General features: G+C 39.9%; 2 protein-coding genes across 6 annotated transcripts in view; both read right to left on the bottom strand.

Moving 5' to 3' along the window:
- LOC136830825 (mucosa-associated lymphoid tissue lymphoma translocation protein 1-like) overlaps nucleotides 1–38,766 on the bottom strand; it is a 255,412-nt gene extending 216,646 nt beyond the window's left edge. The window contains exons 1-3 of one of the 4 annotated variants that reach the window (XM_067090794.1): nucleotides 38,283–38,766; nucleotides 29,975–30,151; nucleotides 14,761–14,912 (exon numbers count right to left, since the gene is read on the bottom strand). In XM_067090794.1, coding sequence (XP_066946895.1) covers nucleotides 14,761–14,912; nucleotides 29,975–30,120 — 298 coding nt within the window. In that variant the 5' untranslated portion in view covers nucleotides 30,121–30,151; nucleotides 38,283–38,766. The remainder of the gene's footprint in view (nucleotides 1–14,760; nucleotides 14,913–29,974; nucleotides 30,152–38,282) is intronic. The other 3 variants (XM_067090797.1, XM_067090795.1, XM_067090796.1) reach the window with 3 other exon arrangements.
- A 28,539-nt stretch (nucleotides 38,767–67,305) lies between these two features.
- Nucleotides 67,306–143,974, bottom strand: LOC136830823 (mitotic apparatus protein p62-like). 2 transcript variants are annotated; one of them, XM_067090791.1, is made up of 5 exons: nucleotides 143,784–143,974; nucleotides 131,556–131,659; nucleotides 109,450–109,578; nucleotides 91,897–92,082; nucleotides 67,306–67,416 (listed from the first exon to the last, which is right to left on the bottom strand). In XM_067090791.1, the coding sequence occupies exons 1-5, from the start codon at nucleotides 143,818–143,820 to the stop codon at nucleotides 67,393–67,395; spliced, it is 480 nt and encodes a 159-aa protein (XP_066946892.1). In that variant the 5' UTR covers nucleotides 143,821–143,974; the 3' UTR covers nucleotides 67,306–67,392. The 2 variants fall into 2 exon arrangements, with proteins under 2 accessions (XP_066946892.1, XP_066946893.1); XM_067090792.1 differs by lacking the exon at nucleotides 143,784–143,974 and adding an exon at nucleotides 143,484–143,619.
- Nucleotides 143,975–144,179: the final 205 nt, after the last annotated feature.

The following is a 144,179-nucleotide window of genomic DNA, read 5'->3' as shown; positions in this document are numbered from 1 at the left end:
CTGGGAGGAACTTCTGGCCGAAGCCTTACGTGCCCTATCTTTACTTAATTTTGCCTGATATTTAGCCAACTTTTGCCAATCAAGCACAGACAAAGACGAACATTCATCACATCTATCCAGATTCGTGCACAATTTCCCTCTACAGTTAGAGCAAGAAGAGTGAGGGTCTATGTTAGACCGAGACATTCGAGTTTTACAACCCCCGCAATATCTAATTTGAGATCCTGAATCAGACATAACTAGAAAAAATCTCAACAAAGCCAAAAAACAAGCCAGAACCGTCAACAAAAGTGGGTACTTCACCAAAGAAGAAACGAAAAAGCACCGATGAATTTCCTGAAGAGGAGCAGACGACTAGTCGCCGGCCCGACAGAGAAAATATGATTAGTTGTTGATGGAAATGGATCCAGGTACCCCGGTAGAGGGCGGGGTAGTCGTATCACCTGACCATATATTAGCGGGACCGCCAGTTTTGAATTTTCTGTCGAGATCGAGAATTACAGCTATATGTAAACAACAGGTAAGTTCATGTATAAAAACATTTTTTTACGTCCGCGCGTTACGAATTCATGCATCATTTTGTGATAATATTTTCTCTGTGTTGCTTTGATCGTTTTAAAATTTATTATATACCAAAATCATCGCAATTAACTCATTAGCTTTAACCGTTTTGCTTACAGCGCAATTTGTATACAATTATATACGAGTTTTTTTTTTCGCTGTCATATATTCCAATATTTATATATGATGATATTTTTTTTCATTTCTGATGGTTGCATACTAAACTTCAGGCAATGACAAAAAAAATGAGCCAAAAATGAACTCTTAATCTTAAAAACTAAGCGTGCTGTGATTTTTTGAAAACAACTTTTTTTCCGCTTCGGCGCTAACTCACCGAACGCCGCCGGCATACGGGAGACGTTTTTGTAAATAGGGCTTCGGCGTTAAAGGGTTAATGTATTAAAATCAATTTTGTCCTGTTCCATTAGCCTTCCTTGCGCTGAATAGGGTCTGTCATCATTTTTTTTGCAATATTAGCAAAATGTTTGGCAAACTCATCTGCCATCAATCGGGGATCTGCTTCTTCACAACCATTGGTCTTGATAACTGGAGATTGACAAGGAGTAAATTTGCCTATAATTTTTCTAACTCTCTTCGAAACTAAAGTCAAGGGTGTTTTCAAATTTAGTGATTTGAAAATTGTCCAAGATTCCTTTCCTGCCTTTTTAATTTCCATGTGGAAATAAGCTCTTGCTTTTTGAAATTCAATACGGTAATACTCATATTTTCATCTGCAATATCTGGTGAAAACTGATCTCATAACTCTATGAGTTTCCAAGAATTTACAAGTCCACCACGGAACTGGTCGACAGATAAATATGCCCAAATATGATTGTATTAAAAAAGTCAAGAGCATCATCTACATGGAAAGTCAAGTCATCTATTGAGCTGTGTTCCTGGAACTTGCCCAATCAGCTTTACCAATGTTCCATTTAGGTTGCCTTGAAGTTAGAGGATTTGAAACTACATTCACCACTACTGTATTGGAAAATGGTTGCTGTTAAATCTATCATTTATCACTTTCTCATGAAAATCAATAACGCAGTCACCACTGTATATCGATAAATCAATTGCTGATACTGTACAGTGCCTGTTTGAACTGAAAATGTGTAGACTCCCCCATGTTGAGGATTCCCACATTTTCAGTTTCTAAGATGGAACACAGGCTATTTCCTCTTTGAACGGTGACGATGTCACCCTAAAGAGGGTTTCTACTATTCATATCTCCCAGAATAACAAACGGGTATGGTACACAAATTATTATCAACCATGGTCTCCTGCAAAACTATACTGTACTACATATGGGAGACACTTCTCATATGAACAGCCTCAGTTCTTCCCATTTAGCTCTTAATCCCTGACAGTTCCACTGGAGAAAATTGAGGTTGTTAAATTGGAGCCTCTCTTAAGTGCTTTCAGCTCCTCCTTTTTCCCAGAAGGAGACTGATTACTTATGGCTGCCTTCATTTTCAGAGGGTTATCAATCTCAGGAACACCAGATAACGTTGGCACTGCCTGAGGAGGGGTGTGAGGGTCAGACACTGATACATCCTCCAAAGCATCAGAAGCACCAGTAACAGCTGGTGCAGGCTCCACGGAGACACAAGCACCAGATAGTGATAATTCAGCCTCCAACGAGGCAGAAGTGTCAACCATAGCTGATACAGCCTCCAAAGAAGCCAACACACCAGGAATAGCTGGTACAGCCTCCAGAGAGGCACAAGTGCCAGGTACATCTGGCACTGCTTCCAAAGAGGCAGGAGAGCCAGAAATTACTGGAGCTGCCTCCGAAGAGGCAGGAGCACCAGAAATCACTGGCACTGCCTCCAAAGAGGCAGGAGTGCCAGAAATCACTGGTGCAGTCTCCAGAGAGGCAGGAGTGCTAGACACTACTGGCACAGCCTCCAGAGAGGCACGAGTACAGGTTGCCACTGATCTTCCCTTTACATGGCCAAGGGAAGCACCTCTGGTAGCATTTATATTTCTTCTTTGGTTGGCAGCAACACTGGAAAAGGATACAGTATTCCAGGTCTAACTTACTAATCCAATACTCTTTCTTTTGCCTTTATAAATGTGATACATTCAGTTACCCTGAATGTCTGGATTTCTTTTTCTATGATGTACACATCACAATTCTGTGAAGAAGATGGGTGATTGTCTCCACAATGTATACATCCTGCTTTTTCATAACATACACCATGCTCTGGTTCACTACATTTAACCCATGTGATAGGCTTGCCTTGTAGCTTCTTTCTACAAGACCCTAACATATGTTCAAATTTTTTACAATGAAAACATCTTGGTCTTGGGATATATTGCTTTACCTTAAAACGTACACAGGCTGCTTTTATTATATTAGGCAATCAAGTAGAACTTTATTTAATAATTAAATTTGGAAGTTGATCTAAGGCTCCATTTATCTTTTTCATTCTTTCAATTCTTATCACACCTTGATCTTTTAATTCTTCTACCAGCTTCTCCAAGTATGTCATCAGTAAGGTAGGGTGCATATATCAATCCCTTGGAGTAATTCCCAGAAAGCACGTACTGTATTGCAGTCTACTTTAACTCCTCTGAGATGCAATAATGCTTGTACAGGTAGTTTATCACTTTCTTTTGCTGAGGCTGATATCACTTTCTCTTTGCTGAGGCTGATTCACCTGTCAGTTTGCCTTGACCTTCAGATGGTAACTGGCCACAACAATTCACAATGTCTCTATACACATTAAAAATATTGTAATTAGAATCTTCCAGATTAAAAGTCAAATATTTATCATAAGGATTTCGAATGTTCCTGGTCCTATTTCACATACATTTCTCATCAATTTCCCTTTGCTCTGTGCTGAAGCATAGGGTTCCAGTGTAATTATATTAGGAGATTTCCTAGCCTTTTCCAAACAAGGGTTGGCAGAGGAGTAGCAGCAGTCATCGTCTGTGCCAAAACGGTATCATCAGAGGGCCCAGGGGTACTCATTATCTTCATTTCTACTAGTCATAAAGATTGAATAAAAAAAAGAAGGAAAAATTAAACCTGAAAACCTTAAAAAGATATCATCAGCCTTTCATGGAGTTCATTCTTCCACCAATGGCACAAGTGAGAGCTGACTCCCATATGTCCGTCCCCTACCCTACTCCACAGGGAATGGCACAACACGATTAGAGTTGACAAAATTTAAGCCAAACCGGCTTGCAAAGGATACATCCATCTCCACCCTAATCATATTACGGGTAAACCGGACAGAATGCCGAGAGTCCTATTCCCAGAACCAAACCCCCCTGGAATCCATGGCCAAGCCCTGCAGAACAGTTCTGCCCTTGAGCTATCAATCTCTCTCATAACCAAACATTATCAAGGAGTTGTTGATCCTACCACAGCTCCCACCATTTAGCTTTGGATATAAACCCAGTCCCAGCTATAATATCTTTTCCTATTTATCAGGTCCTATAAATTTTACCACAGGTGGAAAGTTCATAATACTTACTCCAAATTTATGTGCGTTAATATATAAAGGAATCTTGGACTCAAACACAGGAACAAATTCCAGAGGTTCAAAGAGGCCCCCATCACCACGTCAAGGTGGTCCCATGTCCATGGATTAAAGCCACATACTCCTGCTAGCTTCTCCTCTTATGATGTCCTTGCCACTGGTAATAAACGTTCAGTGGTAGTGTTATAATTTTTTAGGAATGGACTTAATTATGAATTAAAAATTTTTTCTTTTTATTTCACTAATTGCTTTGTCCTCAAAGTTTTAACTATGTTTAAAAACTTTTCCTGTTTTAATTCAAAGGAACTTATTTTTACCTTAGACTTCCTTGTGTTGAGTAAAATTTTATCTTTACGCTTTTCTAAACTAATCTGAATGTATGGGAAGTGCTCTTAATAGATTCATTATACTGAAGCTGCTTATCTTTGGTAAGAAGTTTTAGTTAACTATGGAATAATGCTTCCTATTAACATTCTCCTGTAACTCTGCTAGGCCCTAGTTTGCGTCTCTGGCCGGCCAATGAAGAATTAGAGGAATTTATTTCTGGTGATAGAAATTCATTTCTCGCTATGTGGTCCGGATTCCACAATAAGCTGTAGATCCTGTTGCTAGGTAACCAATTGGTTCTTAGCCACATAAAATAAATCTACTCCTTTGGGCCAGCCCTAGGAGGGTTGTTAATCAGCTCAGTGGTCTGGTTAAACTAAGGTATGCTTAATTTTTACGATTTTGGTTTTGCCCACATGGTACCTGGACCATCTCTTATCGGTCCAAAAAATGCATACTTGCATGTCCCTATCACCATTCCCTTCTGCCTCTTCCTAGGATTCCATATAAGGAGTTGTAGGGGCTTTTTCTTTGATACAGTTGGTGCAGGATGATGGGAACAGAAATAGAGGTTAAATAAGAGAACTCTTATCACAGTCCTAATTTATTAACCTTAATACTACAGCTTATTAACTACTCATAGCATTACAGTACTTAACCTAATTTATCAATCTTAATACAACAGTTTTCCCACTACTATCAAAAGAACCTTGACCTAATTTATCAATCTTAATACTATAGTTTTCCCACAACTATCAAAAGAACCTTAACCTAATTTATCAATCTTAACACAGTACTATAGTTCTGCCACAACTATCAAAAGAACCTTAACCTAATTTATCAATCTTAATCCTAGAGTTTATCAAAATTATTTAGTAACTTAGCCTAATTTATTCATGGGCATCATCTGTGGGGGGGATGGGGGGACATATCCCCCCACTTTTTATTCTGGGGGGACAACATATCAAGTGTCCCCCCAACTTCTTTCCTCCAAGTTTTATATAACAGATGGTGGAAATGAGGCTGTTAATACTATTATAAAATATATACTCAACACAAACAAGTATAAAATATTAAATAAAAAATAGATTATGTAATTTTTCATTAGGTTCATGGTCAGATTGATTGTTCATTTAAACTTTGACTGACGTATCCCATTGATTACATACAAAGCTGGCAAACGGGGCAAATGCCAACGCTTGCAGCAGCTGCCTGTGAGTTTATTATTATTTTTCATGCATCTAAGCCTTTGATTTTCATATTAGACATTATTTTTCTACAAATATATGTTTTAAAGTAAAAAATAGCAAAATGGTAGACCTGAAAATTGAATGGCTCAGTTTGGAAGCTACACTACCACTAGGTTATAAGGCATAAGTGGTACACTGCTGGATAAGCTTCTTGCTGCTGTGAAAGTAGCTGCAGAAAATCTCAAATCCCTTCCTACAGAAAATAAAGGAAATTTTTGAAATTGCACAAGAGAAAATTGAGGAGTGTGAACTAGAACCAGTGACTCTCCCTCACAAGTACAAGATTACAAAGAGGTTTGATGAAGGTTCTCAGGAATATATTCCCAGTTGTGCAGAGGAGTATTACGGAGTAGAGTTCTTCAAAGTTACTGACAGTGCCTCAGAGTATTTAAATGGGTATTTCACTTCATCTGATTTCACAATGTACTGCGACTTAAGTGAAAAGCTATTAACTGGGTCATTCAAAGAGGAGCCAGTCAAGAAATATCCAGAACTTGCTGATTCCTTAACCCTTAAGGGACGGTATAATTTATCAATGTGTAGCACCCCAGACCGGGGAAACTTTGAGGTCGGCAAAATAAAAAAAAAAAATCACATCAATGGAAAGAGAATGACATGTACATTTACACCGTATAAACAAAAAAATTCTAAAATATTTTTCCTACCTTCCACGAGAAGTTGAAAATGACTATTTACCCCTCGTGGGGCCTCATTTACAAGGCAAGGGTAAAATTTACCAACTTATATATGTTTTTATAATAAATAAATTTATTGTATTTTGTAAAATTATTATTAATGCTCACACAATATCAAAACAGATAAGAAATAAAAGCAGTAACAAATTTTTTGCATATTTGTTGGACAACATTCATGTAAATTTACAAGATGGAAGATTCAGTAACTTTTTTACTTTTACATGCTTTTTCTAATATTTCTTTGCAATTTTCATTGTAAAATTACATTTACAACCGACATACTTTCGTTAAGGACAAAAACAAAAAAACAACAGCAACCCTTTAGTATATTTACAAGCAAATTTACAAAAAGACTCATGTGAGAGAGAGATGCAGTACTTTCCCCCTTGAAGTCACAAGCATTACTGATACTGGCCTAACTCTCACGTCTGTATAAAAGTTGCCATTAGTGAATTTATAGTATATAGAAGCACTGGCACCTCTGTTTCAAATCATTATTACCATAACAGTGGTGCGTAATTCTGTTTCACACTGAGGCTCAATCCATCCCTTAAGGGTTAAAGCAAGAAATTGATTTCTTCCATAATCAGTTCAATGGTGCAACTGTTGAGGACTACTGAAAGGCATTTGCAAATATGGTGCCAGAAGTTCGAAGAATGTTCTCACCAGTTGAACGCTTGCTGAGAATTCTTTTGGTCTCTCCAACAAGTTCACATGAGACTGAAAGGTCATTCAGTGCACTTAGGCGCATGAAAACTTGGCTGTGTTCCACCATGACCCACAAACGGCTTAACCATCTTATGACCTGTCATGTTCACTGAGAACATCTTGCTGCACTTGATAGCTAATAAATTTGTAAACAAAGTGCTAGGTCTAATGGGAAAATATTTTTGGCAATTTTTAATGCACCCATATTGTTTGGCTGTATCCTGAGGTAAGCACTTTCTTTATCAATTGCAAAAATGCTTTAATCCTTGTAGGGTGACCACAAATGAATTGCCTCCATGCATCTCTATCCTCCACCACTACTACTCTTCTCATTCAACTATTTTATTGTTTGCAAAGTTTTCATTTCATACATTCAACAATCAATTCATTCAGTACTGTCCCCTTCTATACTTTCTCTTGCTTTTTTACTACTACTGTCACAAGTAGTATATTCTCATTCTTGTCATTCACTTATTTACTACCTCTTTTGCTACCATCCCTAACCTTAAAAATTAAATCCCACATTGGAGTAAAAGGTTTTTATTGTTACTGGACACTATTATTTTAGACTCTCAATGGAGTCCTATAAATCCTATAATATACTGCATCATAAAGTAATAAGCTTGTTTTTATCCTTATTGCTTATACTATAAAAGTTTGTAATATTAAATACTGATCACAGTTTCTACGGAGTTAAGTGAAACTGTATATTGAAGATGTCACAGAAGACTTGTACCGTATTTTAGTCAACCTGTAAATTGTGGACTTATAAACTAGTTAACATACTAATACTGATAAATCAGTCATCCCTTTCCCTTAATATCATCCATATATTCATATTTATAGGGCATTAAAATACACCAAATCATGTTCATTTCCTCAAAAAATTTCTCACCACCTGTATAGGCTCGCTTCGCTCACCCATATTAACTGTATAATTTTCAAAATGTCGCCCCCCTTTTAGAGACCAGATGATGTCCCTGAAGTTACTATATAAACCACAACCAACACAAAATCCCAGATCAGGAAAGAAACCATTTTCTGGGAAAAGCATATGAACACCAACTGAGCCGAGAGCCCATCAACTGTTTACGACCAACTCAACACTCTCTTGGAAAGCACACAACCATCAACTGTTTATGACCCTAGTCAACATTCTTGAAAAGCACAACCCATCAAGTCCTTATGACCCTAGTCAACACACTCCTGGAGAGCACACAACCATCAACTGAGCCGAGAGCCCATCAACTGTTTACAGTATGACAAACTCAATACTCTCTTGGAGAGCACATGACCATCAACTGAGCCCAGAGCCCATCAACTTTTTATGACCAACTCAACAGTGGCCTGACCAAGACCTTTTGTTTTTGCAATCCCGCAGCTTCACGTTCTCTCCCTATGTCATCATTCCTCTGCTTTATCTCTTTCTCTATTTGCAACTGCTCTTCTAACTCTCTTTCTTTGGAGCAATTCTTTCAGTTTTTTTATTTCTTTCTCTCTGTACCAGGTGACAGCTCACACTATTTAGGTGAGGAGGAGCCCAACCATTCATTACAAACACTCAAGCAAACAAAGTAAAAAAAAGAAAAAACAAACATGAAACTTAAACCCATCAAGCATTTACAAACAAAAACATACAATCAAATAAACCATAATGGCAACAAAATATAAAATCATCAAACAACAAGAACCTAAACACAAATTTCATCATACAAACCCACTTTCGAAACACTACCACACTCCCCCTTAATATAAAAGAAATTTCATTTCCTTTTTTTTTTCTCAAAATCCCTCTCACACTACACATTCATACTCCGGAAATGGACCTTGACTTCGGGTCCATGGCCTCACATTCACCACCTCTTCTTCACTCACTTCTACCCCAACTGCATTAGACTCAACCAGCCTTGGTTCTGAACCATTCACACCAACCTCATTCAAATTCTGGAGACTTACGCCTGTTCCAACCTCACTAACATTTGACATAGCTCTTATCATCTATTTCATACTCCCAATTATTTCTCCTATGCTCCAACAAGTTATCCAAAACTTCTCCACACACACTCCCTAGTGCTGCTAACTCTTTCTCATTCACACTCATTCCCACACTTACTCTTTCAACACTTTCACTAAGAGGATACTCGTACCCACTGTACATACTGTCCTTCTCACGACTGTGTTGTTTCCAATCCATCCAAATCTTGCGTATCCTTGCCCACATTTCTTGTCCTCACCAAGTTCACTCCTTCCACATCCCACTCAAATCCCTCAAAATCAATTACACCCTCATTCGCACTACCACCAAACAACGTCGTAAGGGTATTTTCACTCCACTTGCTTACTGACTTCTCAGACCCCTAAAAATCAAACCACCCATCACGGATACTCTCTCCAAACAACCTATCAAACGCACCCTTACTCTTTCTACTCCTCCTTTTAGACCTCCTCTTTTGTTCCACCAACACTAGCTGTTGTATCTCCCTAATTTATATCTTCTTCTATTTCTTCACTCTCCTTTTCCTTCTCCTCCCTTAACAACTTCCTAATGGGATGCTCCATTATGTATTTCGGTGGTTCTTTCAAACTTCTCAACTAATTATAATGCGTTCTTATTACCTTTACATTTCCTTCTTCATTCCTGTCTTCTAACACATAACTCAATCCATTTGACCACAACGTTTTCACTACATACGATCCTTCATACTTCTCACACATCTTACTCATGTCAATCTTCCTTTCTCAACCAATTCCTTCAACATCTTATCACCCACTCTGAAACTCTCCAACTTTTCATTCGCCTGCCTCCACACATCCCACTCCTCATCATTCAAACCCAACCTCACCCTTACATACCTCTCATAATTCATCAAATATTCACTCAGAGGTATACCAGTACTTTTATGTACTGACCCATTATACATCGCTACCACTCTTCCTAACAACAAATCCCATTCATTCTCTCTATCAGTCAACATCCGTAACTTCTCACTCAGAGTCCTTATAGTTCGTTCAGCCAACCAATTTACACTCAGCATGTATGGAGCTGTTACAACATGCTCGATATCCGTCTTTCAACATTTGCTCATGTGGTCTACCAACAAACTCCGGTCCATTATCACTCAACATTCTTACTGACTTCCTCACACATTCAGGCAACAAGACAATATGACCACTTTGGCAACATTCTCACTAATCTTATTCTTTACAGCTGCACAACTCACAAACTTACTCTTACAATCTACAATAACACACCATTACATTTCCTCTTGCAGTTACTGGCAAAGTTACACAATCAATTGCCACTAACTCAAAAGTTCTTTCATACTTAATTTCAAAACAGGTGGGCTAGCATACACTCTCTGATACTTTTACTTCTGACATTCTTCACACGTAACAGCCACATCCATACAAATTTTCCTCAAATATGGAGAAAATATTTGCTCTTTCATACACTTGACAACACATGCATCCCCACTGCTCCACTCATCAAGAACACTGGAACATACATCAACTCTACCATCCTCTCTCTCGCAAAATACACCACTCCTTCACACGACAAAAATCTCTCAGCCAACTGTATCCATTTACTCAACAACAAACATCATCTTCCAGGCATTCTCTCTCTAATACACCTCTTTAAGTCATTCACTATCAACACTTCCGCTGCATCTCCTCATCATCCTCCGCTGTTAGCAATTCATTCTCATTCTTGTCCAACTCCACTATATCCTCATCCTCCTCACTCAGACTCCAATCAATAATTCCCACAAACCTAGCCATGCTTACTGTCCATTTTGAATTTTTCCTATCACAACCTCATCTTTCAACAGAATTCCTTTCCAAACATCCACTACTAATCCATTCTTCTTCCAAAAAAATCCACCCCAAACAGGATACAATATAGCATTTGCTCCCCTCCAAGTACCACAAAACATGCTTCCACCTCAAACTCTCCCAACTTTCCCTTCAACCTCACTCCTCCAATCCAACCAACCTTCCTGCTATACCTCTTATTGAAACATTCACTAATCTCCTTTTAACACTCCAATTCATTCTCTCAACATTTCTAACCACACGTGTGTTCACCAATGATATTTAAACTCCCATGTCAACCAAACCACAGTACTGTCCTCCACTGATATCTACTCCCACAATCAGAGTATTCCCCCCTGCCAACAAAACCCCGTGTACATACTGACACTTGTCTCTTCCACCAACCAAACATTCTTCACTTACCTCCATCCTTTCACCTTCCAATTCCAACAACTCCGACGCTCTCTGCTGAACGTTTTCCTCCTTCTCATACTTCCTTTCATAGCTCTTTTTCTTTACAACCCAGTTAAAATGTACCCCACTCAAACACTGGAATTCAGTACTACAGATAAGACATGCCTGGTCCAGTCACTTCAGGCTTACCTAGATGTCATGACTATCATGACTAACATCCCTGTTCTCACTGCATGGGTATCCCTAATTAAAAATGCAGACCCCCAATCCTTCCATAACTCACATGACTTCCAGAAGTGCAGATCTCACACTGGCTTCCTTTGGAAAAGTTTGTTTGAAAGAGGTTTCTGAGTTTACATGGTGGTCATCAGAGACAGTGTTCCTCAATCATTGCTGCCATGAGACTGAAGAAGTTCAACTGCACTGTGTCAGTAAATGGTAAGGTAAGTCCCAGCCTCATAAGCCCCTAGTGAGGGGTGGGGCCCAGATGCCTTGGTACTTTTGAGATTTTGCCAAGAAAGAGCAGTTATTCTGCATCCCATCCCAACATAGTTAGGTAAGTCACCTCATAATCATAAAGTTAACACACACACATTCTATACCTCTCCTTATTTACTGTTGACCCCGCACCGGGAATCCTGAATTGAGAAGGCGATCACTCATATGCAACTTTACCATGGATTGTTTTTCATCTGAGTAATATGTTTTCTTTTTGCAACAGCTAGTCCATTTTGTCACCTGATAACTTCTTCTATTTGCTCCTTTGAGGGTGAGCAGCTGCTTCACTATCAAGAAGCCAGTCTTGATGCAGGAAAACCCATTTTTAGTAACCGCTATGAATTTTCAAATCCACTGACTTTCCATGACAAAATGGCATGGGTGGAGATTTTCTTTCTCAGATCTGTGAGTAGCGGTATGGCTTGGCTGACCTGTGCTATTGATACTACATGTGGGAGCAGCATAAATCATAACCTTGAGGGTAGTTATTCTAATGCACAATAAAAATTCTTGCCTCGAGTCCATTTATATGCCATCACTATACAAACAATGGCACTATTCCAGTCTAGACCATATATGAGAAAGTTCCTGATGTTAGTCAGTCTGTGTTAAGGAACCTCCAGTGACACTGTAGGGGTTAACTACTTTAAGGACTCACAGCAGCTGCGAAAATCAGGTTTTACTTACGTCAAACCTGTTCTTTTTATGTAAATAATTCCTACCAGCAATGTAGCATTCATTATTGAATTTAACAGCTTACAAAACCATTGCAAAAACTTACAATGAATTAGTTGCATAAGAGCAAGAATACAGAACGAGTGATTTTGGCACGACTGCAACACCAACTCTATGGTATTATATAGCCTATGCTACAAGATCTTGGGTCTTCATTACTTAAAAGATTTCGTTACTTATTAGGAGCCAGATGCTCAAACTGAAACCCAAGTTGAGGTGCCACTGTACACAAACCAAAACAACTTGAATTTTATACAAAACATTCACTAATTCACACATTTAATAAACACTCATACCTTCCTTTGAATTAAAAGTTTTATGAAAAGCAGTTTCTTCAATGAATTTAAATACTAAACTAGACTAATATGTGACTTCTCTGAGTATTTTGGAAGGATAGTTAACTTCTTTGTTCTGGCATTCTGAGAGGATATGTACTATTAATCCACCAAGGCTTGGGAATTCAGCCAGCAAATGGCTCACTGTTCAAAGGACCAAGCAATCTTCACTGAACTGTTAGATGAGTAAGACCAATCCTGTCAACATAAAGCTGTCTCCTATCCTCTTGGTATATAATTATACTTCCATGGGAAAGTCTGCCTGGTGATTTCCACCATTTTCTGATTATCTCCAGTCAAACCTTTGCATATTTACTGCCAGTACTCTTAATCTTTTTCTTGATGGTAAGGAAACAATCCCTATACACGAAGGAGTGTCTTCTCACGGATAACTCATCTGCTCTCTCATGACCTGTTACATTCACATGCAAAAACTTTAATTCCTGACTTTATCAGCTCAACAGAAATAACTATTATAAATGGCTAATACCAGTGGATGCTTGGGCCAAAAGTTTCCAGGGTATTCTATGCACTCCATGAATTGAAAAGAAAAAAAAAATCTACACACTTCTTAAACTGCTACAAATAATAACTGTTTTCATTTTGAGTTAGATGTTTTTCAGCACCATCAAAATACCTTAAAATTCAGAAGTAACAATGGATGCACAGCTCAGAAAGCAGCCACTATTCTCCATTCCAGGAAAAAATTTCCTAAACCCCACATTAGTATCAGATTCTGAGCCATCTGTATATTGGGACTGAATTCATGTTGAGCCAATTACTCTAAAAAAAAAAGCGTAGTGTTACTGTCAGTTTCCGTATTCCATAAAGCCTGCTGTTTCCTCAAGGTGATAGGTTTTAAATATAGTATTAAATCACTGTCAGGGACAAGTATATTTTAGCTAGTCATAATAAATGCAGCTTTACCTGCTTTATTAGTATCCTTATTTCCCTTAATGCCTATATGTGCATGGGTCGAAAAAATCTAATTCATACAATGAGAACTATATATTCATAAAGTAAAAAGTATGTTTCTCATTCAGAGGCCATATACATGAGTTCTGATACTTTTTAACAAAATAAAAACCTTTCTCTGCAGTTAGGACGGAAATATGAAAAACATAACCTTCAACCTCTAAGGTGCATGTAAATTTCTAAAAATTTTGAGAAAAAAAAAAAAAAAAAAAAAAAGTCTTTGACATCAGGAAATAAAATATTTTAGACAGATCTATAAATTGCTGATTTATTCAGCTCTGGTAGCAGTGCTTCAAGTGATTCAACTGCTTTTCTACTTTTCCTGTTCCCATTTTCACTATACAGTCCAGTATTTTGTAATGAACTGCATTTTGCCACTATGGTAGGAAAATCTAAGCCGGGTCTTGAACACTTATGGATTTCTCTTGTGCTTTCTTCAACATGGTCTTTTCTGTTACTCTACCTGCTTGAATTGCCTTCTCTAACTGGTAAAAGCCATACTAGTTTGAGAAGATGAATGACCCTCACTGCAGCGCATCAGGGGCAACATGAACCTACCACAAACACACCCATGCCCATAACCTTTCACAGAGCTGGAACTTGATTTGCTCACAAATACAGAATCAAGCATAATCATACTACATGAATGTATATTTAGGTAAACGTGCACGCAATAACTTGAAGTAAAATACTGAAGAACATCATATTTATTTCACAGAGGCCAAAGAAAGAGTGAAAGATCAGCCAGATGAGTGGCTGCATTTACAACTACCCAGTTTACATTCTTAACAGCCAAACAAACTTACACTTCATAGATACTCCTATATAAGAGAAAGGTTCATATCTATACTTTGTAAAAACAATTATATTTTAAAAATCATTATTCTCTGATACAGATGCAAATGGAACAATAGTATACCCTTTCATTATTTTAAGAAAACCACACCAATGTTATACTTACCATTTGTTGTGAGAAGATTTACAATGTTTGTGAGCCCACTTTTCGTAAGGACAAATTGAACATCTTCTACTGAAAAGTTCAACTGAATGAATTTGCTCATTAAATCCCTTGCTGCAGAGCCCCTTTGCTCCATTTCACGGATGTCAACAGAGCTAAGAAAGAGGATATAAGTTTAAAACAATAAAGAGAAAAGAAATTACACTATTTTACAATGAAACTGCTCTGTTCACAAAAATTACTGGGAAGCAAATTCAGCTGGGTGGAAAGGTGACTAAATTAATAAAGCAGACAGATTACCAATGAATAGCATCCTTGAAAGCCAAGAACAATACATGTACGTAATAACAATGAGGTACAATAAAATAAAAAACTGAGCCTCTGGAGTGCTAATACCATGCAAACTACTACAGCATGAATTTACTGTAGATATCAGACAGGCATTTGAACCTAAGAGATTCCATAGCATTTGGATATTTTTATGCCAAAAACAAAAGTAATCCTTCAATTATCTGGATTGCCATTATCCAGAACTTAACATTATCCAACACACCCGGACCAGGGACCAAGACCCCAAAGATATATAATATACCATATATTTCCATGTACTGTATAAGACAACCTGGAGATAAAATGAGTTCAAAAATTATGGCAAATTTTCACGAATTTATCTCATATCTGCTAAATTACAAAAGCATCTGTGTATAGGCTAGCTTTTGCAACAACAGGTATCTTATGAAATATTGGTTATGTAAAGATGACGTTATCACAAATGCTGTTTTACTGTATACTGTATACTCGTTTAATGCGCTATCTCACATATTGTGTGACCCCAAATTTTCCCCCCAAATTTTCATTCATAAAAAATTACTGGTATTTTATCATGTATCTCGTGTATCATGCGAGTTCCCTTTTTGAGAGACCAAATTACAATAGACTAACCTCTTTTCCTCCATCTCTTTATCCCATCTTCTAGTTAAATAAGTTAAAAAAAAGTAAAAGGGAATGATAAAAGTATCATTAGTAATGATATACTCATTGCATAAACGTGTACAGCCTTAGACAACCGAATGAGAAACAACTGTTTTGCTGTGAACAACCGAATCAGATAAGAACAGCTGATTTGCTTGCATTTCAACCATTGTATGATAGTAAACAATTACAGTAGTTATGTTACAAATGACGTTAAGTAGAATAGGACTGACATATTTTTACATTATACCCTTATTTGCCACGGAGAAAAGATTGGCAAGGATATACACTGCTAAATTTAAGCTGCAAGTTGTAGCTGACACTGAGGAAACAAACAATGTTCAAAGTGCTAATGACATAAATTATCGTGCATTGGCAACATGGATGAATGAATGATTTTGAGTTAATAATAATAATAAAAAAGTTTAACCAGACAAATGAGCTGACTATCAGCTCTCATAGGGCTGGCCCAAAGGATTTGGATGAAATGACAGGTCTAGGGTGGAAGCCTAGCACTGGGACCAAATATGTAAGTCACTCGGTAATGATGAATGAATGAAAATGAAATTAAAAGGTGTACAAAGGCATCTGCTCCCATACTCACTAAAAAGGTATATTAAAATTTACAATAAAGTAAAATGTTAAAATGTAGTTGTTTTAAAATTCATTAGACCCCTAAGGGTATTCGTACTTCTGTTATTTACTTTTTATATTTTATCAATTAAATCACAGCTCCTCATGAACATTAAAATGGGTATCACTGAAATTTCCAAAATTTGACAATCGCTGCAGGTTGTGTTTTGGGCAATCACACAGTACATGCTTAACTGTTATCAACACTTTGCAATCTGAGCATTTGGGAGGAGGGCCACATGGACTGTTCATTAAGTGTCCATGTGTCAAACGAGTATGGCCTATTCAAAGACGTGTCACAATTACTTGTGTGTGTGTGTCTCCTCTCTCTGATATGATGGACTCCATTTTCCAAAACTGGATTTTATCTGTTTTAATTTATTATTTTCAGGTTCTTCATTCCTTATATTTTGCTATTCACTTACAATGATTGTTTTTATATATCTTATAGGGTCACTAATTTGCTCGTCATGCTGACTGCTTCTTTAGCTACTTTATCAGCCTTTTCATTTCCCTTAATCCCCACATGGGCAGGGATCCACCATATTTCAATATTTTTTCCCTTACTATACAATTTATGGAGTGAAAACTTAATATGTTGTACAATAATTTTTTTTGTTATAGCTTTGAATGGCATCTGGAGTCACTATAAATCACAAAATTATTACATGAGGCTTCTCTAATTATTTTTATGGCTGATGCTATTGCACATAAATCAGCTGTAAATACTGAGGCATTATCAGGTAGACAGAACTGATGCATTTTGTCTGAGGATACTGCAGCATATACCACTCCGTATTGTGACTTGGATCCAATGGTGTATATTGCGTAATGTGGACCCTTTCGGATTATATGTTCTACTGTATGTTGTCTATGGTACTCTGGAGTATATGAATAACTTTTTAATAAATATTCTAAGTGTGTACAAATTCTCAATTTATTCATTGTCCAAGGAGGAGGTACGCTTAATACCGTAAAATGGTCTAAATTCGGACATGGGGGTAAATTCGGACATTTTGGATAAAAAGTAAAAATGCATTGTTCTGGAAATGCATTTAAGTATTTAGGAAAAATGAAAATGTAGGCAGTTAGGAGATTTGTTGCTGAATCATATTATGCAGTATTGATGGAGGAAACATGAACCTATGGACATAAAAAAAAAAAATTCAAATTCAATTAAGAAAATGCTTCTATTTTTTTACCCTGGAAAACTTTACTTGCTGAAGAGAAATGACAACTGTTGTATGAGCATGGGCAGGGACATTTTAAAGCAAATCTATGGTAGATAACACATGGTAAGTGATTTTACCAAATGTTCATGTGTAGTCATCTGACAGTAATAAAAGTAAGATTACCTTTTTTGTGCACGAAAAAGTGTAACTTCGGACATAAAGTAAAAGACATGTAACTTCGGACACTAAGTGAAAACTGTAAAAAAAAAAAAAAAGTCTTAAACAGTGCAGAACATAATTATGCCGTTACCAAAGAAAAAGTTGGCCCCTATGGCAGGAAGAAAATACACTGCCAACATATCAAAAGAAAAATTGGAAAAAGCTAAAAGTGATGTGGGAAAAAAAATTATGAGTGTACGTGCAGCTGCAAAAAAATGGAAATGGGGTAAAAAGCACCTTGCATGATTACATTAAAGGCATCCACACTAAATCAGTTGGACGACAAACAGTTCTCAGTTATGAAGAAGAATCTCTAGTGTGAAAGAATAATAACTTTGGCTGACTGGGGCTTCCCTCTGGATATATTGGATCTCAGGATGCTTGTGAAGGGATACCTTGAAAAGCGCGGGATAACAGTGCCTCGCTTTAAAGACAATACTCCAGGTCATGAATGGGGTCTCTCATTTCTGAAAAGGCACAAATCAAAGCTCTCAAGACGAGTGTCTCAAAATATCAAGACCCAGAGGGCTAAAGTAAGTAATGCTGTACTAAAAACATTCTATGACAATTTGAAAGTAACCTTGGATGGAGTCCCTCCAGAAAATATAATTAACTATGATGAGACTAATCTCACTGATGACCCGGGAAAAAAGAAAATAATAGTTAGGAGAGGCACTAAATACCCTGAAAGGGTCATGAACACAACCAAGTCTTCCATATCAGTAATGTTTTCAGGAACAGCTTCAGGTCATTTATTACCACCTTATGTTGTTTACAAAGCTGTCCACCTTCGTGATACCTGGACAGAGGGGGACCACCAGGGACTAAGTTTAATAGATCACTCAGTGGATGGTTTGAGGCTTGCAGTTTTGATGACTGGTTTCACAATATTATCTTGCCTTATGCTAGAGAAAAAGAAGGTAAAATTGTTCTGATAGGGAATAACTTGGCAAACCATATCAGTCCCTCTGCAATTGAAACATGTGAAAAGAATAACATTTCCTTTACTCTGTTACCCCCTAAATCCACCCATTTAACACAGCCTCTGCATACTGATGTATTCAGACCATTGAAGAGACACTGGCGTTCAGTGCTAGAAAACTTTAAGAAAACTACTTTGGGAAGGCTTCGAAATGCTTTGCCAAAAGACTGCTTCCCTTCTCTTCTGAGTGAAATGATGGACAAAATAAAAGGGTCCATAAACGATAACCTTCGAAGCAGCTTCCGTAAAAGTTCAAAGAAGTTTTAGTTTTATATTTCTTGCTGTATAACCTACTAGCATTTGTAGTGCATGTGTGTGTGTGTGTGTTTATCATGAATACTGTAATATAAACCACTGATCATCTGTGAGGTAGTACATAAATATATGAGGAAATAAAAACTGATATATGTGTGTGTTTCTGAGAGAGAGGGTGCGTATATGCATGTAAGCACGTGTCTGTAATGTTAGGATATGGACCCACATTGATTTAATTGATTTTCTTGTATTATATGACTAATAATGAAGCTTTTGTAAGGTTATTGTTGCAATGGTCCCATCAGTTTGCAAAGTTAAGCAACAGAAAATATTGCTTTAAAAAAATTTTGGTGTTATGTGAATGCCCAGAGATATTTTTTTGTGATTTTTTTTTTTTTTGAGAAGTTTTTACATAATCTGTGATTATTTCTATTATGAAAATATGTGATAACTATGTGATCTAATGCCTAGTATTAAATAGTGAAATTATAGCTGAAAAAAGAAATATTTTTCCCGTTATTTTTCTAAACAGAGTCACAGTGACCACGCATGTTGGTCATTTTTTTTTTTGCATTTTTTTAAAAACTTCCTGGGTGTTCAAAGTAACCATGTGCTGTCCGAAATTATCATACATTTGCTGTATATAGAGTTATAAAGCTAAATTAATAGGTGTCCGAAGATAGACAACCCTGTCCGAAGTTAGCTGAAATCACTGATAACTTCGGACACCCTAATATTGTTCTGTAGAGTTCACATCACAAACACTAATTTTTTTTCTTTGTCAAGAGTTGATTGGCACTTTGCCAGGCTATCCATTGGCACCAAAAGAATTTTATTAGTGTAATTATACATGAAGTTATGCAACAAAAACTAAAAAAATCGTCCAAAGTTAGACCATTTTACGGTATTAAAGGTAATTGTATATTTATATTTAGCGACTCAAACAATCTTCTAGCTCTGATTGGGAAAGGAAGTGGATGATTGTTTATAAACACATCTCTTAATCCAAATAATTTCTTGGTTGGAGAATCATTTGTCTGAATTCTCAGAACACTCTTCATTGTTACTAGCTCTCTATGGAGAGAGAGAGGTAGTTCACCACATTCAACTTGTAAAGAAGACGTTGGTGATGATCAAAAAAGCTCCTGAATATATTCTAAGGTCTTCATTATGAACTGGGTCTAATGTTTTCAGCATTGCGTCTGATGCCGAGCCATATATTTTGCTTTCATAATCAATGATAGACAGCACTGTTGCTTTATACAGTAATGTAGGGGTATGCCTATCGGCTCCCCAAGTAGTGTTCCATAGTTTTTTAATTAGTTTTAATGCTCTTTAACATTTTGATTTCAATGTATGTTATGTGGGCTTTCTAGTTCAAGTGAGTATCAAATAGTACTAATCCTAAAAATTTTGCTGCTTGGTTAACTGATATGGAATGATTTCTGATTTTTCAATCTATTTCTTCACCTTTTTTCCACTTTTTATTTTTATAAAACATTACTGAGTCTTTTGTATAGAAAATTTGAAGCATACATGTTAGGCCCATTCATCTATTTTTATTATAGTTTTACTAATGATTCGCTCTGCATGTTTTATGCGAGATGCTGAATATATGGCAAAATCATCTATATACAAATTACTTTTAATTCTGATATGTAGAATATTACTGATATCATTCACTGCTAAAGTAAACAGTGTGCCACTAAGGACACTTCCTTGTGGAACACCATTTTCAAGCGGAAATGTACTTGACAATACATGATCAATTCTCACTTTACAAGTGCCATTTGTCAGAAAGTTTTCGATAAACCTAAGTAAATGTCCACGGATGCTGTTTTTATGTAACGTTTTTATTATTGAATATCTCAATGTAGTATTGTATGCCTTTTCAATGTCAAAAAAGATGGCTATAGTCATCTGTTTTCGCTCAAATCCTCTTCATATGTGGTCTTCCAAGTTAGACAGAGAATCCAGAGTAGGTCTGTTACATTGTGATCTGAATTGAGTGGGAGTCAAAATTTTATTTTCTCAATTGTGCATTTACCATTTTCTCTCCTAATTTGCATAAACAACTTAAAGAAATTGGTCTATAATTGTTTACATTACTCGGATCTTTTCCAGGTTTGGGGATAGGAATAATTATAGCTTTACGCCACTCATCAGGAAATAAATTTCGAAGCCATAAGTGGTTATAAAGCTCTTAACCCTTAAACGTTGAGCCTCTATTTACAAAAGTGTCTGTCGTATGCCGGCAGGGTTTGGGAGTTAGCGCCGAAGCGGAAAGAATGTTTTTTTTTTTAAATCACAGCACGCTTAGTTTTTAAGATTAAGAGTTCATTTTCGGCTCCTTTTTTTCTCATTGCCTGAAGTTTAGCATGCAACTATCAGAAATGAAAAAATATCATTATCATATATAAATATTGGAATATATGACAGCGCAAAAAAAAATTTCACATATAATTATGCAAATCGCGCTGGGAGCAAAATGGTTAAGGCTAATGAGCTATTTTTTTTAGTTGTATTGTACACTAAATTGCAATGATTTTGGTATATAACAAATTGTAAAACGATCAAATCAACACAGAGAAAATATTATCAAAGAATGATGCATGAATTCGTAATGCGTGGACGTAAAAAAGTTTTTTTTTTTTAATTCACCATAAATCGAAATATTGTGCTAGAGACTTCCAATTTGTTGCAAAATGAAGGTAAAAGATTGAATATTACTAGAATGTAAGAGTTTTAGCTTACAATTGCATTTTTCGACCATTTCGGTCGAGTCAAAGTTGACCGAAGGTTGAAATCTTGGCACTTATCGTGATTTATATGAAAATATGTCAAAAGTGATAAAAGCTACAACCACGAGTTATTTTTTTTGTATTCTACATGAAATTGCACATATTTTCATATATAAAACTTTATGTAACAGCTAATGCAAAAAAGTGCAAAAATTACGACAAAGTGACTAAAGAATTTCTGAGAATTTTCAGCAGAGTTTGTGTGGAAGTAAGGAAAAAGTTTTTTTTTAAAAATTCACAAATCGAAATATTGTGCTAGAGACTTCTCGTTTGTTGCAAACTGAAGGTAAATGATTGAATATTACTAGAATAGGAAGAGTTTTAGCATACAATTGCATTTTTCGACCATTTTAGTCGAGTCAAAGTTGACCGAAGGTTGAAATTTTGGCACTTATCGTGATTTATATGAAAATATTTCAAAATTGATAAAAGCTACAACCATGAGTTATTTTTTGTTGTATTCTACATGAAATTGCACACATTTTCATATAAAAAACTTTAAGTAAAGGCTAATAGAAAACGGTGCAAAAATTACGACAATGTGACTAAAGAATTTCTGAGATTTTCAGCAGAGTTAGCTGATGCTTTATTTTGGGATAAGAAAGAAATTCGCGCATGCGCAGCTGGATCACGCTTGTAAACAAAACAACAGCTTGATCCATGAACTCCCAGCATCCCTCAAGGCGTGTGATTTAAAATTTTTCGCAAACGAGGCCTATAGTATTTTTCCGCGAATATTTAAAAATACTTTTTGTAGTCAACGTATTTTACGTCGACTTGGCACCCGACAGACAGCTTTTGTTGACGTAAAATACGTCCAGTCAGTGTTAAAGGGTTAATAAGTATGTCTTTGCCAAAGGTGCTAAATGGCAGATCATTTCAAAACAAATACTGTCACCTCCAGGGGCAGATTTATTGCTGTTCAACAGAGCAAATTCTAACTCTTCCATATTACTGTAAATTTTGTATTATAATATATATCTTCTATTGTTTCAAAATCTATTATTAATTCTATAGCATTTTTCCTTGTGTGGATATGCTCATCTAAATTTTTGTCATTACTTACTTTTGCTAAATTTTCACCTATTACATTACTTATTTCTTTAGGATCAAGTATTTTTTTTCCCATCTTTTATTATGGCATGTCTAGGTGGTTTAACATGGGTACCATTGATTTTCCTGAATTTTTCCCATATTTTTTGTATGAGAGTATTATTAGACAGATATGATACAAATTTCCTCCATGAAATTATTCTTCCTTGAATTACTTCTCTTAAATTTTGCAGATATTTTGTTATAAAGAGGTTTTAATGTATTAATTTCTAATAATAATATAGTCAGTTTTTGTAAAGTTCCTTCTAATATCGGTAATGTTTTCTTTATTTTACTGAACTTTCTATTCAAATTACCTAATCGTCTTCCAATTTGGTGTTTTATTTTTATTAATTCTGTTAGTTTTTCAGACCACCATGCGACTTTGTGTTTTGTTGGATGAGAATTGGATTTTGGTATTGCTTTATTAGCAGCATTTTTAATGAAATCAACAAAAATTTATTAGTTTCATTATGGTCTTTTAAATATTCAAATGGTGGGATATTCCTAGTGTGGAATTCATATTGATACGAATCTGCTTTATAAATGTTATATTGAGGGACATACTTGGTGGGATTATTTTGTAATAATGAAATTAATATTGGGAAATGATCACTGGTATGCAAGTCGTCTACTGTATTCCAATCCAATCTGTCAACTATGTTTGTAGTACATAGAGTTAAGTCGATTGAGGAAAATGTTCCATGTGTTTTAGAAAAATGTGCTGATTTCATTATCATTTATACAGCATTTGTCATATGAATCTAAGAATTCTTCTATTTTACTTCCTGCTCTATTTGAGTCTGTACAATTACAGTCCCACATCGGGCTGTGGGCATTAAAACCACCTACTATTAATGTAGGTTCCTTGGCATTATTAAGTAATTCTTTAAGCTTGTCAAAGTCATAATTTTTATTAGGTTGGTTGTATAAATTATAAATTACATAATTATTGTTTTTTTATTCGTATTCTAATACTTGATATTTGCAGATCAGTAAAGTTTACAGGTACTTTGTCATAATACTGTTATGTACATATATAGCAGTACTGTACCTATATTTCCTTCTTCCTCTCTAAATGAAGATGCTAAGGTATATTTACCTCTTGTTGATATTGTTTTGTTGACATGTTGTAAACATAATATCATTGGTCTGTATTCTTTTAGTAATCGTTGTATTTCTCCTAGATGTAATCTGGTCCACAGACCATTTACGTTCCATTGTATAATATAGCTATTGAAAATATTTTATTATAGCGGTTGAGTTTTACTCTTTTTCTGTATTATCACCTTGGATTTTTTCTAATAATTTACTCACAACATTCATTTGTTTTTCTTTATAATATACTAAGAGCTCAATGCACATGCAGCCTTTTTCATGGGTACTCAAATCTGCAATATCTTTTTTCTATATTTCATAAAATTTCTTATAATGTTTGTTAAACCATATTTTGTTATGTTTTTATTATTGCACAATGCAATGAAATAATCATTACATCCACAAGTGTTATCATGTATATTTCTTCCTTTATTTGTTCTTGTTGTACCAATTATTGGTGATGGAGTAATTTCTTCTCTGACATATTCATTGTTGTCTATGGTACGGTTGTCTTCCACTTCTTCGGTATTTTGGATGTCAGTATCCTTAGGTTTTACTATTATTTTTTAGGAGATAAGTTGATTGCCTTACTCCTGCTTTTTCCAGAAGGAGACTGATTATTTATGGCAGTCTTCTGGTTTTAAGTCGACAGTGTTGCTGCTTCCATGGAGGAGGTACCTGCCACAGATGGCAGAGCCTCCCCAGTATCATGGGTGTTCTTGATAGTGCCTTTTTTATGGAAATTTCAAGTTCAGGAGCACCAGGCAAAGCTGGCACTGCCTGACAAGGTGTGGAATTTTCAGACACAGCTGACACATCCTCTGAAGCATCAGGAGCACCAGTCACAGTTGATGCAGGCTCCAGTGATACACAAGCACCAGACACAGGCAATGTGGCCTTCAAAGAGGCCAAAGTGCCAGCCATATTTGGCACAGCTTCCAAAGAGGCCAACTCCCAGAGAGGTGGGAGTACCAGGTACATCTGGCACTGCCTCTGAAGAGGAAGGAGCTCCAGAAACTACTGGTGCTGCCTCTGAAGAGCCAGAAGTGCTAGAAACTACTAGCACAGCCTCCAAAGAGGTGGAACTACAGTTCGCCACTGATCTTCCTGTTATATTGCCAAGGGAAGCATCTCTAGTATCATTTATATCTTCTTCTTTGGTTGGCAGCAATATTGGTAAAGGATATTCCCAGTCTAACATACTGATTTAATACTTCCACTTTTGCCTCTCTAAATGTAATACATTCAGTTACCCTTAATGTCTGGATTTCTTTTTCCATGATGTACACATCACAATTCTGTGAAGACAGATGATTGTCTCCACAATGTATACATCTTGACTCTGTATAACACACCATGCTCTGATTCACTACATTTAACACATGTGGCAGGCTTGCCTTGTAGCTTCTGCCAACAAGACCCTAACATATATCCATATTCTTGACAATAAAAACATCTCCTCGGTCTTGGGATATATTGCTTAATCTTAAAATGAAACCATGCTGCTTTTACTACATTAGGTAAGTGGCTCAAACAGAACGTAATACTGTAATTAAATTGGGAATTGGAACTAAGGCTCCATTGATATTGTTTATTCTTCCAATTCTAATCACACCTTGATATTTTAATTCTTCTACAAATTCTTCTTCTGAGTACGTCATCAGTTGGGGTGTGAATAACATTTCCTTGGTATGACACCAAAAAGTATGCAGTGAGCAGTTTACTTTAACTCCTCCGAGATGCACTAATTCCTTTTATTTTTCACTTCTTTTGCTGAGGCCTATTCTACAATCAGTTTCCTTGACCTTCAGATGATATCTTGGGTTCTCAGCTACAAATTTTACAATTTCTCTTTACACACTAAAAATATCACAATTAGAATCTTCCAGATTAAAGGTCAAATACTTATAAAGAGGTTTCAAATATACTTGGTCCTAATTCACAAACGTTTCTGGCCAATTTCCTTTTGCTCTGTGCTGAAGCATAGGGATCTAGTGTAACTACAATAGAAGGTTTCCTATCCTTATCCAGTGTAACTACAATAGAAGGTTTTCTATCCTTTTCCAAACACAGGTTGTCAGAGGAGGGTGTAGAGGTCATTATCTGTGCCAAAGCAGTATCATTAGAGGGTCCAGAGGTACTCAATTCTTTATTGCTACTACCCATAAAGATTGAATAATTATACAAAAAATTAAATAAACCTAAAACCCTTAAAAAGATATCATCAGCCTTTTATGGAGTTAATTCTTCCACTAATGGCACCAGTAGGAGCTGCCCCCCAAATGTCTGCCATCTACCCTGTGGTAGTCTAAGCTTAGTTCATATGAATTAATTTATTATTTTTATTATGTTTTTGTGTTTTGGTTGTGTAACTGTTTGATTAATCTTTTTTTTCTTTTTCTGCAGTTTGCTTGAAAGTGTGGACTCCCCTTCACCTAAATGCCCATAGTGCTTGGACTGAAAGAACCTTGCTGAGGAACAGTGAAGGAAACAAGGCCTCCATTTCCCTTCTAAATGCTTGCCTTGCTTCACAGCAAGTGTTATGTACAAATTAGTTGTGTGAACCAGAGGCTGATTTACTCAAGTTCCCAAGAGAAAATGATAATACAAGACATTATAAAGTGATTGTTATAGGTTTGATCCATGGAAATCAAAAACATTGGAGAGGAATCATGTTACAGCGAAGTTGTGTACAGAATTTATTTAAAGAAAAACACGTTTGGTTCTCAAATAATCTTTGCTGGACAATCCCAAGTAGACTTTGAACATTTATCTTTCAAGCATTGGATGTGTTTCTGTTTTGAGGATTAAGACTTGATACATATTAGATTAAGGTTCTTTCAATTATTGGGGGGAAAACTGTAATAAGTTAGGTTAAGGAACTAAGGATAAGTTTTGATGAGCTATAGTATTAACTTAGGCAAAGTTAGGTATAGTTAAGGTTGAAAGTCATAGACCACTGAATATTAAGATAACAAATTAGGTTAAGGAAAGTCAGAGTTTTATTTAGTAACCTCTAAATCTGTTCCTATCATCCTGCTCCAATTGTGTAAGAGAAGAAAGCCCATACAACCCTACCCACAGGGAATGGCACAACACTATTAGGGTGGCCCAAGTGTAAGCCAATCTTGCTTGTTGGAACCAAGAGTATTACAAGAACACAATCATCCCCACCCTAATCATATTATGGGTAAACCAGATAGAATGAAGAGAGTCCTATCCCCAGAACCAGACCACCCCTGGAATCCATGGCCCAGCCCTGCAGAATAGTTCAGCCCTTGAGCTATCATTGTGATATCTCTGAAGTCCAAACATTATTGGGTAGTTGACGATCCTACAACAGTTCCCACTATTAGCTTCAGATAAACCCAGTCCCAGCTATGATGCCTTTTCCTATTTATCAGGTCCAATAAATTTGACCAAAAATGGAAAATTCCACAAAAATTAACCCAAATTACCATGTAATGATATATGGAACTCTTGGATTCAAACCTGGAACAAATTCCAGGGGTTCAAGACCCCTTCACCATGTCGAGGGGGTCCTAACCCCAATGCTTATCAAGCTCCCACATCTCAGAAATGTCTGAAGCAGTAGGGGAAAATCCGAACAATCCCTGGAACCCTTGCCTAGTCAAGGTTTCTGCCAGGTGAAAAGGAGTAAGTAGTCATCAAACCAAGTTGACAACAAACCCACAGGTCATGGAGAGTGTACTCAATCATGAAAACATGGGCAAGGGCTCTCCATAGTTGTGCCTACACCTTTCAAGATGCAACTTTTACAGGAAAGAAAGAATGGAAGGGGAAATCACTCCTCACTAAGTCTGGATGATGGACCATATGGGCCATGACACATTTCCAGTGAACTGGGAGATGTGTGTGTGTGTGTGTTAGGATGAACTCCTGTATGCTCAATTCTTGTAAACTCAGCTGGCCCTACAAGCCAAAGATCCTGTACCATTAGTACAGTTACCCTGGCTGGCCTAGACAGCATGGCTAGCTTGGCCAAACTGGTACCTCTGGGTTCCAGGGAACCCTGGGTAGCAGTTGCACCCATGCATGGAGGATGGATAGCAGCAATGGGTTCCGGACTGGCGGTCCAAGAGCCTTGGTCAGACTGGTCAGCCTGGGTAGCAGTTGCATCCATGCATGGAGCATGGGTAACGGCATGGGTCCAGGACTAGTGGTCCAAGAGCCTTGATTGAACCGGTACCCCAGGCACAAAATGACCCTGGGGTAATTGTTGCAGTCATGAGCAAAACCACAGGTGCAACAGTACCATTAGAGTGAGCCAAATGAGTCCTCTTCCCCAAAAAATGCTGAATGCTAGAAGCCTATCGTGACTTGTGGGGAAAGCCAGACATAGCAGCCTTCTTCCTACACTAAAAAATAATGAAAGAGAATGGTTAGAGGCAATGGAAAACTCCACAATACCCATCACTACCAAGCAACCATATCTGAAGATTGGATCCATCAACAGTGCCCAATGCTGAAGAGCCAGAGACGGAGCAACGTGCTACCATGGTCATGGAAGGACCAAGAACACAAATGGGAGGACTGGGAACACAAACTCATCGTTCCCCAAAAATTCAATTCAAAACTGAGAATTTGGGAGCCGAACGAGCTGCGCAACCCCATACTCCATGCAATTCCAAAAGGTTGCCCGACCAAGGAGAGATAGGGAGAACACCCCTAGGCTGTCGGCAAACTTATTCCAGCCTGTAGATTAGGTAATGATAGCCAACGGTCCATGGGAACAAGTATAGTGGTGAGAAAGGTTGAAGCGATTAGCTGTTACTACATACATCTGATCATAAAGCAGTAAGAACACTCCAAATTCACTGACACCCATAAACCTGGTCTGTAGACCAGGAAAACAGGCTGCACAAAGGATCAACATACTCTTAAAGAGAAAAAGAATTCAACTCGAAGCATGCTCAAAAGCTTACTGAGAGACAAGACGTAGATCACCTCGAGTTTAAGGGAATGGCACTCGGTGCCAGCCCTGCCAGTGAAATCAATCACAGCCATATTAAGAGTGGAGGTTGAGGTTCATAAGAAAGACATAGAAAAACATGAAGGAAAGAATGCCACTGTCCTCCTCCCACCACTGTCAAAACTGGTCTTGTCTGCAGAGTTGTTGAGAATCACAAAAGCTAAGCCCTACAGCTTACTCTCCCAACAAAAACAGATGAAGGCTATTACAGCAGGATTATTTTAAAAAAGGTAAACCTTACTGTCACGGAACTTCCACGTAGCTAAATCTACCGTACCTGAAAGATATATTAGTAAGTATATCGAAGAATGTCACAGCTGTTGTGCAACTACAAAAAGCTGTTACGTGTCCAATGAAAACAAGTATTCATATCGACAAGTAAAAAGAAATTTAATTTCTTGCATGAAGGCTTATTTGACCAATGGGTTTTAATAATCACAATACAAACACATAGTCAAAAACCACAACAGGAAAAGGGACTCTCAAGTTTAATCATCTAAAGTTCGAATGGCAAGAGTTGGGCGGAGAGTTCTAAAAGACATCTGAACTCAATGGTGGCTGGCAGCAAAGTGGAGTGCAGACCAACAGGTGGGCAGGGCTCCCCCCTGCCTGTCAGTGGTTTACTACCATGTCAACAAGTCTGAACGGCCATTCCAGCTCACGTTTGCAACCTAAATCTTTATGTAAAGAATAAATGTTCGTTATCTGTGTAGGAACAAATACAAATCTGTTACAGATAAAATACAACTCATGATACAAGGAACAGGAATCTCCTCTTTGTGAAGGATGTGTCAACCATCTAATGAATATTTGTTTTAAAACTAATTCATGATGTAGTTTATCCACTAACTAGGTATCTAGACTTTAGTTAATGCAACAGACATGCAATCTGTATAAACACCTACTTTTCACATCATCACATAATTAAGCTGTAAAGATATCACATCTATAAGCAAGGAAAGTTTTGTGAAAGGGACATATACTGCCACTGGGAGCTTACCTCAATACTGTCTCTTCAGCAAACAAGTCTTTTATAATAACTGCAGCAGCTTTCCAATTGTCATCTTCTTTTAGGGCACTTTCCAACTGTTTTTCTACTTCATATGGAATATCAGCAAAATTTGATTCTGCTTGCAAAACATACATGTTGAACGCTCATGAAGTTTTTAGATACAATCTGTAATTAGTTAAATAACTTGAATTAAGAAAAATTTTCAACATTCCCTACACTAAGAAGTTACTGACCTAAAAGAACTTTAGATCTTCCACATGTCCAGGATGGGGCAGCATAGATTACATGAGTGTGGAAGTTGGCCTGGCAAGGAGGAGGGGAAAGTTATTGGCTATGTCCAAGCAGTCAATTATTACTTTGCCATTTACAGTGATACAGTATAAAAAATTTAAGGGGTCATGAGGTGGGAGCATTACATACAATGAAGTCTACATGTTGGAAGTCATTGAGCCCTTTAAAAAAATTTAGACTGGTACCTACATAATTACAAATCCACCTTATTTTATAAGTACTAAACTGTGAAATGAAAGAGATTTAAAAATCCTTGTTACACAGTATGGAATAGGATGTTTCAAGGAGAAATTGTACTACATTTTCAATATTCATCAAACATTTAAAGTTATCTTTATCTTTCCTAGGTGCACAAAACATTGGCTTTGTTCAAGATTGTTTCCAGGCCTGAGCTGGAAAAGGTCCTTGAAGCTTGGCAACAAGGTACAGTCGTTAACTTGTATGCAGGTGGACACAGCAGTCCCCTACTCATCTGCCATAACCTAGCACTTTTTCCTTCTGTTCTAATGTGATGAAAGGTTCTGGCTTGTACACCAAGGAAAAATTACAAATTTTAAAATAATTTGCATTTTTCATAACTAACAAACCAGCGGTCTTAAATGTCATGTTCCTGGTCATGGAAAAGAACTGTGGAATGATTGATTCCGGTAACCTTCTATACCATGTGTCACAAAGATGGAAGGGCTAAGAAGGCCCCCTTTTTTTTAAAAAGAAGAGCAGAGGGAGTCATAGCTTATGAGCCAAAGTTCGAAGAGAGGATGCCTGATTGTGAAATTCATCTGTACTGTGACCACCTAAAAAACTTGCCCGACTCCTACTCCTGAGATGTAAATAACAGACAGGAGAAAGAGAGGTCAGTTCGATCGCCCACCTATTCAACCATTCAAGTTACCTCAGGGAAAATGCTTTTCTGTCCAAGGGGAGTTTGGATGGCTACATATCCTGCTGGGCATCCTCTACAGGTCCTAAGGAGGATTCCAAGTACCTGTGGGCAGTGTTCCTATGGTAAAACTGGATGGTGGTAGTTTGCAAATGCCAGATCACTACCCACACTTTTCAAAACTGAAAAACTGATCCAAAAAGCTAGGAATAGGCTACACCCTAAACTTCAAGAACTCTTGCATGGACAGGAAGATCCTCCTCCTTGCAGGACGACCTGTATGCCCACTTAATATCATGAAGCCAGGAATTAAGTTCTTAGACTACCTTTGCCAGCCAGTAGTAGCAAAAAGGCACCAACATTGGCGTCAGAGGTCAGCCTTCACAGTACCTTTGCCATCATTCATCTTCATTTCAGTAGCTTAGGCACTTTACACTATCATCATCATCAAGGCTAGAGCACTGACATACAGGAGGAAGCAATTGGTGAGTACTCAAATGTCTTTTTATATATAGTTTATTTTTATTTTTATATATCTCGTATAATCTACAGCATTTCCCTTTCATTATTAGGCTATCATGAGAGAGAGAGAGAGAGAGAGAGAGAGAGAGAGAGAGAGAGAGAGAGAGAGAGAGAGAGAGAGAGAGAGAGAGAGAGAGAGAGAGACATTCCATTCCAATACGTCACTGGAATACTCCCCTTACATACAGTACATGTAATGTGTACACAAGCACACACACCTCTTAACTTTCATTTCTAATCTTATATCTCTTGGTGTTTTGTCATATTTTTACCATATAAAACAATGAAAAACAACAAAAATTATGACACTACATCACTGTTTCCATTTAAGACTAATGCACTTAGCACTACATATTGTATGTACATAATCATAAACTGTTCACTTACATTTGGTTTATTTTTCATTTTTACCCAACTAAAAGTGCTACAATATATCCACAATCTTTTTTATTCTTAGCCATGTATAACCAATGCTGAAGTTACATTATATGAGGCATTGGGATTTATATCAGCATAAAAAGGTTGTTGTATAATCAGCATGTATACAGAATTCTGTTACATATGCTGCTTGCGATTATATCTGCTTCAAGGGATGTGTGGGGAGGTCTTGGAACATATTACCTGCATAAAATGGGGCCCTACTGTATATTCCTCTCCAGCTTGGAATGAACCTGGCCAACAGCTCAAAGACATGGCAAACCACCCACTCACGTACCTCCTCGCTGACTGACGTAGGTGGAAGGATACAATCCCAGCCAGCCCCCATGCTGACATAAGCCAAAACGTTATATTGCCACTCATCAACACAACTGAGTGGCCCAACATGTGCTCAAGAAAAGCTTGCAGAGTGAGCAATCCTGAATGCATTTCTTAAGTTGATATGTACTGTAGATGAAGGTTGTCTACTGTTTCGAACTGTTTAGAAACAACTGCACCTCTGGGGATGTGTTGTACCCATCTTGAACTGGGTCTGAAGAACAGAGTAGCTCAATGGCAAGAGATCGATGAACTGTCTCCAAGACAAACAAACTAGCTCAACGGCGAGAGATTGATGAACAGTCTCCAACAATGGTCAACCAGCCCAAAGGCTTCCCTATGACTCGCAGAAGCCAAACTAGTACAGTAGCAGCTTGGGTAAACACTCACAAGCACTAGATGGGCTGGGAACATTCCGAGTGTCGGCATGATCATAGTCAGGCCTGCCAGGATATTCCTTAGTGGAAACAGCAGCAAAGATGGGCTGCTTGAAATACTGAGGGAAGCAAATACCTCCCAAGTACGCCAGTAAATCTGTCAACATGGGTGTAGTCTTTCTGGATACAGCTCAGAATGCACACCTGGGTCAGCACTGTTGGAGAGTACAGGCTGGTTGCCTACCCTCATGCATGTACTACTCCTCTTCAACAAACCAAAGAAGAACAAACAGAAGGTACGGATTAAGAGCGGGCAGTTGTGGAGGATGGATTTAAATCTTTTGGCAGTACTGACGGCAGTTACTCCAGAAGGAATGGACATCATCTTATGGTTTTACTTTGCTGTTACTGAACCTTGACAGGACAACAAAACTGGTTACCAAGACCAACAACATAAAGCAGCCAGACACTTGCAAATGTCCTTCACACCTTTCATTGTTCACTTTTCTTCTTCAAAGAGATGTTAAACAATAAACAAAAACACAACATAAAATATTAAAGATGAAAGCACTTTCAGCTTGTTTAGTCACAGCACAGCAAGACATAAACTTTAGACTGTAGCTGAAAAAGAAGTGCCATCTTATAGCAGGTGAGTATAGATTCCCTCCCACTTACCCACCTATCTCCAATTAACCACTAGTTAAAAAGTTTCAACACCTGTTTCTAGCTGGTCCTGAGGAATACTGCTAAAGCCTCTGATTTTTATTTCCATAGGAACAAATCACAATCATTCAAGATAAACTGCCTCTTCATATGCAGTACATACAAGCATGTAATCTTTAAAATGGATACCCCATTGGCACAAACTGGTTTTTCTGTTGAACCCTACTAAAAAGGTATTTAACCAGCCAAAAAGGACAAATGCAGGGATGTTTAGTCCTACAAGGATAACCAAGTATAAATTTTTTTAAGTCACTACATTTTTCCTAGGCATACAAACTAAAGCCTTTATTTATTATATAGGAGCATCTTTCAGCAGAAGCTGGAAACAGTCACTGAACTTGGTATCAAGGTAATTAACTCATGGCTACATGGGTTAGTACGGGAATGCCCATCACCAACCTGCAATCGCCAAGCACTTTCTCCTTTAACCTCAGGAACAAAGCAGGGTGGATGCATTGAGAACTGCAATAAAAGGCTGTGATTTGTATGCCTGGGAAAAACACAAAACAGTTTTAAAAATATGAGTTGTTCCTTAAGGAATACAAACCATCACCTTTTTATACAAGAGTATCTTTCAGCACGAGCTGGAAACTGGTCGAAAACTTGGTAACAAGGTAGTTTAACCAATGGGGGATGAGTGGGGGAGTATCCCTCACTCACTGGCCCTTGCCTTTACTTATCTTTCAGCCACCACTGTCAGTGTTAGACATGTTGCTGCACTCCTCATCTGCCTGGCTGAAAGTATGTTGTTGAGTATTTGCTCATTTATTACCCTTTTTGGTGTGTGTTTTTCCATTTTGCTTTTGTACCGGTCTTTGTTGTTATTTCTTCAAAGAGAGGAAAAACATGAAATACCGTACATTGTTGTGAGGGATGTGGCTACCTGCCCTTATCAGCAGCTTATGTTGCCTGTAACAGCAGACCCCCATACTGTATGTACTGCTTGCATGGGGAGGGCCTGCTCTAGGGCCTCCCCTTGCAAGGAATGTGTTAAATGGGACACCCCCTCAGGGGATAAAGTCTGAGAAGAAGAGGCAAAAAGAAAAGATTGTTTGCCAGAATGGGGATACACCTCTGGTGATGCTCCAGACCCTTCTAATTCCTTCTTAGCCCCATCTTCCATCCTTCTTCCCTCTGTAAGTACTACTCCTTCGAGGAAGAGTAGCACTTGGCCCAAATTTGATCATGGCCTCTCTTTTGAGGACATAGCAGCTTTTGATGGAGGCGCTCCATCAACAGCTATGTAGTCCTTGGATGACTTTGATTTTGAAACTAGCACTCCTGGTCCCCTTAGGTAGATGTCTTTGCAATACATAATGAGGATTTGCCTATGTTACCATTCCTGGTAGCCCCTTGTTCTCTGCTTTCCTGGATAATTTGGCTGAGGCAAAGAGGAGGCTTTGCACTGTAGTCCTCTGGTGATGTCCAGGATGTTTGCTGCGTCAGCTGCTTCTAACATTGTTAAAGATCTTCCTGTAGCAGTGGTTCTCCCAGTGGCAGAGTCTCTGGTTAACAAGTCCTCGGTTACGTATACAGTCCTGGGCTTGATCAGTGCAAAAGGTAGTGTTTCAAGCATGGGGAAATGGAAAAAGTATTGCCAGTGCCCTCCCTCGCCACTGTTGCCATTGGACTTGTCTGCCTCTTCACTTACCCTGGATTCCTTCCCACTATAGCAGAATCAGAAGAGGGGAAAAGTTTTAGGCTTCACACAATAAGTCCAGGAGGATTACTTCTGCACTTCCACTGCTCCAAGAGAAATGGAGATGCTTGGTCACCAGGTGATCATTCTACTTCTTGCAAGGCCAGTGCCTCAGCATCAGCTCACTAAGACTCAGGGTCCACTCCGCCTCATCCCACCATGAGAGCTCAGGCTCACACCAGGATGAGGCTGCAAGTTCTGGTCACTCTGACTGATCATGATCAGATGACTGTGGAAAGGCAGTTTAGTAGAACAGCCCTTCTCACCATAACCCCCTAGGGGTCACACAAGGAAGGGTTTGTGCAACCCACTCCAGCTTGTGATCATTCCACAGAATGGTCCTGGATCAGCAGCAAGGTAAGTTCTCCTTCTCTGCCTTCTCCTTGCCCCTACCTGGTGTCTTACTCACCCATGCCTTCTCCTTGCCCCTATCTAGTGTCTTACTCTTCCCTGCAGAAGCAGTAGCAATGGTCAATGACACAGGAGAATCTCCAAATGGAAGGGCGATCCCTAAGGGAGGCTCAACAATACTGAGCTCCTTGTAAGTGCAGCAGACAGTATAAGTCAATTTAGTAAGTTTATACATATCGATCACTGACCTCCTTGTGTGTACCCACCTCTTAGCTGTGATAGGGGTATACACATGGAAGGAACAGGGCAGGAAGGAGGGGGTGGTGGGCTAACACTTCTCACCTTCCTCCTCCACCAAAACCTTCCTGACAGCTGTAGATCCTTCCATTATAAAGGAGCGGTAACAGTGGGAATTGACCAACAATGGGTATGAGTGGTCACATACACTCTCATGCTTCTCACACCTCCAATGCCCACAATGCTAGATCTCCATGATGAAGTAAACAAAACACCCAGAAGCAAGTTCCAACTTAGCAGTCAGCAGGAGCACAGCAAAACATCCTCACTGGAAGAGAGTCAAAGAAAATGGGCTTGGAGACGGCAGCTACCTCACTTTAAGAACAAAACCCAGCTCGCGCTCACAAATACTCCTACATAAAAAGTAATGGTTTGTTTTTTCACAGGAACATACTGTGCCTTGTTACCATTCTTTAATGCCTTTATCAGGTTGTAATTGGAAATATTCCAGTGTGATGTCTGTCGGTAATCTCATGAGAACAACTGAGTAACCTAGCACTGCCTAGGGTACAAGCAACCAATCTGAAATATGATTGGCCTCCCCAATTTATAAAATTAGCAAAATAGGCTAATGTAGCTCATACAGAAGATCAAATCCTAAATTGGCATTAATGCAAGTAATTCTAAGCTGGCTGTCCGCATTGAGCTAGACTATGACAATTGAAGTTTTCCTATATTATTTTACTTGTTTTACAAGAATTTAAAGTAATATTTTGTCGGCCGGCTGTAACTAAACTGTAATTGACCTTTGAAGACTAAACGACTTGAATTACCTAACGCAGGGTAGGTCTAAGCTGGCATTCTGTGGTGAGCCCACCACCCCCCTCCATAGCTAACATGGCAAAATTGTAACCAGTAAACACCCCTACGGTACGTTAGGTTGGTATTTTGGCAAGTCTATATATTAGCTCCGCGCCTGTTTTTACATTTTCAACTGGTTTTTTCTACACTTTTAGGGATTCTGATACTGGCGGTGCATCTGTTTGTTGTCGGCCAAATGGAATGTCCCTTCGGCATGTTTAGTACTGGCCTGGGCGGTGGTTGGGTACCAATACGTTAACAAGTTATTGCACTTGCCGGACGGGGTATGAACTGTTCGAAACAGACGTACCCGTGCTCTGTCTTGTGAAGGTCGCGTATGGAAACCCATTGTTGGATGGATGGACTTCAGGGGTTAATTACAGGTTAATTACACTCGAGCACCAAAAATTAAAAGTAAATTCATAATTAGCAACAAAAAACTGTAGAAAAAGTCAAGTTATAGTGCTGCCACCGCCGCGGAGCTACTATATAGTTCTACCGGTATTTTTAGAGGTGTTTACTATTTTTGCTGTATTAGCTATGGAGGGGGGGGGGGCTCACCGCAGAATGCCAGCTTAGATCTACCCTGTCGGCAGTGTAGTCTTCAAAGGTCAATTACAGTTTAGTTACAGCCGGCCAACAAAATATTACTTTAAATTCTTGCAAAGCCAGTAAAATAACATAAGAAAATGTCAATTACCATAGTCTAGCTCACCGCGGACAGCCGGCTTAGAATCACCTTACTGCAAAACAGTTTAACAAGTTCTCTGTGCACAATGTCTTGGAGGACTTAGGGGGTACTGCCCCCTGTTGGCCAGGTCTTGGACATGGGGCTATTCAATAGGCTAATAGTAGGTTAGGTTAGAATGCACCTTGGTCGAAACATCTTTATCTGCCCTACCTGGACTTTTACCCCTTCATTTGGAAAATTTTAACCTAGCTTTAATAGTTGGCCCACATGCAAGAATGGCATGTCTAGTACAAACTCCACATGTATGCACCGTGAAACATACACAGAAACAGTCAATATGTACGTAACAGTAAACTTGCTTTAGATTTTAGTATGCTTTTGGCACTGAGCGTATTAAGGAGACTCAAGAACTAAGTAGAAAGACAACAGCCTAATTCTACATAAGAGCACTGCAAGTCAACTAAGAAAACTTGTTTACAGAATTTAGAAAAGTTTGTATGTACAGTACTCAGCACTTTAAGAGATAATTTGAGAAATTGACCCAGGTAATTTAAAGGTTTTACATCTTTTAATTAGGGTTTTACATTCGCCGCAGAGCTTTTTATTTTTTTTGCAGAATTAGCCTACCCAATAAACCTGTTAAAATAAGAAGCTAGCCTAACACCATTCATTCTTTACCGTTTTGACAATTAACACTTGCCTATCTGGGTGTTGAACACTGTGTAGGATAAACTGTTAGGTTGAAGGTATCCTCGTTGTCAAGCTACAACTAACAAATGGCTAACTTCAACTTTAAACCACTAGTCAACACACTGGGACTAACCTACTATAGGGTAGGTCTAACATATTTAAGCTCAATGTGTCTAACAAAACCAGGTTAACCTAAAGTATGCCTAACAAATAAGCACCTCAATCGGAGCTGGAGCTGTTGTCTACCTTAATCGGGAATTTCACGATAAGGCAAACAAGGTCTATAGCCGAGCAACCCTGACCTCTCGAGTGTCTTCTGCGGTTCAGGTGTCAAGCGCAATATGTTGTCCAAAATAATTTAGCAGTATCTTCTGATACTAATCAAACAATATCTATGTTAACAATGATCGCACTTTTCACTACTCAATAGAGATCGACAAACACACTGTAGTGAAGGTGGCGATGTCGACATTTCATCATTCGAATTTTGTGCTCAGTTTTCCTCATTCGCGTGTTGGGAGGGGGAGGGGGAGGGAATGGGGTGGGGTATGGAGTGTGATTGGGAGGGATGGGATGTGCTTATTGTGGACAAATACGCAGTATAGTAGTTAGCTGTGCTTGTTAGCGCCGTTAAAAATGTCATTATCAAATAACCTGCCACAGTTAACTTGCTTCTTATTTTCCTGTGCTTTAACTGATGGCATCTTGACATCTATGATATGAACAAAAATTTTATCACCAAGTCATTTGCGAGATAAAATCATAACAACACAAGTTATGGGTGTTCCCCTGATGACAGCCTATTTAAAATAAGATGAAAATGTAGAAATAGAAGAAATTTGGCAATTAAGACAAAAAATAATTGAAAAAGCAGATAAAAAATGAGAAAATATTTTACCAGACCACTGAGCTGATAAGCAGCTCTCACAGGGATAGCTCGAAGAATTTTTTATTCCTTTTTTATTTATCTTTTGTCAAACTACAATTTTTCTAAAAACTTTTTAATTGGGTCAATCTTTAATGTTGAAGTTTCTGACAAAATTTCACTGACGGATTTATTCCCCAAACTTGATCTTCACTGCTGATTATGATTTGGACATTCACACAATAAATGTTAATTGTTATCATTACAGTCTGAGTAGTCAGGAGACGGGTTATGAGGATTATTCGTAGGGTGCTCGTGTGTAGACGAGTAGCTTATTCGTTGAAGCATCAGAATTACTTGCGTATGTCCCTCTCTTAGGTTGATGAACTCCATTTTCCAACACCAGGTTTCACTTCAACTTATTACTCTGTTTTTCATTGCATATATTTTGCCATTTTTTTATAATACTTATTTTTTATGCGTTATTGCAGTCACTGATAGGGATATTTACATTTGATCTTGTCATGTGGGCTGCTTTATCCGCCTCTTCCTTTCCTTTTATCCCTTTATGGACTGGATCTAACATATATCTGTAGTTTCCCTATTATCATAGAACTTATGAATAACTTAATTTGTTGTACAATGCTATTTTTTGTTTGTATCTTTGAATAGCTTGTATAGCGCTTCTCGACTCGCTAAAAATCACAAATGATGTTTCTTTAATTATTTTCATGGCTGATCCAATTACACACAACTCTGCTGTGAACTTAGCGCTGAGGCATCATCAAGTATAGAGAATTGATACGTTTTGTCTTGGGATGCTGCTGCAAGTAGAAGTAGAATTCAAGTGAAAAGCAAAGATACCTCATTTTCCTCAATTGTTGGAGGCGTAAAGGTCACTGCCATTGTTTTATTTCATTTAATGTAACCCATTGCTATTTTTTTTATTTATATCATACAGCACCCTAAACAGCACTCTTATAATTGCTGCAAATAAAAGGTAATGGTAGGAGTCAAGATTTTGAGGGCAAGCTATTATTTACCTACCTAGTATCAATCAATAAATTTGTAACACGATTTATATATTGATATGCATGGAAAGGAAAATATATTGATATAAGTTTGAATGATGAACATATTGTTGTAATCATCGCGTTTTCAATAAATATGTTTTAGATGTACAAATAAAACGTCTAACACTGTACATAATTTATTTACAAAATGTCTTCATCATCACTCTCTAGGAAGAGATTGTAAGAGGTGCAAAAAAGAGAGCAGGAGAACATGTACTGCTGGTTTATTAAGTTGATTTAGATTTAGCTGGCCTTGTGCCAGCACGGGCTTTTGCTCCTAGAGCAGCCCGTAAAGGTTTATTAAGAAAGCAGGCCGCTTATAAAGCGGCGTGCGGACGTCATACAAAGGCATACAATAGGATACAGGTGACCCGAGGTCAATTGTTCTCAATGTGAAACAGGACAGATAAATACAAATAACATGTAAAGATAAAATTACAAGAATTGACACAATAATGTTCTGACACATGTACACCGTAAACAGGTACAAATGAATCAATAACAGATACGTATTTACATAGATAAAAATGTGGGTATTTAGCGTGACCTAAGGTTGTGGGAAAGGCACCGTAGAAAACAGGAGGTTCACTACACAAAACCCATTGAGCGGGGACTTTACAAGATCATCATCCCTGTCATCATCGTCGCTAAACAATGTGTGATGACTTGTTCCATACTCTCATAATTAAATTGACAGTAGACTGTCTAACACTTCTGGAGTGGCCAAGTAACTATTACCCAGTGTAGAAATAATGACCTATTCACGTAAATATTGTCACAGATCTTCTCGCTTGTATACAAAGTGGCAAGCTGTAGCGCAAATGCAGTCTTGCAACCATGGGGACAATTCCATATCCTGCAGGTCATTATTGAATTTGTTGAAGCCTAGACTGTGTAAGCATATCCATTCACCGCCTACCTGGTGGATGGGAGGAGCCTCATGATGTCATATTGTTTACGTCACGAATTGTTTTAGGATTCTTGTCTGTGATTTTCTCAGTTCCGACATCGGCGACTTCATTTTTCTCCATAAATATCAAAACCATCGAACTTGGTACTAAATAATACTTGCAAAAATTAGGCAGGGTTATAAAATATACACTTGCCAACTTTCACCTTTTATCCGATGCTTTGATAAAAAGATGTTGCCGAAAAACTGTTTCATCGGCTCTGAATACCTTAGTAGATCTTTGTCGTTTTGTTTTATTACAGATCCAGGCGGCTTTCTTAGCACTGAACCGCCGTGAGAACAATGGAATTGACACCTGAGCTCGAAACAATAATCAATAATATGCAGTGAACGGTGCTCCATGGCAATGAGAGTCTTGATGCCTAATGAAGAAACTATCAATATGCATTCGCCATAAAGTAAAAATGATTAAAATGGGACCAAACGTTTTAGGCGTACTAATTGAGCTTGAAGTAAAGAGTGGAGACAGTCGGCGCCGAGCCACTATCCTGGCGCCGAAAACTTTACAAAATTGTAACCGCAGGACAGGTGTCGCCGTCCGACGGTGATAGCATTTGTTTGTGCTGGGATACACCACACTAATGTTTAAGAAGAATGTTAGCACTTTCGTGGGTTGTAACACTGTCTTCTGATTTATTATTTATATAGCAATGCACTAATCTGGATTGATTATTTCAATATTCCATTGGGAAAAAAATGAGTAAATACATACAGTGTGAGGACAAGAAAGGTCAACTTATTTATTACCTGAGCGCAGGTATACATGGCAGAGTGTGAATGGAAACGTGATGCCTGACCTCCGATCGCCGTGACCCGCACTCTGAGCAATTTGTGTTTGTTGACAGACAAACAAATGGCAATTTTGAGAGACATAATAAATGTACAATGATGAATGATGAAGTACATATCGGCAGAAAGGCCAGAAAATTCTACACATGAATATTTACATGAGAATCTTGACATATTAAGAAATGCAATGCATGACGTGACTGATGCGAAAACGAAGAGACGTCTGATGCCTTTACAAGTACTCCCCTCCAAGACAATAATTACAAAAATAATAATTGGAAGATATCTGAAAAAATCAATCATGGAATCGCTTTGGGAACAGGAGCCGGCACTGAGTTCTTGATACCTGTGGACATGGGGCGGCTTTGACTGCTGAATTGCCCGGCGGCTTAGCTGAGCGGATGACTTCCTTAGTGTGGCCCTTGGGACGTCCTCAACCCCGTTTTGGGATGGCAACAGGATCATCTGCGGCCACGTTTTGTGGAGGAATTCTGGGCCACCTGCGGGTTTCCTCCCGAGTTTCGCTGTCTAACAGGAAAGCTGGTTTCAGCCGGTCAACAGAAACCCAGTCTTCATACCCATGGATGTTGATGAGATAGGCCATGGATGATCTGCTGATGACATGATATGGGGCCCTGTGTGGTCTGGTCAAGGGTGGGCAGTGGACATCAATCCTGATCAAGATGTGGGTGCAGGTATCCAGGTCCCCATGGCTGTAGACATGGGTCCTGTCTGTGAAAGTCTTTCAGCAGGGCGCGAACTTCTGTGCCACTTCCCTCAGCCTTGGAAGGGAGGTATCTGCGTCGTCCAGCGCCATGGGGAAGAACTCTCCTGGAATGGCTGGTGTTTTGCCATAGACTTTCTCTACGGGAGATTCGTCGCCGCCTGCCCTTGGCGCGGTGCAGAAACCCAGCAGGACCCAGGGGAGCTGCTTCTTCCAATTGTCGTCGATACAGCGTGCCATCAGAGCTGCCTTCAATGAATGCTGACGGTAGGCCCTTTCCACCATGCTGTTGGCTGTGGGGTTACATGCCGTTGTACTGTGGAGAGTTGTCCCCATCAGGCATGCCAGGGTGACCCAGAGCTCTGACAAGAACGCCGGGCCCCTGTCTGTACTTATGCTGACAGGCACACTGAAATGGTTGATCCAACTCAACAGGCAGGCCTCTGCACAGGCGCTTGTTGATGCTTCCATCATCGGGGTTGCTTTCAGCCACCGAGTGGAACGGTCTATGACCATCAGGAGGAATCAGGTGCCCCCTGATTGCAGCAGAGGACCTACAACATCTACATGGATGTGACTGAAGCGCCGAAATGGTTGAAGGAATTCTCCGATGCCTGATTCTGTGTGCCGGGTGACTTTACTTGTTAGGCACGGTATGCAGTTCTTCGGCCACTGCTGAACGTCCTTCCTGATACTGTGCCACACGAACTTCTCTGCCATCAGGCATGCTGTTGTTTGGTCTGATGGATGGGACAGGCAGTGGATGACATCGAATGTCTGCTTTCCCCTGGAAGCGGGGATCAGGGGCGCCGGCAGCCAGAGCTGGTGTCGCAGAGAAGTGTTGAACTGGATCCTCCTATCGGCACATCTTTCCATCTCAGTGCAGTCAGTGCCGTGCGGTAGGCTGCTGTTTCCAGGTCTGCGGCCTGTTCCTTTGCCAGGTCCTCGTAGTCTATGCCGAGGTGGACGGTATTTATCTCAACCCTTGATAGGGCGTCGGCTACCGGGTTCTTCCTGCCGGGGATGTAGCTAATGGTGGAGCCAAACTCGGAGATAGCAGCCAAGTGCCGCTGCTGCCTTGCAGACCATGCATCTCCCGCCTTCGTGAATGCATGTACTAAAGGCTTGTGGTCTGTGAGGATGATAAAAGGGGTGCCATCCAAGAGGTACTTGAAGTGCCACACAGCTTGGTAGATTGCCAGCAGCTCCCTATCGAATGCGCAGTAGTGGGTCTCTGGTGGTGTTAACTTGTGACTGAAGAAGGCCAGCGGGAGTGGGGAGCCGTCTAACAGCGATGTTGCTGGCGTCGGTGGTAAGTCTCAGGGAGGCAGTGGGGTTGTGATGCGTTAATGTGGTGGCTCTGGCAAGGGCTGCCTTCGTCTGCTCGAATGCCTGTCATTGCGGAGCTGCCCACGCCAGTGCTTTCGGCTTCCCCTTCAGGACTGCGGTCAGGGGATACATGAGGCGGGCAATGTCTGGTATAAAGCGATGGTAGTAGTTGACCATGCCGAGGAACTCCTGCAGGAACTTGATGGTTTTTGGCGTTGGGAACTTCTTTATTGCGTCCACCTTGGAGGCCATGAGGCGGACACCTGCCGGGGAGATCTCATGGCCCAGGAAGTCTACCTTTTCTGCTCCAAAGGTAACTGTCGCAGCTCTGGGTTGAAGACGTCTGGAAACTCGTGGAGGAGGGTGCTGTACTTGTTTGAAGAGATGGAGCACACAGCAGGCATCCTCGGCCCAGTGGAGAGTGGTTGGGAGAGGCAGGTTCCGGTATCCAGCAGGCATTTTTGGCCGACGTCTACCAGAAGTCCGTGGTGTGTGAGGAAATCGGCACCCAGGATAGGGAACTTGACATCCGCAATGATGAAGGGCCAATCATATTTATGGCCCAGGATGGATATTCTGTGGGTCAAAGTTCTGTAGCAGCGGATGGGGCTTCCATTTGCGGCCACCAGTGGTTGTGGCTCTGAATGTGCAGTTATGGTCCTCCCTCAATGGCGGAAACACCGATTGCATCACCCCGGTGTCTACCAGCATCCGTTGTTTCGATATGGCATCGTGGATGAAGAATCCTACTGGTCGGGAGTCTTTAAGGTTTGTGCCCACTGCTGTTGCTTGTGGCCACTTTTCTCATTTTTTGCCGTTTCTGGCGGCGCTTCCGAAGTAACACAAGGCTGGATTTGTCAATGTCCTCTGCTGCTGTGGCGGCGCCTTCCTCCTGTACACCACGTTCGTGTCCTCTGCTTCATCTTCTTTTGTTACCAGGTTACAGGCTGGGGGTGTTGTGGCATGTTTGGAGGCCTTGGTGGCCTTGTGGAGTTTGTGTGCAGCATTTACCAATTCGTCCATTGAAAAGGCATCCGCCTCCGTGATTTGGCCCCTCACCTCCTGCGGAAGACGCCACAGGAATATTTCTCGCGACAAGCTGATCTTCCTCCAGCCGTCCGCTTTGACCTCCGGCAGCATCAGGAGACCTCAAAGTTCGTCCCAGGCGTCCCTGGGTGACGTGTTCCCCAGGGGCTGGGTCATCAGGTCAAGGGTGCGTTGGGCTCTCTCTGGGACAGGCATGGAGTATGTTTCGATGAGCTTGTCTCGCAGGTCTCTGTACTTGACTTTGCCTAGCTGCGAGCCCAACCATGGGGTGATTTTGTTGAAGACCTCCTCCAGTAGCGCTGTCATGGTTACGTCCGCCTTGGTCTCCTCGTCTGTAATTTTCGCCACCCAGAAATGGACATCTCCCTGCAGAAACCAGGATGCTGTGTTTTGTTGCAAGAACAGAGGAGTTTTGTTTTATTGCTGCCTTGCAGAGAAATGCAGAGAATCTGTGAGTCCTCGGAATGACTTTTTACCTCAGTGTCTGACATTCTTACCCACACCAAAATGCAAAATGCACACCGTATTTAGTCTATTAACCCTGAAGGGACAGCATAATTTATCAATATGCAATGCAGAGGTTTTATCTGCCTTGGCGAGAGAGGAATGCAGAGGATCTGTGAGTCCTCGGAATGACTTTTTACCTCAGTGTCTGACATTCTTACCCACACCAAAATGCAAAATGCACACCGTATTTAGTCTATTAACCCTTAAGGGACAGCATAATTTATCAATATGCAGCACCCCAGACCGGGGAAACTTTGAGGTTGGCAAAATAAAAAAGAAATCACATCAATGGAAAGAGAATGACACGTACATTCACACTGTATAAATAAGAAAATTCTAAAAAATTTTCCCTACCTTCCATGAGAAGTTGAAAATTACTATTTATAACCACTGGTGGGGCCTCATTTACAAGACAATCGTAAAAAATTACCAACTTATATATGTTTTTTCTAATAAATAAGTTTTTTGGGTTTTGTAAAATTATTATTAGTGCTCACACAATATCAAAACGGGTAAGAAATAAAAGCAGTAACAAATTTTTTGCATATTTGTTGTAAAATATTCACATAAGTTTACGGGAAGGAAGATTCAGTAACTTTTTTTTTTTACTTTTACATGCTTTTTCTAATATTTCTCTGCAATTTTCTTTGTAAAATTACATTTACAACCGACATACTATCGTAAAAGACAAAAACAACAGCAACCCCGTCGTACATTTACAAGCAAATTTACACAAAAACTCACGTGAGAGAGAGAGAGATGCAATACCTCCCCCCTTGAAGTCACAAGCATTACTGATACTGGCCCATCTCTCACGTCTGTATAAAAGTTGCTATTAGTGAATTTATAGCATATAGAAGTATTGGCACCTTTGTTTTGAATCATTATTACCATAACAGTGGTGCATAATTCTGCTTCACACTCACGCTCAATCCGTCCACCTCCCCAAACCTGTTTTAACTTCACACTGAAGCTCAATCCGTCCACTAAGGGTTAATGGTGTTTGGGGCTCGTCAGAAGTCAAAACTATACGTCGTGTGGTTCTGTTAATGACTTCTGAGTATGGTCAACATGAATCATAAATGGCGGGGTCAAACCGTTTGAGCATGCCAGAACGTATCTGAAAGAGTATGCTGTAATTAGTCCGTCAGTGGCGTGGGTGTTCTCTGAGGAAGGAACTTTCAGGGGCGTAGACTTTTGTCACTGACTCACTGTGTGGTTCCGTTAAAGGCTCTCTGAAGTTAAAGCGGCCATAGTGAGTCCGTTAATGGCAAAGCCAAAACCACTGTTTACCGTCACTCCTCGGGTCACCAGCTGTGAGGACAAAAAAAGGTCGAACTGGGTATGAACTAACTTATTTACCTGGGCTCAGGTATACACAGCAGCGTGTGGACAGAAACATAGCGCCCGACCTCCGATTGCTGTGACCCGCACTCTGAGCAATTTGTGTTTGTTGACAGTCAAACAAATTGCAATTTTAAGACATAATATACATACGATAAAATATATATTGGTGGAAAGGCCAGGAAACTCTACACATGAATATTTACGAGATTCTTGACATTAGTAAGTATGATGCAAGAATGTGATTGATGCGAAATGAAGAGACGTCTGACGTCTTTACAGGTGCATTTTGATGTTATTTTCATGACTAAATACATTTTTTATGCTAAAGAATTATTTACTAATTTTCAAATATTAATATTAAGTTTAAAAAGATTAAATAACAACATTAAATAAAATTAATAATTCTCTCTCTTTTCTCCCTTTGTATCTCAGTTTTCTCTCTCTCTTACTGAGTTTTTATGGTATGTTTATTTATTTTGTATGATAAATAAATGATTTACCTAATAATAAGTACTAATTTTCAAATATTAATAATATTAAATATAACTGTAATTACAAAATTTATATATTTCTTTTGTAAATTATGTGATATTTTAAACAAAAAAATATCATTCCCCAATCTTTTGTGAAACCTTTGAAGAGAGGTGAGGGTAAAGCTGTCAAATACGTCAAATTAATATGACAAGAAGGGGAACGTTTGCCCACAGTGTCAAAGGATTTCTACATACTGAAACATCTCTCCCCCTCTCTCTTTTTTTTTCCTACATAAATCATGAATTTCCATCTTTTGATATCTAACATAAGAATAACTTCTCTCTCTCTCGTGTTATTCTCTCTGTCTCCCTAATATTTCATAAATTATTTCACTCTCTAAGTAAGGACAACCCTTATATCTCTCTCGTTCATAGTTAGCGCTCACACATTTTATTTTTACAACCTATTATTTCTCTGTACTTCTTTACCTGTATAGTAGATAATTTTAAATAGATCTAATTTTACCTGTACCATCTATGAGCTGTAAATGCGCTGTGAGGCTTCAAGGAAAAGTCATAGGTGAAAGACTGATTCTTTATTATTCTCAACAGGTGTTTATAAGACAAAAAGCGGACGGAAAGGTAGCGGGCGACCGGAGACCCCCGCGGCGTCCATACAGGATTTGTGCTTTTTAGCAAGCATAAAAATACTTACAACATTTGTTACATGACATATAAAAGGTAGATATACATATCGGCAGAAAGGCCGTACAATGATGTATAAGATGAGGTACACAAAGAATCTGAAATTAAGACAGGTAAAATACATGACGTGATTAATGTACATCTGAAAGGAGAAACACAAGGAAAGAGAGGCGCGACTTGATGCCCTAGTTTGACAAACACTTCTAAAACATAGAGACATAACTAAGAGTTGTATTAGTACAAATAAAAAAAAAACTGTTCATGAAAAAGCATTTCAGAACAAAGAGAAAGAGATGTAGAATAAAGAAGTTCTTAAAAACAAGGTTGAGAAGACTTCTAAATATAGACTGGTCGGAAGGTAAGTGAGAGAAATTCTCTTCCAACTCTCCTCTATTTTTACATCAACCATTTATTTCCTTTTTTAAGGGTAATGTATTAAGCTACCTTTTAAATGAAATTACAGTAACTTTAATTTAAAAGTTAGCTTAATACTTTGGGAGCATGATTAGGGTCATATTTAGTGCTTATACTTTAGAAATAAGCATTTATTAGAACTGGCTGAATACTATTAACTGAATATACGTCCTAGTGGTAACTCTCTGCTTTGGCTGTATGTAGTATATATTTTTAAGGGTACTAATGTTTAAGATGACTTTAAAATGATATTGATAATATAATTTAAAAGATTAATACAGTAATAGGATAATAATTTAAGGTACAATATATTTGATGTAGGATGATACTTTTAGTACAGTATAAGCATTTTAGAGAGGGGTTGTAAATATTCACAGATTTTAACTTTTTGCAGGTGGGGGGGGGATCCTGGAACACATCCCCTGTGAATATGGGGTTTACTGTACACACACACACACACACACACACACACACACACACATACACATATATATATATATATATATATATATATATATATATATATATATATATATATATATATATATATATAAATTTTCATAATGTCCTTGAAATGTATGTCTTTCCATGATATTGATATATTTACTGTTCTAGTTATCATGTGTTCTGTGTAATGATAATAGTTGTTGAAGTATCGTATGTAGTGTAATGTCAGATCTCAAAAGAGTTAGATAACTTAAAAGCGTAATTTAGAATTAATAATACGTTTTTATAGTAATGTAGTGTATCAGCAACACGCGTATGGTAACGAATGCTGTTTTGTTTCGATTGTCATCACGAAAGATAATGTGTTGACAGATTGGGGTAACAATAGGCTGCTCAGTTCTGAAAACCAACTATGGTTCTTCATCTTGTTTTAAAAAACATGCCATTTATGGTTAGCCAGCTGCCGCCTGTTTTGTTAGTGTTAAGATTTCGTTAAAAGCTTTGTCCCATACGATTTTCTGGTAAAGATGTATACCTTTTTAAGAAATACGAACAAGTTATTGCACCGAAGAACATGGCAATTGTGTCATGTTTAAAACTGCATTACAGTAATACCCCGAACTTGCGTGAATTCACAGACATGAATTTTTCATTGGAACCTAACTAATGGTCAAACACAAGTTTTTCACAGACATGCGAATATTTGTGAACACTGAGAAACCCTGCAAAAGTGTTTGTTTAATTTTTTATGTAATTTATATGTTTTCAAACTTTTATGTATAAATTAAATAACATTAAATATTAAAAGTAATAATTTCTCTCTCTCTTTTACCAAGATGAGAGAATTTTTATGGCACATGTATACAGTACAGGTATGTTTATTTGTTTTGTATGATAAATAAATTTTTTACCTAATAATAAGTACTAATTTTCAAATACAGTATTAATAATAATAATAATAATAATAATAATAATAATAATAATAATAATAATAAAACTGTAATTACAAACTTCATATTTTAAACAAATTCTTCGCCTCATCTTTTGTAAGACGGTCGAAGGCAAAAGCTGTCAGACATGTCATTTAACATGACACGAAGGGGGAGTGTTGCTGATCAGTGGTCAAATGTTTCTTGTAATTGTGTGTGTGTCCGTAATAATTCATAAAAAATTTCACTCTCTTAAGTGAGAACATCTGTTATTTCTCTCTCTCTTTCTTGTTCGTAGTTTGCCAACCTATGTATTACTGTTTCTCTGTATGTCTTTAACTGTACAGTAGATAATTTTAAATTGATCTAATTTTACCTGTACCTTTTACAAAATGTCGTTCTAAAACATAGAGTCATTTCAGAACAAAGAGAAAGAGACAGAATAAAGAAGTTTTTAAAAACAAGGTTGAAAAGACTTCTAAAAATAGATCGGTGGAATGGGGGGAGAGAAACAGTATACTAATCTTCACACACTTCTATATTCTTACGTTAACCATTTATTTCTTTTTTTAAGGGTAATGTATTAAGCTAACTTTTAAATGAAATTACAGTAACTTTAATTTCATTTATACCAGGGGTTTCGAAATTAGGGGGGCCCCCTCCACAGAACAAATGGAAAGTTATGAAGTTTTTGCTATAGCCTATCTCCAAGTACATTATTTTAAGTTTCTAATAAGCTATTTTTCATTTCACATTTTTTGTATTTTCAGACTGAGTGACGGAGTTAGATACAGCCATGGCTAGCGACTCAGAGGAAATCAGATGGATTGACCGAATCCGGGCTATAACCTTCAGAGAGGCCAGGGATGCTGGCGCATCCTTCATTTCACATTCCTGGATAGCTAAATACATTAAGAGATGAATCCTTTGTTAAAAGAAACTGGAACAAAAATCCATATGACTGTCATCACGAAAAGAGTGAGAATCTTGGAAGGCCTGAAGTCCTTTCTCAGGAGTCAAAAGACATCACAGCTGAGGCAGTGGGTAGACCAAGAAAGTCTTTACATAAATTGGTGCTTGAATTAGAAACAAAAAGGGGAAAGAAGAGGAGTTATAGTGCTGTATATTGTGAGTTGAAAAAATCTGGTATCAAGCCATTTCATGTTATCAGCAAGGCCAACATCACTCAGCAACAGAGAGAAGACTGTGCATGGTTTTGTGGTTCATTTCAGGAAGCCAAATCATAAAAAGGACATCATTTGGGCTGCAAAGTTGGATGATATCAGCAATGACGTGCACTATCGCCAAGTTGTGAAATTTCCTGAATGTTTGGGAATTTTTCTGTTTCACAGGCAAACGGTTAATGTGGATCATCAAAGAAAAAGGACAGTCATGGAATGGCGAATACTTTAGAGAAACTGTGCTTACTGGTGGAGTATTTCCTTTCCTCAGGATCCTGAAAGTGTGTTATCTGTTGAAGTCACATTTTTGCATGATAAGGCACCATGTTTCAAAGCTCTTCAGACACAGGAGCTGCTTCGAAACTGTTATCGATTTCTTCTTGTCAAGTGAAATTCCAGGTAGCTCCCCTGACCTTAATGTGTGTGAAAACATTGGTAGTATCTTAAAGGATCGTGCTGAAGTGTGCACAGTGAACTATGATGGTATACCAAGCCTCGATGACCTGCGAAGAGAGGTGACCGAAGTGCTCAAGGAAATGGAGTTTGAGTCTCAGCTTTTTTTTGCAATTTGCTGAAATCATACCCCTCAAGAATGCAGGCTGTGGTATGGGCAGATGGAGGCCACACAAAATATTAAATACTCAGAGAGAAACTTAAATAAATACCTGTTCTAAATTACTTTTGTTTTTGTCCATATCAATTTTAGTTTATGCTCTAATTTCAAAACACCCTGTAAGTTAGTTTAATACTGAATTTCCATCTTTTGGTATCTAACATAAGAATAACTTCCCTCTCTCTGTCTCATGTTATTTTCTCTGTCTCCGTAATAATACATAAATTGTGGCGGAATTCAAAAACGCAAAAACAACACACAACACAGATACATAGAACATATAACCACACACAACACTCACCCTGATCCTCGGTTGCTGGGAGATGGATTAAGGTGTCCACGGTCGCCAACACAGCACACAAAACCACACAAACAATGGAAAACAGACTCTACACAACAAGGAAATATAAATAAAAGAAAGAAATAGAACCATATACACACAATAAAATAGCACACCAACAAGAAAAACTAACAACTCTCGGAAAAACATACAAAAAACTGTCCAACACGAAACCACTGACCAGCACTAGCTCTGACTAAAGACTCCCCCAAAACCAAAATCTCCTTCACAGTTTCACAGATAGGCAGCGCCGTAAACAAACTCCAACTAACGACCCTTATCCCTCTTCCAACAACCGAAACACTCACTAACGACAATTACACTCGCTCTCTCTCTCTCGCTCAAAACTTACGTTACTTTACAAAACCATCTCAAACGGCAAACTAAAACTCTCTCTCTCTCACACAGAACGTTGGGAAATGCTAAGTAAAAATTCATTCATCCCTCTATAATTCTCCCCCTTTTAGCATTTTCCAACCAACACTTTTCACACTGCATTCAAATTGCCTTACGCAACACCCACGGATGCTCACTAGCAGGTCCTTTAGAACGCGTTCGCGGGCACGCAATCATTCTCTCAGACTTGCTCTCTCTTCCAGCAACATTCAGATTTACATTTTCTCCTCCATTCTCTCTCAGATTCACGCTATCTTCTTCACTATTACCACTCTCAATTTCATCCACAATCTCATCTATACCCTCTAACTCGTTCCCAAATACCTCCCCCAATTCTTCAACTAACCCATCCCATTCGCTCATTGACCTTTCCAATTCTTGCAACGATTCATTCATGCTTTCAATCACTCGTCTATTACTGCTATGCTCTCTTACTCTTACACTTTCGCTCACCTCCAACCGTTCACTCACCCCTACACGTTCAGTCAACTCAGTTATATCAAACCCGCATATGCTATACGTTCTATTCATACCATCCCATTCATCCGTATTACACGCTTTATCACTCATTTTCACTTTGGCACTCACACCCCTATCACACAACTTACGATCATTCCGTTCACTTACGTTATCACTTACATTTTCATCTACCTTTACTCTTTCTTTCAACTCCTCATACGTCCAATCATTAACTCCTTTCAAATCACCTGTCATCACCTGCCGTACCTTCACGTACCTCTCATCATCCACATTCACCAATGTACGTAATATTCCCACGCAATCTCCCTCACATATTCCTCGCACTCGCTTCTTCCTGACACTCGGCAATGACGTTATATATACCCTCGGATCTCCCATGTTCCAAACCCCATCATATACACACACATTTGCCCTGACTAATTTATTTACGTCTATTCCCTCAACTACATACTCACAACTATCATTGTTGGCTATCCCGAGGCTATCCGGCCATGCCACTTTCACACTCACAACTTCTCCAATCTCATGTGGCACTTTTACCCTCTCTGTCGCAATTACAGGCACTCTCTTCCACAATTTTTGCTCAACCCTACCATCCTTCCCCAAATACAAATCCCCAAGCACATCCCCTTTCATACGTAATTCAATTACATTCGTACTAGGACGGACCACCATCCCGCATTGTTTCAAAAACTTACATCCCAATAAAATATCATATTTATCATTCGTACTCTCAATCACACAAAAATCACTTTCTTCCATCATTACACCCCCAATTTCTAACCGTTCACACACTCTTCCAACCACTGCTATCCCTAAATTTCCAATCCCTCTTACTTCCCCCTGACAACTCGTAATTTCACATGTATTCCTCAATTTCTCCCATCCATTCTTAAATGTGACATTCATACTTCACCCGGTATCTACTAATGCAATCAATCTTACTCCCTTACAACACACTTGCACACTCATCAGTCTTTCCAGCAAAGCCTCCCTCATGCAACAACCCCTCACGTACATGCATCACACGCACCGCTTGCATCCTGGAGGATCCACCCATTTGAACCTCCTTCACACTCAGTTTCCCGAATTCGCTGTCACAGTCACCCTCTTTCGTCTACATACACTTGATACAAGCCCTCCCATTCCACATTCGACACACTTCGCTCTCGGTTCTGAACACATTCTCGCATAATGCCCATTCTTACCACAATTGCCACATATTACATTCACTCAGGCACCCCTACAACCATTAGCAATATGACCCACCTGTCTGCACCTGTAGCATTTAACCCCCCTATCTTTCGTACACTCACTTACCAAATGTCCCGATTGCCCACACCCGAAACACGCTCCTAAAGCCCACCTACACTCATTCTTTGTATGTCCTTCCTTTCCACATCTAAAACACTTCGCTCGACTTCCACTCACCGACCTTCCCCTTTGTACACTACTATCCCTAACCCGTCCAACCCTTTGTTCCCTTACAAACCCACCATTCATCCTCACTGGCACCTCCACATTACTTGCTCTTACACTCCTATCTATTACACTATCTGCCATTCTCATTGGGCCCCTCAACACTGCATCCCCAAAGCTTCCAAACTCTGGCACTCTCTCATCTACCCCAGCCCTTACGCTAACACTTCTGCTCTCTTTTATAACCCTGTCAAGCTCATAATCTTCTACAATTTCCAAAATTTCTCCCCAAGTCAACCTTTCACTCGTCCATCTTTTCTTCTCCTTCCGCTTCAAGTTCACAAATTCTCTCACTCCATCTGGCACTGTCTCCAACAACTTTCGTACTAACTCCTGACATTCATCTATCCCATCATCCCCAAACTTCTTCCTCGCCAACGTCTCCAGCCTACAAGCATACAGTGACAAGGTTTCCCCAGCTTTCATTCTTGCCTCATCAAATCCATTCTTCCTCTTATACTTAACACTCGCTTTCATACGCCTCGCTTGCTCAACTAGTCTAGCTTTCACCTTGTCATACTCAACATCTCCCACACTCATAATAACCCTATACATATCAAGCAAAAACCCAGTCAAATATTCTCCTAATTCTCGTGCCCACACTCTTTTACTCTCCCCATACTTATCCTGACAAAACCTTTCATACTCCCTAAAGAAATCATGCACATCCCTACTTCCATACTCATTATACCTTTCACACCGGGGTACCTCCCTCACATACATAGCCTTTCTCACTTTCGCTACTTTCACTCTGTCCTTTCATACCCTCTTCCGAATACAAAGAGTCCACTTCCGCACTTACATTCATCTTACTCATTACACTCTTCTTCCCCTTCTTTTTATCCACTTTTATCCATTCACCTCCATCCACCTCACTATCACTACTATCTTTACCCTCTCCCTTCTTTCCTGCCTTTCCCACTTCCTTACCCTTCTTACCAGTTTCCTTTCCTTTTCCCTTCTTCCCTTTTACTTCCCCTGACTTATCCTTACTTTCCCTCTGTTCCTTCCCTTGCTTTTCTTTCCCCTTTTCCTTACCCTGCCTCTCATTCTCTCGTTTCTTGCTTCCTATTCCCACATCACTTTCATCACTCACGCTTCCATTCACTTCTTCCTCCTTTTCTTTCTCTCTTGCCCCTTCACATGTTCCAGAGGACCTGCCTCCAACAGCCCCTTCTCCAAAAACACCCTTGAACATACCTTTCATCATTCCCTCCAACTTTCTATCCACCCTCTCTTCCATTCTCTCTTCTGACTCTTTCATCTCCCCTTTCATTTCCTCTTTTGCTCCTTTTACCAATGATCCCATCTCTTCCAACTGAAGCCTCAATTTCTCATTCTCACTCTTTAACCATGCATTCTCCTCTCTTGACAGCCGCAACTCCTCTCTCAACCTCACCAGTTCCTCTTCCATCCTTTCCTCCAGTCACACTACCCGCCACCAATCTTAATTGCAACTGCAACACCAGTTGCCCCACGTTGGGCACCAATATAATGTGGCGGAATTCAAAAACACAAAAACAACACACAACACACATACATAGAACATATAACCACACACAACACTCACCCTGATCCTCGGTTGCTGGGAGATGGATTAAGGTATCCACGGTCGCCAGCACAGCACACAAAACCACACAAACAAAACGGAAAACAGACTCTACACAACAAGGAAATATAAATAAAAGAAAGAAATAGAACCATATACACACAATAAAATAGCACACCAACAAGAAAAACTAACAACTCTCCAAAAACATACAAAAAACTGTCCAACACGAAACCACTGACCGGCATTAGCTCTGACTAAAGACTCCCCCAAAACAGAAATCTCCTTCACATTTTCACAGACAGACAGCGCCGTAAACAAACTCCAACTAACGACCCTTATCCCTCTTCCAACAACCGAAACACTCACTAACAACAATTACACTCGCTCTCTCTCTCACTCAAAACTTACGTTACTTTACAAAAACCATCTCAAACGGCAAACTAAAACTCTCTCTCTCTCTCTCTCTCTCACACAGAACGTTGGGAAATGCCATGTAAAAATTCATTCATCCCTCTATAAAATAATTTAACTTGATATTTCAAGTAAGGACAATAACTCTCTCGTGTTATTCTCTCAGTCTCCGTAATAATTGATAAATAATTTCACTCTCTTAAGCATGGACAACCTTTATCTCTCTCTCAATCATAGTTAGCGCTCACACATTTTTACAACTCATTATTTTTGTATATCTACCTGCACAGTAGATAGTTTAAATTGATCTAAGTTTACCTGTACCGCCTATGAAGTGTAAATAAGCTAGTGTGGCAAATACGTTCTAAAACATAAGAGACATAACTAAGAGTTGTATTAGTCAAAATAAAAAAACACTTTGTTCATGAGAAAGCATTTCAGAACAGAGAGAGATGCAGAATCAAGAAGTTATTAAAAAGAGGTTGGGAAGACTTCTAAAACAGATCGATCAGAAAAGAGAGAGAAATTCTCTTCAAACTCTATTACAATCTCGCCTCTCGACATCGACAGGTTCTTTAAAAAAACAAACAATTGGGCTGAAATGACTGATGAGAGGTGACAAACAAAGGAGGGAGGAGCAGAACAAAACCAAAAAGTTACCTTAAAATTAATTTATTTACAAAGAGTTATAATTATACATAATATACAGTGAATCAAGGTTCTGGGTGGCAAAAACACAAAAATGATCAACTAACAATAATGATATGAAAAAAACCAGTCAAAGAATCAATAAACAAATCCACACTGCAACAACAAGGCCATGAAAAATCATAAAATCATACAGATACAAATAGAATAAACAACAATGACAAAATAGGCAGTATAAGGGCAATAACAATCTGTAAACAGAAAAAAAAATAGGCAGCATGATGCATAATTAAAATTAACACTGAAGCAGCATAATGACACAGAGCAAAACGGGAACACTTCCTCAAACAATGAGGACCACAGTCCAATGCCGGACGATCAAGACAGAGCCAATATGACAACCACCTCGTCCTAGGAAACAATATGGACGTCCTCCTCGAACGCTGGACGATCAAGAGAGTTGATACAACAACCATCCCGTCCTCAGATACAGTATGGAGGTCCTCCTCGAACACTGGACGATCAAGACAGAGTTGATCCAACAACCATCTCGTCCTCAGATACGCTCCACTGCTCTGCTGCCAAGACTCTGCCTCTTTGAACCTGACTGGTTGTTCTACCCTCCAGAGCCTGACTAACGAAGTCTGATGCCATCCAACAGATGTCAACTCGCCAGCAATTAAGACAAACAAAAACAAAGGAGGCAACAACCCACTAAGCGAACAATCGGCAAAGGATTGTTCCTAACACCTCCCCACCAAACAGAAAAAAAAATTTACATTAAATTTTTTTTTTTACATACGAAATACTCTCTCCCCATGCTGCCACACCCTCGGCAGCCAAAACAGAACCAATCCTGGCAAGGTCGCCAATATTACGATCTTGCCTCTCGAGATCGACAGGTTCTTTAAAAAAAACAAACAATTGGGCTGAAATGACTGATGAGAGGTGACAAACAAAGGAGGGAGGAGCAGAACAAAACCAAAAAGTTACCTTAAAATTAATTTATTTACAATTATATACATAATATACAGTGAGTCAAGGTTCTGGGTGGCAAAAACACAAAAATGATCAACTAACAATAATGATTTGAAAAAAACCAGTCAAAGAATCAATAAACAAATCCACACTGCAATAACAAGGCCATGAAAAATCATAAAATCATACAGATACAAATAGAATAACCAATAATGACAAAATAGGCAATAACAATCTGTAAACAGAAACAAAAATAGGCAGCATGATACATAATTAAAATTAACACTGAAGCGGCATAATAACACAGAGCAAAACGGGAACACTTCCTCAAACAATGAGGACCACAGTCCAATGCCGGACGATCAAGACAGAGCCAATATGACAACCACCTTGTCCTTGGAAACAATATGGACGTTCTCCTCGAGTGCTGGACGATCAAGGCAGAGTTGATACAACAACCATCCCATCCTCAGATACAGTATGGAGGTCCTCCTCGAACACTGGACGATCAAGACAGAGTTGAAACAACAACCATCTCGTCCTCAGATACTCTCCGCTGCCAAGACTCTGCCTCTCTGAACCTGACTGGTCGTTCTGCCCTCCAGAATCTGACTAACAAAGTCTGACGCCATCCAACAGATGTCAATTCGCCAGCAATTAAAACAAACAAAAACAAAGGAGGCAACAACCCACTAAGGGAACAATCGGCAAACGATTGTTCCTAACAAACTCTCTATCTTTATGTCAACCATTTCTTTTTTTTAAGGGTAATGTATTAAGCTAACTTTTAAAGGAAATTACAGTAACTTTAATTTCATTTAAAAGTTAACTTAATAATTTGGGAGCATGGTTATAGGAGGTGCAAAATAATGAACAGGTGGACATGTACTGTTGGTTTATTAGGAAAGCAGGCCACTTATAATGCGGCGTGCGGATGTCATACAAAGGAATACAATAGGATACAGGTGACCCGAGGTCAATTGATCTCAATGTGAATTCGGACAGGCAAACACAAAAAACATAAAAGATCAGATTACAAGAATTGACACAATAATTCTCTGACACACACAAAAAGTAAACAGGCATAAATAAATCAGTAACAAATACGTATTTACATAGATAAAAATGTGGCTATTTGGCTTGACCTAGGCTTGTAGGAGAGTCGTCGTAGAAAACGGTTAGTTCACCACAGAAAACCTGTTGAGCGGGGACTTTACAATACTCCCCCTCCCCCCCAAGATGTGGGTAACGTCTGATTAAACTAGGTATCTGCTGGGCTACTGGAGAGTGCCACGGCTCCGCGAAGTCAGCTGGGGGGTGTGGTGTGAGTGGGAGTGGCTGGCTGTGGCGCTGCCCTGGTGCTTCCGGGAGCGGCCACGCGACTTTCTTTTGGGTTGGGCTGGCTGCGGGGGTGACGGTCCTTGCAGAGGGCGCTGCGTGGTATCGTCAACAACTTCCTCCAACAGGGCGGGCTTGAGATGGTCAACAGACACCCAATTGTCCTTCCCGTCCATGGCCACCCAGAATGCTTTGGTGTTCTGCTCCAGGATGCGGAAGGGCCCCTTGTAGGGCCTGGTTAGGGGTGGGCGGACAGCATTGTTCCTGATGAAGACGTGGTTGGTGGAGGACAGGCCGGGAGGTGTGAACGGTTTTGTCCTATCGGTGTACGTCCGCTGGCAGGGGGCGAACTTCCCGACTGTGTCACGGAGCCTCTGGATTGTCAGGTTGTGGCGGTCTCCCATGACGAGTTCGCCCGGGACTACGAGGGGCTCCCCGCAGACTTTCTCTGCTGCAGACGGGTCGCCGATGGCTCTGGGGGCGGTCCTCAGCCCGAGGAGGACCCAAGGCAGCTGGTACTTCCAATCCTCGGCGGTGCAGCAGGCCATGAGGGACGCCTTCAGGGACCTGTGGAACCGCTCCACCAATTTGTTGGCCGCGGGGATTTAGGCAGTGGTGGTGTGGTGAGAGGTCCCCAGCAGGCGTGCCAGGGTGGACCACAGCTTGGACAGGAAGGCAGGACCCCTGTCGGTGGTTATGTGGTCTGGAACATCGACCAGCTGACCCAGCTGGAGAGGAGGGCCTCGGCACACGCACTGGCAGTGGCAGCCGTTGCATCCTTCTGCATACCGTGCCAGATGAACTTCTCTGCCAACAGCTTGGCCGTCGACCTGCTGGAGGGGTGGGACAGCCCGTGGATGACGTCAAACACCAGACGGCGGCGGGAGGCGGGTACCAGGGGGCTAGGTTGGCCGGTGCTTACGTCGCACAGCAGTGTTGGCACCCCAGGGGCAAGGGGCATGTCCTTCCACTTGAGCGATGTGATGGCGGTGCGGTAGGCTAGAGTCTCCGGGTCGGTGGTCTGCTCCCGGGTGAGGTCCTCGTAGTCCATCCCGAGCTGCACTGCGTTGAGCTCGATCCTGGAGAGGGCATCCACTACAGGGTTCTTCCTGCCGGGGAGGTATCTGATTGTGCAGGTGAACTCCGTGATGGCCGTGAGATGCTGCTGCTGCCTGGAAGACCATGTGTCCCTTTGCTTTGTGAAGGCGTGGACCAGCGGCTGGTGGTCCGTCCAAACTGTGAAGGGCGTACCCTCTAGGAGGAACTTGAAGTGACGTACCGCCCGATATACTACGCAGAGTTCTCTGTCGAAGGTGCTGTAGCAGGACTCCGCGGGGCTGAACTTCTTGCTAAAGAAGGCGATGGGTTGGGGGGCTCCAGTGACGGCTCCAGGACGTGATGTTGCTGGCGTCCGTCGTCAACTGGAGGGGAACGTTGGGTTCCTGGTGGACCAAGGCGGTTGCCTCGGCGAGGGCGACCTTCGTCAGGGAGAAGGCCTGCTGCTGGTCGGGTCCCCAAACTAAGGACTTCAGGTGGCCCTTCAGGATCTCCGTCAGGGGGGCCATGGTGTGCGTGACCCCGGGGATGAACCTCCTGTAGTAGTTGACCATCCCGAGGAATTCTTGTATGGCCTTGACGGAGGTAGGGGTGGGGAACCTGGTAACGGCTGCGACTTTCGATGTGAGTGGACGGACGCCCTCCGGGGATATCTCGTGGCCCAGGAAGTCAGCTTTTTCGACGCCGAAGATGCATTTATCAAACCTGATGACAAGGCCGTTCTCTTGCAGGCGCTGCAGGACCTTTTGGATGTGCCCGCAGGTGCTCTTTGGGGGATCTGGAAAAAATCAGAATGTCATCTATGTAACAGACGCAGAAGTTCAGGTCCCCCAGGATGCTGTCCATCAGTCCTGGAAGGTTGCCCCCGCGTTCCTCAGGCTGAAGGTGGAGAAGGCGAAGATGTAGGACCCGAAGGGCATGATGATGGCGGTTTTGGGGATGTCCTCTGTCGCAACTGGTACCTGGAAGTAGGACTTCAAAAGGTCTAGTTTAGAGAATATTTTGGCCCAGTGAAAGGAGGCCGTGAGATCTTGCATGTTTGGGAGGAGGTAATGATCTGGTTCAGTTGCGAGGTTGAACTGCCTGTAGTCGCCGCAGGGTCTCCAGGAGCCGCATGGTTTCTGCACCATGTGGAGAGGAGAGGCCCATGGGTTGGAGGCCTTCCTGCATATGCCCATCCGCTCCATCTCGACGAAAGTGTCATTGGCCTCCTGAAAGCGCTGAGGGGGAAGCCTCCGGAACTTTGCATGCGTTGGGGGGCCCTTTGTCTTAATGTGGTGGTAGATTCCATGCTTTGCAGGGGGCCCTGGCACCTGGTGCAGTTCGGGCTTGAAGACGTCGGGAAACCCCTTCAGCAGTTGGGTGTACTGGTATGGGGGAGGGCGGGGGCGGGTTGTGCGCGAGGGAGATATCTGAGACCGCAAAGTTCACAGTTAACTGTATGTGGGAGGGAATGTCTGCGTCCATACTCACTATTGCCTTCTTACTTGGAGTGGGTTACTCACGTCAATACGCACTTGGGAGTGTACCGTGTGGGTCCGCTAATGACGCTGGTGATCTGCCGACGAGAGTCGGCATGCCCGACCGCTTTGTTAAAGCGCCGTTTTTAGTCCGTTAGGGCGTGGGGTAGTTCATGGAGCCAAGGCTAGGTCGCCGTATGAGTCCGCTAATGGCTCCGGGAACCACTCCAGGGTCATCACTATAAGAGGTGCGAAATAATGAGCAGGTGGACGTACTGCTGGTTTATTAGGAAAGCAGGCCGCTTATAAAGCGGTGTGCGGATGTCATACAAAGGAATACAATAGGATACAGGTGACCTAAGTTCAATTGCTCTCAATGTGAATTCAGACAGGCAAACACAAATAACAAAAAAGATCTGATTACTAGAATTGACACAATAATACTCTGACACACATAAAAAGTAAACAGGCATAAATAAATCAGTAACAGATACGTATTTACATAGATAAAAATGTGGCTATTTGGCTTGACCTAGGCTTGTAGGAGAGTCGCCGTAGACAACGGGTAGTTCACCACAGAAAACCCTTGAGCAGAGACTTTACATGGTTAGGGTCATATTTAGTGTTTAAACTTTAGAAATAAGCATTTATTAGCATTTTTAGAGACCGTGCCAAACTTACGTGAAAATTCACCCTGCGCGAGGGGTTCTGGAACCTAACCTTGCGCAAGTTCGGGGTATGACTGTACTCCGATCATGTATTGTTCTAACGCATTAGTTTTGGCCCCAAAACCTTTTGCTCAGGAAGTGACATCATCTTCCTTTTCTAGAACTTTCTCTCATATCTCGTTCCCAAATTGCCTTAATAATGATGTTATCTGACTGTTTCATTTCTTGCTGGAATACTAAAAATTTGCTCATTCTGATTTCAGAGACTATTCATGTGGTTCCCTCTCTCTCACTCTTTCTTCAAAAGAGAGAAGTTGTTAATGTAAAACATTTGTGTGGTCACTGATGTTAATTTTAGCTTTTGATATCTGAATGTAGGAAAAGTGTATATATTTGTAACGGCGCTTATCAAATGTTTTGTGAATCTTGAGCAGCTGCATTTTTGGTAGTTTTGCGAAAGTTTTCACAAGCTTGCGTAGGGTAAAGTGAATTTTCCTTATTATTACCATGGTATAATATGGTATATTGAGGGATTTTTGCATTGGTGAAATTGTTTATGGTAAATCTTGGGTATTTTTGGGTAGTTTTGCGAAAGTTTTCACAAGCTTGCGTAGGGTAAAGTGAATTTTCCTTATTATTACCATGGTATAATATGGTATATTGAGGGTAAATTGTGAATTTTCCTTATTATTACCATGGTATAATATGGTATATTGAGGGATTTTTGCATTGGTGAAATTGTTTATGGTAAATCTTGGGTATTTTTGTGTTCCTTGTGTTTGCAATCTCTTTAATTTTTTGCATTTTATATAGTGGTGATTTAACATTTGCTTACTTACCAGTTTTGGTATTTCTTAATAATTTAACGCTGCATACTTGATTCAATTTTCATTTACTAAGGTTTTCTTTTCAAATCTTGAGTAATTCTTCATATTTAAATTTTGCTTGATTTAATTTCTTGATAAATTAACTTTTGTAATTTAACTCAAGAATTAAATTTTGGGTTGTTTTCAAGTAACAGTAAATTTTTTCACTGTGAATTCTAATTATAAATGTTGAATTTAAAAAAAAATTTGTATTTAAAATTTTAAAAGTTTCATTTATAGACCACAAGTGAATAGGGTTGTGTGCATAAGACAAAATGATAAACATGTTTTTTTCCTTTAGTTTTGCTAAAGTGAATAAGAACAGGGGAAACGGATAAAGTTGCTTGATGGAGTGATGCCTTGTTACTTTAGTATATTTCTTGTTTAACTGTTGATGACTCACACTTGTTTGATAAACTTAGTCTGATTTTTCATGTGATTAACAAGCTTTTTGAGGGATCACTGTTACCTATAGAACACTGTCATCATTTTTATTGTTATGAGAGTTCAGGTATCTGGCTGAAGTGAGGTAAATTTTTTAATTCTGTGATTAGTCGTAGTAATCATCGTGACAATAAATAATTATATATATATATATATATATATATATATATATATATATATATATATATATATATATATATATATATATATATATATATATATATATATATATATATATATATATATATATATATATATATATTATATATATATATATATTATATATATATTATATATATATATATATATATATATATATATATATATATATATATATATATATATATATATATATATATATATATATATATATATATTATATATATTCCACTCTAAAGCCACTGCCACTTTCTACGGAAAAAACAAAAACAAAGGTTAGCAGTTATTTATTGATGAAACTGTGCAATGTTTTTAAACAATGTAATTATTAGTTCACATATTACTTATAACAAAAACAGTATGAAATAAGATTAGACTGGTCAACTGCCAATAAGCTGTCTCCATACGGAGTAACCTGACAGATTTCCATAGTACTACTGTACAATGAAGGATGTTAATATATTTCATAATACAGTAGTCATACTCACCTAAAGTATTTATTATGAATGGTAAAACAACAGGAAGCACTAGTTTTCCTTTTTTATTTAGTTATTCATTTGTGAAGATTTTACATGAAATTGCTCTTTATGGAAATATTTCTGTAGGTGACGTCATGTCTGTAGTGCGATGTCTTAATCTGTTTAGCAAATGAATTTCCCTCAGGGAACAGCCCTGCCAGGCAAAGCCTCCATACTTTGCTATACATTAGGGAAGTCCTATACGAAGTTTTGCTCGCGGTTTCTTCATTTCTGACATCACACCAAGCAAAGATTGCAGAGGAAAGCTCGCCCGTATGGACGGGGCCTTAGTGATAGCAGGCCATGAAACATTATGAATTTGGGTGATTAAGTACTGTGCACATGACTGGTATTGAGGTCAGTCCCAAGACTGAGAGCAAGGTTTAGCAAAGCATAACATCAAAATAAGGATATGACTGTTGTTTCTACATAACCATGCACATTTGTTCTAGTAAACATTCAACATATCTGGATTACCATATATTCTTTTTCAGATAACTGAAAAGTGCTATCACCTGTTTGGTCAGTGATGATGAAAGCTGGCACAATGATGGAAGAGCAAAGGAAATGATACATAATTTTTCTGGTTTACGGGTCCTTTATTATCCCCGTTTTACTAACATTTTTCTCCCCTTCTGATCATATGATGATGATATGCTGTGATGAGGGTGAGCTCATCAAACGTCATAAATCACTACCACAAGTGTTGGCCCTTGCATGTTCACAGAATTTTGTCTACTTTATCCTTATCTAGCATACCTATCTAAGTATAATGTTTGTTAATAAATTTACACCATAATCTTACACTAATATTTTTTTTGTATTTTTCACTCATACATTATTGTTTAAATATAAAGTACAAAGAAAAAGAAATACACCCATGAAACAATCTACAAATATCACAAACCTTAGGAAATAAAATATATACTTTTCTTTGTACAATATTTGTACGATACTGTGGGTGCACATAGTGAGAAATGCCAAGAACTCCTTACCTGCTAGCTGTAAATCCAGGTCTAGCTATTCATAATTTCATTTTTTAAATATTGCTTCACTCACTTTCATAGTTGTTTACTGTGTTGTATTATAATTCTTGAATTTTTCTTACTTGTTATCATTTTATATTTTATGGTTTTCCTTTTTACTATTTAGGCTATATCACATATTTACAAATACACACACAAAAAAAAGTCCAACAGTCTTAAATTAGTAACTACTAGATAAATTCAAGGAAAATCTGAAATTTTGGGCACAAGCACACTTCAAGACGCTACATAAATCTTATCTTTTTCCATAAAACCTTGAAGATTAATAATTCAATTTCATTAACCATATTTCAAAGTGTCAAAGACATTATTTTCCTTCCTGATTGATTGATTGATTATGAAATTTAGGTCTTGAAGACCAAGCGCCAGAATCCATCAGGCATCCCAAAAATTTGCTGTGCATCCTACAGGCCAAAGGTTGCATTTTCCATAGGCTTATACTAACCCTGGAGGAAGGTCTTCTTTGCTGAACAGTAATCAGATCTGTATATGACCACTGAATAATAAGTATAAGTTACACATGGATAAAACAGTAAACAAAAATACCATAAAAAAATATGTGCATAGGCACAATGATTCATTCTCATATTGGTAAATATTACTAAAACAAAACAATTGTAATCAAACATGTTTGTGTGTTACTTTACGAAAGGCAACAATAAGCAAAATATTTTCAAGTTTTGAATATAAATACAGGTAGTCATCTACATACAAATTTTCAGATAAAGCTTCTGTTTGCATGATATGTTGGAAAAATACTTTGTTTCATGTACTTCATTTCCACTTTCTCAAGATTAAAGATTTTTATTTATGCACAAAGATCAACTGTCTTGATTGATAGCTTTATTACAGCATTGCTCCACGCTGTAGGTCAAATACAATGCTGGATGACAAGGGTAGCTTTGTTGGGCTTCCAACAACTCAAATTTTCAAAAAAGCTCCTGGCACAGAACTTGTTTGTACATAGACGAAAACCCTGTATGTTTTTTGTTTTTCCTTTAATAATATTTGTGTATTGCATGAATTTTAATCTTTATTCCATTTTTACTTTATTTCATTTGGGGTGTCATACTCATGTGGTGTTTTTACAAAGTGCAACTGGTGCAATGGAATGTTATTTTGTATTCCTAATGTTTTCTATTGTTTATTTTTTCCTTTACCAGAGATTAAAAAGAAATTGTTGCATAAGCCTACATCCAATATTAATAAAATCTTTAAATACTGCACCATCTGTAGCTCCATCCATTTGCATGCACTGAGCCAGTTGGCCAGCCAAGAAAATTTTGGACAAAACACGACAAGGTAGTTTGTGCTCTATGTTACATGGTAATCTGTTCAAGTTTTTTGGTATGAAGGTACGTCAATTTCAGAAAACTTACATTAAAACCAGTGAACAAAGAAAAAAAAATCATAATAAAACAAGAGTATTTTTTAAATAAATATACTGAAAACCTGCAATCATCAATATGCTGTAGCAGCCAAAGCCATGGTTGAATGTGAACAATGCACCAACTGAAACAAAGCCATCAACTCATGATAGTGAAACCAGAAACCTTACAAGGTCTCTGGTGCATCCTTACTTACATGTTCCCTTCTAAAACTTTGCTGGTCAAAATTCGGGTGCCTCTTCAAAGTTGCTAAGTCTTTGACACCAGGAAACACGGCAATTTAAAACATGTTGGTATATGTTGTTATTTTTCTGCCACATTCTCCATAATGCAAACGCAAGAAGAAAATACATTTATCCAAGAGATGAACAAAACGTGATGTCAGTTACCAGAGTGGCATTCATCTCTTAAGCTACTCAAAGTGGGAATTTTATCTAAATCACCTACCTTCTTGATTCACATAACACACTAACACACTACATGCACCATGCAGTCTCTAAAGTTTAACCTCCTTCATAAAACACTTACACCTCTACTCACACCATAAATACTCAAGAATATTCTCCACAATGACACTCTTGGGGCAAAGTGATACACAAGCTTTCATTAAACATTTTATCAAAGACAAATATTTCTCATTTAATTTTTCACATAAAAAACAAACGCAGTGAAGCAACACCTAAATTCTCTACTTTTTTGCCTTCTTCTTAACCTGCAAAAAGACAAACATTACATTTTAAGGGTGTCAGTTGATAATGGCTAATGCTTAAATATGATCCAAAACCTTTACACATTACTTAACAGTTTTCATCGGCATCTTTAACCTTTTTTTTTTTTAATTTAACAATTCCTTGCTGGCTCAGCATGTTTACACACTAACATATTCCTTTTCAAAAAAGCTGCAACTTCCCAATATGAACATTTTAAGCACTTTCCTATGAGGATATCTTTGAATATATATTTTTTCACACCAAAATGTCCAACTATAAAATAAAAGAAATTCCAAATTGCTTGTACTACTCCATTGAAATATATGCTAGATGAGTTTACATGGAAAATACTTTTTCTACGGAAATTTAATTTGTTCTTAGCGAACCCACCAATCATATTAAGCCTTAATCCTTGGAACAAGTCCAAGTGTTTCAGCACTTTTGTTGAGCACTGTGAGTAGGTGAATACATGAGTAAATTACATGGTTTGTCTGATAGTGCATGTGTCCAGATCATGGTAGACTATATCTTTGAAGTTACAATATCAAGGTACTATGTGGCAATGGATAAAGGACTAGGAACTGTATTTAAGAAGGTTGCAATCTGGCCCTATCTCATGCAGTCATTCCTTTCTTGGGCAACCTCATCCCTTGAAACATTGAAACATCTGCACACACCTAATGAAGGATCTACATCAGTCATTAGGGTACTAATATCTTGAAGGCTTTTATTCTTTGCTGATGCATCAACAAGGGGGATTCCTACTCCTAGACTCTCAAGAACCCAGTCCCCTGAGGCAATGAAGGATAACTTCCAGCAGAGGAAAAGGTCATAAACACAAGTGGATGTCAAAGACAGAGGTCCCTCGTGCAGTGATATCTTGAATTTGGTTGACTGGCTAGTGGCTAAGGATCAGGAGAAAAGACCAACCAACCAAAGCCACTCTGAAGAGACTAAAAAGAGGTTACAGTACATCTGAAGGTCAGGATGTCTCAAAAGGGAGACCCACAATCTGATGTTCTAATTTTTATTTTTTTAATATAATGGTGCCATGAAGCCATAAGGGACCTACTACACTATAAGGGCCCATCATAATTATGTTGCTACTCTGACCTTATTGCCAAAGGGATTGGCTTCAAATTTTCATTCTCATGGTTGATCTAATACCTAAACTTCTTTTATCAGGAAAACAACAAAATTCAATCTCTAACTTTATATAATTTACATTAAAAATGATTTAATTTTTCATAGAAAACTTATATAAAAAAATCTCCAGCCCAAAACACATTTCCTCAAGCCAAATTAACATGAAAAGAACAAAACAAATGATTTATACAAAATACATAGCCAGGGAGAGGAAAAAAAACAGATATGGAGAAATGCAATTTTATCAATGGCAAAAACAGCAACACATTGACAGAGAATGAGGATGAACTTATTAGGGGGCAAAAATGCTTTAGAATGTTGGATGAGTCTCTGTCCATCTTAGGACAATTCGAGGAGCTCAACAGGACAGAAGTAAAGGATGCCATCCAAAATATGAAGACCAACAAAGCAAGTGGACTAAGAGTAGTAAAAGAAATGGTAAGAGATTTGGATGAGGAAGTTACAGAATCATTGTGGGAACTGTTGGAGATGTGCTTGGAAGGAATGCCTTCTGACTGGGAGGAGAGTGAAATGGTGTGCATCTACAGTATGAGCAAAAGGGTGCTGTTACAGCATGGGGATATTATGGAGGAATAAATCTTATGGAACACACACTTAAACTATTGGAAAGAGTGACTGAAATCAAACCACAAAATTACTGACAGCCACAATATGCAGTTCGGGTTTACGCAAGTGAAAAGCATTGATGCTTTTTATACTGGAAGACAAGTACTGGAAAAAATTCTGGAAGTTAACAAGACGTTATACTGATGTTTTGTAGACCTAGAAAAGACTTCTGAGTGTTTTGTAGACACAAAAAAGGTTTTTGACAGAAAAGTTCCTGAGAGGCTAATAAGCATGATAAAAGGCAATATACAAGGGGTGCAAGAACACTAGTAAGGACAAAATATAGATGACATATGCATTTGAAGTTAAGGCTGGATTATATTAAGGGTCAGCTTCAAGCCCATTCCTCTTTGTAGTCATAATGGATGTGCTGAGTGAACATAGAGGAAATATGCTATGGCTCTGCTGTTTGAAGATGATGTTTGGTTAAACTATCAAAATAATAACGTAACAAATAAAACAAAAGAGAGAATTGCAAGAGAGATACAGGGCTTGGCAGGAGTGCCTGATAGAGTACCCTCAGAACCTGCTTCCTTCTCCAATGAAAGGTCATGATCAGTTTTATTAGGCTGCCAAGTGCTAAGCCTCCTTGGAGGGGTAGTGCTTAAAGGAGAAAAAGGAACAGAAGATGGAAGAGAGAATGAAATTAAAGGATTCAGGGGCATCATCAAAGGGGTATTCTCCCCAACAAAGCTGGCGAGTGCCTTTTATCCCTCTTCCTCTTCCTAAACCTAACTAACTAGGGCAAATCCCCAACAGCAAGTTTCCTGCAAGGAGAAGCCCTAGAACAAAACTTCCCCCCACAAGCAGCACAAACAAAAGTGAGGGCCAGTCATTTTGGACAACAAGAGTCTCCAACAAGGATGGTAATGTCTCTCACAATGACAATGGTCATCTTTTTACAATTACGATAAAAAAACAAACAGCAAGAATTAACACATAATTAAACGGCATGTTCTTGCCTATCAAGTATAGACAGGACAACAAGGTACATCATTCTCTATCATAGATGAAAGAAAAGTAAATGTGATGATCAGTGAGTGAGGGATATGCCCTGACATCCCCCCCCCAACCTATTAACTACCTTCTTACCAAGTTTTAAATGAGATTCCAGCTCGTGATGAAGGATACTCCTAGACAGAAAGCAATGCTTTGTATTTATGGATGAACAAAATAAAATTGCTGTTTTTGCAAGATCAACATTTAATAACTATTGTTCAAATCTAACAATTTTCCATTGATTTGCCCAGTCAGAATTGCATCCTCAACTCATGTCAAAACAAAGTCATATCTACTCTTGGTCCACAGAAAAAACTGGAGACAGGCCTATTCATATTTTTTCTGAGTTATCTGAAGTTATGAAATATCTAGAAAATAACGAAAATCGGTATATTTCAACTCAGTTCCCAACATAGCAAACATAGTTGAGCCTTCTTTAGAGCAAGACCTTACTTGCTTTGTTACTTTTTTACATCACATAATTATGTCTGGCTTACAGATGGAGCTAGAATGCTTTTTTGGTTGTTATCTTGTTTACAAACAACACAAAATTGTGAGCACCTCTTATAAACAATAACATGAAACACTTTTTTTTTAAATGATACATATTTTTCAAGGAACAAAATCTTAAAAAGCCCCCTTAGCTGCCAAATTTCAAAATTTTGCATTTTAATTCAGTATATGATTTTGTTTTTTCCATGAGAAATTTAGTAACCTACTGAGGAGGACCAGCTATCTACTTTCATTAAGGCAACATTAAGAATAAGCTTAGGTTTGAAGCCATATACAATAAAGTAAAATCTTCTGTATGTATTTTTAATTCCCTTTGGTGACTAATTCATAATGTTGATTACTAGGAGGAATACTGTTACTTAATACCCTCTCTTGTGGAACATTATTTTTTGTACAATTTATAGGTCTCTGAATGTTATGAATTTGCACTTAAGATGTGCAATCTGAACAGAAAGTTTAAGAATAAACCAGGAGTAAATTCTTATTCTTCCTCTGTCAGAAATTTACTATAGTATAGCACTGTTATATTAAAAAGTATCTTGGTGATGTTTCTACAATATTTGCAGATTGCAGCACTGGTATAATGCAAGCAAACTGCAATGTTACAATCATAATTGTGAACAGCCACCATAATGTTAATGTAACTCAACTGAATTTCAAATATGAGTCAAACACATCTTAATATCTTTATAATTGCCTTTAAGAAAATATGGATTTTCATAACAAATTCTATTATTTGGATACTTACCTACTGTTAAAGAGAGCTTATATCTCTGCACCTAGACACGAGTCGGTATTCACAAAAAAAAAAAAAAAAAAAAAAATATATATATATATATATATATATATATATATATATATATATATATATATATATATATATATATATATATATATATATAGTTAAAGGGCAAGACATATCTCAACATCGCCACATCTTCAGGATTTTCTACAAAATAAAATATAATATGTTAACATAAAATCTGAGCTGATTATAAAATCCAGTAGTTGAAAAAGCTAAAACAATTTTATGGTAAAATTACAACTCACAGACTTAAATTACACACACATTAAAACTGAGAATATACACAAAAAAAAAAAAAAAAAAAACTTTATAAAAGCAAACAACATTTAAATATCTAAGCAAATTATATATAAATAAAAAAACACACACACAATAAAAAGCAAAATTATACACTCACACACTGAAGACACACACACAATAACATCAAAGATAAAAAAAAAAAAAGAAAAAAATGGTTGTTTAGAAAAACTGGCTGATATTTAACGTTTCCAAAATCAGATGTTAAAGAGTTCCTTTGTTTGGCCAATAATTTTAAAATCTTATTATTTGATGGTACTTTTACATTTGATAATGTGGTTCCTTATATAAGAAGTTTCGAGTTAGATAGCCTATAACTAACGCCCGATGAGAATCAATCAATATATTTTCCCAGATTACATCTGGGACAAGTGTATTCATAAACGACGCCCGACGTCATCAAAGGGCAGAGCCTATCCTTAAACTTGAAGAGCGAGCCAATGGTCTTAGCAGATTCTTAGGTATAAGCTTTTTAGATTTATGGCTCCAAAATGTTTATGTACAGATCTTAGTAAAATCTGGGAAAATATATTGGATCTACCCGGTTGGTCAGGGCGATTCTCATCGGGTGTTAGTTATAGAACTGGTTGTAAGCTATCTAACCCGGAAACTTCTTACAACATTATCAAATGTAAAAGTACCATCAAATATAAGATTTTAAAATTATTGGCCAAACAAAGGAACTCAACGAACTACAAATTACGTAGTTCCGACTCAAACAACCATTCCTCTGCTGTCCCGTTGTTTTTAGCCTGAATTTTCTGTCACTGTGTGTAAAACAGTTTTATGAGTGTATAATTTTTGCTTTTTATTGTATGTGTTGGCGTTCTTTTATTTATATATAATTTGCCGAGATATTTAAATGTTCGCTTGTTTTTATAAAGTTTTTTTAAATTTTTTTTTTTGTACCTATATTCTCAGTTTTAATCAAAGTGTGAGTAATTTAAGTCAAGTGAATTTTAAAAAATTGTTTTAATTTTTAACTATGGATTTTATAATCAATTTTATGTTAACATATTATATTTTATTTTGTAGAAAATCCCTGAAGATGTGGCGATGTTGTCACAGGAGGATTAAAACAAAATGCGAACCTTTATCTGCTTCATCGATGAATGAGCGCTTGCTGTTTTCTATATAATATATATATATATATATATATATATATATATATATATATATATATATATATATATTGCCTGGCTGACCCAGATGACTGTCTAACCTGCTCTCCACCATATGCATTTTGAATGTTTTAGCTTGCCAGAATTCTCCTGACAGCCCTAACAAGTTGTGGGGAGGGTGGGCAGGGTCTACTTTAACTTAACAGTAGGTAGGTATCCAAATAAATTTTATGATGAAAATTTATATTATTTGGGATGAATTTTACCTACTGTTAAAAACAGCCAATTCCCACAATGAGAAAATGATGGCGAGTAGTGCAGCTAGACAAAACCTGCTCAGCTAAGTGAGCCAAAAGCTTCTCACAGGACACCCAAAACATTCATAACTGATCTGGAATCTTTCCTGGATATTACTGCTGCCAGAGGGTGGATTCCATTCAGTGAGCAAGGTGGTCAAGTGTGCAGCAAAATGCAGTCTTATGGAGAAAACTGCTACTTCAGCCAGAATGAAAGGAAGTGGCACAATGGAATCCCTATGCCTGGGTCCAAAAGCTCACAAATGATAGTAAACTAAAATAAATACTTTATGGTACAAAGGTATGCTCCAATTCAACAAATGCACCTTCATGCTCCCAAAAAACCAACATCTAGGATTAAAAAATAAAAAAGCCTAAGGAAAAGACTTTACCCATTACTACTAGCAGACTAAGGGCTTTACGGTTCTCAAACACAATGTCTACATATTTTACATAATGAGCAGCAAAAACCAATGCACTTCCACTGTGCCACATTAGCCACATCTTCAAGTGACAAATTCTTCAAAAAACTAAATGATGTAGTAACTGTTCTTACACTATGAACATTAACTTCGATAAAGGTTTTCATGTGTTAGTCTTAATAAGAGCTTAATAAAAAGAGAGATTGCATTCTTGGATAAGGGAGTGTTATGCTTCCTAACACCACAAAATAAATGGTTAACTTTGTCCCTTACAGGCTTTAACCTATCTAAATAAATTTCAACTCTTTTTACTGTTGCTACAGCCACCCAAAAAAGGTTTTCAGAGTCAGAAACTTCAAACAGCAGTCACCAAAAGTTCCTTACTATATCTAAGAAAGCGAAAGAACTTAATGATGACGTTTATATAGATATGGGTGCTGGAAATCCCTCTAGAATAACAAAAGGAAAATTACATAAACCACTGCCTCTGACACAAAGCCAAGGTTGTCTCCTCTTGATTTAAGGAGAGATTCCCAAGATACCTCAAAAAACCTTCGCGCTTGGAGGAGATGGTCAAGTGCCTTCAAGTGGTTTAGTAAAGAATGCGGAGGCTTTGGTGGAACTGCATGCGATTCAGTTGTCTGAGTAGAACATTCCTTATTGGAAGAATTTGAGGGAGATCTACTGAAAGAGCCTGAAGGTCTGAAAACCATTCCCTCTAAGGTCATAGAGGCACTAAGCCATTCTGAAACTCTTGACTTCCTGGAACTTATTCGGAAATTTCCTTATTACTGCGAAAGGGGGAAAGGCATAAGCGTTTAGACTGGATCAATCTTGAAGAAAAAACGCCATTGGCTAAGCCTGAGGGTCCTGGAATGAAGAACAATACACTGGCAGTTTCTTGTTCATCGGCATCACAAATGAGTTCACATCTGATACTCCCCATAAACTCCACAGCGATTGGCAAACTTGCAGAAGTAACGACCAATTATGAAGTTTTTTACTTGCTTCTCCAGTAGTAGGACATGATGCTGAATGGCCGGAATTCCAAACTGACAAAATACCAAACAGACATGAGGCCAAATGTACAAGAAGTCGAAACAGTCTTTGGTAGGTCGTAAAGTAGATAACTACCACAAACCTTAAATAGATAATTACCAATTTCATTACTGGTAACAAGGAAAACTAATTTTTTTAATTTAGTATAGGCAGTCCCCGGTTATCGCTGATTTCTGCTTATCGGCGCCGATACATGCCTAACAGAGGTGCTGATGAGCACAAAAATTGCCAAAAAAGCCCCCAAAATTGCTGATTTTTGGTTATCGTCACACCATCAGAACAGAACCCCTGCCGATAACCGGGGACTGCCTGTATCCCCTGAGTTTGATCATGGATTTCGTTAAGAAAACATGAGGAGGAAGAAAGCTTCTTTTAAATGGTTATGCCCATGTTGTGGATAAAAATGTTAATGACACTATATATTGGCGGTGTGAAAAACGCAAAGAGTGTAGTGCTAGACTTAAAACTACTGATGATAAAGTACAAAGCAATGCATGAGATCATTCTCATCCAGCTGATGGGGCTTGTAATTTGGTTTTTAAAGTATTGGACGGTACGAAGAGTACAGCTGAGCATTCAGAAGAAGTTATGAGGACCATAATTAGGAATGCAATGGAAGAATTGCCACTTGGTGCAGCTGGAGCCCTACCTGAGAAAGAAAACTTGAAAGAATCATACGAAGACCAATAAGGGTAGAAATGGTTGAAGCTTTGGACGTAACAATGTGAGGAAAGAATTTTGGATGTATGAAAGTGATGCTGTTGTTATCTTTTCTTAAAAAAAAAAAAAAAAAAAAAAAAAAAAAAAAAATCAAACATAGTTTGGAGATGGAACATTCGACTTTGCCCCACTAGGCAAGCAATTATATACTATCCATGCGCTTATTCCAGGAAACAAAATTTGCCTTCAATTTACTGTATAGCAAGTAGTGAGCGCAAAAGAGCTTACGAGATTTTTAATTTCTTAAAAACAGTGGAGTAAATGACCCAACATCCATGATAATAAATTTCAAAAAAGCAGTAGCTAAGTGTTAAGCAAACTTTCCCAAACATTAATTTCAGGCTGTTTTTTATTTTATTTTGGCCAATGCCTATGGCGCAACATTAAAGTCAGTGGACTGCAAAATGGTAAGCCGAACCTGAGAATGCACACTTCATTAAGCAATTGCAGGCTCTTGCTTTTGCGCAAACTGGTAAGCCGAACCTGAGAATGCACACTTCATTAAGCAATTGCAGGCTCTTGCTTTTGCCCCACCACCTGGTGTTCAAGATTTATTTGATGAATTCCTTGCTCAATTAGATCCAACAGTTGATGAAATGTTAAGCTATTTTCTAGTTTATTTTGAGAGAACGTGGTTAGGAGCAGTGCAGCAGGGAAGGAGAAGGAAGGCTATTTTTGACGTAGAATTACAGTCATTTCACTCTCGTGTTATGGATAACTTGCCCAGAACCAACAACTGGCTTGAAGGTTGGCATGCAGCTTTCAAAAAAAGGCTTAATATAATTCATCTCATATTACCCAAGCTTCTAAAAATTATCAGGAGAGAACAAGCTACAAATGAAGTTCTAATCGAACAGGCATCTATGGGAATCAATATTTCATGGACAAACAGAAACATGATGCCATCAACGAAAGAATTAAGTCTATTTGCAACTCCTATATTCCCTATAACAATGTTGGCCTAGGTTTACTACATGCTTTAGTTTAATGACATAAAATATTTATACATTACTTTACCTGATTATTTTATTACTTTGTTTTCACAATAATATTTTGTCAAAGAAAGTTGCAAATAACGGTTTTAATTATAAATCCTATATCTTTTGTGAAAGAACATTACAAGTATATAATGGTTTTAATTATTTATCCTATCCCTTTCGATTTCTTATATATTCAGCATCTTGTCCATTTGGCTTCCAGTCATTCTGACTTCCTGGCCGTTCGGCATCACGTCCATTCTTTTTCCTGTCCGTTCGACTTCTTGGCTTTGGCACAAGTGCATTTGGCATTGTGTCCACACATGGCTTCTCCGATGGAAAAGTCTGAAAACTGTGAGTCTATTCTCATCCCCAGATACAAGATGGAATGAGTTGGAATCATGATAGACTTCTGAACAATTATCATGGAATCATGATAGACTTCTGAACAATTATCATGACGCCAAGCAACTGAGCCACATAAAGCAGCAATTCCTTGGCCCTTAGAAATCCGTTGAAAGAGTTAGCCAGCATTAACCAGTTGTCCAAGTAAAAGAGAATCCTTGCTCCTAAAAGGTGACTCCATCCCCCTACAGCCATCAACACTGTACACAGGCCAAAACAAAGTGCCCTGAACTAAAATACTTTCCCTGTAAATAAAAATCTATGGAACTTGTGCAACTTAGGATTTTATCAGAAGTTGGAAATTTGCGTCCTGCATGTCCAACGATGTTACCCAGTCATTTGAGCAGCTTTACTCTTACCAAAGCCTGATGTGGACTTTTGAAAAGTCTTAACAAGCGGCCAAAGACAAGTCCAGATGTGAGGAGGGATGAATTTTCAATGGAGGGCCCAAAGGAAGAGCAGGAGCTGGCCTTTTCATGTCTGACTAAAGTGATTGTTTAATAAAATCCCTATTTTCCTGTACCAAAATACCTTCCCTTATTGCCTTAAAGAGTTTGACTGCGAAGGTGACTCAAAGGAGAATCCAAAACTGCTGCCATCTTCTGAGTGGGAGAGACCTTACATGAAAGATTTGATTGCCATTGTTCTCTCTCTTCAAAACCAAGTTAGTGAAAGCATGAGTACTTTTGCCTACAGCATCCTAAACAGCCTTGTCTAACCAGGTAAGAAAATCTAATGACCCCTCCCAGATTCTGATAGCTGCTGGTGCCACAAATTCCTTAAGCTGGTGCAGAGCAGTGGCAACTACCGAATGAAAAGATAAGACTTCATTAATTCTAAACAAACCTTGGACAAAGCATCTGCCTCTGCATTAGTCCAAAGCATCTTGCGAGTCCAAAGAGCACATCTCTTCAAAGGTTGAGACATGAATAGATATCTGAATCATCTGCTGGTATTGTATTGTACGAGGCAGCTCTTTGCTAATTCAAAACACCAGGAAGACATGAGCTGGCAGAAATAAACTCAGTTGTGTGTTCCAGAGTAAGAAAAAACTCATTGCAATGTGCTCCAACTGAAGAAGCAAGCTTGGGTTTCTTCAAAGACTAAATAGGCATCAAAATAATCAAAAGATAACCAAGAACTAGTCTCTACAGGACCTCTTTCCTCCACTTAACAAGGATAAAGCAAAGCTCAACACTCCAGCAAGCTCCTCTTCTGCCAGAGGAAGAGTTGGGGTGAGAGCAGCCGACTCCTCACAACAAACCTCCGCCTTGACTAAGGAGAAGACTGAAGACAATGCAGTCTGAAGTGGTTTACCTGAGTCAACACAAATCAGCTGAGCACGAGAAGACGAAGCGCCACCTGATGCCAAAGAAAACAGGAAAGTTTGGGAGGAAGGGAGAAAGGTACAACAGCAACACCATGTGACCTGGGGAAATGTACCTCAAAGTTACCTGGTTTTTATAGCAGGTACCCTGAATTTTCAGAAAAATTAGGGTAGACTTTCTGAAACCTGGCAGCAAGTGAGAATTTTAGGTTCAGTTTCACTATGTCGGGTGAAAATTTTGACCCGGAAATTCAGCGTCGCTGAAAGTAAAATGACCATATCTCTCTTAAAATTTAATGTAGAAGGATCAAATACCACTCAAAATGTTCCTTTTAATGAGCTCTTTCCAAAAGTATATAAACCTTTTCCCTTCTGATTAATATTAGGTCACAAATCACAAAAATTTTGCCAGAAATAGAGAAAACCTAATAATTTATCTTCCTAACAAAGAATGGTCAGAATCATACAATATTAAAGAATACATGGCTTATATTAACAATAATCAAAAGGGCAACACTGTACTAATACAGTAAACCCCACGTATTTGAGTGATTTTCTGTGGAACATATATATAAATTATTCGCGAAAAATTCAGCAATTTGCAGATTTTTTTGTCAGGAAATATTCACTAATTAGTGTGTATTGATGTTATTTTCATGACTAAATACATTTTTTATAACAAAACTGATTTACTAATTCTCAAATGTTATTATAATAATAATAATAATCCTCTTAATAATAATAACACTCTAAGATTAAATAATACGTAACTCAAAGAGAAAGAAACTGATTTTCTTCCTTCCATTCAGGATGTAGCCAATCTCATTAAAGCAAAGACAAATACTCTGAATTGATACTACTGAAATATTAAAATCATATTAAAGTACTATTGAAATTACATTAAATTATATTAAAATTATATTATAAGTGTTTCACGATGAGAGTATAAGCACTTTGAGAAGGTACATTTTATAATAAAATAATGATTTACAGTATGTACTAATTTTCAAATATTAATATTGTTTAACCCTTAAATGCCGACTGGACGTATCGTACGTCGACTAAAATTGTCTGTTGGGTGTCGAGTGGACATACCGTACGTCGACTACAAAAAATTTCAACCTTCGGTCAACTTTGACTCGACCGAAATGGTCGAAAAACGCAATTGTAAGCTAAAACTCTTACATTCTAGTAATATTCAATCATTTACCTTCATTTTGCAACAAATTGGAAGTCTCTAGCACAATATTTCGATTTATGGTGAATTTTTAAAAAAACCTTTTTCTTACAACCGCGCGGTAATTCGGCCGAAAATTTCAGAAATTCTTTCGTCATTTTGTCGTAATGTTTGCACCGGTTTATATTAGTCGTTACATAAAGTTTTATATATGGAAATGTGTGCAATTTCATGTAGAATACAACAGAAAATAACTCATGGTTGTAGCTTCTATCAGCTTTGAAATATTTCCATATAAATCACGATAAGTGCCAAAATTTCAACCTTCGGTCAACTTTAACTCGACCGAAATGGTCGAAAATCACAATTGTAAGCTAAAACTCTTACATTCTAGTAATATTCAGTCATGTACCTTCATTTTTCAACAAACTGGAAGTCTCTAGCACAATACTTTGATTTATGGTGAATTTTTGAAAAACTTTTTCTTTACGTCCGCTCGCGTAACTCTGCCGAACATCTCAGAAATTCTTTCGTCACGTTGTCGTAATGTTAGCACCGTTTTATATTAGTCATTACATAAAGTTTTATATATGGAAATGTGCGCAATTTCATGTAGAATACAACAGAAAATAACTCATGGTTGTAGCTTTTATCGGTTTTGAAATATTTTCATATAAATCACGATAAATAGAAAAAATTCGACTTTCGGTCAACTTTGACTCGACCGAAATGGTCGAAAACTGCAATTGTAAGCTAAAACACTTACATTCTAGTAATATTCAATCATGTACCTTCATTTTGCAACAAACTGGAAGTCTCTAGCACAATATTTCGATTTATGGTGAATTTTTGAAAGAAACTTTTTCTTACGTCCGCGCGGTAACTGCCGAAAATTTCAGAAATTCTTTGGTTATTTTGTCGTAATGTTTGCACCGGTTTATATTAGTCGTTACATAAAGTTTTATATATGGAAATGTGTGCAATTTCATGTAGAATACAACAGAAAATAACTCATGGTTGTAGCTTTTATCAGTTTTGAAATATTTCCATATAAATCATGATAAGTGCCAAAATTTCAAGCTTTGGTCAACTTTAACTTGACCGATATGGTTGAAAAACCCAATTGTAAGCTAAAACTCTTACATTCTAGTAATATTCAATCATGTACCTTCATTTTGCAACAAACTGGAAGTCTCTAGCACAATATTTCGATTTATGGTGAATTTCTGGGGAAAAAAAAAAAAAAACTTTCCTTATGTCTACGCGCGGTAACTCGGCCGAACATCTCAGAAATTCTTTCGTCACTGTCGTGATGTTTTCATCGTTTTATATTAGTCGTTACATAAAGTTTTATATACGAAAATGTGCGCAATTTCATGTAGAATACAACACAAAATAACTCATGGTTGTATCTTTTATCAGTTTTGAAGTATTTTCATATAAATCATGATAAGTGCCAAAATTTCAACCTTCGGTCAACCTTAACTCGACTGAAATGATCGAAAAACGCAATTGTAAGCTAAAACTCTTACATTCTAGTAATATTCAATCACATGTACCTTCATTTTGCAACAAACTGGAAGTCTCTAGCACAATATTTCGATGTATGGTGAATTTAAAAAAAAAACGTTTTCCTTACGTCTGCGCGGTAACTCGGCCAAACATCTCAGAAATTCTTTCGTCACTTTGTCGTAATGTTTGCACCATTTTATCTTAGTTGTTACATAAAGTTTTATATATGGAAATGTGCGCAATTTCATGTACAATACAACAAAAAGTAACTCATGGTTGTAGCTTTTATCAGTTTTGAAATATTTTCATATAAATCACGATAAATAGAACAAATTTGACTTTCGGTCAACTCTAACTCAACCGAAATGGTCGAAAACTGCAATTGTAAGCTAAAACACTTACAGTTTAGTAATATTCAATCAATTACCTTCATTTTGCAACAAACGGGATGTCTCTAGCACAATATTTCGAGATATGGTGAATTTTTTAAAAAACTTTTTTACGTCCGCGCGTTACAAATTCATGCATCATTTTGTGATAATATTTTCTCTGTGTTGCTTTGATCGTTTTACAATTTGTTATATACCAAAATCATTGCAATTTAGTGTACAATACAAAGAAAAAAAAATAACTTGTTAGCTTTAACCGTTTTGCTCACAGCACAATTTGTATAAAATTATATATGAAATTTTTTTTTGCGCTGTCATATATTTCAATATTTATATATTTTTTTTTCATTTCTGATGGTTGCAACTAAACTTCAGGCAATGACAAAAAAAGGAGCCAAAAATGAACTCTTAATCTTAAAAACTAAGTGTGCTGTGATTTTTTGAAAAGAACTTTTTTTCAGCTTCGGCTCTAACTCCTGAACGCCGCCGGCATATGACAGACACTTTTGTAAATAGAGGCTTGGTGTTAGAGGGTTAATAAGATTAAATAATATTATATAAAAATAATTTTCTCTCACCCTCTCTATTTGGACGAGAAATTTTTTCTGACAAGTAATATGTACGTACATTTCTTTTGCATGATAAATGATTTACCTAATAAGCACTTATTTTCAAAAATTAAGATTAATAATAATAGTAATAATAATAATAATAATAATAATAATAATAATAAAATAATAATTTATATTTTCCATGCATTTGTGTAGTAAATTTTGTAACATTTTAAACAAACAAATAGTGATTCCTAGTCTTTTTATCAGTAAGAGGCCCGGGCACTTGCGGCGGAACTTCCTGGAGAGGGCTAGGCCTCTTGACTGCACTAGGTGACCTGGGAGGAAGCGTCTGAAGTGTATTTTCTTGATCGGATCCCCACGCTGAGCAACCAGGTATAGGGCTGGCTGTCCTTTTCTTGAAGAGTTTAGTAACCCTAGGGCAGGAATTATCCGAAGATCGCCTCTTTAAGGGCCGAGAGGTCCGATCCCAATTGCGATGACGAGGAGGGGGGGGGATCCGAAGAGCTGGAATATGAAGAGACTGAAGATGAACTGCTGCTACTCTCACCTGAAGAGCTTAACCTTAGGTAGTGCCGCCGACTGCGACCGCCTTGATGAAGCTTCTGGGGACACCATCCTGCGATGTCGGCGATGGCGAAAGATCGACGCGTCGATGGATCACTTTCACGCCTCCCTGAAGCTTTTCGACGCTCGAAGGCGAGTCAAGCTCACTACTTCCGCCACCAGGACTAAGGCTTTCCTGTGCCTTACAGGACGAGCCTGCTCGTGGGCAATAATTTCTGACCTTTCCGCCAGCGCCGGACTGTCTTCTAGCCTCAGAAGGCGAGCGGGACAGTTGCCTTTGCTCAAAAGATTCAGAAAAACGAGCAGACTCGCCTGAAATGCGATCGCGAACAACCACATTGTTATCACCAACACCAACACTGACGTCATCACCGACGCTAACGCCCGGACTACGGTGCGAACGCACTAAACTTAAGACCGACTCCATGAAACCGTTCATTTGCGCTTCCATTTGATTTCTGAAAAGAACGAATTCTGATTTATCAGCCTCGAGGCTGGGCTTGGCTTTAGGAAAACATACTGGGAAGCTGGTGAAGAAGAGGGGGAATATGAGAGGGGAAAGAGCAGCGGTAGAGGAGGGGTAGGAGGGAGGAAGGAACAGCCGGTAGAGGAGGTGACGCCGATGCCACCACCGATGAAGATGATAGCCTAGCTTCCTTACGCTTAAAGGCTTTCCTATCCCTATCCCTAACCAGCTTTATCTGATGGGAACTGTATGTTTGCCAAAACTCCTGACTCCATTCCATACATTCACTGCATGTGTTCTCCTGGGAACACTCTTGACCCCTACATGCTGTACACAAAGAATGGCGATCGTATTTAAGTTTAACTAGTTTGGCGGAGCACAAATTCCCTGTGCAAACTCTGGATCCCGAGAAGCTTGAATCCGACATAGCTACGAATTCCCAGAGCTAGGCTAGCTAGATAAATAAACAGGCAATTGAGTACTTCACCAAGGAGAGACGCCACAACTAAGCGCAAGGAGACAAAGGAACCCAAACAGTTTGAGGCAGACGGACGCGCGAGATGCGTTCCCAATACGCCCGAGAATGAAACTGACCTGGGTTTATGGGTATGTCTCCTGCCACGCTACCCCCACCGGCATCCGGTGGGGTTGATCTCCGCCAATTGTATCAGCATTCCAAACAAAGTTTGAAAATTTATATCTCGGACGTGTTGATTTTAAAGAGATAAAAGCTTTTACAGTGTTTTGGTAAGTCATTATAATGAAACAAGAAAATTTAATTGAATTAACCCTTAAACGCCGACTGGACATATCGTACGTCGACTAAAATTGTCTGTTGGGTGCCGAGTGGACGTACCGTACGTCGACTACAAAAAATTTCAACCTTCGGTCAACTTTGACTTGACCGAAATGGTCGGAAAATGCAATTGTAAGCTAAAACTCTTACATTCTAGTAATATTCAATCATTTACCTTCATTTTGCAACAAATTGGAAGTCTCTAGCACAATATTTCGATTTATGGTGAATTTAAAAAAAAAAACTTTTTCCTTACATCCGCGCGGTAACTCTGCCGAAAATTTCAGAAATTCTTTGGTCATTTTGTCGTAATGTTTGCACCGGTTTATGTTAGTCGTTACATAAAGTTTTATATATGGAAATGTGTGCAATTTCATGTAGAATACAACAGAAAATAACTCATGTTGTAGCTTTTATTAGTTTTGAAATATTTCCATATAAATCATAATAAGTGCCAAAATTTCAACCTTCGGTCAACTTTAACTCGACCGAAATGGTCGAAAAACGCAATTGTAAGCTAAAACTCTTACATTCTAGTAATATTCAATCATGTACCTTCATTTTGCAACAAACTGGAAGTCTCTAACACAATATTTCGATTTATGGTGGAAAAAAAAAAAAAAAAAAAAAAAAATTCCTTACGTCCGCACGCGGTAACTCGGCCGAACATCTCAGAAATTCTTTCATCACTTTGTCGTAATGTTTGCACCGTTTTATATTAGTCGTTACATATAGTTTTCTATATGAAAATGTGCACAATTTCATGTAGAATACAACAGAAAATAACTCATGGTTGTATCTTTTATCAGGTTTTGAAATATTTTCATATAAATCATGATAAGTGCCAAAATTTAAACCTTCGGTCAACTTTAACTCGACCGAAATGATCGAAAAACGCAATTGTAAGCTAAAACTCTTACATTCTAGTAATATTCAATCATGTACCTTCATTTTGCAACAAACGGGAAGTCTCTAGCACAATATTTCGATTTATGGTGAATTTTTGAAAAAAACGTTTTCCTTATGTCTGCGGTGTAACTCGGCCGAACATCTCAGAAATTCTTTCGTCACTTTGTCGTAACGTTTGCACCATTTTATTTTAGTCGTTACATAAAGTTTTATATATGGAAATGTGCGCAATTTCATGTACAATACAACAAAAAATAACTCATGGTTGTAGCTTTTATCAGTTTTGAAATATTTTCATATAAATCACGATAAATAGAAAAAATTCGACTTTCGGTCAACTTTAACTCGACCGAAATGGTCGAAAACTGCAATTGTAAGCTAAAACACTAACAGTCTAGTAATATTCAATCATTTACCTTCATTTTGCAACAAATGGGAAGTCTCTAGCACAATATTTCGATTTATGGTAAATTTTTGAAAAAAACTTTTTTTTTTATGTCCGAGCATTACAAATTCATGCATCGTTTTATGATAATATTTTCTCTGTGTTGCTTTGATTATTTTACAATTTGTTATATACCAAAATCATTGCAATTTAGTGTACAATCCAAAGAAAAAAAAATAACTTGTTAGCTTTAACCGTTTTGCTCACAGCGCGATTTGTATACAATTATATATGAAATTTTTTTCTCGCGATGTCATATATTTCAATATTTATATATAATAATGATATTTTTTTTCATTTCTGATTTTTGCATACTATACTTCAGGCAATGACAAAAAAAGGAGCCAAAAATGAACTCTTAATCTTAAAAACTAAGTGTGTTGTGATTTTTTGAAAAGAACTTTTTCTCAGCTTTGGCGCTAACTCCCGAACGCCGCCGGCATACAACAGACACTTTTGTAAATAGAGGCTCGGCGTTAGAGGGTTAAACTAATTCAAAGGTCCATGATAACCATTTTAACCAAATTAATCCATTTTAAGTCTCAGTAAAGACACCAGAGAATGTTTTACTGCATTTCAGCACATGTATAAGTTATAGGGAATACTGCGATTTTCTCCCTAAATTGTACGAAGTCTAAAATGATCCTTCTGTTAAAACTGAATTTACATTCTATAATGTCAAAAGATAATTTAAAAACAAGTACATAAATACTAATTTAAATATAAGTATACAGTATAACTAATTTGATTTTAATTTCTAATTTTAGACAAACTGTACTGGACAAAGGACAGTATTTGTTTCTCATGACTGTGCTTCTAATAACATTCCTCATCCCAAACTATACCCAAGGGATTGTTACAGTTTACATCATTTACAACCAAGCCACTTCGACATTTACAAACAGTGCAGCACGGAACATGATTGCTGCAACATGCACAGTTGTATGTTCAAAACTTTATACAATGCACATCGCAGTGAATTCCACAGGTATTGGGTTCTTTCCATCAGCTGGCACCAAGAGGTCACCAACTACTTTGTAACCATAAAGGTGATCAGTTGTTTTACATATTGTTGTCCACTTCAGTACTCTTGTCAAATACTCTTCTGTGATGACAACCTGACTTTCAAAATTATTTTTGGTTCCAAATTCTTTTAAATGCATTTCTGGGTGTGCCATTAGAGCAGCAAGTTTAGTCCCAAATTTGCTTGTGTAGTAGCAGCTATTCAGCGAATGTACAGCGGGCAATACTTGGCATGGTTCCCTCCCAAGCTGAGCAGTCAATGTATGAATGGGAACATACCTGACTAAATCCCCAGATCCAGTTTTGATCCACGTTCAATGCACCCTTGATAATGAAGCTCAGTCCAGTGATACAAGAATACAATTAAGACATCAGTATCAGATGAAAGGATTACAAGTTGGTTGCAACTTTGTTTAACTGCATGAAGTGCATGAACAACGCATCATAGGTCTGCTTCTTCTACATCAGAATTCAGTTTTGGAGCTTCAGACACCAATCCAGCTGACAACTTACGTGAAGGGAGGTTAGCCTATATTCATCTGGACCTCTGAAATTGCTGACATAGATCTCTAGTGCCGTATCTTTGCAAAGAGGGACTCCAGCTTTGTCTTCTTCCTAATAGATGGCCAAAACCTTTCCATCTCCACTGGGAAAGGTGTTTCCTTAATAATGTCTTGTAGTTGTAGTGGGACCTTCTTTGCCCTCTTTGGATGCTTTGAATCCTTTATTGACTTTCAACATAAGAATAAAACACTAAATGTATTCTTAAAGCACATTTTATTATAGACTGAGTTGCATTTAATGTATTACCACAAAACTCTCCAAATGTTCTTATATTAGATGTCTTCACCTTGCAAACATTCACCAGTTCTTCGTTGGAGGGGTGGGTAGAGCTCTCGGCTAGCACGCTGTTGGCCCAGCGTTCGACTCTCCTACTGGCTAATGAAGAATTAGAGGAATTTATTTCTGGTGGTAGAAATTCATTTCTCATCATATTGTGGTTCGGATCCCACAATAAGCTGTAGGTCCTAGGTAACCAGTTGGTTCTTAGCCATGCAAAATAATCTAATCCTTTGGGCCAGCCCTAGGAGAGCTGTTAATCAGCTCAGTGGTCTGGTTAAACTAAGATATACTTAACTTTTTCAAACATTGACCATTACATCTACAATAAATCCTGTCTTCATGAGGTAGATGGTGTATTTTGATCCTCAATTTTCAGTGATTTCTCCAACTCATGAACTTTGGAACTCTTGTTGTTGTAGCCATTAGGCCATCCTTGTCAAACAGATATGCAGCAAAGCAAACATCATATTGGAGTAATTCCTCCACAGAGTGCCCTAGTTCCTTAGTGATATCTAGTATTCGATACAAATGGGCATCTTCATGTTGAGTTGATTTCTGATGGTAGTTTCCTGATGACTTGCTTGGTTGATGGATTGAAGCAAATGTTTTTAGGTTTGTCTTGTGAACTGTGGCAGAGATACGAACTTCTTTGGTGCTTAATCTTTCTTTACAGAAAATCTCATATTCAGCCTTGCCAATGCTTTCAGTATTTACAAATTGTTTCCTGATATCTTCAGTTGCTACTTCATTTGTCATGATATTGTGAAGTCTTCCTTTCTCTGCAAGTATTATGAAAGGGTTTTTGCTTCTTTCTATGAGTCTTACAACTGCTTGAATATTTCTTTCCTCAGACAAAGTTGTTGATGTTGTAAAAGATTGGTTTACATCTAATTCATATGTGTTTGAGTTTGAACCTGACACTTGTTTGTGTAAATCTGTAATTGCAAGAACTTCATGATATGTTATCTCCCATCTGGCAACAATGTGTTTTCTCATTAGACTGCCAATGATTCCTGCAGGGCTCTTCTGAGATCTATTAATTGTTTGCTCTAGGGTTATATCAGCTCCAACTGCACTGAAATGTCCATGAGTTCGCTTTAACACAAATTTTCCTTCCATGAGTGCCTGGTGAATTGTAGGAGCAGTATTTGGTAATGTGTACATGTCTTTGAGATACAATGAGCACCATCGCAAGCAGTTAGTTGAATCAAAGGCAGCAAAGAGTGGAAGTAGGCTCTGAATTGACTGAAGTTGGAGTAACCAATTCCCTTCTCAATCACTGCAAATCAAGTTTTCCACAAGTGACATAAGATGAATGAAATTGCTCCAGTATCTAAAAGTTTCATTTTCCTCAGAATTCTTTGAGACAAAATCATCAGTCATGGATCAATGTCTACTCTTAGCCTCAAATTCCTTCAGTTGTGTCAAACTTTCTTCTCCCAGCTTTTGTGAAATCTTACATCTAAAATGGTTCCTGATACTTTTGTATGATGTCACCCTCTTGGAAAAATGCCACCCACTGTAACCTTGCAAAGGACTCTTTCAATAGCTGTAGACCTTTTAGTGATCTGACAGTTTTTTTCACTCAAAACAGAATCTATGACATTAACCCCAAAGATGGCACTCACTACCAGTATATTCTCTGCACCACTACCTTTTAAATATTTTCCAAGACATCCTAAGGCAAATTTTATCATGTGAAATGATCCTAAGCAGAGTCCTGTATTGTTGAACTCCTCTTGTCATATCAGTTGAATCTCTCTACCTACTCGGAATACGTCTTCATCACGAGTCACTGGCAATACAGGTTGGTCTAGGTAGGCAAGAATTCCCTGAAGGTTTTTCATGGCAGTGTATACTACATCAAATTGTGTGGTGAGATAGGGAAGTAATGTAAGGAATGCAATTCATTTTAGAGATAGCGCATTATCACTCAGGACAGAATTAGCTGCACTCCATATTGGCATTATCTGCTCATCTGGTAAGGTGCTGATATTTAATTTAGTTTCATTAAAGTCCAGTCTTCCAAAAATCCAGGCAACATCTTTCTTGAGGATGGCATTCAATAGTTCATGGTGTACAGGTTGAACATTTGATACTGTTATAAACCTCAGGTAAGTCTGCTTTCTTAGATGGTTTGTAAAATTTATAAAATCAATTATATAAGGAAACTAGACAGAAGCAAACTGTGATAACCCATAACAATGCAGTAGCCTTTGTATTGGGTTCATATCTACAGGCTCCAAAAGGCAAGTAGACAGAAATGAGTGCTGCACCTATGTGCTGTTTTAGTGTATGCCCCCTAAACTTTGCTTGCTTTGCTTTTGAAATTGTACAATTCAGATACTTTTTCAAGATTTTAATTGCTAGAGGGTTTTTCCAAAGTGAATAATCATCAAATATTAATTTTAATACAATGGTAAAGACCCATCTTGATAGTAATGACCATAAAGTGGCATTTTGAAAATAAGTTTTTAGCAAAGTTACTGTAAACCCTTGTGTGTATGGAATGTCATAAATAGCTTACCATTTTATTAGAACAGTATTGCTCTGTTGATTATTGTTAATATAAGCCATGTATTCTTTCATACTGTCTGATTCTGACCAATTTTTCTTAAGAAGGTAAATTATTAGGTTTTCCCTATTTATGGCACCATTTTGGTGATTTATAACCTAATATTAATCTGAAAGGTAAAGTTAATATATTTTTGGAAAGAGCTCATTAAAAGGAATATTTTAGTGGTTTTTGGTCCTTCTACATTAAATTTTAAGGAAGATATGGGCATTTTACTTTCAGCTATGCTGACTTTATGGGTCAAAATTTTCACCCGACATAGTACTGAGCCTAAATTTCTCAACTGCTGCCAGGTTTCAGAAAGTCTACCCTGATTTTTCTGACAATTCACTGTGTCTATTATAAAAGCAGCAGAGTAACTTAGGGTAAATTTCATGCTCACAGGAACTCCCCCAAGGCCATGAACTATTTCCAAAAGTAACTCAACAGATTTAAGAGCATTCCCTGACGACACATCCTGAGAAAGAAAAGCAACTAGAATAGCATCTAGCTTGGAAATGACACCAGATTCTGTAACCATGGTAGGATTGGAAAGAGACACCCCAACAGACGTAGAAGGGAAAGACCAGCCAATTGCCAGAGAAATAGCATATAAAGAGCAAAAAGGTGCATTTTGAGGAGAAAATAGAAATAGCAAAAAGGATTTAGAATGAGAAGTAGATGTATAAGAGATTGGTTTAACAATTGATTGGGTCAACATGACAGAATTAGAACTCACTATGGACACATTTTGACACTGTCTGCACCTAAATCATTAGTCTTATCGGTGAGAAAAAACCATTGCTAGATGTCATTTCAGCAAATGCATTAATGCATTAAATGAGACTCAGAGTGTGAATAACAAGAAGTAAGTGACGAAAAGCTTAGAACCACATCACCATGAGAACCAACCCTGTTCCCTGGCAGCAGACTTGCAATTGTCACAGGGCAGTCTTGAGCTCAGGCTACAGATGGGCGAGAGCACCGACACCTTAACACTTACATGGGAATTAAAAACGACTGCACACTATGAGGGGACCTGGAATGGTTTCCTACGAAAGTCAGTTAAACCTTTTACTGGCTCTACAGTAAGGTTTACATCTGTTCTATCTTCTCAATACAGGCAGTCTCCGGGTTACGTCCTTCCCGAGTTTACATCGCTTTTCAAATATTTTCATAAAAAAATGTTCTGGATTACAGCGACAGAACAGTAAAAGTACAGCAGCTACAATTAAAGTCAAAATTTGGAGGTTTTAGGATGCACACCACATCAGAACGCAAGTAAAATACTGTACAGTACACCCAGAAGGTTAAAGGTATGGCTTTCATCACTTTATTTCTCATTTTTATACGTTCTTCTTAGGATGTTCTGGTTTTACACTGTTTTCTGGGTTACAGGGCCGCGTTGGAATGGAACCCCCAACATAACCTGGGGACTGTCTCTGCTCTTCCTGAACTGCAAGGAAAGCAGAGGATGGAGCTTAAGAGGAAGTCTAAGTACTGGCTACGGCACTAGCTGAGGAAAAGCCATGAACTGAATAAGGATATCCAGAGACGAAGGAGATGGAAGCAAGGGAGAAATATCACAGGTTTATGACCTGACCTATTTGATTTTGCAATCTATCTGCTTCCCTTCTTTTCCTATATCTAATAAACTTAAGCATAATGTCCTTCAACCAATCTCTACATTCCTCATATCTATTCTCAAGATCACACTACACACCTGAATCTGGCACAAACAGTGTCTACCTACCTCAAAATTCAACATCCGCTAACACAGTAATCATTCCTACATAACTTGACATTCTTAGCCTTGCTTCTAATGGAAGATATCCTAGGAAAAAGAAATGTACAGTAACATGAAAGCAGCAAACAGCCAAAACCATAAAATACAATGAGCACCTATACATAATGGCAGCAAGGAGAATTCTGATGGGCTACAACATCCAAAACACAACTAGTGGAGAACAGGTGTACTAGAAAGTCATCAAGGTCAGCCCTGCAATCGTCTTCAGTTTGAACGCCAACTTGCCTATCAACGCAGAGATATAAGCTATCTTCAACAGTTGATAAGATTCATCCCAAATAAAATTCATCATTCCTATGATATTTCAGTAAATACCCAAAAACTTTGAATAGATTATGACTATTTGGAGGGGATGTGGTAGCAAATCCCCTACTGAGGTTTACATCATGTAAATTATCTATAGAATACTAAAAACCAAAGAAGAAGAATTTAATGCAATGTTTCCCAGTCTAAACACTGATCTAAAACTTTTTCGCGCAACTTTTTTGGAGAAGACAACCAGAACAAATAATTACGCAAGGTCCTTATGAAACCATGTCTGTATGATCAGATCAGGGAAGAATCCAAAGAATGCTCAAGACCAGTACACAAAATACCTCCTAATAAAAGAATGTAGTCTGAGCAACACAGCCACAGTTTATGGTACAAATAATTAGTTCCCCCTCAACTATGATTGCTTACAAATTACTAATCAACAGACCCACATACCGGCATTTCCTCCACATCATCCTCGTCGTCATCATCATCATCTTCCCCTCCACCTCTGTTTTCATAACCTTCTACAACATCATCATCCCAAATTACTGTGGTCTCTGTCTGGTGTGTGCCACTGAGGTATATAGGGCCGGATCCTTGTACAAGATGAAAAGTTGCTTCTTGGTCTTCTAATAGTACCTAGAATGGAACAAAACATCCACATCTATAAACAAATAAAATAGTGCTTTTACACAGCACAAATTTTCCTGTTACCAACCAAAAGGTACTGAAAATTATCATAAAAATTTTACTGGTCAGCTGTTCATTTAACAAGGTTAGATGTATGAAATGAGTTCTATCAACTCTTTTCTGTAATGCACTCTTCATTTCTAAACTCCCTTCAGGTCTACATCTTCATCTATACCCTTTCTCCATGGTTTCATGGAGCTTTCTTACCCCTCTCCTTCCTGGTACTTCTAAATCTACAGCTTTTCTGACCAACTATTTGTCACCCCCTTCTTATCAATATCCGAAAAACCTCAATCTTTGAGATATTGTTCTTTTTCCCAGCTTCTTGATACCACATCTCACCAGTTCTTCATTTGTAATACGATCTTCCTAGTATAGGTTACTAATTAAAAGCTCATTTCCTTGATACAGAAGTCTTTCAATATACTGCCTCAATCCTTCCTAGGGTTGTAACCCGAAAATACAAGTTCTTTTCTTTTTTAACCTTTTCACAAAAAAAGCCTGAAAAAAACAGGCCAAAATTTTATTTTTTTTGTTTTTAAACATTTACTCTTATTCTACTGCTTCCTAAACTACAAAAAATGGCTAACTGTGCTTATACAGGCAGTCCCCGGTTTACGACAGGGGTTCCGTTCTTACACCGTGTCGTAAGCCGAAAATTGTCGTAAACCGAAAAATCGTAGAAAATCTTCATAAATCTTAAGAAAACCTGACTCTTAATGCTCTGGGTGTATTGAAAATGATGTAAACTGCATTTTTATTGAGTTTTTCATCAAAAAACCCTCCAAATTTTTATTATTCTGCAATTTTGGAGCCATATTTCTTCCGTCGGATCGGCGTACGACGCGTCGTAACCCTGGAACATGCGTCATAAACCGGGAAATAATTTATAATGAATATATCTGAAAAGCGTCGTAACCTCGGAACGTTGTAAGCCGGACCCGTCGTAAACCGGGGACTGCCTGTATTATGCCTAGAGCTTGGGTAACACGGCAATTTAACTAGGGAAAGTAAGAAAAACTAATGCTATCTCAACCATCACCCACTTGAGACTATGAGTGCTTTAGGTATATAACTACCTTTATATCATTAGAATTTCAATATTTCACATTTCAACATTGAAATTTTCAATTATCAAACAAGTTTTACTTTTATTTTTCAATCATATCTTGAAACTATGAGGTACTGGGGTCAATTATTTCAATTTCAATGCATTTGAAAAGGAAGAGGTATGAAAACTGTATGACTGGCAACAGTTCCTTAAAAGTATGTATGATACAAGACATATACCTATTCAGTATCAAACATATTCAACTGAAACTTGTATCATATATGTATCAGATTCAGAGGTATGAAAACTGTATGATTGGCAACAGTTCCTTAAAAGTATGTGTGGTGCAACGTGTACAGTATCAAACATGTTCAACTGAAAATTGTATCATACTCATAGTAATAAGCTCTGTTTCAGAACCAAAGCAAATGTACTTAGCATGACAGCGGGCAGTTGCGCTTGGAGAGTGAGTGGAGGGTTACTGTGCTCATTGTAAGCGGTGATATATGATATGGTGAAAGATATCACAATCCTTGTGATATTCTGTGTACATTTACTAAAAATGTGGGCTTTACTCACTGTTTAAAAACACGCCATGTTTATTACTCATTTTAAAAACATGCCATGTTTATTATATATGGTTTTGATTTTGTGATAGATGAATATATAAGGCATGCTATATGTGAAAACGAAGACTACACATATTAAACAATGAAAACATCGGACAGTGATCAGTGTTTACTCAGCAGTGACAATTGCCTTTAGACTTTACTATCTTTTTATAATTGTTTTGATTACTAATGCGGGTAAATATGGTTATTGAATGCCATATTTTTGGTGGTGGTAAAAAGTTTCCTTTGATGAATAATAAATCGTAGGCTACGAATGAACTACAGTAGCCTATGGGTAATCAAATGTTTTTGCCCTGAGAGTGACAATAAAAGAACGCAGTAAGCATTGTCCGTGTGATGTTTTGTTAAGGTTGGGTGCAGTTTAGCGTAACTTTCAGGCTATACTTGGCCAATCCTGTTCTACCTAAAGAAAATATGTTATACTATATATAAATATATATATATATATATATATATATATATATATATATATATATATATATATATATATATATACAGCAGTAAAATAAAGAGAATAATCATATTAAAACATATAGCAAAAAAACATCCTTATTTCAATGATTCCTCTAATTCCTTTAATCTAGAAGGAAGGTATGAGTCTTAAATAACATCACGAGTCAGACTATAGTGACTATAAGTAAGGTCTTCAAAAATGGAGAAATTGAATGTAAGGGAAGAAGAAGAAAAAAAAAAACTAATATCAAAGAATTCTCTTCTAGTTGGTCTTTTTGGCCAGGTACTGTGTTGTAGTGATTAACATTAAAACACGTGATGGAGTATATAATGGTCTCAAAGATAAGAGGGCACTTTCCCTATCTTCAGCGAAGCTGAACCCAGTTTTTCCAACGTCAAAAGAACCTGCAAGAAAGAGAAGTGACTACTGCGTGTGCGCATCTGCCCTCTTGTTTACACCCAGCCGTTAAAGACCAAGGAGCCATTTACCTCTGTTGGTCAATGTAGGATGATCCCTTGCCAAATCCCATGCATTTTTGTCAGGGAAGTCGGAAGGTTTTGAGGACTCAACAGCAACTACCAAAAATAGTTTTCTCCTATGTCAAAACCTGTTTTTTGATAGCATAAGCCGCTTGTTTTGTCCTCAAGGAGCTTTACAAAGAAACTGACAGGTGACAAAAAAGGTTAAACTCTCAATACTTAATCCCAACACCCAGAAGGAAAAAACATTTCTGGTCCATGGTCAAGCCACGGATTTAAAGTCCAATTCTTTATTCCAAATACTCTTCAGTTTTTAGTACCAAGGGACAAGAAGCTATACACGAACTTATGTTTTAGGATGTGGTTCTACAGAGGCTTACCTAAGCATGCTGAGTTTGGTTGCAGTACTGTCCCCCTTCTCCCAGCGATGGTTAGCATACTCACTGTCAGTAAGACCCCTGGTTTTCTGCCGTAGCACCTAGGCGTTAAGATTGTGCTAAGATTAACCATGCCACCTGCTGATCCTGTACACAGTGCAGTCGAATTTGTTCGAGCACGTGGCAATAATTTAACTGATGACCACCCTCTACATTTGGAGACTTCTTCGAAAGAGACATTTCTAAAGAAGGCCAACGACGTACTTACTTTCCTAATACCATGTGACCTAGGAAAGGAGTGTGGATTTGCCTTTTTAATGAGAAACACTACAATCATTCTCAGCCCTTGTAGGGAGAGTGGTTAGTTTGTGCTAGGGTGTAGGAAAAAAAGACCCTCTGGGATGTTTGCCGTGAATTCTAGGTAAACCTTAAGTGCGTGGACCAGGCATAATGTCTTGTCTGCTAAATTGAGTTTTCTTGTAAGTACTGATTTCCTTTTTTAAAGGGTCCTCATTCTTGGCCAGGAATGATGGGCCAGGGGACAATAAGAAAGCCCAGTAAACTAATATGAGCTCCTCATGCTAATGCAATCAAGAGGATATCCCTCTTGTAGGATGTCGGTTGTGGTTGTACTGGGTCTGCTGAATTGAGGGATTGATAGAAGTCTAAGCACCTTGTTCAGGGACCAAGTAACTGGAAGCCTTTCAGGAGCAGGCCTTTGTAGAGCAAAAGACTGCAGAAGGGAAGTGACAACTTCTATACTGGAGTCAATCCCGAATCCATAAAGCAAGGGTTCTGTTAATGCAGCCTTGTATGCCATGACTGTTGTAACCACAAGGCATTTGTCTTCAAAAGAGTATATACGAAAAATAAAGTGTTTCTATAGAAATCTTAACTGGGCTCTCAGTATGGACATAATCTAACCATATCTTCCATACGGACTGGTATTGCCAGAAAGATGATGTCCGTAATTTTTGCACTAGGTACCTAGTAATGTTGGGCGAGTAATTTTCATGATATATATTTTTTTAAAAAATCCATGCGTGAAGGTCTCGACTTAGAAAGGAGGATGCGTAAACGACTTTCCCTCCTACTTGTCTGGGAGAGAACAGCGGACGATAATGGAATTGATCTTTTCGTCCGTTGTTGAAATGATGGGAACCAATGCCTGTTTGGCCAATTTAGGTCTATTAAGTAAGCTGTTCCTTTGAAGGTTACAAGATTGCTCAAAACCTTCAAAATCTGGGACAATGGAGGAAAAAGATATTGTCCTCCCCTTCTTCCAGTCTTTAGGAAGGCATCTCTTGCTGTTGCTCGACTGTCCAGGTTCGTAGACACATATATTAGGAGTTTGTGACTCTCGTACGTGGTGAACAGGTCCACTTCCGGTTGTGAAAGCATGCTGGCTATTGTTTGAAACGAGTGGTTGTCCAACATCCACTCTGTTGAGGCTGTCATTTTCCTTGATAGTCTGAATTGGAGACATGTGCCACTTCCTCCCTTGCGCCATCCGAAGGATGGCTAGCATTATCATACTGAGAGGAGGTGAACGTGATCCCGACCTCTTGATGTAGGATACTGTAGCTATGTTGTCTCTCTTCTGGAGGTTTGAGTTTTTTGAGAGACAAAAAGATAGCCATCAGCTCCAGGAAACTGATACAAGAATTCCTCAGAGTAGCTGATCACCTCCCTGCCACCTGACGATCCTCCCAATGTCCTCCCAACCTGTCAATGAGGCATGTGTGTGTATTGTCACTCATACAGATACAGACGGAGGAGTCAGGGTGACCTGTTTCGCCAGAGATTCCTTCTGGATCCAAGGCTGAAGTATCTCCCCAACTTTTTTAATCTTTTGATGAGGTCGGTCTTGCATTTTTTTCTTGCATGCAATAGCCAGAATCTGTTCACATTTTAGTTGCAATCTAAATATTGGATCTATTAATGATGCGAACTGCAGCAGGCCCATCATACGTTCTGACTGCCACCTGGAAACTCTGGGCTGTGCAAGGAACCTTTTGAGGACTAGCCTTATTCTGTTTAGAGTATGATGGGGAGAGACAACAGGCTATGAAGAGTATCCCAACACAGTCCCAGCCAGTAAAGTGTCTGTGGGCATGAGGTGGGGTGTTTTTAAATTAATTATAAAAACCTTTTGGGAGTCTATTGACCATTGCTCTTAGGTTTTTTAAGCACTCTTTTCTTGTGGGTCCCCCAGATCAACCATCTGTCTAGGTAGGCTATTAGTTGTATTCCTTTTTTGTTTGAGTTCTTGAACAAATACTGTTGCTAATTTTGTAAAATGTTCTTTAGGCAATGTTTAGCCCAACAGGCATGACTTTGAATCTGTATGTATCTTTCCCTATCCAGAACCTTAGGAAGGGGTGGCAAGGAATGGCTATAGGGATGTGCCAGTATGTGTCTTTCATATCTATAGAAACTGTCCAAGTCCCTTTTGGGATGATTCAAATTCCTCCTCTCTGTCATCTTTTGTCTTGGCTGACACACAGCTAAAAGGTGGTGATTGGGAGTACCTCTGCACAATATTCTGGGATACCCTGGAGAGTCCCTTCTTTATAGAAGTATAACCAGGTTAGCTCCCCTCAGGGGTTGAGCTCCAAGATGAGTAGTTGATCTAGTCTCAATTCCTCGTGCATGTCCACCTATACGACTTCCTTCAGGAAGGCAGTAAGGAGAGAGTTAGAACCATCTTCTACCTTCTAGTTCTTCAGCTTTGTCGTTTCGGTCTTTCTCTTTGTACCAGTCTACAGCTGCTAAAGAGGAGGATTGTATGGAGTGTATCCTCTGTGTCTTCTTTCTGTTATGGGGGAACACCAGATTTACTTCCCTTTGGGAGCAAGCTTGGGAAAGATAGTTGGTTTCATCACTATTCTTCATGCATATCCACCTACAAGACTCCCTATAAGCAGGTCATACGTGTGACCATGGTCCTAGACCACATTCATAACAACACTGGTTTACTAACTAGTTGTTTCTCCCCTTGCACATAACATACTACAGGAACAAAGTAGTCTACTTGGAACCTTATAATAATTTCAATTGCCTCCCTATACTTGTGCACAGTTTTTCAACATGACCTACTCATACATATGCTATTTGGTGAACATGCACTATGCCCACACACAGTGCATACTTACAAAGTTTTCTCACTTGTGCTGTGCATGGTGCTGCTTGCGCACTGTGCCCATGTGATATACGTAATTGTGTTATATGCTTGTATTTGGCTTACATCAGTGCATCTTCAGTGTCCCACCACCGATTGGCTGCCAGCAGCTCTGGTTATCATACAATGTATTTACACAATACAAAGTCCCTTTCTTGAGCCACGCCTTCTCAGAATGTTCCCGTATAAGTGCTTTTGGATTTTCATTGCCCACAAAAATCTAGACCACAGAAATTGAGGTCTGACTGTATGATGTAATATAGCACAGTGTGTAACGTTTTCATCTAGCTGCAAGTCTGCAACACATACTCATTGAACAGTGAGAGATTGCCCTCTCCACTAGAAAGAAGTGACAGTAAAAATAACCCCCAAGACCAGTCCTCTACAATATCTAGTGCCTTTCTCCATTATCACCTTCACCTCAGCCAACAAGGTAAGAGACTGGAGAATCTGGAGAGAAAGAAGACATTATTGGAGTCTGAGAGTAAGGAGGATGGTGGCCACCTGAATGACTGAAAATATCCTGGACTCCGATCCATCTCTGCCATCTTGCCCAATGACAAGACATGCAGCCCTCTATTCGTGGCAGCAGAGAAGTGGGATCCTTCTCTTAGTGATCCCCTCCTTTCTTCTCCTTCCCTTCCTCCCTAACTGTAACTGGGGAAGGAGGGAAAGAGCGCCAGGAGGGAGTCCCTGTAGAGACGAGAGACTGGGCTACTGGTCTGATTTTGGAGCAGATTTTCTCCCTTCCCCAAAAGCTGAAGGCCTAACCTTAACCAACAGTTTAGCTACAGATGTCTTTGGTTGCATTAAGAGTTTGAAAGATACTGCTGCACAGTGGATCAGAGCTTCTTGGGACTCTGATTTTCTCTTTTTCTCTGCCACCTTCACATTGGCCCCCTAAAAAAAAGTAACAGGGAGTGCCACAGCAACCTCTTCTTGAGAGAGGTCTCTTCTCTCTCTGAAGAAAGATGAAGAAAAAGAAAAGAAAAGGAAAGGAAAGGGATACAACATACGGAAGGAGTAAGGAAAAGCTTGCAATTCCCTCCTACCCCTGGTTTGTGTCTTGATTCCCCTTAGCACAATAACTAGTATAAGCTATGTTTGCCAATGCTGTCATAGAAGCTATGACTGATGCTGCTAGGCCATCTTTCACATTGGGTAAATGGTGTTCTTGACTGCTGGACGGCAGGGAAGCCTCTGATCCACATATCCAACTGTTTATCGGATCCAAAGGACCACAAGCAATCACCATATCAATTGGATCACATGCTTTTTGCACCAATATTGTGAAGGGGTTCTGAAATGAGAGCAAAACACTGCATAAATAAAGATTCCCTATAGCCAGCAATAAAACCTCCCACAAAGACACAGACAAATCAATAGCCTTGAGCTCCCTTTAGGCTGAGGGCATGAACGATCTACATAAATGGTGCTGACCACCAAAAAACAATTATGGTTGACATAATCACTCAAAATTGAGGTCAACCAACCTATAGTCTTTCTAACTATAATGATTTTAGGCTAATACATAATGTCACAAAATCATGGTAGAAAATTCATGGACTTAAGTGTAATCAGTCCAAACTGAACTTAATGGATGAAAACATGTTTGCTTATCTAGCACACATGTTCTAGTAAACCATAGAAAGCACAGACTTAGCATTCAATATCACAAGGGTAGGTATATGATCCCCTACCTCCAACAATACCCACCTCTTGCCTAGGAGGGGGTTTACTCAGGGAAGGAGGTCTACATTAATACTGGTTTTTGGTAAGCATTTTAGGATATTAAATAATGTATAAAAGACAAATTAATTTCTTCTGCATTTTTATCACCTCAAGATTACATGCCTGAAACAGAAAAGGGAAAAAATTATTCTTATATGCCATTCCCTGAAGCATGGAGACAGTAGAGCCATGAATGGTTCCATTTTATTTTAATTTATATCACACCATTCTAGTGCATGTGATATTTTGGGCAAACATGCTAGAAACTGGTTAGCAAATCTGTTCACTTCTGTAAATGTACTCAATGACTTCGTTATAAAAAAACTGTCCAGAACCTCCACAGGGTTTGCCTTACTGCTTATCTTGAACAAAAACTTTCACACCACTGGGCGAATGAAAAGTAAAGGGACTCCTCTCCCTATCAGTTAGTGCCCAGTCACTTGGCAATGTGATGCTCACCTCTAAACTATAGTTTTCTTAAAAATTTGATAACTCTTCTTCACTGTCAATTTCAGAGGCTTCTGAACTGCTAATCTGAGTCTTGTAGTTATCTTCAGTCTTTTCATTGAGTAGTGATAATATCTCTTTAGGCAAAAGGGTTTCTTCTGCTCTGAAACATTCATTACGGGAGATAAAAGATGAAAACAATAAATAATCATTTATCAGTGAATGCCTGAAGCATACTGGGAGACGAGAAGTAGGTGTCCTCTGTCAGAGGGCTTTCCAATTCAAGTGAGTATCAAATGCTAATCCCAGAAATTTTGCTGTTTGGCCAATTGGTATACTATGATTTCTGATTTTTTTTTATCTATTTCTTTACCTTTTTTCCACATTTTCTTTTCATCAAACATGACTGCCTGAGTTTTATCTATGGAAAATTTAGACTACAGATGAGGTCCATTCATCCATTTTTATAATGGTTTTATTATTGACTCATTCTACATGTTTCATGTAGATGCTGAATAATATATGGCAAAATCATCCATATACAGGTTTGTTTTAATTCCAATAGGTAGAATATTACTGATATCATTTATTGCTAAAGTAAACAGTATGCCACTTAGGATGCTTCCCTGTGGAACATTTTCAAGCGGAAATGTTTTTGACAAAACATCATCTATTCTCACTGGAAAAGTGCAATCTGTTTTGGATAAACTTAGGTAAATGTCCACAGATGCTATTTTTATATAATGTTTTTAATATTGTATACCTCCATGTGGTATTGTATGCCTTTTCAATATCAAAAAAGACATACAGAAATTTATTTTCTTTCATATCCTCTATGCACGTGATCTTTCAAGTTAGACAGAGAAACTAATGTAGACCTACTACACTATGACCCCAATTGAGTGGACTAATGTAGAGCTATTACACTGTGACCCGAACTGAGTGGGAGTAAAAATTTTATTTTCTTGAATGTGCCACAATAGTTGAGCATTTACCATTTTCTCTAGTAATCTGCATACGCCACTTGCTAAATAAACTGGTCTGTAATTACTTACATTACTGGGATCCTTTCTAGGTTTGGGAATAGGAATTATTATAGCATTTTGCCTCTCATCAGAAAATAAATTTTGAATCCATAAATGATTATAAAATGACAAATTTTAAAATCAGTTTGTATTTTTCATAGCTAACAAACCTATGGTCTTAACTTATGGATTAATTCCTCTAGTGCCAGCTGGAAAACAGTAAAAAGAAAACACAGGCTCATAGGCCTAGGCGGTAACTGTCACCTCCATCATGTATGAATATGTGGTGATGCCTCAGTTTCTTTCAGCCCAAGAAACTTGATTGAGGGGTGGCAAGGGGTGGCTGTATAGGTTAACACCGCAGGTTTGTTAGCTGTGAAAAATACAAATTGATTAAATGTCATTTGTTCATATGCAGAATAAACCTGGGTCTTAACTTATGGATAGACTCACTTTTGGAGGGAGGAAAGAAAGTCTTGAACTGACTGGAGGCTCAGCAAACCTGGTAACTCTTCCTGGCTTAAAGAAGCCTATGGAAAGAAACTGAAGCTTCTGGCATGATAAATAAGTGATTATTTAGCAGCCAGGCTTCTGGGCCTTTGTACAATGTAATGCGACAATGTAGAAGGAAGTTAAAGAACTATATTCGTAGATAACCAACCTTCATAGTCACCCATAGTTTGCTATCAATCCTCACTCCCCTTGCTAGAGAAAGGAGAGTCTTGCTTTTGCAAAAGTTTTAATATTCCTATACGAATAAGCAAAACTCAGAAAAACATTCCAGTCTCACCTGTATCAAATCCAATCCTACCAGGTAGAGAAGAGAAAGGAAAAGGAAAGAGACCAGTCATCTCATCCATTCTCGCTTTCATACCATCATCTTAGGTCAGATACAAACTGTCCTGCTAGGGGCACTGGATGAGTTACACAACCTGCTGAGCAGCTACCACCAGACCCAAGGAAAAAGTGTTCAAGGACCTGTGGGCAACGTCCCACAGATACAAGGAAGTGAAGGTGGTCTGATGAAGCCAAGTGCCAGCCTTCAAAATCCTTTGAACAGACAAGTTATTTTTGAATGCCAAAGGGCCTAGCCCTCTAACATCACATGCTCTTGCATGCACTGTGTTAGGGCTGGGGCATGAAGTTGAACTATAAACTTGTCTGATTGTTTCATGAAGCCAAAAGGAAATCATATTCTTGGACACTTCTTTCTTTTTCCAGCAAGTGCTAAGGAAAAGTCTATGGCACCCAGGTATGAGATGAAGAGTCCTTTTCAGATAGCAGCATAGTGCTCTGACAGGGAAAAGGAGCAATTCGTCCAGATCGTTGTCAACAAAGTCATCAAGAGAAGGAATGGTAAAGGATTCAAATCTGTCATCATGAGAAGAGGGGTTTTGAGTCTTAGCCATGAATTCCGGACAAAATCGAAGGCTACGGACATCCAACCCCTCATATGTTTGACATCAACGGATAGGCCATGGAGTTCACCAACTCATTTTGAAGAGGCCAGGGCCAACAGGAAAACTGTCTTCAGGGTCAGGTTCCTGTCTGATACATGGTGTAAAGGCTCAAAAGGAGCACAGGTGGACTGCCCATATCAATCAGGTCCCAACTGGGAGGTTTAAGTTCTTTTGGAGGACAAGACTGCTCAAAGCTCCTGAGAAGCATTGAGATCTCCCAAGAGGAAGAAAGATCAACATTTCTCATACGCAGAAATGCACTCAAGGCAGCTCTGTAGCCCTTGATGGAAGACACTGAAAGTCGTTTCTCTCTATGGAGAAAAACAAGGAAGTCTGCTACTTGCTGAAGAGAAGTTCTGACTGGAGAGAGACCCAGCTGACGATACCAACCATAGTAAATGGCCCACTTACCCTGGTACATGGCTGAGGGAGATGATCTGAGATAGCCAGACATCTCCAATGCTGCTCTGCAAGAAAAGCCTCTCGCTACGAGGAGATACTAGATGGTTTCCAGCTGTGAAGAGATAGGGATCCCACTAATCGGTGATATCTCTGGAAATGGGGTTCACACAGAAGGTTGTGCTACAGAGGAATCTCTCTCAGAGCTTCTGACAGTGGGGACAGGAGATTGGGGAACCATTCCGAATGAGGCCACATGGGAGCAACTAGGGTCATTCTGAGATTCTGAGAGGCCATTACCCTGTTCAGGACCTGACGGATTAGGCAAAGTGGAGGGAAGGCATAAACCTCCAGGTTGTCCCAGGGGTGTTGCTAGGCATCCTCTGCACTGCAAAGGGGTCTGGAACCATGGAACAGAAGACCTCGAGTTTCTTGTTGAACCTTGTTGCAAACTGGTCTATTGAGGGCCTTCCCCACAAATGAAAGAGCCTGTTTGATTGAGGGCCTTCCCCAAAAATGCCTGTTTGCTATGTCCTGGTGCAGAGACCACTCTGTCCCTATGACCCAACTTTGACGACTCAGATTGTCCGCCACTACATTCCTCCTGCCTGGGATATACCTGGCAGAGAGGTCCTCTGAATGATCTATAGCTCACTGATGAATGAGCACTGTCAGGGAATGTAGCTGGCGTGACACCAGGTGCCCCAAACCCTTTTTTTTTACATAAGCCATCACCGTGGTGTTGTCCGACTTGAGCACCATGAAGTGTTCTTAATTCTTGATGTAAAGTTGACGGTCTTGCGGAGTCCAAACCCTGGATGTTACAAGACCTTCCAAGTGTGCTCCCCAACCCTCGTGCAAGGTGTCTGAGAACAGAAGGATCTCTGGAGAAGAAGAATGAAGGGGCACGCCTATGGCCAAGTTCCTGTCGTCCAACCACCACAACATGTCCTCTCTTACTTCTCGCGACAGTGGAACTTGAAAATGAGGAGGATCCCTAAATGGGGACCAAAACTTTTTCAGCCTCCACTGCAGGGACCAAAGACATAGACAACCATGTGGGACCAACTTCTCTAGGGAGGTTAACAGACCCAGAATCACTTACCACTGGTTGAGAATGCTCCGAAAGGAAGGGTCAAGCCACAACTTTGAATTTCTCCATCCTCTGGTCTGACAGGAAAACCCTCGAGGAGAAGACGGTCCCTGTCTTGGATTAACTTCTCCTGAGACGCCACCAAGACCAGCCAGTTGTCGAGGTATCCGTGAAGATGAATTCGCTGGGAGTGGGCCCAAGATGAAACCAGGCCGAATACTCTTGTGAATACTTGAGGAGCTGTTGAGAGGCTGAAGCACAAGACTCTGAACTAGAAAACTAACTCTCCCAGGCTGAAGTGGGGAAATTTCCTAGAGGAAGGATGTATCCGAATCTGAGAATACGTATCCTTCAGGTCTACTGATAGCATAAAGTTGTTCTCCCTGATGGCTGCCAACACTGTTCAAGGAGTCGCCATCTTGAATTGGGTGTTCTTGATGAAGAGGTTCAGGGTCGACAGGTCAATCACTGGCCGCCAATCGCCCATCGCCTTGGAAACGAGAAAGACCCCACTGTAAAAACCTTGAGAAGGATGCTCTGCCATTTCCACTGCTCCTTTCTCTATCATCTTCACCACTTCGCCTTAGAGAGCTTGATGTATAAACGAGACGAGAGTGTAAGTCAAGTGATGACAAGGCCGATCAGAGAGAGGGGGAGGGAAGTCAAAGGGTAGTAGGTATCCCACCCTAAAATCATCTACTACCCACTCTTCCACTCCGAAGACCTGCCACATAGCCCAATTGCTTGCCAGGCACCCCCACTGGTGACAACTTGTGGAGAGGGGCGCCTACCCAATCGCTTAGCTCCTCTCACCTTTTGTCTAGAGACACTTGTGGGCTTAGAGGACGGGACTGAAAGGAACGCTGCTAGGAGCCCTTGTTGGCTGCTGCAGCAGGAGCCTGACCAGACCTGTTGGATGACAAGGCAATCATAGACTTCTTGGGCGTAGCCGAGGTTTTGGCCTCTGAGGTACTAGGACGAGGAGGATTTGAAGACCTAGAAATGGTTTGATGTACCAGCCACACATTATTATCGGCTCGCCGCCCATCTAGGGCTAAGTCAAGCTGATCCCTAGGAAAAAGAGACAAAGTGTTGAGGATGTCACCTTTCTCAGGGCCAACATAGATTCCGAACTGATGGACCTAGAGACTTTAGAAAAGTGGCATCCCTTCTCTTGAGCAACATATTTGCCCAAATAGTTGCGGTTAAGTGAGCAAAATATGAAGTGGCCTAAGGTATGAAGCACTTTCTTCGGAAACGCCAAGGGCAGAGGAAATCTTAGCCACTGCTGTTGACCTTAAGTCTAGCCAAGAGACTGCTTGGAAGGTAGAAACAGCAGATGACTCCAAAGAGGCAGCCTCCTGAGAGGTAAAGGAAGGACCTTCTGCTTGAATATGGTCTAAAGAAACACCAGGAGCCAACTGGGCTACACCTGGAGCCAACTGTCGAGGAAGAAGAGCAACACTAGGAGTAGCGTAGAAACGTTTATGCCGAGGGAGAGGAGTAGGAAGAAGCTTGAATGTTCTGCTAGAACGCAGAGAATTGTCCTGCCCAGAGACAAGAGAATTCACAAGATTAAGGACAAATTCTGCTCGATTAGAACACGGCAGCCCAATATAAGCCTTTGATTCTTTCTCGGGGCTGAGGAGCGCATCTATTCCTGTAGGAAAATCTGAATATGCCATGTTCTCTTCCACAAGATGGCTGTGCTCGCAGATTATTCCAACCACTTCTGCGTAAATAGTAAAAAACTCTTGATTTCCTATTTCTTCCATCTTCTGTCCCCCAGAGTCCCTTCCTGATCTGTTGATGAGATCAGAAGAATCCAAAACGTTCCTGGATAAGGCTGGAGCGTAGGCCCTATCTGGACCTGAAGCTCTCCTTGGAGAGTGAACACCCACGGAGGTTGAGGGAAAATTATTTAGAATTGCATTCCTTTCAACAGAATGAGAGACCAATACACTAGGGAAAAAGTCAGTGGACGGGTGTGTATTGATGCACAGATGTGTGGGAGTAAGAGAAAGACCACAAACAACTGACCTGGAAAGATGAACATCATCTCCTCTGGAGGGGAGTGAACGAGGAGATGGAAGAGCAAGAGGAGATGGCTGTGCAGGGCTGACAGTTCGCTCTATACCAGAGGATGTAGAACGTCTAAGAGGATCCTTCCCAGAAGGTTGCAAAACAACCAGAGTAAGAGCACATTCTTCTGTACGGGCGTGCCCAACCACCCAGAGGAGGGAACTGGAACACCTAGTACAAGTCCTCTCGGGAGATTGGGAGGAACGTCTAGGAAGATGAGTGACAAGGCTCCTGGAAAAAGAAGGGCTACCAACACAAATGTGGATCCCAGCATGAGCCTTGGACTTCCTTAGGGGAAAGTGAACGTGAAGAATGACAAGGAGAGGGAGGGTGATGTGGATTCCGAGGTGTACAAGAAGAGCCCTCCCCACAGATGTGAAAAGGACAAGAATCTTCTTATATGCTATTCAAGAGAGCATATTACAACTCTTTCATAATTAATTTTTTATTATAATAAATGTCTTCTATTGTTTCAAAATGTATTGTTATTGATTCTACATTTTTCTTTGTGCAGAAGTGTTTGTCTACATTTTTATAACTACAATTAGTCCCTGGTTACTGGCAAGGGTTCCATTCTGACAGCATGACCAGCAAAAATCGCTGATAACCGAAAATTGGCGATTTTCAGTTTATCAGCACCTCTGTTAGGCATGTATATGTGCCACTACATGATTATTGGAAACGGCACAGAAAATCGCCAATTTTCATCACTAGACAAGCGACGAAAAACCAGATCACCGATAGCCGAGCCCGCTGATAACAGCCCACCAATAACTGGGGACTGCTTACACTTAAATTTGCTAAGTTTTTTCCCATTACATTATTTATTTCTTTTGGATCGAGTATCCTTTTTCTATCTTAATATGGCATGTCTAGGTAGTTTAACATGGGTAACATTTATTTTCCTGATTTTTCCTGTATCTTTTGTATAGGAGTATTATTAGAGAAATCTGATACATATTTCCTCAATGAAAACAAATCCAGTTAGTAGAGACAAACAACACAGCATTATGATGTGTACATAAGGTCTGTAATACTATATGAACTGGAAACAAAGGTACTGACAAAGATATTGACCTTGAAATAGTGAGACTATAAGATTCACAGAAGAGTGTACTATAAATGAGGAAGGCTAGAATGTGTTACTTAGTGGCTGGAAAATGCAATTTTCTAAATAAATAATAAAAAAAATTTTAGTAAAACAAAAAACCCTCACCTAATGGTAACTTTGATGTAGACCAGCCAAATCTCCAGACATATTCAAAAACAGTGATGTGCACCAGCTGAATCTCCAGACTTATTCAAAAGAAGAATTTCCAGCTTGCTGTCTGTGGATCCAGGATTCAAAAGCAGCAGTTGTTTGACCTTACTGTTGAGGGTGGGTCAGGAGGAAGAGGGACCCAAAATGTTCTTGTGCAGTAATGGGGTTGTACCCAAACTCTTTTTTTTAAATACTGTATTACATTTTACACCTAACCCATCACTTTAGTGCAGCCTGAGTAGGCATGTATGCCCCATCAAGTGTGATGTATGGGCTTTTGGGGCCAGTGAACTGGAATGATGTATCTAGTGATCCAGAAGCTCTGCTCATAAGCAGGGATCATGAAATGGACTGTTACCTTGTTAGTTAGGTCATAATTTATACTCATTAGGGATAACCTTAAACAGACAGTTGAATATTTACATACATCAACCATACAACATCAATGCCAACACCACACTATCAGGCATAATTAAATTTCAGGAGGATGAAAATGAAGTCTTCAATAACCCTAATACCCTGGGTGTCAAAGAATCCAACTTGAATTTACTTGCAAACATCATAAACACTCTCCCTTCTTTTCTAGAAGGTTTTGTTTTCCAGTGATATCCTCACAGCATACAAGAGCAGACCATTTTTATTCTCCAACTGTCTGGAAAAAGAGGGGAAAACAAATGTACAATGCTGAAAATGAGCGGATGCTGTCTGTTTTTGGCTACAAACCCCGGAATGCATTAAGGCTCAACGTTGTGCCCGTTCTTGGTAGGAGACCTAGCTAGAAAGAGCGTGCAACTTGTTCACATTTTGCAGAGGCTAATACTACCAATCTTGAGTGTAAGATCCTTACCTTCCAGAGACTTAAAAGTTGAACCTGTAAGGAGCTTTCAAAACCAGAGACATATCCCACCAAGGAGGTTTGATGCATGTGGGGCATGGTAAATCAGCATGGCCTTGACGTACAATTGAACACGTTAAATTTTTGTATAAAATTTAACATATCTGTTCGTTACACTTGCCATGTTAAGTAAATTTTTAGTAGAAGTGGGAGTTTCGTGGGTAAAAAATAGGCTCACATTCTTATCCTGATTTGACAGTTCTGTGCAGTAAAATGAGATTTAAGAAAAGTTTTTGAGTTTCTCTATTTCCAGTAGTCATCATTATCCCTTAATTCTAACATTTTTTTTATCAGTAAGGTAGATCTTACGGTAACCTTTGGCATCAGATTCTGGTAATGCTTAAGGCACATCAAAGATGATCCAATATGTACACCTTGATGGGAATTCATGCAAAATGGGCACAGGACAGAGAAGAGTAAAGAGAAATTTTTCTTATCTTAGTCCCTACAATGACAAGCCAAATTCTGTTAATAGCATGGCAGGCACACAAACAGTGTGGTGGATAATTAATGAGTACCTGGGGCTCAGGGTGGCATATGCCATGGGTTAATAATGACCAGCTCCGTTAGACAAAACACAGTTTAGTAATGTCCAAGGGTATTGCAAGATCATGAACGTGGGCATATGCAAGTGATGGGTTGTCATGAAACAATATATATTTTTAGTGTTATACATTGTACTGATAAAAACACACTCACCACTCACTATGAAAAGAAAGGAAAACATTTAACCAGAAATCTATACTAACTTCAAAAGATATAACATGTGGACCACCAGCCTTCATTACACACACCGGCACTCTTATCTTTTTATTATCAAAACCTGTCGTTTCTATTTCAACAACATGGTCATCACTAGCCTCTGGACCTAATACAGCCTGAAAAGAGAAAATTTTCAAATATACATTTTCATACTTACATAAGCTACACTTAAGTCTAGACTAGTGAGGCCACTCCCCACTAGTAACTCAACTGAATGATTAACAGTAAGTGAGCATGTGGGGAACATGTAAGCAAAAGCTGACAAAAATTACTTGGAAAGATGAATCAAGATATTATTTATACCTGTATATTTGCTTTGTAAGCCGAATTTCAATGCAAAAACTGTCTTTAATACTTTATATATGCTTGTAACACTGATAAAAAAAAAGTCTAAAGGGAGGGGTATCATGAGAACTATTAACAGGGGCAGCTAGAAATATTTGTACTTAACCTCTCCATAACATTTTTTCCCTCCAAAGTTAATTCAAATTAAACTAGAAGCAATAAATTCTATAAATCATCAGTATTGACATTATCTATAGCAAAAACCTGTAAAATGAAGCAGAGTACTATATCACTCCTCAGCTGTTTGTAGTGGATTGAATGTACCATCATATCTTGTGTTAATATTTACAAATAAGCTACTATAGTCAGTTTTATTTCATCTCTCCACCCTTGGGTGAAGGTACGGCATATGCACATAGTTAGCAAACAATTGGCTGACATTTAACATTTCTGATATCACTGGGTTATTTTGATAAATATTAAACTTTCTTTAATAAGATATTTGAATTTCTATATATACAAAGAACCCTCACTCATTCTTATTAAATCCTAAACATGCCAATTTGTATTGGTAATATATCTCTAAAAGCACATGAAAGGCAAGCTTATATCAAATAGCGTACTCAGATCAAACATAGGACGAATGAGCTTTTGATAATTGATTCATCTCAACAGTACAGCCCAGGCTACACAAAGACCTCCTGCTAACAAACTGTTAAAATCACAAGACTTTCTTATCATTCAAAATTTATTCTATGTACAGTACAATGTCACTGCATGTACATAATATTAACTTGATCATATCTAAATAATGTTATGTCCTTAACCTGCAAAATAACCTTTAATATAGTTGATAGAGACTGATTCCTAGGGAATCTGATCCTCATCAGGAACAGCCAAACAAGCGCTATAGTCAACAATTTTATTCCACTGGGATGTTTCATGCTATTCCAAATATTAACCTACTCATGTAATTTACATGCAAGATTTTCTTAAAATACCTTTTATTCACACTTTTTATTTTCCAACAACAACATAAAAAAAATTGTTTAAAGCCCATCCATCATGTGTGCTTGGCCTGAGTAGACAGTTTGTTAAAAGCTCATCATTCACGTCCTTTTACTGTTATATTATCAATACAAATCAGCATGTTTATCATCTAAATCTGTAATTATCAGCATGCAGATGTATTACTGGCAAAATAGTTTGCATCGTTATAACATTAAATCTACAATATCGGAAACATTAATTTCAACCAATCGAGAACTTAACTGTAAATAACATTAAACATAAAGTATATTCTACTGTATTTTGGGGAAGTACAGTATGTAACAATAAGTAAAGGGAAAAAATTACTTCGCATGCATTAAAAGTGTTGTATTCACAAGTTTTCTAAATGGGCAAAGGTTAAACATTTCTATCATATATACTAAAATGTGCACACATTTATTTCATCAGTAGAACACAGATGAAGCTAGTTCTCACTGACTGTATTTGTGCTTTACAATATTCTCTATGACTGGTAATTGTAGTTAATTTTCATACTGGGATACTGATTTTTGTCATTATAAAGATGAATACTGTTATTTATTGCATGAAAAAAGAAAACAACAAAAGGTCAAAATAAGTTGGGCAAAAAAATAAAAGTATTAGCAGTAAAAATATCCTTCTTATATATTTTAGTAATTTTCCTTCATGCCTATTTTTTAATCTCTAAAACAAATTGTTAATGGTGAAAATGGCTGAACCTTCACCAATACCTACTGTACCCAAACTGAAAAGTTAAGCATGTTTCCTTTCTTGAATAATGATACTTTCTAGAGAAAATAATGTGTACTGTTCATAAGTAATTTCATGCATTAAATTTGAAATAATTGCCAAATTTCCACAAACAATTAAGTCCCTGTTCAAAGTCAATGATGGCCACAGTCCTGTATTTGCATCCAACCTCATGTATAAACATACTTGACTGAGGTGTGATCACGGGATTATTTGGGATGCATGAAGAGGCTGCTGAAAGTATGCACAGACTCCCAAAGGGGCTTAATTCATAGAATTGGTAGTAGGTTATCTAATCATGAGCAATCGAATATATGAAACTATTAAAAAACTTTTAAGACAGACACTGACAAAATAGGTTTTTCTGTCACAGGCCAAGTACAGAATAACCACCACCTAAACATCTTGGAATCCATATGAAAAAGACTCTACTTGTTAAAATACCAAAACTTCCTCAATATAACTGTTTATAGTCCAGCATGGATAAACGGTTTCCCTCAATTTGCTTTAATGTTTTAAGGCAGTCTTTGTCTCTTTTTTTCAGTATGTTATTTTTAAGAACATTATTTAAAGAGCTATTAATCTTCTGTATTATTATGATCACTGATTTCTCACTTTGCCATGTCATGGAAAGTGTTTGTTAAACACTGCGTTTACATCTTTAGCACATATGGCATTTCTCAGTTATGAAGTGTCCAAATTAATTTAAGAACACTATTAGAAATTAATGAATCATTTTTTACTGGAATTAATAATTTTTCATTTCACCTCATGATATCAGAGAAGCTTTACTTGTATGCATATGTGTGTGTGTTTACATCTACATGTGGCATTTCATCAATGTTGATGTCATTTAAGCTCTTTTTGTTTTTATTTTTAGTTGACTCTAAATATGATTATCACACCTCATAAAAGTACAAGAGAATATTTTATCTCTGTTGATATATTTCATCTCAACTATAATGTTTACATTCACAGTAAAATATTAATTAATAAAAATATTTATACTGCAAATTTCACCATGAAATTTGTCATAGATGTTGGCAATACACTGAGCTATTTATAACAGATCATTTCCCCTTTCCTGAACAGTAACAATCTCTCTCTTTTTTGCATTATGAATTTCATTGTCTTTTTTATTTTCTACAGTAAAAATTATGATGAAACACACAAAAATAAAAAATGAGATAATTAAAAATAAAAATGAGAGTAGAATAGCATAAAATAAAAATATAAAAAGTGAAGGAATGTGTGTTATATGTACTGGAGTTAGGGCGATACCAAATGCGTTTCTTTCTCTCTCTCTCTTTTGCAGTGATTTTCATTGCTATCACTGCATACAGTAACAAAGACAAAATGACAAATTTTCAAAGTAATTTGTATTTTACACAACATACAAACCCTGTCTTTACATATGGAATTAACTTCAGTGAGCTGGAAATCTGGCTGTTAAACTTTTGCAAGGTGGTTAAGGTAATAGCTACCGACAGTAAGGACGCAAGCACCGCCCACCAAGTTACACCAACTTGGTGGGTGGTGCATTCAATTCTATGCAGTTTTCTTTTGGCTGCCGTCTCATCTAAACGTGCATTTCTTTCTCTGACCTGTCGTTTGCTTCTTTCTCTTCTATCTTTGAATATATTTGTTTATATTATTTTTTATGCTTTGTACAGTATACTGAAACACTTCAATATGTTTTTCAATGTCTCACTACTGATATATTCATTTATTCTTGCTGCGTAGCCATATTAACTCGTTTTAGCCTGTATAAATTTTGGAGCCTTTCTCCTTATATATTTAATTTTACTTACTTTTTTGTTGCCTTTTCGTTTGTAAACAAACCCAACACCTATCTCCTTGGTGTATTCTGTTTTCTTTTATATCTTGTAACTGTAGAGAGTTGGAGGGATAGTATCCAACTCTCAACTGCCAACTGTTCTATTTTTAGACATCTCTCAGCCTCATTTTTAAGAACTTCCCTCTTTGACGTTCTTTTCCTCCTTGTTCTGAAATGCTTTTCCATGAACAAACAATGTTTTTTATTTTCGAACACAATTTCTTGGAATATTGTAATGCATTAGTCTTTGAGATGTAGATTGAGACAAAGTTGGTTTTTTGTGTTTTCAGTCATACGAGGATACTTCTTGCCTAAACCTAGCAAGTTTTCCCTCTCTCCCTCAACACGGATGCTGATGTTGAAAGATCTTCAACAGTGCATTTGGTCCCAACTTGCTCTCCAGGACCAGTGGGAGTTCCTTTCTACAGTTCCTGACTTGCATCTTACCCCGTCTTTGTGACCAGAATGTGTGTGTGTGAAAGGCTCGCTCCCTTCCCCTTTCTGAATGTCAGAGGATCTTTGCCAAGAAGCATCTGAGGAGGAAGGAAGCACCACCTTGGAAGGGGTTTTCTCCTCATTTGATGGCCGCTTCTAGTCTCCTTCTGGTTCCTTCTATGTCCAATCTTTCTCCATTTGCTTCTTCTTCCTTGGAAGATTTTACCACTTCCCATTTTTCCATAGCTTTGACTTCTGAAGTTTAGGGAGAGGGGTCAGGAGATATCTCTCTGGCTGCCCCGCTCTCTCTCTCTATCTTCTCCCTCCAGCCCAACGTGAGGGAAGAGGTAGCATCATCCTTATTCTATTTCAGGATTAGAGGTTCAGAAGATGGCTGGCATCTGGGATTCTCTAAGCCTTCCAGGAGTACTGACCTTCAGTGGCCTATTGTCCCATTTCCTGTCCTCTCACATTTCCGTGTCATCCACCTTGACAGTTGCCAGCCCTGCTGCTTTCCCCCTAGCTGTTCCAGGATCTTCGGTTTCAGTGTTGCCACATCAGCCTTTGGTGTACCCTTACCAGCGTTTTGAGTCGGGGGCTGCAGCGGCTAACCCGTTCATATTCTCATCTCGTCCACCTTGACAGTTCCCGGTTCAGCGGCTCTCCTGGCACCTCTATGTAGACCTACAGCCCCGGATCTGTTGGCAGTGTATCCCTCTCAGGGCTTTGGACCCCCTTCCACAGTAGTGGCTTCTTTTCCCACTCATTCGGCAGCGTATCCCTCACAGAGCTTTGGACCCCCTACTGCAGTGGTGACTTCTACTCCTGCTCCGTCTTCTGTTGCTCTCATGAAAGCAGTGGTTGACAGAGTCGACATCATCTTTCAAGAAGTTCAGCTGTGTTGTGAAGAAGCATCGCAGATCTCCGTCTCAGTCTTCTCCATCTTCGTATGACCACGGCCGTGGTTCCATTCCAGCTTGCGGCCATCTCACTGATGAGGATGTGTCATGTCCAGCTGCTTCTCGTCCATCAGTATTTCACTCCAAGCAGAGATTGGTGGTCAGAAAATCTACGGCAGTGTTGTCTTCCCCTGGTCCCCCTGTTCGTGTTTGTAAGAAGGATGACAAGGATCCTGTTACGAAATCCGGAAGTCCCCCTGTTCGTGTTTGTAGGAAGGATGACAAGGATCCTGTTAAGAAATCCCATGTACTGTAGTGAAGTCTTCGAAAGTTCGGCCATTTCCTTCTGGGTCTCGCAATCCTAAGACGGATGTGAGATTCAGCACATCCTTGGACGTGCTTCCAGCTAGGCCATTGTCGCCGTGTCGCTCGCACGTCCATGACATTAGTCTCCGTCATTCCAGAACTCCTCCCTGTTCACACCCTCCCAAGAGGCCCTCTGATCGTCGTTCCAGTTCCCACGACCGTGTCCGTGAAGACACGCACGTGCATGCGATTAGTTCAATTCATTCAGCCTCGCTCCTCAGCATCTTTTAGTCTCTCATGTTCTCACTCTCCTAGGAGAAATTGGGTTCATCATTCCACATTGCACTCCCTTCCCCCTCCCAGCCAGGGAAACTCCTTCCCCCAGTCACCCACCTTACTAAAAAACACTTTCTCTACTTGTTTCCTCGTGTAAACAGCCTTAATACTGCTCCCCTCCCATTGTAACCAGCCTTCCGACCCCCACCCACCTTGGAAACTTTCCCTGGCCTGCCAACCCCCTCCCCCAATCCTTTCTCAGTCTGCTTAAAGTGTAAACAGTGTTACCAACATTTCCTTAGACCAACAGTGTTGCCAACCATCATGGAACAGTTTTTTTTATCTTTAAATTTATATATTAAGGCTGGTATCCCATACGGAACGTTCATGTGGAAAAGACTGCTTCTCTATTCTCCTAATCTAAGCCATCTTTGGTGATGGTCTTCAACACTTTGGCGTTAAGGAAATAATGATACAACTCTCCAAAAACAACAATCCCCATTACTTTAAAATCGAGCTGTAAAAAACATTAAGACATTCCTCCGTAAGTGTCAGAATAGGTACATCAAAATATTCCAAACCTTCTCAAGAACTGCTGCCCTCTCAGGACTAACCTTTACTTTTATTTTATTTTCTACCTGGCACCGTAAATGAAGTCATGCCAAAAACAATATAAAAAGACTTCTTTGCTTCCATAGGACAAGCAACTTGAAAAAACTTGCATCTCTAATTGAGGAGGGATGAATTATTATTACCACTATTATTCAGATGAAACATATTCATATGGAACAAGCCTACAGGGACCACTGACTTGAAATTCAAGCTTCCAAAGAGTATGGTGCTCACTGGAAAGCAGTAACAGAAGGTAAAAGGGAAGACAGAAAGAGACAAGTTATTATTAGAAAAGAAAAAATAAATGTATATATTAATAAATAGATAAAAATGTAAAAATAAATTATAAAATACAAGGAGGATTCCTTTAGGGTAGTAACACACTGCTTCTGTACTCAAACTTCTGAGGATCCAATTGCATAACATCCTCATGGAGACTGTTCCACAGTCCAACAGTGTGAGGAATAAAGGACCTCTGAAACTGAGAAGTTCAACAGCAGGGCACATTTACTGCATATTAAGTGCTGCTGTTCTGCAAATCTGGTTGCTCTCAGCAGGTAAAGAGGATCAGGGATCAACTGTGAATGTGAAAGATCTGTTAAAATATACATAATGAAAAATTGACAAATGAGACCATCCACTGATGGTCCACGTCATACTGTTGTTGGTAGGAAATAGCAACCTACCTCCACAATCACTCTGTCTAAAAGAGATAAATCTCTGGCAGAGACAGACATCCACACTAGAGAACAGTATTCTAGTAAAGGAAGGACAAATGACCCATCAGATATAAATATGAGGTCCTATGTACAATACTTAGCTTTTGTGTTGCATTTTCTGACACTTTCATTAGATCTTTCTCAACAGTAAGATGCAAGTCAAAAGTTACACAGAGTACAGTATAGTTAAGCTTTAGGCTCATTTAGCAGAGTCCCATCCACCTGAAGGAGGACGAGGTGGAAAAATGTCGTTTTCATGATAAAATAAAGTTTTATATATACTTACCAAGTAATTACATAGATATTGGTTCCCTAACCTACGGCAGCTTAAAAATTCAAAATTCGTGCGGTGGCACTCTTATTATTAGTGTGTAGGTGACAATGCCCCGCCCACCATCCGGGACTCGAGGAAACAACCCAGAGGAGAGCTCAATTCGTTTTATGCTCTAATGTCCAAGCAAGGGGTGAGGGTGGGCTTCGATCATGCAATTACTTGGTAAGTATATATAAAACTTTTTTATCATAAAAATGTCATTTTTATATAAGTAACTTACCAAGTAATTACATAGTTGATTCCACATTGTTAGGAGGTGGGAAAGAGCACGGACATATTCTACTCCAAAGCATTAAGTATGTAATGAATTTGAAATAGAAAGGTTGCTAACATTGAATAAATGTTTGTTGTTTCCTTACCTGTTGAGAGAGCTGCTGCAGGAGGGTACTGCCTCTGGTCGGCGCCTCTCTCAACTTGTAGTGGATGTGGCAGTATAGCCAAGGGTCGCCACTACATTAGTGGGAACTCTGCAGCGGAGGAAGTACACTGTATACTGACAAAGTTTTAAAAGATGCCCTTGCCCTGGGCAAAGACCAGAAAACAAAATGAAAACACTATCACCTACACCACAGAATAAAACCAAAACCCAACCATTATCAAAAATACAGTATGAACTGGTGGGTACTCAGGTACAGTGTACCCGGAGGCTTCCCATTGACTCTTAACCTTAAGTCAAGGTGAGTGGATAGCAAAGGAACAGAGAAATTCCCTATGCTTCCTCTCCCAGCACCATGCCAGCCACGGATAAAGGTCCTAAAGTGCTACAATTTTCAAACACGGCTTCTATGTCCTTGGGGTAGTGTGAGGCGAACATGGACTTGCATCTCCAGAACATCGACTGTAGGATCGAGGAAAGAGAAAAGTTGTGTTTAAAAGCAAGGAAAGTTGCGACTGCTGTAATTTCGTGAGCCTTAAGTGATGGAAAGGCTTCTTCCTGGATCTGAGAGTGGGCTTCTAATATTAACTCTCTAAGAAAAAAGGATATGGCATTTTTGGAGAGCGGGCGAATTGGGTTTCTTACAGAGCACCAGAGGTTGCTCGAAGGCCTTCTAATCTTTTCCGTCCTCTGAAGAAAGCACCTGAGGCACATCACTGGACAGAGGAGTCTTTCTTCTTCCTAAGGTCCTAAGATATCCATAAGGTTCTTGATGGCAAAGGATCCAGGCCAGGGTTTAGAAAGGTTCTCATTCTTTGCGAGGAAACCAAGAGAAAGAGAGCAGACTGCGTCCATTTGTGCAATGCCTATTCTCTTGTCTATGACCTGCAACTCGCTAATAAGTTTGGCAGTATCGAGAGCCACTAAAACGTCTTTTTCGTGAGATTCCTGTGGGAAACGGAACGAAGAGGTTCGAATTGAGGACCTGAAAGCCACTTCAGTACAATGTCTAAGTTCCAAGAGAGTTGGAAGAACTTTCTTTTTTGGACGTATCAAAGGATTTGATCAAGTCGGTGATATTTTGATTAGAAGACAGGTACATTCCTCTGTGCTTACAAACTGAACTGAGCATCGACCTATACCCTTTGATGGTAGAGGTCGATAGCTTCCTGGTGGACTTTAGGAATATCAAAAAGTCAGCTATTTGGCTTATAGATGTCTCAGAAGACGAGAAGTTATGGCAGCTGCACCATGTCTGAAGACTGTCCATTTTGATTGGTAGAGCTTTGTAGAAGAAGCTCGTCTGCATTTCGCAATTGTCTCTGCAACCTGTCTTGAAAACCCTTTTGCTTTGACAAGGCACTTGACAGTCTGAAGCCTGTCAGGGCCAGAGCGGATAATCCTTGGTGGAATCTGAGAAAGTGGGGTTGTCTGAGCAGAGACTGTTTTTGTGGAAGAAGTCTTGGGTAGTCTACCAGGAGTCGAATCAAGTCTGGAAACCATTCCCTGTTTGGCCAAAATAGGGCTACATGGGTCATGGAGGTGTTCTGATGCGTGGACAGCTTGTTGATTACTTCCCTGATCATTCCGAAAGGAGGGAAGGTGTACACATCTAAGTCTGTCCAGTCCAAAACCATGGCATCCGTGCTCCATGCTTGAGGATCCGGGACTGGAGAGCAAAAGAAGGGAAGACGGTGGTTTCTCGATGTTGCGAAAAGATCCACTGTGGGTTTGCCCAACAGTTTCCACAGGTTGTCTCAGACTACTGAGTCTACAATCCATTTGGTAGGAAGGACCTGTTTGAGGCGGCTTAATTCATCCACAATCACATTTATTCTCCCTTGAATGAACCAGGTGACAAGAGAGACTCGGTTCTCCTTCGCCCACAGAAGGCGATTCCTCGCTGTCTTGCACAGAGAGAAGGAATGAGTGCCCCCATTTGCGAATGTAAGCAAGAGCAGTGGTGTTGTCCGCGTGTGCTACAATCTTCTTGCCGCGGACCAGATCTGAGAAGGACTGAAGGCCCAGGTGAATTGCTCTCAGCTCCTTTACGTTGATGTGAGAATTCCGTTGTACCACAGTCCATGTTCCAGAGACTTCCCAGCCGTCCAGGCAGGCGCCCCAGCCTAGGTCGGAGGCATCTGAATAAAATAGAAGGTCTGGGCACACTGGGAGAAAAGACTTCCCTTCCTGAAGTCTTTCTCTGCATGACCACCACTGGAGATCCTCTTTGATTTCTGACATAATCGGGAAAATGAAAGAGTCTGGTTGGGTTTTTCTGCACCAATTTGCTTTGAGGAAAAATTGATGGGGTCTCATGTGGAGTCTGCCTAGATTTACAAACTGCTCTACTGAAGCAAGGGTCCCCAGGAGACTCATCCACTGCACTGCTGAGGAGGAAAGACGAGCAAGGAACTGACTGACAGTCTCAAGGCAATTCTCGACTCTTTTGGGTGACAGAAAAGCCCGAAAAGTCTGAGAGTTCAGTATCATCCCTAAATAGGGAATCTCCCAAGTCGGTGTCAGAAGGGATTTCTTTCTGTTTATGAGAATGCCTAACTCCTGTGTCAGGCGAAGAGTTCTTCTCAAGTCCTCCGCGCACTTTTCCTCCTCCGATGAGCGGAGAAGCCAATTGTCTAGATATAAGTTGATGTTGATTCCCAGAAGGTGAAGCCAATTCCCCAGAGGAGCAACGACTTGTGTGGAAACTTGAGGAGCCGTTGATAAGCGAAGCATAGGGCCCTGAACTGTAGTATCCTGTCCTGAAAAACAAAGCGTAGAAATTTTCGTGAGTCTGGATGAACAGAGACGTGAAAATACGCATCCTGCATATCCAGGGTGACCATCCAGTCCCCCCGTTATACTGAGGACATGACTGAGCGAATGGTCTCCATATGAAACTTCGTCTTCAGTACGAACACATTCTAGGCACTGACATCCAGAACAGGCCTCCAGCCCCCGAGGCCTTCAGAACCATAAAAAGGCGATTGTAGAAACCTTCTGAGAGGGGATCTAGCACTTCTTCCACTGCTCCTTTGGAAAGAAGGGATTCGACTTCTTGAGAGAGGGCCAAAAACTTCGTGGAACTTTTGAGCACTGTCAAGGCGATTGGAGGTGTAACTAAAGGAGTCTTTACGAAAGGAATGGAGTAGCCCTCCTTGAGAACCTTGATTACCCAAGGGTCTGCTCCTCAGCTCTCCCATTCTTTCCAATAAAGTAGAAGTCTGGCTCCTACCTGGGCATGGAGGACTAACTTCTCACTTCTTGGGGTTGGATTTGAAGGAAGACTTCTTAATGGACTTTGTAGGAGGTCGCAAGTTTGATCTAGGTCGAGGCTGGGTCTTAGCTCTCCCTCCACAAAAGGGTTGACTCAATAGGGGAGAATGATCTTGATGCGGAAGGCACAGGCTCCTTAGGACGTCTAGCGGACTGTGCCAACAAGTCAGAGGTGGGCTTATTCTGCAAGTCCGAAAGAATCTCCTTCACTGTGTGTTGAGAAAAGAGGTGAGACTTGTCTAAGGGAGCGAAAAGTAGAGCTGACTTCTGAGTCAGCGAGACTCTTCTTAAGGACCTCCATAGAAAATAGGGAGGCGAGTTCTAAAGAGCCATCTCTAATTGCTCTGTCTGAGCATGAAAGAACTCCTAGCCAATTGGAGGCAAAATCTTCAGCTAGATCAGGACAGTCTTCAATCTTCCTCGCTAGCACCCCGATGGCCCAATCGAAGAAACTAAATATCCCAAACACCTTAAAAATATTCTTGATAAGGTGGTCCAGTTCAGCTGAGGAAATCATTATTTTGGCTGACAAAAAGGCCGTTCTACAAGATGAATCCACCAGACCAGAGAAGTCCCCTTGGGAGGAGGCAGGAACTCCCAAGGAAGGAGCTTCCCCAGTAGCATAGTAGGAGTACCTCATCTTCAACAATTTGCTGGGCAGAAAAGCAAAAGTTGCTTTGCCCTGTTCTCTCTTAGCAGCTTTCTTCAAGGAGGAGGAAAGAACTAACCTGGGTAACCTGGTAACTTCTGACAAATGCTTTTTTATGAGAAAGGTAAAAGCTGGAGAAGTAGATGAAGCAGGAACGAAGAAATCAGGGAAATTATCCAGGAGAAAACGCAGAAGAGACGAGTAAGAAGAGGGAACTGTATCCTGAACAATCTCTTCCTCCTCCAAAGAGATAGGAGACAATGATTTATTCTTGGACTCTGGAGCAGAAGATTTCTTCAAAAAACCCATAAGCTCGGTCAACTGGCGCTTGAGTGGGGCTAAAGAATCTTCCTGGACCGATGAGGAAGATGGAATAACAGAAGAAGGTGCATGGGCTCCAGAAGCAGAAGCTGGAAGTTCGGCTGTTGGCGTCAGAAGTTTGGGAGTTGGCGCCGGGCACTGGGCGCTCATCAGCAGTATTCTGGAACGAGGTGGTGGGCACTGGGCACTCATCAGCGGAAGTCTGGCGCGAGTCATTGGGCGCTTAGAACGCTTATAGCGCTCAGGACTGTGTCTGAAGAAATGACAACGATGAGCAGAAGAATCAGGCTGGACTTGAAAACTGCAGGAAGGTTGTGGGCTAGTCTCCCTGTACCTCTTGACAGCCAGGGGAGAAGAGTCACTAGGATCCACATGTCTCTTGAGTGGGGGCAAAGAAGTAGAGTAGTGATATGGCTTCTTGTGCGGAATGGAAGATTCCGAATCTGAAGAAAGTTGATGCACAGGAACGCCTTTCCAATGGCGTTTAGTCGAAGCCTGGGAGCACACAACAGGCTCGACAGAGGGGACGACTGCCATGGGCAAACCCCTCCAGCCTCCCTTGGACCTCCGGTATGTCTTATCACCGGTGCGGGGGAGTGGAATGGTGACCTTCGCCTAGGAGCACTGGTGGGATGGACAGCCACCTCCTCAATATTCACAGCACTATCACTTCTCACTGCACTGTCAATACTTACATTTTTCTCCACTAGAGATTTAATAGCTGATCCCATTTCCATAATAGTACTAAATAATACACTAAATTTCTGATCGAACCTAAATTTGAGGCTGGCAATGGCACCAAGAGTGGAATCATGGAAACCTAGAACAGGAGTAGATGGTAAAGTAGGAGGATTTAGGATAAGAGGAGGAGGAATTGTAGTTGTAGTTTTGTCATCCCCTACATTTTCCAATGAAATGGAATCGGCATTGGCCCTACTTTCAGCCCTAATGGCTGCTTTCCTCTTCTTATCTCTTTCTAATTTCTCTAGATGAGATTTCAAGTTTTTCCATTTCTTATCCTTCCAATCCTGACACTCTATGCAAGTATTATCCTCACTACATTCCTGGCCCCTACATTTAGTGCATTTTGTATGAGAATCGTATGAAAGCTTAGCCTAGTTCTACAACCCTCAGAATAAAGCGAATACTAGATGAACTGGAATCCGACATCTTTAACTAAATACCCTAAAGTTAACTTGAACAACAATTCAACAATGGTAGGAAGCCACAAAGCACCAAATTCTGAATACTTCATCAAATTCGTGCAAAGAAAAAGCCGAAAAGCGAAGAAGGAGCTGCATGAAAACTTCCGATGTTAGCCAGAAGCCGGCAGAAAACTAACTGAGCCCTCCGCCGGGTTGTCTCCTCGAGGCCGGATGGTGGGCGGGACATTGTCACCTACACACTAACAATAACAGCGCCACTGCACGAAATTTGAATTTTTAAGCTGCCGTAGGTTAGGGAACCAATGGCTATTTAATTACTTGGTAAGTTACTTATATAAAATCTAATATCTTATGTATGTCATACCAACAGCTGTAAGCAGCTTCAAGCAATACACTTTCAAGCTTGCCTCAAAAGGTACCTTAACCCATAAAAGCCTATTGGACGTATCATACGTCGACTAAAATTGTCTGTTGGGTGCCGAGTGGACGTACCGTACGTCGACTACAAAAAATTTCAACCTTCGGTCAACTTTGACTTTCGACCGAAATGGTCGAAAAACGCAATTGTAAGCTAAAACTCTTACATTCTAGTAATATTCAATCATGTACCTTCATTTTGCAAGAAATTGGAAGTCTCTAGCACAATATTTCGATTTATGGTGAATTTTTAAAAAAACTTTTTTCTTACGCCCACGCTGTAACTTTCGGCCGAAAATTTCAGAAATTCTTTCGTCATTTTGTCGTAATTTTTGCACTGTTCTATATTTGCCATTACATAAAGTTTTATATATGAAAATGTGCGCAATTTCATGTACAATACAACAGAAAATAACTCATGGTTGTAGCTTTTATCAGTTTTGAAATATTTTCATATAAATCACAATAACTGCCAAAATTTCAACCTTCGGTCAACTTTTGACTTTCGGCCTAAATGGTCAAAAACACAATTGTAAGCTAAAACTCTTACATTCCAGTAATATTCAATCATTTACCTTCATTTTGCAACCAATTGGAAGTCTCTAGCACAATATTTCGATTTATGGTGAATTTTTAAAAAAACTTTTTTCCTTACGTCCGCCCAGAAATTCTTTTGTCACGTTGTCGTAATGTTTGCACTGTTTTATATTAGTCGTTACATAAAGTTTTATATATGGAAATGTGCGCAATTTCATGTAGAATACAACAGAAAATAACTCATGGTTGTAGCTTTTATCAGTTTTGAAATATTTTCATATAAATCACGATAACTGCCAAAATTTCAAGCTTCGGTCAACTTTAACTCGACCAAATGGTAAAAATGCAATTATAAGCTAAAACTCTTACATTCTAGTAATATTCAATCATGTACCTTCATTTTGCAACAAACTGGAAGTCTCTAGCACAATATTTCGATTTATGGTGAATTTCTGAGGAAAAAAAAAAAAAAAAAAATTTTTTCCTTACGCTCTGCGCGTGAAACTCGCCAAACATCTCGGAAATTCTTTAGTCATGTTGTCGTAATGTTTGCATCGTTTACATTAGTCGTTACATAAACTTTTATATATGAAAATGTGCGCAATTTCATGTAGAATACAACAGAAAATAGCTCATGGTTGTAGCTTTTATCAGTTTTGAAAAATTTTCACATAAATCACGATAACTGCCAAAATTTCAACCTTGATCGACTTTGACTCGACCGAAATGGTAAAAAACGCAATTGTAAGCTAAAACTCTTACATTCTAGTAATATTCAATCATTTATCTTCATTTTGCAATAAATTGGAAGTCTCTAGCACAATATTTCGATTTATGGTGAATTTTTTAAAAAAACATTTTCCTTACATCTGCGCGGTAACTCAGCCAAACATCTCAGAAATTCTTTCGTCTCGTTGTCATAATATTTGCAACCCTTTAAATTAGTCGTTACATAAAGTTTTATATATGAAAATGTGCGCAATTTCATGTACAATACAACAATAAATAACTCATGGTTGTAGCTTTTATCAGTTTTGAAATATTTCCATATAAATCACGATAAGTGCCAAAATTTCAACCTTCGGTCAACTTTAACTTGACCGAAATGGCCGAAAACTGCAATTGTAAGCTAAAACACTTACAGTCTAGTAATATTCAATCAATTAGCTTCAATTTTCAATAAACGGGAAGTCTCTAGCACAATATTTCGATTTATGGTGAATTTTTGAAAAAAACATTTTTTTTACGTCCGCGTGTTACGAATTCATGCATCATTTTGTGATAATATTTTCTCTGTGTTGCTTTGATCGTTTTAAAATTTGTTATATACCAAAATCATCGCAATTTAGTGTACAATACAACTAAAAAAATTAACTCATTAGCTTTAACCGTTTTGCTTACAGCGATTTGTATACAATTATATACAAGTTTTTTTTGCTGTCATATATTCCAATATTTATATATGATAATGATATTTTTTCATTTCTGATGGTTGCATACTAAACTTAAGGCAATGACAAAAAAAATGAGCCAAAAATGAACTCTTAATCTTAAAAACTAAGCGTGCTGTGATTTTTGAAAAAACTTTTTTCCGCTTCGGCGCTAACTCACCGAACGCCGCTGGCATACGGGAGACGTTTTTGTAAATAGGGCTTCGGCGTTAAAGGGTTAAGAGAATTAGATAGCTTTATTATTATTAAAATCGTTTAACCAGACCACTGAGCTGACTATCAGCTCTCATAGGGCTGGCCCAAAGGATTTGGATGAAATGCTAAGTCTAGGGACCAAATAGGGCATTCAGTATGGTGATGACTGAATGAAAATGAAATAAAAAATGCACAAAGGCATATGCTCTCATACTGAAACACACACACACAATAAATACATTTATTACGTTTTCATATATACTCCCTAAAAAGGTATAAAATTCAGAATAAGTCAAGTAACATTAAAATTTTGTCATTTTAAAATTCATTAGACGCTCTAAGGGTTTTCGTATTTTTATTATTTACTTATCTTTATATTTTATTAATTAAATCAGTTTCTCATGAACATTAAAATTGGAATTACTGAAAATGTAGAAGGTTCTGACAAAATTTCCTTCATTGATTTACTTCCAAATTTTGAAAATCATTGAAGGTTATATTCTGGACATTCACACAATACATACTTGACTGTTATCAACACTTTGCACTCTGGGCATTCAGGAGGAGGGCCACATGAATTGTTCTTTAAGTGTCCATGTGTCAAACAAGTATGGCCTATTCGAAGACGCGTCAGAATTACTTGTGTGTCTTTCTCTGATATGATGAACTCCATTTTCCAACATTGGCTTTTATCTGTTTTAATTTGTTTTCAGGTTCTTCACTCCATATATTTTGCCATTTACTTACAATGATTGTTTTTATATATCTTATATATGGTCACTAATTGGGACTTTTACATTTGCTCTTGTCATGTGGACTACTCCTTTAGCTGCTTTATCAGCCTCTTCATTTCCTTTAAGCCCTACAAGAGTAGGGATTCAACATAATTCAATATTTTTTCCATTATTACACAATTTATAGAGTGAAAACTAAATTTGTTGTACAATATTTTTGGATTGTAACTTTGAACGGCTTCTTTAGCCTCTATAAATCACAAAGTTATTAAATGAGGCTTCTTTAACTATTTTTATGGCTGATGTTATTGCACATAACTCAGCTGTAAATAATGAGGCATTATCAAGTAGAGAGAACTGATAAGTTTTGTTTTGAGATACTACAGCATATCCCACTCTGTGACTTAGATCCATCGGTGTATATTGCATGATGTGGACCTTTTCGGATTTTATGATCTACTGCATGTTGTCTATGGTGTTCTGGGGTAACTGAATAACTTTTTGATAAATATTGTAAGTGTGTACAAAATCTCATTTTATTCACTGTCCAAGAAGAAGGTAATTTCAATATTAAAGGTAACTGTATATTTATATTCATCGTCTCAAACAATCTTCTAGCTGTAACTGGGTAAGGAGGTGGATGACTGTTTATAAATATACCTCTTAATCCAAATAATTTTTGGTTGGAATATTTCTGAATTCTCTGAGCACTCTTCATTGTTACTAGCTCGAGAGAGAGAGAGAGAGAGAGAGAGAGAGAGAGAGAGAGAGAGAGAGAGAGAGAGAGAGAGAGAGAGAGAGAGAGAGAGAGAGAGAGAGAGAGATTCACCACATTCAACCTGTAAAGATGAGGGTGGTGATGGTCTACAGGCTCCTGAACATATTCTAAGATGTTCATTGTGAACTAGGTCTAACGCTTTCAGTGTTGCGTCTGATGCTGAGCCTTATATTTCACTTCCATAATCAATGTTGCTTTATACAGTACAGTACAGTAAGGTATGTATATCGGCTCACCAAGTAGTGTTCGATAGTTTTCTTATTAGATTTAATGCTTTTTAACATTTTGATTTCACATATGTTATGTGGCCTTTCCAGTTTAAATGAGTATCAAACACTAATCCTAAAAATTTTCCTGTTTGGCCAATTGGAATATTATGGTTTCTGATTTTTAAATCTATTTCTTCACCTTTTTCCCACTTTTTATTTTTATAAAACATGATTGCTTGAGTTTTATCTTTGGAAAATTTTAAGCCTACAGATGAGGCCCATTCATCTATTTTCTTCATGCTTTCATTAATGATCCGTTCTGCATGTTTTATTTGAGATGCTGAATAATACATGGCAAAATCATCCTATACAGAATACTTTTAATTCCAATAGGTCGATTATTACTGATTTAATTCCTTGTGGAATGCCATTTTCAAGTGGAAATGTTCTAGACAGAACATCATCAACTCTCACCTGAAAACTGCGATCTGTCAAAAAGTTTAGGATAAACTTAGGTAAATGGCTCAGTTAGTCTGCCAGAATGTTTAGTTTCCCTTGAATAAATAGTGACCAGCGTCACTTGATTTTGGTCTGCCCACAGGAGAAGATCTTTTGCTGCCTGGCAGAGAGAAAAGAAATGAGTGCCTCCTTGCTTTCGAATGTATGTCACCACGGTGGTATTGTCCGCACGGACTACCACACTCTTGTTGTAGGTCATGTCCAGAAGTACTGAAGACCTAGATGAATTGCCTTTAACTCTCTGACACTGATGTGAAGGTTCCGCTCTTCTGGGACTACGTCCCGGAAACTTCCTGACTCCCCAGGAGGGCTCCCCAACCTAGATCTGAGGCATCTGAGTAAAAGTCTAGTTTGGGGCTCAAAGGATAAAGAGACTTTCCAGTTGGGTTTTCCTGTCCCAGTTGGCTTGAGGTAGAATTGGAGGACTCTCATATGGAGTCTGCCCAGTTTGACGAACGTCTCGTTGGGTGCCAGTGTCCCCAGTAGGCTCATCCACTGATGGGCCAAGCAAGGCGAGAAGGCTAAAAATACCGTGGATCATCTGAAGGCAGTTGGCGATTCTCTTGGGAGATGGAAAAGCCCAAAAAGTCCAAGAACTGAGAATCATCCCAAAATAGGGAATCTCTTGCATTGGAGCCAACTGGGACTTCTGAAGGTTTATGAGTATGCCTAGTTCCTGAGTAAGGCGAAGAATTGTCTGCAAGTCCTTCATGCATTTCTCCTCCGAAGGGGATCAAAGAAGCCAGTCATCCAGGTAAAGGCTGATGTTTATGCCAATTAAATGAAGCATTTTGCAAGAGGGGTGAGGACTCAAGTAAATACCTGAGGTGCCATAGAGAGGCTGAAGAAAAGAGCCCTAAACTGAATGACTTTGCCCTGGAAGATGAACCTGGAATACTTCCTGGAGTCTGGATGGATGAGGATATGAAAGTATGCATCCTGCATAGCCAATGTTATCATCCAATTACCCTGGTGAATGGATGACATGACTGACTGATTCATCTCAATCCTGACCTTCCTCTTACGAAGAGATTGAGGGCGCTTATATTGAGGACTGGTCTCCAACCCCCTTATGATCTGGGGACTACAAACAGATGGTTGTTAAATCCCTCTGTGCTCATGTACTCGACTTCTTCTATGGCTCTCTTTAGAAGGAGGGAGGATGCCTCCTCCAAAAGGGCCAAATGCTTCTTGAGTAGGCTGTCACTGCAATGGGAGAAGTGACTAAAGGAGGGCTCTCCATGAAGGGGAGTAGGCCGTCACTGCAATGGGAGAAGTGACTAAAGGAGGGCTCTCCATGAAGGGGGAGTAGCCCTCCTTCAGAACCTTGACAATCCACTGTTCTGCACCTCTGAGACTTCACTTCTTCCAAAAATGGAGAAGCCTGGCTCCTTCTGGTGCACGAAGGACTTCTTCATTTCTCAGGCAAAGCCTTGGAAGAGCTCCTCTTGATAACACTGGCTGTGAATGGGACACTGGAACAGGATCTGGGTTGTGACTTGAATTTGCTTCCACGATAGGGATGCTGCTGGAGAGGAGAGACCATTTTAGACACTAAAGACGAAGAATCCTTGGGGCACTTGGAGAACTGAGCTGGAGATCCTGAGTGGACTTCTTCTGTAGGTCTGAAGCAATTTCCCTCACTACTGTCTGAGGGAAGAGGTGAAGAGGATCAAAAAGTGAAAATAAGAGAGCTGACTTCTGGGACTGTGTGACTCCTTTGGTGATAAAGGAGCACCAAAGTTCTCTCTTCTTCAGAACCCCAAAAGAGAAAAGGACCACAAGTTCAGAAGAGCCACCCTGATGGCCTTGTCTGCACACAATAGAACTCCTAACCAATCCGAAGCGAAGCTTTCATCCAAGTCCTTGTAGTCTTCGATTTTCTTGGCAAGGGCTCCAACCGTCCAGTCTAGGAAACTGAAGACCTCAAACACCTTGAAGAGGTTCTTGACAAAGGGGTCAAGCTCTGTTGACGAAAACATTTATTTTTGCCAACACAGACCGAGCGACGGGAAGAGTCAACAAGGCTAGAGAAGTCCCCTTGGAAGGAGGCAGCGACTCCCAAAGAAGGAGCTTCCATGGTGGCGTATGAAAGGTATCCCCTACGAATTAAGTGAGAGGGAGGAAGGGCAAAAGACACTGTACCTTGCTCCCTCGTCAGAAAGCCAGTCTCCGATTTCTTTGAGTGCCTTCTTAGATGATGAGGAAAGAACCATCTTGGGGAGCCTAGAGCTACCATCTGGGAGGCTCCTCATCGGGAAGGTTGGTGCAGATGAGACCAGGGCAGCTGGAGTAAAAAATAAAGGAAAGCTTACCAACAGGTAACGAAGAGCTGCATACGCTGAAGGAGGAGCAGGCTCTCGGTCAAGCTCCTCTTTTTCTTCAAAAGAGACCGGAAACAAGGACAAATCACGAGCAGTCTTGGAAGCAGGAGCTTTCTTAAGTTCATAGTTTCATATATGAAGGCTCACCTTGATCCAAAGCAGGCGCTTGACGCTCAGGAGCTGTAGTCAGGTGCTGGAGAGTTAGCGCCGGGCACTTGGGAGCTGGTGTTGGGCGCTTAGATGAGGACGATGAGCATCTAAGATGGTCCTTTGGGCACTTGGAAGCCAAGTAAGGGCACTCAACAAATGGATGTTCAGGAGATAAAGTGTCTGTCAAAACTTGGGTGCGTGCAACAGGCTTGACTGAGGGGGCAACTACCAGTGGGCAAACCCCACCGGCCTCCCTTGGACTTAGGGTATGTCTTCTCCCAGGTTCAGGGGAGCGGGACAGGGACCTTCGTCTAGGAGAACCAGCGGGACAAGTAGCCACCTCCTCCACTTGCACAACACTGTCACTTGTCACTTTCTCTTGAAACACTTTGTCCATTAGGACCCTCAGGGATGCCCTTAACTCAGACATACTGTAGTATGCACTATCAGGTTTATTTTCTTAGTGGCAAAGGCATTGGGGTCAGAAGCATGGGAGCCAGGCATGGGAGTAGGTGGACTGATAGTAGGAGGGATGGGAACAGTAGAAATGGTGGGAACAGGGGAAGAAGGAACAGCAGGACTAAGATCTGACCTAGGTTCAGGAGTAGAATCTAGGCTAACAAAAGCTCTACACTCGGCCCCAAAGGCTGCCTTTCTCTTCCTATCCCTTTCAAGCTTATTAAGATGAGATTCAAGAACCTTCCACATTTTCTCATCCCAATCCCTACACTCATCACAAGTATTCTCCTTAGAACATACCTGCAAATAGTATGCAAATCATAAGATCATTGAATAAGTCTAGTTTTACAACCTTCACTACAATACCGAAAACTAGACGCACTCGAATCAGACATAATCCAAAGCAAAAAGCTAGAATGTTGACTGAAAGCTAATAAAAGCTTGAAGGCTACACAAAAAAGTGACAATACTTTGCCAAATTCTAGTAAACAACCAAAAAACCAATGAAAAAGCTGCAGCAAACCCCCGATGTTAACTCGAGAGCTGGCAGAAAAAGAATGAGGTTATCTGCTAAGTTGTTCCCCACACTCCTGTTAGTGGGCGGGGCTTGTTACCTACACTAAACAGTTGAAGTTCTACAGCAATTTTTTATATAAAAGGCTGCCAAGCTAGTTAGAAACCACAGCTATGTAATTACTTGGTAAGTTACTTTTATGAAATAAGTTTTTCAGCAACTCTGGAGAGCACAGGGAGAATAGAAATTGGCCTGCAGTCTGCAGATAGGCCACTCTTTGGAACAAGCACTGTGTTACTAACCTTGTGCTCATCCACAAAGATACTATGTTGACAAAAAATCTATAAAACCTAGTAATCTTGGGAGACAACACACTACAAACTTTTTTAAAATACAAAGGGAAGAAACCATCAAGATCTTCTCCACCCCAGCTATCAAGATTATCCAGAATTTTCTAATTACAGTATGCACAAGACAAAAAAATATGAAATATAGTTTGCTTTAAGAAAAGAGCACAATTATTCCATAAAACTTACCTGGCGAATAGACAGTGTGTGTGCACAAACTGTGCACTCTTCTTCATTTTCAGTTGTGGTTCCATCCCATTTTATTTCTTTGTTGGAGGAATCAAGTTTTACCCCTGATAAAAATAAGAATATAAGATCAAAATGGAAAAAAATGGAAATGTTTTGTATGCTAAAAACTTTTATTTAATTGTATTATGTGATTGTAGATCTATCACATCTGTTTAACTGTTAAAAAGACTGCCTTTGAAGACTGGGTATAATCTGACAAATCTAAACTGATGTTGCTGTAAGAAAGTTCCAGACTATGTTGCACTGGAGATTTGTACAGCAACTAGAGACTACACAAATTTCATTTAGAAAGCTTAGCAACAATTCAAATAAAGTTTTTGAAAGTAACAATTTATTTAATTTATATTTTTCATAGGTACACAAACCAGAGCCTTTTATGTAGGAGCAACCTTCAGTATGAGCTGGATGAGTCACTGAACTGGGTAACAAGGTAATTAACTAAAGATGGGAAGTGCACAGAGGAATCCTCACTCACCTTCTGTCTCTACTCACTTTTTCCTACAGCCACAGTGACAGAACGGGGTGGATAATTTGGGTTTAATGCATAAAAGGCTCTGCTTTGTATACTTATAGAAAATTTTTTTAAGTGAATTGTATTTTTTTTTTTAAGATACAAACCAGAGTCTTTTATACAGGAGTATCCTTCAATGTGAGCTTGATAGGTCATTGAAACTTGGTAACAAGGTTAAATGGTGGAGACAGGGGTGGGGAGGAATACTCTCATTTGCTTCCTAACACTACTCAAATTTCCTTTGGCGGTAGGGACTGAGCAGGATAGTTGGGATGGGTTAAAGCATGTAAATGGATCTAGCTTGTATACTTAAGTAAATGTATACTACTTCTAACATTTATCTGTTCCCATAAAAATAACCTTTGCGTTGTGAGTGGCCCAGGGGTACTTGAATCCTTACAACTACTATTCATAAATATTAGAATATATATATATATTATATATAAAAAAACCTGAAAACCTTAAAAAGACATCATCAGCCTTGCATGGAGTTCATTCTAACACCAAATGTCTGCATCCCTACCTTACCCCACAGGGGATAGCACAACATCATTAGAGTGGCCCAATTGTAAGTCAAACCTGCTTGCTAGGACTGAGAGTATTACAAGAAACGCAGGATCAGTTGTCAGACTTCTGGGTCCCTTTGCATGAAAGAGGAACGTCAATTCATGCAAAGTAGGCTAGGAAGAATTTGACGTCGGATGACAATAAGGCAAATAAAAGCATTGGGTTTGTCTCATAGTCATGGTCTCCTTCCTCCCCTTGCAAGAGGAAGAAGTGGGGTTGCTTCTATTAACCTGAACGGAAATAGAATGGGAGCTCCCGTTGTGCTTATCTGCCTCGATCGCCCGGTCCAGCTTGTAACGGCACGTCCGCTCCCTGCCCGTGGGAAGGGAGCCAGGATGAGGAGAAAGAAGAGAGGCCAGTCACTCCACATTCAATCTCCCAATCACAACTGTACAACATAGGCGAGATGCAACCTGTCCTGTTAGAGGAGCTGGATAAACTACACAACTTGTTGAGCAGCCACCACAGGACCCAAGGAAAAAGTGTCCAAGGACTTGTGTGCAATATCCCGGAGGTAGAAGGAGGTGAAGGTAGTCTGCTGGGACCAAACACCCGCCTTCAGCTCCTGTGACACCGACATATTCTTCCGGAATGCGAGGGACGGACCAATGCTGCGGACCTCGTGAGCTCTTGGACGAAGCGTACCGGTGTCGTCTTCTCCAGCAGCAGAGTACGCTCTCCTTATCGTCTCACTAAGCCAAAAAGAGATGGTGTCCTTGGACACTTCTTTCTTGGTCGAGCCAGTGCTAACGAAGAGTCATCGACACTCAGGCCGGAGGCGCTGAGTTCTCTTCAGATAGCGCCGCAGCACTCTAACAGGACACAGTAGCATCTCGTCTGGTTCATTACCTACAAAGTCCTCTAGGGAGGGGATCGTGAAGGACTCGAACCGTGCGTCAGGGACCGAAGGGTTCGAGTCTTCGCTACGAAATCCGGGACGAAATCGAGCGTAACTGATCCCCATCCCCTCGAGTGTTTAACATCGAAGGAAAGTCCGTGAAGCTCGCCAACTCTCTTCGCCGATGCCAGGGCTAGCAAGAAGACGGTCTTGAGGGTCAGATCCCTGTCTGACGACTCTCGTAAAGGCTCGTATGGTGCACGAGTCAGGCTCCTTAGGACGAGAGTCACATCCCACGCAGGGGGCCTGAGATCCCTGGGTGGGCAAGACCGTTCGAAGCTTCTCATCAGCAGAGAAATCTCGGAGGAGGAGGATATGTCTACTCCTTTCAGCTGTAAGACTAGGCCGAGTGCGGCGCGGTAGCCTTTCACAGCTGAAACGGAGAAGCTTCTCTCGGCGAAGGAAGACGAGGAAATCCGCGACCTGCTGAACAGTAGCTCCGACCGGAGAGATACCCCTTCGACGACACCAATGACAGAAGACGGACCACTTTCCCTGGTATACCGCTGCGGAGGATCTTCTGAGGTATCCTGCCATCTCTGTTGCTGCGCGGCTCGAAAAGCCTCTTGCTCGCAAGAGATGGTGGATAACCTCCAGCCGTGAAGACACAGGGAATGCACTGCCAGGTGGAACCGCTCTGCGTGGGGTTGATGCAGGAGGTTGGGCCAGGGGGGAATCTCTCTGCGCCTCGGAGAGGAGAGCTAACAGGTCCGGGTACCAAACGGCCTGGGGCCATTTTGGTGCCACCAGAGTCATTCTGAGGTTCGGGGTGATCATCACTCAGCTGATCACTCGGCAAATCAGACAGAACGGGGGAAAGGCGTAAGCGTAGATATTGTCCCACAGGTGTTGGAACGCATCCTCCGCAGCGGCCCATGGGTCCGGCACGACAGAACAGAAGACCTGGAGCTTTCTGTTGTGCCGGGTGGCGAACAGATCGATGGCTGGACGCCCCCGCAGGTCGAACAGCCTTTCCGCTACTTCCTGATGGAGGGACCATTCGGTCCCTACCACCTGGCTCTGGCGGCTGAGCTTGTCTGCCACGACATTCCTCTTGCCTGGAATGTACCTGGCTGACAGCTCTACCGAGTGAGCCACGGCCCACTCGTGCACCTGCATCATCAACTGATGAAGCTGGTGGGACACCAGTCCCCCCTGCTTGTTGACATTTGCCACTACTGTGGTATTGTCGCTCATCAGTACCACGGAGTGTCCCATCACTCAATCCCGGAACTCTTGGAGGGCCAGGAAGGCCACCTTGAGTTCTAGGATGTTGATGTGAAGGTGCTCGTCGTCTCAGTGCCACACTCCCGAAGTCAGCAACTCCTCCAGATGTGCGCCCCATCCCTCAGTCGATGCGTCTGAAAACAGAAGCATGTCCGGAGGGGGAGTATGCAGGGATACTCCTATCAAGAGGTTCCTGTCGTCTAACCACCAGCGAAGGTCCTTCCTCATCTCCTCGGAAAGAGGGATGAGGAAGGACTGGGGGTCTTGGGACTGGGACCAATACTCCTTCAGTCTCCACTGGAGAGACCGCAGGTGAAGACGCCCCATGAGGTACTAGCTTCTCGAAAGACGACAGGTGACCGATGACGACTTGCCATTGCCAAGCTGGCTGCTCCTGCCGTGACAGGAACAGCTGTGCTGCCTGCCTGAAATTGCTGATATGAGAGTCCGAGGGAAAGACTCTCGCTGCCACCGTATCTATCAGCATGCCCAGGTACTTTATCCTCTGCTTGGGGGTGAGATATGACTTCAGATTTACCATGATCCCTAGATCTCGGCAAAACTCGAGGAGCTGATCCCTGTCCTGTAGCAACTGCGAGCGAGAGCTCGCCAGGACTAGCCAGTCGTCGAGATACCTCAGATGACGTATCCCGTGCTCGTGGGCCCAAGCTGACACGAGGAGAATACTCTCATGAACACCTGGGGAGCGGTCGAGAGCCCGAAGCAGAGTGCCCTGAATTGGAAGACCGACTCCCCGAGGACAAAGCGGAGGTACGTGCGAGAGGACGGATGGATGGGTATTTGGAAATACGCATCCTTCAGGTCCACCGTAAGCATGAAGTCGTTCTCCCTGATGGAGACCAGCACAGTTTGCGCTGTTTCCATCGTGAACCGAGTCTGGCAAACGAAACGGTTCAAGGGAGAGAGGTCTATGACCGGTCTCCATCCCCCTGAAGCTTTCTCTACGAGAAAGACATGGCTGTAAAAGCCTGGAGACTGGTCCGACACGACTTCTACAGCACCCTTGCTCAGCATGGATTGCACTTCTTGCTGTAGTGCAGTGTCCTTCGACGAACCTGGAACATATGTCTGGAGATGGACCAGAGAGTAGGTGAGGGGAGGCCGAGACTCGAAGGGTAGTAGATATCCCTCCCGAAGGACATCCACTATCCAGGTCTCGGCTCCATGTCGCTGCCAAGTTGCCCAATGGCTCGACAGGCAAACCCCACCTTCGGCAGCTTTTGGGGGGGAACGCCGCCCCTAGCGTTTCCCCTTCTTCTTCTTACCCTTGCCCCTTTACCGGCTTGGAAAGTGGGCTGAAAAGGGGAGTGGAGAAGACCACCCTGGGACTTCTCAGGGCCGAGGAAGTGCCAGGCCCGAGAAGAAGGCCGGGTGTCTTGGCCACTGCCTGGACCCTTGCTGTCATCGAGACTTGGACTTCCACCAGCTCTCTGGGGAAGATAGAGGAGGAACCAGCCCATTCAGCAGAGCAATACCTGGGACCTACAGACCTGGCAAAGTGATGCGACATCCCTTCGGAGGTTTGGCCAAAGGTTTGCAGTCTGGTGGGTGGATGGAATAGCCCTACCCCGACAATAGCCCTGAGGAAGCAGCTGTCATACTGTGAAGGACCACAGATCGAGCCAGGAGACTGCTTGGAAGGCCGCCATGTCCACCAGCTCTCTGGGGAAGATACTCTCTGCAGTCAATTGCTGCAACGACAGACCCGGAGAGGTCGGGTCAACCTGCTTAGTCAGCAACGCCCCTTCCACTGGTGCGTATGCTTCTGTCAAGGCAGGGAGGAGGAAGAGCTGACTCAGGACCTGTCTTGCAGACCACCTGGCAAAGCGCGTGAACGGCATCCCTTTGGGTTCCGTCTTGGGTCCCCAGAAGGATTCACAATCCACAGGTGGTCCCTTCCCGAGGTCATTGTGTTAAAGAAAGGTTTGCAGTCTGTATTTCGGGTGGGTGAGTCCTTCAGAGTGCGGTCCTCCCGAACTACTCTCCCGCAGGAGGAAGAACCTCGGCAGACCCCTGTGGACCTTCTAACCCCCGAGCCAGGTACAATAACCTGCCTGAGGGGCACTCCCCAGAGTTCCTCCTCTTCTGGAAGAAACCGAGAAGGGGCGGAGGGGACAGGTGAGAAGATCGGGCACTCCCACTGGCTTTGCTGGCAGAACCAGCAGAGGCAGTGGGCAGCGATCACCAACCCACGGTGATGAAGAGCCCCGGGCCGAGGAGACTGCTTTAAGGCAAAGCAATCTCCCGAGGAGAGCGGAAGACGCCACGCACTCGCCTCCCCGTGCCAGGCTGGCCGCGCGGACGTGGCCGGGGACTGAAGATGAAGATGACGACACGCTTTCTTCTGGGCGCGCCTCTTCTTCTTCTTCTTCCATCTGCTTCAGTTCGCCCAGCAGTCACTATCCCGAACCTGACTTGGCACCTGAAGGAGTGCCAGCAGGAAGGACAGAGCACCTGACTCTTTCTCTCGCAGCAGGTCTGGGGTTTCTGCTGTAAGACTGGGGTACCTGGGTATCCTGGGGACCCGAGACTCGAAGCAACTTGTGAGCGAGCCAGCATTTGCCTGGGAAGTTTCTTAGAGAGTGCAGACCTTGGTCTGCACCCTGTCCCGTGCCAGGAACAAATGTTCCCTGATCAGGGCCGGGAAGAGCAGGCGCCGCCACTGCCTTCCCTGTGGAAGGATATTCAAGTCGGGCTTCTTGGGAGCAGACTTCTTCTTCTTGAGGGAAGGAGAAGCAGAAGGGATGGGGACTGGGACAGATGAAGATGAAGACAGCGGACCTCTTCTTCTTTTTCACCATCTGCTGGAAAGTCCAGGAAGGAACAGAAGGGGCTGCAGCCAAAGGACATCCCGGCCAGGGTCGAGCCAGCATTTGCCTGGGTAGAGAGCCACGATCGGCCAGGAACAAATCAATGCATATGGGTATGGGGACTGGGACAGATGAAGGGCCACTGGAAAGTCAGGCGGGAAGTCATGGACAGCCAGGGTCAGCAATGGGGGCAGCGACAGTCACATATGGGTATGAACCATGTAGGCGGGCCAGCACGCGTGAAAAGCCAGGAAGCCAGGAGGCAGCGGAACAGCGTGTTGCATCACAGGTGACGCTGACACTTGGGTGTCTAGATGCGATGCAACTGACACCGGGAGCTGGGCAAACCTCGACATGGTGACGGTTGTAGTAGTGACTGTCGTTGCCGAGTGAGTCGTGACTGAAGCAGGGGACAGAGGAGCCAATCCCTCCAGTGACGTGCCAGGTAGGCCCAGGTGTAGCCAGGATGAACTTGGGATCGGTGTCTGGCTATCCAGCCCAAGACCTGAAGCGAAAGTCGGGTTAGTACAAGAAGCCTCCACTCGCTCTGGAGGAAAAAACTCCCCTCCGGAACAGGAAGAGACTTCAGAGAGGATGTCTCGGTCCAACTCTCCCCCGCGCCCTTCCACAAACGATGAAACGTAAGAGGAAGGGGAGGGGGAGTTCTCACCCAAGGGAGAGGGAGCAAGCAGGGGAAGTTCGCCGGGAGGAGAAACGAACCCGACACATTTGCCACCACTGGAGTCGTCCGTATTTCCCTGAGACTCCTTGGTAGGGCTTTCGACGTATTCCTCCCCTCGAACTTACCCCATTGCTTGGAGGACCAAGAACAACACTCACTACAGGGGTAGGAACTTACACGCCCCTGCAAGATGGACAGGGGCGTGTGGGTCTCCCTCTAGATCTAAATAAGTAAGTATTGCTTGGAGACCACTGAGAACAACACTCTCTAGGGCTGGCCTGAAGGATTAGACTTATTTTACACACGCCCCTGCAAGATGGTTACTTAGCAACGTGTGGGTTGTGGAATCGAACCACATTATAGATCTAAAAGATCACCAGAAATAAATGCCTCTAACTCTTCATCAGCCCCCTGAACCCTGGGACACACATGCCCGGGGATAGGGGGGGAAGGTTTAGATGATTTCTCCATTGCAAAATACAAAAAAGAGAGAATTTCCCACCAAAAAGTAGAAGTATAGCTGTCAGGCAGAGAGCGGCGAAGAACAATGTCCGAGCGCTACGACGGCCAAAAGCAAATTGGAATGTTTACATCCGGGCAGGCGGTACTCCTGCCTCCCGGACAGTAGTTAACTGCCTAACCACCTTGTTTGAAGTTCAACGGCCATTTCCAGCCTACGCCTGAAAGTAATTCTCCTATGTAAAGGACCGAGGGTTTGTATATTGTGTCAGAACAATTAAAAATTTGCAACAGCAAAACAAAAAACAATATGGCAGCTAGGAGATACCCCCTCTGCCCACTGGTGGAGGAGTGAGGAACTACTTTAACATAAAACCTCAGTCGTTTACGCTCTACATTCATGAGAGGGGAGGAGGGAGGGCTTTGATCATGTAACTACTGGGTAAGTATACTTAAAACTTTATTTTATTATAAAAATGTCATTTTTAATTATGAAACTTACCCAGTAGTTACACTGCTGATTCCCACACTAACGGAGGTGGGACCATGAATAGATAGAACTATATTTATTTTGTGTTAACCTTCTTTTATTAGGCAAAAGAAGTGTTGTAAGTTCCTGACCTGTTAAGTGAGCAATCCATACTAATTCTGCCTCTTAAATATGGAGTTCTTCTTAACTGCTAGAAGTGGCGAGGGAACCATGGGACATCTATAGTAAGTAAATTATCCTCTTTTCTGTCAACCAGCTCTCAATGCTTGACCGAGCTTTCTTCGACGACTTCGATAACACCATCTTAGGCAGCCTAGAGGCATCTGTAGGCTGTCTCATCGTGAAAGAACCTGACGAAAAGGGAATTGCTAGAGAAAAAGTTCTTCATTGGAGGGGTGGGTAGAGCTCTTGGCTAGCACGCTGGTGGCCCAGCGTTCGATTCTCCAACCAGTTAATGAAGAATTAGAGGAATTTATTTCTGGTGATAGAAATTCATTTCTTGTCATAATGTGGTTCAGATTCTACAATAAGCTGTAGGTCCCGTTGCTAGGTAACCAGTTGGTTCTTAGCCATGTAAAATAAATCTAATCCTTTGGGCCAGCCCTAGGAGAGCTGTTAATCAGCTCAGTGGTCTGATTAAACTAAGGTATACTTAACTTTGGAGAAAAGAAGTCCGGGAAGTAAAACAAGAAGTATTTCAAAAGGGAAGCATAGGCTGAAGCAGGCTGATCCTGTCCTATGTCCTCTTCTGCAGACGAAATGGGAGAGAGAGGCAAATTCTCAGGCTCATGAGTCACTGATGGTTTATGTAAAAGGTCCATAATACTGTCCAATCGTTGCTTAATGGGTTCCAAAGCCAGATCCTGAACCGGACGAAGAGAAGATGGCGGTGCCATATGCCCATTCGCTCGCTCGGAATGGGTGTGATCGAGCACTGAGGAATGCTCGCAAACTACTTATTGAACTGGTTCAACGGTTGCATCGGATCCTCTAGATCCCAGTGTCTGGATCCCTTGAATCCCACTGAACACTTGGATCCTGTAGATCCCACTTGATGAATGGATCCCTCAGATCCCACTGGACGAATGGATCCCTCGGATCTCACTGGATGTCTGGATCCCTTGAATCCCAATGGATGCCTGGATCCCTTGAATCCCCATCAAATATCTGGGTCCTTCTGATCCCACTAGGTACTTGGATCCACCAGATCCCACTAAACTGGATCTCCCTTTGCTCAGATCCCTTCGATCCAAAAGTGCGATCTCCGTGTTTCTTAGAGATCCGCTTGGGCAACAGAAACTGACGCTCTGACACAGACACTACAGGCGACATGTTAGATGGATCATCCCAAAATCTGCACGAAGGTTTGGGACTTGGATCCCGATCTCTGTTCCGCTTGCATGGGATCAGAAATTCGGACTCAGCCACATATATTGGCCTTTTCAATGGCCTGGATGCACTTTTGAAGCGCCAGCTACCCTTCTGACTCGCTTCGCACTTGGATCCGTTGGATTCCGAATCCGTATCACTCGACGAAAGTGCATGAACTCCAATTTGGATGCCTTTCCAATGGCTGTCCACCGAGTCCTGGTAATCCCAAACAACAGGCTCGGTTGAGGGGGGCAACTACCCGTGGGCAAACCCCACCCACCTCCCAGGAACTTACGGTTTAGGGGAGTTTGACAAGGACCTCAGTCTAGGAGCATTGGTGGGACAAGTAGTCACTTCCTCCACTGACACAACACTTGCACCGACTTCACTGGCACTAATCTTATCCATAAGGCCCCTCACTGAAGCCCCTATTTGAGCTACAGTGTTCACTAAGAGACCAATTTTCTGGTCCATTCTGGGTTCAGAAGATTGGAAGTTGGATAATAGAGTCACATGTAAAGTTGGAGGACTGGTGATCGGGAAAAAGCAGATATAGGAGTTGGAAGGGCATGCACAACATGAGAAACCTAACTAACTGAATTCTTAGCTTCGGTCTTTGCCGCCGCTTTCCTACGTCTGTTTTTCTCAAGTTTGTCTAAGCAACTAGTTAAAGTCTTCCATTTCCCCTGATCCCATTCTTTGCATTCGTCACAGGTCAAGACTGCAGAGCAAGTTTGTCCTCTACATTTACAACAAGTGGTATGAGCGTCATAACTGATAGAAGTGAGTTTGGTATTACAGCCTTTGCTGCAAAACCTGCTACAAGCAGAACTAGTTAGACATATCCTGAGAAACAAAGTCCAAGCTAAATAAGCTAATGTAATTAGCACGATCGCAACCAAGACTCAGAATACTTCACCAAACAACGATGAAATTCATCCGGCGAATTATACTAAGTCAAAAGAAAGCTGAAGTTAACAACCATGTTACGCTGTCAACCGGCAGAAACAAATTGGGCTAGTTAGCAGTGTTGTACCTATCCTTCCCCGAAAGTGGGCAGGGCAAGTTACCTACACCAAAATATTGGAACGCTGCCACGAATTTTCAAATTTAAGCTGCTGATAAATGAAACCTAATAGCTATGTAGTTACTTGGTAAGTTACTTATATAAAACTGAAGAATAATGAAGTATTTTCATCATAATGGGCTCCTGGGCAATTGGCATGGCAAATGCAACACAAAATAGTGAAGGTAGCATGTGTTATTTAATGGATGGTAGTTCACCACACTACACTGATCCACAGTAGTCCATTTCTTGCATTCTTTGACTTGAGCATGTGTACCCCCTCAAAAGGTGGTTCTAAGTAATAGCCTAGCTCTGCATGGGGATACTGTTTAAATAAATTTTTTTACTGACCAATATGGAAAAGGGAGCTGATGCAGAGTAAGCTTTCTGGGCTATTTTAGGCCTAGTAGGCATTTCAGAGGGAACATGACCTCACAAGACTTAAATCTCTCTAACCTAAGTTTGGATACTGTGTCCTAACCTGGCCTCCACCAACCCCCAAAATAACTTGTGACCCCTTACTCTGCCTTCTACCCTAGAAAAGGGTGTATATGATGCAGCAGAAGTGAGATAACCTGAAAAACTGACCGAAATACTGTAATAGGAAATTTACTGCACTTTTATAATTTACGCAGAAAAGCTCCCAAACCACAAAGTTTAGTACCAGCCCTCAGGGATTAACATAATAAAGGCTAAACAAAATACAGTAAAAATCTCACATTATTTCAGTAATTTTTCAACATATGTCACCCATACAGCATCATATAATGTATATATATACCAGGCAGTTTCCTAAATGACAGGATCAAGTTCTAAAACTACTTCAGGGAGGGGGGAGGTCCGGGCATGGAGAACCCCACCCCAACCCAGGTCACAGCACAGGACCCCATGTGAGGTTAGAAAGATCTGTTAGGTCAGAACATGGCTTTCTACAAAAGGTTAGGCTTCTTTTCATCTGCGGAACCTGTTCCCACCATTCTACACGTGTCTCTATAGCCTACACCTTTTTCTATAGGCTATTGTTTGTAAAGAAAAATTGTGCTAGGTCTAAGTAGTAGCTCCGCAGCAGCGATTTCCTTCTAACTTGACTTTTTCTACAGTTTTTTGGTTGCTAATTATGAATTTACCTTCAATTTTTGTTGCACAAATGTAATTAACCTGTAATTAACCCCTGAAGTCCACCCAACAAGGGGGTTTCCATACACGATCTTCACAAGACAGAGCACAGGTCTGTTTGGAATGGTTCTTATCCCGTCCGGCAAGTGCAATAACTTGTTAACGTATGGGTAACCCCTCCCCACCCACCCAGTACAAAACACAGCAAAGGGACATTCCATTTGGCCGACAACAAACAAATGCACTGCCAGTATCAGAAGCCCTAAAAGTGTAGAAAAAACTAGTTTCCAAGGTAAAAACAGGCATGGAGCTAATACTCAGAATTACCAAAATTTCACTGGGCCTAATGAACAATATCTTCAAGCAGACCTCTTTCTTAGAATATTCCCTATGATACTGTCCCACTGGGAGCCCACACCAATGTTAGTCAAAATCATAAGCTGAGTTCATTAAATGAGGCCGAGCCTAGGCTACTTCTATGATGAAAATGCCATATTCCTACAAACAGAAGCTACTGGAGAAACTAAACTTTCAATCTGAAGTCAATCACAGGGAACTTGCAACACATTTTATCACCTTCTGCTCCAGGCTAGCCTACCAATCTTGCAACAGGCTGTCAGTATGAGATAATACTACACTAGACTACTTACCGGTACAATAATAGGTATGCATGGGTATCCCAGGCCTTCCATCTAAAATCAATTCCAGTGAAAGGGTGCACCGCCACGTTACACAACAATCAGTTTGATAATGGAGAGAGCACTCAACAGGCAAAAACTGTAATGGCGAATTTACCGTAGGCTAGATTAAATCGGTAGCCCCAACAAGTCGCGTGAACTCTTCTTACCCGGGAACCCGAGGCAAACGACTGGGATACTTAAATAACCCTAAAGTATTGCCTGACTGTGATTACCTAACATAGAAACAGAACACTTGTGGGCCTTGCTTACCCCAAAAGAAGGACTTTTCCATGCCACCTCTCGCCATGCTTACGTCAACTATGTATAATACATACAGGGCAAAAGCGCGGGCAACACGTGAGGAGCACAAGTGAGCGCAGCGTCGTCGACGGTCGACCGGGTCCTCCTCATTCACAACAAATGAAGTGTTACCTTAAACGGTTTGTGATCATTGCACAGCTGCTTTCATAGATATGTAGTATATAAGTATGTGGAGTCCGTAACTTTCTTCCTTTATTAGAGGCTTCTGCGACTTTTACCAAAAACCAAGATTTTACGCTTTTCATTTGCACTATGTTTCACTTACGGTGCTTGTAAAGATTTTAGCGTAAAAATCCTTACTAGAATTTAGCAAAATCGAGTTGTAAATTCAATTTAATTCTGTTT

The sequence above is a fragment of the Macrobrachium rosenbergii genome, chromosome 47 (genome assembly GCF_040412425.1).
Source record: "Macrobrachium rosenbergii isolate ZJJX-2024 chromosome 47, ASM4041242v1, whole genome shotgun sequence".
Taxonomy (NCBI): domain Eukaryota; kingdom Metazoa; phylum Arthropoda; class Malacostraca; order Decapoda; family Palaemonidae; genus Macrobrachium; species Macrobrachium rosenbergii.
The sequence above is the reverse complement of the archived record's forward strand: the minus strand, read 5'-3'. Positions and strand labels throughout refer to the sequence as shown.

Bases quoted from the DNA above. Each gene is read 5' to 3' on its own strand.
- LOC136830823 (XM_067090791.1), bottom strand. From the start codon at position 143,820: ATGGCGAGAGGTGGCATGGAAAAGTCCTTCTTTTGGG. The intron at 109,579-131,555 runs GTAAGTTTTATG...TTCTCTTTTCAG, and splicing joins ACACACTGTCTATTCGCCAG to GCTGTATTAGGTCCAGAGGC. The intron at 92,083-109,449 runs GTTAGTATAGAT...GTTCCATTCTAG, and splicing joins CACATGTTATATCTTTTGAA to GTACTATTAGAAGACCAAGA.